The sequence below is a fragment of the Ornithorhynchus anatinus genome, chromosome 13 (genome assembly GCF_004115215.2).
Source record: "Ornithorhynchus anatinus isolate Pmale09 chromosome 13, mOrnAna1.pri.v4, whole genome shotgun sequence".
In the NCBI taxonomy this organism is placed as follows: Eukaryota; Metazoa; Chordata; class Mammalia; order Monotremata; family Ornithorhynchidae; genus Ornithorhynchus; species Ornithorhynchus anatinus.
The window spans coordinates 6,756,210-6,857,702 of NC_041740.1; the positions used below are offsets into that span (position 1 = coordinate 6,756,210).

The window sequence follows — 101,493 nt, forward strand, 5'->3', positions numbered from 1 at the left end:
CCAGGTTTTTTTATTTCTCTATGTGTTCCCAACTTCCTAAAATGGCTCTGCTTACAATAAATCCTCAGCAAATGCTATTAATGATGAGTCCTTAACTTTACTTATTATAATTATTATGCAGCTTAACTTTATTCTCTTCAGGATACAGTAGACCAGGAAATACTTCACTTGCTAGATGGCTTTTCAGAGCTGGATTAAGTTTCTCAGCTGCCCTTTATTATAAACTCATATATGTACCTGGGCTGCCTGAATTTCAACATTAACTCCCTTTTTCTTTTGGGAATTAGTAAAGTGTGAAATGCCAGAACACATGTTGAAAGATAGGGTTATCAACACCTACAGCGGGGAAAAAAAATGTCAATCTGCTGTTGCAGATGTGTCTTGCATATGACAGTGCCAAGCTTTCTTCATTTTTCTCAATGTAAGTCAAGGTATGGTGTTAGGATTTCTCTCAGTTACTATTAGGAGAGAGACCTTCCTATAATTGAAGTGATTGATATTGAAAATTTCAGGCTAAATGGTGTATATCCTGATTATTAAAACTGGTGGAGAGAAGAAGGAAATCCTCCTTTTAGACTATCTGGTATATTGTCTTGCATAGACACCAGGAGTATTATATTCTACCTATAATGGTAATTTAAGAAAAATGAAATAAACTGAAAGAATAACAAACCATCACTTAAAATTTTCAGGTGGGATCATGTACTAAGTCTACTTATAGGAAATGTTCAGGACTCCCAGAGAGATAATTAACAAGCTATTATAAATATGAAATGGTATTAGCAAAAGTGCCTTTCATTCCAGGATCCCAAGAGGTTAGATGAGAGGAAATTCAATAAATGATGAGTTAACTGACAAAGTGGCAGAAACACAACCTACTGAAGTTCAAATAAAGCATTTCTGAAGTATTTTATGATTGCGAAGTTAGTTCTTTCCCTTTTCACTCTTTCTTTTTTGTTCTTTTTCTCCCTTTCTTTTTCCTTTACAAGGTAATCAGGTTGTCCCATGTAGGGCTCACAGTCTCTATCCCCACTTTACAGATGCAGTAATTGAAGTACAGAGAAGTTAAGTGACTTGCCCAAGGTCACACAGCGGACAAGCAGCCGAGCCGGGATTAGAACCCATGACCTCTGACTCCCAAGCCCGGACTCCTTCCACTGAGCCATGCTGTTTACTTGTTCTGATATGTGTGTGTATATTATATATATATAATTCTATTTATATTGATGCTATTGATGTCTGTCTCCCCCTTTCTAGACTGTGAGCCCATTGTGGGCAGGGATTGTCTCTCTTTGTTGCTGAATTTTACTTTCCGAGAGCTTAATACAGTGCTTTGCACACAATAAGCGCTCAATAAATATGATTGAATGAATGAATCTTTATCTTCGTTTCCTGTCTAATTTACTTTAGATTTTATTCTTCTTCTTAATATTAATATCAATAATAATAATAATATCACACTTGTTAAGTGCCTACTATCTGCAAAACACGCTGGGGTAGATTCAAGTGAATCAGGTTGGATACAAATCCCGTCTCACATGAGGCTCACATTTTTCCAAATGAGGTAACTGAGGCCCAGACAGGTGAAGTGCCTGGCCCAAGATCACACATCAGACACGTGGAGGAGGCGGAATTTGAAGCGTGGCTCAGTGGAAAGAGCACGGGTTTAGGAGTCAGGGGTCAGGGGTTCTAATCCTGACTCTGCCACCTGTCGGCTGTGTGACTTTGGGCAAGTGACTTCACTTATCCGTGCCTCAGCTACCTCGCCTGTAAAATGGGAATTGAAACTGTGAGCCTCATATGGGACAACTTGATTTCCTTGTATCTACCTCAGTGCTTAGAACAGTGCTTGGCACATAGTAAGCGCTTAACAAATACCAATATTATTATTATCCAGGTCCTTCTGACTTCCAGGCCCCTGCTCTAGCTACAAAGTGGGCAGACCGTGAATTCTTTGACTTTCTTCTTCTTCCCTCCCAAATGTTCAGACCAGTGCTGTGCCCTGAGTGAGGCCTCGATAAAACCCTTGATGGCATTGACCACTGTGGGCAGAGGGGAAGAGGGTGGTCTTGAGCGGAGATGCCAGCGGGCCCAGCGCTGACCATTTCCTCAGGGCCCACTCCCTAATGGCCATTTCTGTCCTGACGGGGCACTGAGGAGAGAGGGACAAAAGGGACTTAGGGGGCTTTGGGCGGGAAGGCGGCTGGGGAGAGCATCAGGAATCCCATCCGCCAGGTTGTCCCCGCCATCCCCATGGGGAGAGACGGAGGGAGGGAAAGGGAGTGAGATGAAGCCCACCCTCCCTCTTCACATCCACCAAACTAACTCTCTTCAAAGCCCTACTGTGAGCTCACCTCCTCCAGGAGGCCTTCCCAGACTGAGCCCTCCCTTCCCCTCCCTGTACTCTTCCCCCTCCCCCTCCCCACAGGACTTGTGCATATTTATATATATTATTTATAACTCTATTTTGTTAATGATGTATATATATCTATGATTCTATTTATCTTGATGATATTGAAGTCAGACTACTTGTTTTATTTTGTTGTCTGTCTCCCCCGTTTAATAATAATAATAATAATAACGTTGGTATTTAAGTGCTTACTATGTGCAAAACACTGTTCAAGGTGCTGCGGTAGATACAGGGTAATCAGGTTGCCCCAAGTGAGGCTTACAGTCTTCATCCCCATTTTACAGATGAGGGAGCTGAGGCCCAGAGAAGTGAAGTGACTTGCCCCCAGTCACTCAACTGACAAGTGGCAGAGTCAGGATTCGAACCCATGCCCTCTGACTCCCAAGCCCGGGCTTTTTCCACTGAGTCACGTTTAGACTGCCAGCCCACTGTTGGGCAGGGATGGTCCCTATCTGTGGCCAAATTGCATATTCCAAGCGCTTAGTACAGTGCTCTGTGCATAGTAAGTGCTCAGTAAATACAATTGAGCCCGTTATTGGGCAGGGATGGTCTTTCTCTGTGGCCGAATTGTACATTCGAAGCGCTTAGTACAGTGGTAATTAATGTTGGTATTTGTTAAGCGCTTTCTATGTGCAGAGCACTGTTCTAAACAGTGGGGTAGATACAGGGTAATCAGTTTGTCCCATGTGAGGCTCACAGTTAATCCCCATTTTACAGATGAGGTAACAGGCACAGAGAAATTAAGTGATTTGCCCCCAGTCACACAGCTGACAAGTGGCAGAGCCGGGATTCGAACCCATGACCACTATGGTCTGCGCATAGTAAGCGCTCGATAAATACGATTGAGCCCGTAGGGTTGGTCTCTCTCTGTGGTTGAATTTTACATTCCAAGCGCTCAGTACAGTGCTCTGCACATAGTAAGCGCTCCATAAATATGATTGAGCCCATAGGGATGGTCTCTCTCTGTGGCCGAATTTTACATTCCAAGCACTCAGTACAGTGCTCTGCGCATAGTAAGCGCTCCATAAATACGATTGAGCCCGTAGGGATGGTCTCTCTCTGTGGCCGAATTTTACATCCAAGCGCTCAGTATAGTACTCTGTGCATTGCGAGCACTCAGTACAGTGCTCTGCGCATAGTAAGCGCTCAAATATGATTGAGCCCGAGGAATGGTCTCTAACTGTGGCCGAATTTTACATTCCAAGCGCTCAGTACAGTGCTCTGCGCATTGCGAGCGCTCCATAAATACATGGGCAGGGCCTGTATCTGTTGCCGATTCGTACATTCCAAGCGCTGAGTACAGTGCTGTGCGCATAGTAAGCGCTCCATAACCCCCCCTGAATGAATGAACTCTGACCTCCCGAGGCTTCGGAGGCCGTTGGCGCCTCAGCAGCCACAGCTTGCAACCCGCTCCCGCCCCCAGCAGGTGGCGCCGCGCTCGCGCGCGCGCGCTCCCGAAGGGCCGCGCCGCGGGCAGGCAGTGGCGCTTAACGGCCGCCAGGGGCGCCGCCGCGCGACCGGAAATCTGCGTCTGACGCACTTCCGGTTGGTGGCGAGAGGGAGAGAAAGAGAAGAAGCCCCCGGAGCCGTCGCCTCAGTCCCCGCCGGCAGGACCTGACGACGACGACGACGACGACGACGGACGTGTGACCTTTCGCCGCCGTCTCTTGGCTTCTTCTCCCCCCTCGTCAGTCGCCAGGCCTCCGCGGGTAAGGGCGGCGCGGGCGGGGGCGGCCCTGGGCCGGCTGCAGAAGCCTCTCTGACGGCCGCCTTAGCAACAGTGTTGTGGTGACCGGCCCGTCTCCTCAGCGCCGCGGGCCTCGGCGGGAGGAGGAGGAGGAGGCTTCGGTTTCCTTCTTCCCCCCTTCAGAGCCCTCACCGCCTCCGAGAGGCCTTCCCAGACTGAGCCTCCCTCTGCTCCTCCCCTTCCCCTCAGCTGAGCCCCCTTTTCCTCTGCTCATTCATTCAGCAGTATTTACTGAACGCTGACTAGGCGCAGGGCGCTGGGCTAAGCGCTTGGAATGGACAGAGCCCATCCCCGCCCGACGACGGGCTCACGGTCCACTCGGGGGAGACGGACGGACAAAAGCGAGACAACTTCAACGCGATAAACAGAATCGAGGTGATAAATACCTCAGGAACAAAACTCCCCTCAGCGCTTTTTGCTCATTTGCATATAGTATTTATGACCCTATTTATTTTCTTAATGCGGTGTCCAGCCCCTTGGTTCTATTTATCGTCATAATGTCTTGTTTTTGTTTCGTCGTCTTTTGGTCCGCCCTCTGTCTCCCCCGATTAGACCCAGAGCCCCTCATCGGGCAGGGATGGTCTCTCTCTGTGGCCCAATTGTCCGTGCCAAGCGCTTAGTTCAGTGCTCTGCACATAGTAAGCGTCCAGTAAATACTCTTGAATGCATTAATTTACGTCAGACTATTCTGTTTTGCTCTGTCTCCCTTACTTAGACCGTGAGCCCGTCGTTGGGCAGGAATGGCCTCTCTCTCTGTGGCCCAATTGTCCGTGCCAAGCGCTTAGTCCAGTGCTCTGCACACAGTAACCGTTCAGTAAATACTGTTGAATGAATGAATCGTTAATTTATCATTTACATCACACTACTTGTCTTGTTCTGTTTTGCTCTGTCTCCCCCACTTAGAGCCCCTCATTGGGCAGGCATGGTCTCTCTCTCTGTGGCCGAATTGTCCCTGCCAAGCGCTTAGTCCAGTGCTCTGCACATAGCAAGCGTTCAGTAAATACTCTTGAATGCATTAATTTACGTCAGACTATTCTGTTTTGCTTTGTCTCCCCTACTTACACCGTGAGCCCGTCGTTGGGCAGGGATGGCCTCTCTCTGTGGCCGAATTGTCCATGCCAAGCGCTTAGTCCAGTGCTCTGCACATAGTAAACGTTCAGTAAATACTATTGAATGCATTAATTTACGTCAGACTATTTGTTCTGTTTTGCTCTGTCTCCCCTGCTTATGCCGTGAGCCCGTCGTTGGGCAGGGATGGCCTCTATCTGCGGCAGAATTGTCCATGCCAAGCGCTTAGTCCAGTGCTCTGCACATAGTAAGCATTCAGTAAATATACCATTGAATGAATGAATCATTCATTTATAATTTACATCAGACTACTTGTTTTGCTCTGTCTCCCCCACTTAGAGCCCCTCATTGGGCAGGCATGGTCTCTCTCTGTGGCCGAATTGTCCATGCCAAGCGCTTAGTCCAGTGCTCTGCACATAGTAAGCGTTCAGTAAATACCATTGAATGATTGAATCATTAATTTATAATTTAGGTCAGACTACTGGTTCTGTTTTGCTGTCTGTCGCCCCCACTTAGACCGTGAGCCCGTCGTCGGGCAGGGATGGCCTCTATCTGTGGCCGAATCGTCCATGCCAAGCGCTTAGTCCAGTGCTCTGCACGGAGTAAGCGCTCAATAAATACGATTGAGTGAATGAATGAACGCCCCTCGTCGGCCCCCCGCTCCTCGCAGACACCCCTTTCCTCTTCGCCATCGGGGCGATCGATCGATCGATCAGCCGTATTTCTTCAGCGTCCTGAGGTCCCCGGGGGATGACAGACATTAAAGGGGAGACGGCCAAGTCCGTTGCGGGTAAGGGATCGCGTCGACAAGCTGTTGGGGTGTCGTCCCCCTTCCCCCCCTCCGAGCGTTTAGCGCAGTGCGCGCAGCATTGATGGGGTGACACCGCCCCTTCTGCCTCGGAAACGGTTAGAAGCTCTAAGAGCTGGGGAGGCGGGCCGAGGTGCCGCCGTTTGGAGGCCGGCGGGGAAGGAAGGAGCAGCGCGCCTCCGTGGGAAGAGCCCGGGCTGGGGAGTCAGAGGTCGTGGGTTCTAATCCCGCCCCCGCCGCTTGGCAGCCGGGTGACTTGGGGCAAGTCACTCCACTGGGCCTCAGGGACCTCATCCGCAAAATGGGGATTAAGGCCGTCCCACGTGGGACAATCATCACCTTGTGTGGTCCGTCCCTCCCCAGCGCTTAGAACGGTGCTTGGCGCATAGTAAGCGCTTAACAAATACCATCGGGGAAAAAGGGGACGGGCGGCGGCCGGCCCCGGTGGCCGAGGAGGGACAAAAGATTCATTGGGAAGTGCCACGGCGAGGGGGTGGTTTTGGGGTTTTTTTTGGGGGGGTGGTGGTGGTTTCTCCTTCCCGGGGAGGGCAGCGTTTGTTGTCGTTGGGGATCCGGTTGTCAGGAGCGAGGCGGCGCGAGCAGGAAACCCCGCGTTCTGCACAAAGTGCCGCAGCTGTGCTGGTGCCCGCCCGCGCCCGCCGACCGCGGAAGGAGCTTTCCAAACCGAGGAGGCCGCTTTGGGAAGGAAAAAGCGGGGCCGGGAGGGGGTCGTGAGGCGGCGGGGGCGGGGGCGGGGGAAGGACGGGAGGGGAGGGGAGGGGAGGGGAGGGCAGGAGGGGGCAGCCAACCGCCCGCCCTCCGCCCGCCCCCCCCGCACGGCCAGTTGAAAACTGTCAGATGGCAGATGGTTCGTGGCATCACCCAGGAGGGACTGGATGTCGGGCTTCAGGCCGCCGGTTGGGGAAAGCAGCGACCCGTTTCGGTCGGCTTAAAGGTTTTTAAAACCCCCCTTAATCCTCCCTTTTTTAAGTTCTTTGAACCGCCGGCTTAGGAGCGAGGCCGAAAAACTGGAATCCAAGTCAACTAACCGGGAGGAACCGAGACTCTCAGGGCTAATCAAGTTAAGACCAGCACACGGGTGCCCAGCTAGTTGGCTTTGGAGGTGAACTTGAGGGGGCCAATTGAGAAAAGTTCAAATAGCCGATCGTCTTTGGCCGCAGCCTCGGCCCTCCAACGGTCTGAATTGGTTTAATTCACTTTGTTGGCGTTCAGGTGTGTTTGCTAATGAGTGACTCACCTCTGTACTATACAAATCATGAATTATAGCAGACTCTACCAAACTAGGTGTGAATCAGCATAGTGTCACTGATCAGGAAGCCATAGGATCAGAGGTCCTGTGATGACGATATAGGTCTGTTAATATGGTGAACCAGAATACTGCCTGAGACATGGAAGACATTAGTTTTTCGCTTCCCGCCCTTCCCGAACCTGCTTTCACCTCTTTTCATCCCCTAGGCTAAATTCAGAGGTATGGGGATACTGTAAAGATATTCTATGTTATCTATTCACAAACGCATAATACTTAATGCTCTGCTGCCATGCGTTAGGAATTTATCCCTATACTAATCCTAAAGATTTCTTTGCTATTTGACAATTTCAGGTAACAGCATATAGAAGGTATTTTTTTTTCTTTTTGATGTGGTGTGAGAATAGTGGAAGACAAGTTAAATGCAAGCAAAGACCTTTTCAAATCTCTTCACCATCCCCAGTTTATAGCAGGGTATCCTGGCAGAGATATCATTCGTATTTATTGAGCGGTTACTGTGTGCAGAGTATTGCACTACGCACTTGAGGGTTTTTAGTATAACATAGTTGGTAGTCATGTTCCGCCTACATTGAACTTGCGGTTTAGAGGGGGATACACACTGTAATAATATCCTGCAGCTCTGTCTACCTCACTACGAAGAGAGATGATGATGGCCGGAAAGGTAGATCTCCACGCTGAGAAGCAATGTGGCTTTGTGGGTAGAGTGCTGGCCTAGGAGTCTGAAGGACCTGGGTTCTAATTCCGGCTCCGCCTGTCTGCTGTGTGACCTCGGACAAGTCACTTAACCTCTCTGGGCCTCAGTTACCTCATCTGTAAAATGGGGATTAAGAGTGTGAGCCCCATGTGGGACAGGGATCGTGTCCATCCAAATTAACATGTATCTTCCCCAGTGCTTAGAACTGTGCTTGGCACGTAAAAAGTCCAAGTACCATAGTCATTATTATTATTATTATTATTAGATATGGGCGGGACCTGTATGTAGCAAACACACACTTGGATACCAGCTATCCAAGTTTTCAAATATCAGAATTTTTTTCAGCTCTGCAAGAGTTTATTGCATATTATTCCTCCCCTGCAGCTCAAGATTCCCAAATGAAGTGGGCTAAAAATAACCTACTTCCCTCTGGAGTCCTTGCCTGCAGGGGAAAAAGGCTGAAGGGTAAAGCCTGTCTGACTACCACTTCAGACCCGAGGAGGAGGAGACTGTGATCTTCCTGGCCCTGCTGCAGCCCGGGTCTCTGAGTGTGGGTGATTTACTTTTTGCTCACTTCTGCCTGGAGTGCAGCTGAGTCCCAGCTTTGATCCTGGCGTCTCTCAATTGGGAATGAGAACCAAGCATCCCCTGAAACAATTAGTTTGCCAGAACAGGTTGGGTGATGATGGTTTCAGGTACTTGTGAGTCTACTTGCTATAGGGCAAGCAATCAAATATGAGGACGAAGGCTGGATGATGTGGAGCCGGCCCTAGCCATGAATCAACTCTGCAAAAGACCCTGAAGAACTAGTAGAAGAAGAGAAAAGTAGGAGATGCAGGAAAGGAGTGTCTGAAGCCCAGGTCAAAGAGGGTTTGGAAAAGGAGGTGGTGCTGATTTTTTTTTATTTTTTAATTTTTTTGGTCTGGGGTGGACAGGGATCAGGCACATTGAATGGAGAAAGCCCAAATGAACGTAGTTCAAAGGAAATGTTTTGGGTTCTTCAGCAAGGACTGAGTTATGAGGAGCAGAACAGATAGGGAAGATTGGGAATAAGGTGAATAAGTTGGGACACTGGGAACAATTCAGGTAGAGAAGCAGTGTGGCCTGAGGGTCTGAAGGTCTTGAGTTGTAATCCAGGCTCTGCCTTTTGTCCACTGTGTGACCTAAGGCAAGTCATTTAACTTCTCTGTGCCTCAGTTACTTCATCTGTAAAAGGGGGATTAGTACTGCAAGCCATATGTGGAACATGGACTGAGATCTGTTTCGCTTATAGCTATCCCAGTGCTTATCCCAGTGCGTGCCTGGCACATAATAAGTGCTTAACAAATGCCATTAAAAAAAAGTACAAGAAGAATTGAATAATAATAATAATGATGTTGGTATTTGTTAAGCACTTACTATGTGCCAAGCGCTTTGCTAAGTGCCGGGGTAGATCCAAGGTCATCAGGTTGTCCCACAGGGCTCACAGTCTTCATTTCCCTTTTACAGATGAGGGAACTGAGGCACAGGGGAGTTAAGTCACTTGCCCAAGGTCACACAGCTGACAAGTGGCGGAGCCGGGATTAGAACCCATGACCTTTGACTCCCATGCCCGGGCTCTTTCCACTGAGCCATGCTGAATATAAAGGGGATGAGCTAAGGAATGGTCAGACTTGAAAGAGATGTCAGGGACAAGTGAATTTTATTTTTCTGTGGAGTATGCTTGAGTGCAGAGGTGAAACATTATTCGAGGAAACTGCAGTTTGTAGTTTGAGCATTAAAAAAAATGCAGAAATTTCGTGAATTGTATTGTTGCTATTAGGTGAGGTAATTCATTTTTTTTCCCCTTACATGGTGCTTTCTTACAGAAAGTGAGAGTTTTTATTTAGAAAAATCATAAAAGCTGTTAGGCTATATCTACCATACTTTAGCAAGCATTAGAAAAAGTTATTTGGTAGGCATCTTTCCTGGGTGTTCTGCTTTTTAAGTAAATGGCCCATCCACTGAGCTTGTTAATTATTCCAGTGATCCAAATTTTCTTGATCACGAAGTGCAATTTTCTGCTGTACTTTTAAAATCCACATATGGCACTCAGCAGTAAAACTAAATAGCAGCATGAAACTTTAGCATGAACTGAATGTGAGGACTGTCCTAAGTTGCCTTTTAGATTTCCAGCAGGTCAAGCATTGACCAAGCAGGCCTCTGTTCTTGAATGAGTAATTGATGAGGCAGTCAGCTGACTTAATTTCTGTGCCTTTCAAGTTGGGCCAATTTCTGTGGGGAACCTAAAAAATGAACACACAATATAGGTATTGGTGTGCAGCTTCTCCTTAAAGATTGCAGGACTAGCAAGTGCTTTTAACTAAAAATGGAAGAAGTTGGCACTCGCATGCAGAAGTATTTTGAAGTTGCATGGCCTAATAATAATACTAATGTTGGTATTTAAGCACTTACTACGTGCAGAGCACTGTTCTAAGTGCTGGGGTAGATAGAGGGTAATCAGGTTGTCCCACGTGAGGCTCACAGTCTTAATACCCATTTTACAGATGAGGTCACTGAGGCACAGAGAAGTGAAGTGACTTGCCCACAGTCACACAGCTGACAAGTGGCAGAGCTGGGATTTGAACCCATGACCTCTGACTCCCAAGCCCGGGCTCTTTCCACTGAGCGATGCTGCTTCCCCGCAGGCCTAGTGGATAGACCTTGGGCTTTGGGAGTCAGAAGGTCATGGGTTCTAATCCTGGTGCTGCCACTTATCTGCTGGGTGACTTTGGGCAAGTCGCTTAACTTTGCTGTGCCTTAGTTACCTCATCTGTAAAATGGGGATTGAGACTGTGAGCCCCACATGGAACAATCTGATTACTTTGCATTTACCCCCCCCCCCCCAGTGCTTAGAACAGTGCTTGGCATGTAGTAAGTGCTTAAATACCGTAGTTATTATTATTTCTCTGATATTGACCAGTTATTAACCCAGTAAATTTAAAACTTCCAGACCCGAAGTCAGGCACTTAAATTCTGTGGTATCTGATTGGTCAGCACATTTCTCTGGTTGCCATCATTAACATTCATTGTTATATAAAAGATGTACATATGGAATTTGACAGAATTTGTACTACTCATAATTGTGAGAGTAGCTGAGCTTGATTCTCTCATTGTTTCAGAAGAGTCTGTAAAGTCTTGCTCTGTGTAGGGTTAAAAGGAACCTGTATCCAGTTCACAATTTTTTTGGCCCCAGAAAATCTCATATTCCCAAGTGTACATTCCATTCAAAAGACATTTGGAGAGATTAGGCAGCCTCTGAAGACTTATTAGTGTGAATTTGAAACACTGTAAGGTGGCTCACAGGTTCAGTTTCCAAAGAACTGAAGAGCGGTAGTAATACTAGTGTTTTATTTAAGCATTTACTGTGTGCAAGGCACTGTGTTATGTGTTATGCATTAGGAAGGAATATACAAATGGGAAGAGTGCTTATCCTCTGTGGGTCACTGGCTCTTCTGGGGTGCACACCCTCTCTTCACTTTCCATTTTAATTTTCTTTCCTTGCTGCCAGCTTCCTTTCTTTTCCCTTTAGACTCAAATCCACAGACCTGTTGATAAGGAGAAAACTGGATTGGTCAGCAATTATTTTTTTGATTGTTGGGGAAGGCCCAGGGCGTGTTAGGCTCTGTACACTACAGAATATCTTTTCTGATCTGAATGATCTCATTTTAATTTCTAGCAACTCTCTGGCTTCTGGGCTCAGCAATATTTCTGGGGTAACATTTTATGTCAAATAGCAAATAATTTTATGTGTTGCTTGTGTAATCCTTCTGTGGGGTGACAGAGTCTGAAAAATTGGGGCAAGTAAATTTCTATTCTTTGGCAAGTCGACTTGTAAGGGACACCGATCCCATTTGAATCTTTTTGAATTTATATTTTAATGTGCATAGTACATAATCTGTGTGTAAAGCATTAACTGGAAAACTTAGAGATGTGATTGTCATTTTCATATGGCTCAGTGCTATAAAATATGATTAAAATTAGTTTTATGCCAGATTATTTTTAAAAATATGGAATGTCAAAATACTTAACATTTGAATGGCTCACAACTAATAGTCTTCGTATAATTTTAGGAGTTATATTTCAGATTTTTTTTTTTTTTTTTTTTTACCATTCAGAGAGCTAAAGAAGCCTATTTGAGGCAATGGGTAGATGTTTTATGATTTCAGTTTACTTCAAATGAGTCCCTTGATATCAGTATTTAGCAGACTTTCTCAAATTCTTGAGGACATTGGTATATTTAATGCTTTTCCAGCAACAATGCCCTCTCCTCCTTAGAAAAATCAGAAGTTATAATATTGGAAATATTTCAGCTTTGCCTGGTTTAGTAGTTACACTCTATCTGAATTTGAAATAAACTGGAAAGCTGAAAGAATTTCATACCACCAGAGACCTAATGGCTAAACATGAAGAGTCATTGTTAAACTAATCACTGTCAATTGACTCAGGTGAACAATTTAGACTACATTTTGGTTGCTAATTTCCTGTGTATTCATTTTTCCAAGTTCCTATTAAAATGGAAAGTAACTCAATTTACTTAAGAGCAGCAGCACAGGTTACTATTTAATCTTTTACATAATTCTGTATTTGCTGCTTCCTACAAGCACACTGTAAATCTGAAATTGTTAAAACCTTATGCAATTACATGTAAAATAGTATCACTGCCTTTTAAAACAACGAATTCAGAAATTGTCAATGGAGGAAACGTTACTTTTTGAACTGAAGCAAGATTTGCCATAAAAGCTTAATAATTACTTGTTTTCTTCCAGTGGTTGCAGTCATTTAGTCCAGTTTCTCCTTTAATTTGAATGTTTAGGGATGTTTGTGTCTTGGTGCAATTTTGGGAAATCCCAGTTTACTTTGACTTGACGTTCTGAGGTGATTTTTGTTACTGCATTTTTGGATTGTTGGATAAAGGGTGAGACCTAACTTAAAATTTTGGAGGCATTTTTCTATGAATATTAATTGGGACTTTAAAAAAAAATCAAATAGCCATGGAAAATATAAATCATCTGGCAGTTGTTATATCTTTGTGCGGAGTTGAGTATCTGAAGCTCAAATTTGATAGCAATTTATTGCCACCCACTTAACAGGCCAAAACACTTTTAGAGTGTTTTCTTGAATTTAATTGGGATCAGAACTTAAAAGTTTAGGTAGCTTGTTCTTCAAATCTTACAGTGAAATTGAAATTTGCATTTATTTTTCAAGAAATTCCAGTGTTGCTCGTTAAATGTTTTGATTATTTAAACATTTCATAGTTAACGCTTTCAATTCCAAATTACCATAAGTACCATTACTACTTTTATTTTGGGGAATTCCTATGTCTCCTTGGATTGTGTGTCCCACGTGCTCGGAACAGTGCTCTGCACATAGGGCTATCTGGTGTAGGTCTCTGGAAAAATGGGCTTCAAGTCTGGAAGTGGTAGCATTGAACCCTGGCTTCCTTTAGGAGTCTGGCATACCTGCCAGTTACACATAACCTCCGTGGGATTGGCAGTTTGCCTTGCTAATGCCTTTTGGATCAAAACTTCAAAAGACAGTTGAAAATGGCACCACTGAGGAATATGGCAAAATTTGTGCCTGCTGATAAAATTTATTCTGTCTAGAGATTTAGGATTTCCTTGCATTTTTTTAGGGGTATTTAAGTACTTACTGTATGCCCAGCACAGTACTAAGTGCTGGGATAGATAAAGTACTCAGGTTGGTCACAGTCCGTGTCCCAACAGTTGTGAGGCACAGAGAAGTTAAGTCAGTTGCCCAAGATCACATAGCGGGCAAGTGGTGGAGCGGGGATTAGAACCCAGGTTCTTCTGACTTCCAGCCCCCTGGTCTATCCACTAGGCCACGCTTTTTCTCAAACTGTAGTCCAAAGATTTTGTAACCCAAGGGGTTGAAACAGTAAAAGCAAAAAAAAACCCCCAAAAACCAGTTGTGCGTTCATTTCTCATTCATGTTTGCCATCTGTTATTGTTAGATATTTCCCTTGATAACCCATGGGCATTTACTTGGATTAGAAAAAGTCCCTCCCCCCATTATGTATACACAAGCTAGAGATTATAACAGCGTCATCTCTGCGGGTTAAGTGTGGGGCCTGCTGAATCACTCAAGATGGTCTGTGAAGCCCCTCTTTTGTCCTTCGGTTAGTCCAGTCCCCTGTGTCTGAACACCTTGAAAAATGGACTGAGGAGCATGTGCCCACCCCTTTATTTTACCAAAGATGAAGCAAGTAAGGGGGTGTAAACATGCTCCTGCACAATTTTTTTTTAATGATGGGTGTGCTGGAGCTGGGGAATAGTAGGGCCCTGAATTGAGAATCAGCCAGTCTTGGGGGCTTGGCAGGGGAATCCCTGTCCACCTCTCTGCTACAAGTCAGGGAGCATTCCAACAATAGCAGCCTGGTCTGAAGTGCTTAAAAAGACTAAAAGAACATTAATGCACATAGCAAAATGCCTTCCTTGATTCCCCAAATTTTGAAAAGGTGTCTTAAATTAATTATAATTCCTATTTTTTAATTAATCACTTAGTATATGCAAAGCTTTCACTTCAACCGTATCTAGCGCTTATTGTGTGCAGAGCACTATACTGAGCACTGGGTAGAGAGAAGGTAAACGGGTAGGACACAGTTCTTGTCTCTTAGACCTCACAGTCTAGGAGAGACAACAGGTATTTTAGTCCCAATTTTATGGGTGAAGAAACTGACACCCAGAAAAATTGCGATTTGCTCAAGGGGACACTGCAGCCATGGGTGGAGCCCAGGATTAGAACCTGACTTCCAAAATTTTTTACTTAGAAAAAGCAAGCCCCATGAATGTGGGTTCAGCCCAGACCCTCTAACTCCCGGGCCCGAACTCTTTTCATTAGGCCAACTGCTTCTCAGATGGCAGCGAATTTTTTTTTTTCTATAGTCGAGACCCCTAGGACCAGCCCCTTGTTCTTTCTCTGACCTACCTAGATTGGCCACGGGGTTTTTCTGGTGATGGTAGCAGTGATTCTGGGGGCTTTGGTTACATCAAAGTTGTAATTCCGCTGTTTTACTATTTACCCAAGGTACTGTAGCCAACCTCCAGGAATGAAAATTTCTCAACGCAAGCACCTGGTGGCTTTATGCTTCTCACTGAAACTCATTCTGCAGATCATTCAAACCTTTGGGATTTTTATTTTGTTTTATTTTTTTTCACTTGTGTGACCAGATCGGCATTTGGTAAGTGCAGGGATGCAAGTAATTCTGTGGAGGAGAGTGAGCTAACGACACCATTGGCACTGCAAAATTTTTACTGGTTTGCAAATAGAGCCAGTAAAAAAGCTGAGTGAAATTCCTCATTCCAGGATTGAACTGCCAGAAAGGTTTGTAATGCCTGTAAGTTGTGAATGAGCATTTTCATAACGAACATGGCAGTGTTGAAGTGGGCTTGTTTATTGATTTAAAACCATTTTGGCAGTTGAAATACAAAGAAAAATGGAAAACAGAATTTACTTTTTGGGTATCTTCTGTTTCCCTGGAGTTTTGACTACTTCAGCTTCCATCTACCAGCTTCAACAACCATCTTTATGTGGATGATTCCCAAATCTACATCTCCAAGCCCTGATCTTTCTCATCTGCAGTCTTTATTTTCTCCTACCTTCAGGACACATCTACCTAGATGTTCCGCTGACACCTCAAACTTAACATACCTAAAACAATTCCCATCACTGTAGACAGCACCACCATCTCCTCCCTGTCTCATGAGGCCATAACTTTGGCATTATCCTTGGCTCCTCTCTCATTCAACCCACCTATTCAGTCCATCACCAACTCATCAGTTCATCCTTCACAGCATCGCTAAAATCAATCCTTTCCTCTCTGTCCAAACTGCCCCCTTAATCCCAGCACTTATTCCTCCTGACTGCTGCATCAGCCCCCCTGCCTCCTGTCTTTCCCCACTTCAGTCCACTCATGTCACTCTGCTGCCCATAACGTTTTTCTACAAAACTATTCAGTCCATGTTTCTCTACTCCTTCAAGGACCTCCAGGGTTGCCCATCCACCTCTTCATCAAACAAACTCCCTCCCATTGGCTTTAAAGCACTCAGTCACTTGGGCCTAATTACCTATCTTACCTCTCTGATTTCTTACTACAACCCAGCCTGCACAATCTGCTCCTCTAATGCCACCCTAGTCTCTGTACCTCAGTCTCGCCTATCTCACCGTCAGTCCCTCACCCAAATCCTGCCTCTGGCTTGGAACTTGTGCCCCCAACCTCCCTCCCAAGCATATCCAGCAAGCTTTCACTCTCGTACTTTCAAAGCCCTATTTAAAGAACCTCTCATCCAAGAGGCGTTTCCCGACTAAGCACTCATTTCTTCCTCTCCCACTTCCTTCTGTGTCGTCCTTGCACTTGGATTTGCACCGCTTATTCACACCTTCCCAGCCCCACAGCGCTTATGTACATATCCATAATTTGAATTCATGTCTTCTCCCTCTAGTCTGTAACCTCCTTGTGGGCAGGTAGCATGTTTTACCAACTCTGTTGTATTGTACTCTCCCAAGCACTCAGTACAGCACTGCACACAGTAAGTGCTCAATAAGTGCCACTGATTTAAAACAATAAATCAAAGAGTATAAATTGGGGTATGCCCCCAAACTTATCCCCTGTGGCCCCTCCACTGCTTGGAGTTTCTCTGCTGAGTCTTCCTCCGTACCCCCGTTTCCTCCGCCACAGCCAGTTGGAGCAGGCCCTGAAGGAGAGTAACCTGCCTTGCTCCTGCAACTCCCGCTCCAAGGAGGGAGGGAAGGGGAGCAGGGGGTGGGTCACAGCTTTTATCAATCAGTCAATCAGTTGTATTCATTCATTCAGTGGTATTTGTTGAGCGCTTACTGTGTGCAGAGCACTGAACTAAGCGCTTGGAAAATACATGTCAACAACAGAGAGAGACAATCCCTGTCCACAACGGGCTCACAGTCTAGAAGGGAGGAGACAGACATCAAAACAAGTGAACAGGCATCAATATAAATAAATAGAATTAGATATATATATATACAGGGAAGCAGCGTGGCTCAGTGGAAAGAGCCCGGGCTTGGGAGTCAGAGGTCATGGGTTCGAATCCTGGCTCTGCCACTTGTCAGCTGTGTGACTGTGGGCAAGTCACTTCACTTCTCTCTTCCTCAGTTCCCTCATCTGTAAAATGGGGATGAAGACTGTGAGCCTCACGTGGGCAACCTGATTACCCTGTATCTACCCCAGCACTTAGAACAGTGCTCTGCACATAGTAAGTGCTTAACAAATACCAACATTATTATTATTATTATTATATACATCAGAACAGGTAAAACAGACAGTAATATAAATACATAGAATTATAGATATGTATATATACACAAGTAATGTGCGGCCGGGAGGTGGGTAGAGCTAAGAGAGTGAGTCGGAGCGAGGTGAGGGGGAGGGGGAGCTTAGGAAAAGGGGAACTTAGTCTGGGAAGGCCTCCTGGAGGAGGTGAGCCTTCAGTAGGGCATTGAAAGGGGGAAATGTGATTTATTGAGTGCTTACTGTGTGCAGAGCACTGTAGTATGCACTTGGGAGAGACATTCCCTGCCCACAGGGAGCTTACCGCCTAGAGAGTGCTCTTAGTATGTTAGATTCCGGGTGCAGATTTCTTGTCATGCCCTCAGGCAATTGCTGCAATTGAATAGGCTGAACAAAAGTCACCCTGATAGACAATTTTCCTTACTCCATTGATAATGGGGAAAGGATCAGAGAAGGCCCTTTCAGTTTTGCAGTGGCTGGTGATATAATCATCAAGTAATCTTTGGAATTTGATAAATTTCTTAGGGCAGCCAAATTTAGGATTGTCAGAATTCAGGCTTGTTGATATCTCAGATGCTCTCTAAATGCATTGCAGAGATCTTGAAGTTGTTTCTTACACCTCTTCTATCTGAAATGCAGCAAAGATCAAATCTGCTGTGTCTCATTAAGGCACTGCAGATTTGCTGGGAGCCCATTGCTAATGATCTTCACTATGTTCTCCAGGGGGCCTTTTGTGGAGGGCCCTGGCTAGAATCCTGCTGGCAATGGAGAGCAATGAGATTCCCTGATTGCCTGCATAGTCAGCTTGCCCACCTTACCTCCTGAAGATGTTGAAAACTGAATTTTTGAAATCTGAGGTATTTGAGTAGTTCATCCCCCTCTCTGCCTGTTGATCTTAGCAGGAAAACCACAGATCCTGGAGCTGTACCAGTCATTCATTCAGGTTCTAACCGCAACGATGATGGCATCCCTGACCTGGATGTTATGACTTAGCAGGTTGGCAAATAAATTGTTCTTCTTAGGACCACATCCTCAAAGATGGTATTTTGATAAGGAAACACAGAGGCATTGTTTTCAGCTCTTTGAGACTTCCTCCTTCACTGTGTTGAGGGTGCCACTAAGGGCTGTGTGTAGATTCGGGAAGGTAAATAGAAGTCCTCAATTTAGTTTTGGTGTGGGGTGTCTTGGCACCCACCACTTTGCAGATGTGTCCCTTAGCTTGTTTTTGTGCCACAGCATGGACTTCGATAAGCAGCCCCTTTGTCAGGGTCATGAGACTCTGCAGTGTGTTAATGCATTCCTTGTTCTGCTGGTCAGCATTTCTTTCATTTCAATTAAAATAATTCCCAGGTAACCTTTACATTGTCATTTGAGTGTTAGCAAGGCATTAGCCACCCAAACCAAAATCCTCTTCTGAGCAGATTTACACCGGTTAGATTTGTCGGTATTTTCAGAGAGGATGATTGTCAGAAGTATATTGGAGTCAGAAGAAGGTATCCTTGGAGACCTGGCAGATGATTGAAAACTGGATGCTTCCTCTTCTGGGAGCCAGGTCTTTCCCTAGGCTGCCGTTTCTCCCCTTTTCTCCACTTCTAATCTAGCTGGGGATAGTCAGGTCATTTGAAGGGGGGCATTGGTGGCTGCTGCAGTGGGGTTGGGACCCAAACAGCAAAGAACTACACTAGGTTATCCTAGGGAGGGCTTTAGACACTTGTAGTCACTGCTTGACTTCGTCTTGGTATAGCTTGTTATGAGTCTCAATCAAGGTCTGGTTTCCAACGCTCCAGAGGAAGTGGATGGTCGTGCCATCCACGGTGATAGGGAAGTCTGGGAGAGGACCGGGCTCGGGAGGGAAGATGAGGAGCTCAGTCTTGCTCATGTTGAGTTTTAGGTGGCGGGCCGACATCCAGGTGGAGACATCCTGGAGGCCGGAGGAGATGCGAGCCTGAAGGGAGGGGGAGAGGACAGGGGCAGAGATGTAGATCTGCGTGTCATCTGCGTAGAGATGGTAGTCAAAGCTGAGAGCGAATGAGTTCACCGAGGGAGTGAGTGTAATGTTTCTTGAATGGAGGTTGGGGCTTCCAAGGGATTCTTTGAGATTAAAGTCACAGGGTTTCAAACAAACAGTGGGCTTAGTGATGGAGACATGTGAATGAGGTGAAATAACTGCTTCCACCTCTTGTGTCTTTCCCTTTAGGCCTGAATTGACCTCTTACCTGTTAGGAAAGTGCAAAGAAGAAGCCTCAACTGTGATGTAACTCAGGAAGCTGTCAGGACATTTGCCCCAGGACCCCATATATTGCCTGTGGAAATATGGGCCTTTTGGAGTCCCTTCAAGGCATGCCAAAGTGTTTGGCACATGTGCCATTGGGAATTTGTCCTTCTCTCATCTTCACAATCCAGTACCCCATTGTCCCAGGGCATTTCACCTCACATTTGTGATGTCATGATGTTGGGGAGGAAGAGATCCTAAGGGAAAATCTTGCCCTACGGCATAGCCAGGTGGTTCTGCCCTGAGAGGATCAGCCTAATACGAGAGTTTACACATAGTGCGAGGACTCCAGGAATGCAGCTGGTTTATGGAAAATAAAGTAAGATATAGGTTTTGGTTTCAAAATTATTTTTCTCCTGAACTTTATCCCGAAAAATGCCAACTGACTTTCGTTTTCCTTGGTGTCTTGATTTTGGTTTTGAATTGGTTTAGACTTCTGTATGTTCAGTAGTAGCAGTTATAGTATTCAGCACTCATTATGTACACATCACTGTACTAAGCATTAAGAAGTAAGCTAGACATAGTCTTTGATCTTAAACTGCACCAAATTGTTTGATTCTTGGTCTTAAAATTTGTACTAAATTCTGCCTGAATTGTTAGAAAATTTCTTAAAACTCTGCGAATTAAATTTTACTCTAACAAGGTGTTACCTAATGCTATTTGAAACATGGCTTATTGGTTACAGATATTTTCAGGTCATGACTGAAACAAGTGCTTATTTGTCTATGCTGAAGGTCTGGGACTACTCTGCAGGACATCATTTTAATTCTCATTAATCAATCATATTTATTGAGTGCTTTCTGTGTGCAGAACATTGTACTAAGCACTTTGGAGAGTACAATACAACAGAGTTGGTAAAACCTTCCTACCCACAAGAAACAGAACTTCAAAATCTCAAAGTAGTAAACCAGATCTCAACTCATGATCGAACTACTCTGTTGTAGAATAGGTAGTTTGTACCTCTCTCCACAGTTAGGGGAAAGACTAATGGGAGCCCTGAGCTAGAGTTATATTATCAGCTGTATTGTTGTTGTTGAGATAACCTGACAATCGGATATGACAACCCACAGTTCTTTATTGATTTATTTAGGAAATGGAGGGTAATGTGGCAGGTTTTTCTTTTCTTCAGATAACTCTGGAAGACCTTGGAATTGGGCCTCAACCCCGGTTAGATTTTTGCTCCCCCCCCAACCCCCCTCAAAAGTGAGATAGGGTCTGGTGGAAGCTGGAATTGAGACAGGGCTCCTGGCCATGACTATCTTATCTCCTTGGCCTCCAGCCAGAAAGAAATGAGTGCTCTGGGCCTCAGTCTTATAATACCTATCTATACATAGTCACTTACCTGATCCTAGCTGGGTATTTCTATTTGCTAATAAGCCTCCCTTTTTCTAATTCCTTTATCTCCCCCTTCTAGTTGCTGAATATTGATGACAAGTTGAGCCAAACTCTGTCGTCTCAAAGGACATGCTAGACTGTAAGCTTGTTATGGGCAGGGAATGTGGCTGCTAATTTTGTTATACTCTCCCAAGCACTTAATACAGTGTTCGGTGCACATAGTAAGCACTCAGTAAATATCACTGATACTAACCCTGATTTGGTTTTCTACCTCATTCCTCTCCATCCTTGTATCACTGGAAAGTATATCATCTTAGCTTTCAGAATTCAGTTTCAGTCTTCAGATCTGTATCACCATTGGAGACTCTTGGTTCCATACAGGGTTTGCTCATTATTTAACATTGGACTTCAGACTAATTGGCAAATCATGTTGCTCTAAACTCTAGTTTCATTATAGTGGAGGATTGTTGCTGTGTCTGTGACGGAGTAGGAAAATTAGAGGAACCTGAATGTTCTTTATACAGCCTTTGCATTGTCCGACAACTTCAGGAAATTAGCTCTCAGCTGCAAGGCTTGAAACTGGCCTAATAAGCAAGAGTGGTCGCAGGATTTAAATGAGGCTGTTCTAGGTGTCAGGTCATATCAACGGAAAATGGTGGAAAGGATCAATTTCCTGGAACGCAAGGATAAATTTCCTGGAACGCAATCTGCAGCCACATCTCTTGTACTCTACTCTTCAATAGTGGTCCAAGATGTGCAAAGCAGAGATGTTTATCTTATTTAGACATGGTGAAAAAATACCTGGTAAGTCACTCAACTTGACTGGTTACCCCTTTGCATTTCCATGCTGCCCATGGATAGTTCACAGGATATACAATTTATATTAAGCAACAGCTCAGTCAGGAAAGCACTCTGTGTGGTTTTGTTTTGATTGGTTTTTGAAGTAAGTGAGGATGTTTATTGTGCAAGTTGGCAATAGTGTTTGGGCATGTTTGTCTTAAGGGACTCTTTTTTTCCTTGGGAATTTGATATAAAATATGTATCACTCATATTCAGAGTGAGATGCTTTTTGCGAGGGTACTTAAACTTGTTTCTTCTGAAAAAGCAGGAGAAATTAAGTTTTCTTTATGCCTCCAAGAAGGCATTGATTGGTCTGGGTATTTTTGAAACACTGCAGTGCAAATGGTACATTTCTAAATAAACTATTTTGTTCATTTTAGTTTCACTCTCTTGGTTTGAGGATTTTGAAGTAGCGCTATAAAAAGTGTGTGTTTTGTGTGGTGTGAATGCACATTGGTAGCATGTTTAAACTGTTCTTGAGTTGAAGACATTTAATGATAATGATATTTAAGCACCTACTCTGTGCCAGGCACGGTACTAAGCGCTGGGGTGGATACAAGCAAATCGGATTGGACACAATCCCTGTCCCACGTAGGGGCTCACAGTCTCAATCCTCATTTTACAGATGAGGTAACTGAGGCACAGAGAAGTGAAGTGACTTGCCGAAGGTCTCACTGCAGACAAGTGGCGGGCCAGAATTAGAACCCAGGTCCTTCTGACTCTCAGGCCCAAGATCTGTCCACAAGGTTATGCTGCTTCTCTACGTTTGCCTCTCTGGATATCCTTGAGAGCTGGCATTGGCCATCCTAATTTCAAGTTCCCAAGTCATATTGTCATATCAACCCAAGTCATATTGTCCCTGTAAAAATATACATTTGTGGAATTAATGCATGCTTTCTTGATGCCTCAGTGCTGCTTTTGAGCTCCAGTATGCGTAAAATACAGTATCATAAACCAATAATAATCTTCAGGAAAATAATACGTACCAAGTAATTACCAGTGAGTTCACATTTCATTGATGGATATCAGAATGGCTTTTGTAGTAGTAATAAAAGTATTTATTGAGGCCCACTGGATACGGAGTGCTGTATCAAGAACTCTGGGAACTGTAAGAGAATGTGAGACACATTTTCTGCCCACAAAGATATTACATTCTAATATCTTCTAAAGATATTTTCAGATGGGGGCAATCAGAAGAAACTGTACATTTGATTATATAGGCTTACTTAAATGTTGGATGGTAAAAGCATATATGCTAGACCATGGTTGATGGGTTGATGTGACTTGGGATGTTGAGGTGGTACCAGGAATCACGTGGTATTTGTGTCCAGGTCAGCTGGAGCATGTAATATGCCCAGCCGTAGTACCGTAATCTGTTGAAAAAGTAACCCCCCCCTCCAAAACCCCCCATTTATTTTAGAAAAGCACCAAACCCGGCTTGATAATTTTTGATGTTATAAAGTAAATAGTTTAAAGGTGAGACTGATATTTGGATTAATAATGTAAGGACCTTATGAAGAGACTATTTTTGTTTAGTTTCATGTGCTGCAAAGGTGTAAGCAACTCACCAAAGCTGGGGAAGTGGAATCAGAAGATTAATTTTTTTATGACTTCGAATTTTCGTGTTTAAAAAGACGAGATGACTCACAATTTTGGCTTTGCACCACACACTCTCTTAACATTCTGGCTGAGGTTAGGACAACATGGTATTTATGCCTCAAGAATGGGCCATGACTTCATGTGTACTACTGAGAGTAGAACTATTCATTTGAAAATCTCCAAAATAGGGTAGATGGTTCAGATGCTTTATATTTAGGAAGGTTGATAAATGCCTAGCCACAATAGCTTTCCAAGGAGTTAAGTGGTGGATGGAGCATTTTGTTAGCAGCTGGCTTTGGAAAGTAAACTGGGAAAGTCAACAGACTGAATTTGGAGGAAATACAGAAATGAAATGCTCTTCCTGAATAGTAACTATCTCCTTACCAAAAACAAAACATTCTGAGTGTATAGAGCTGCTTTGATTTTTTTAAAATTCATATACCAAATTAAAATAAATAAGGGTGGTATTTGATAAATTGTAAGTTTTCCTTACAGCATAGTATAGAGATTCAGTCAAGTAGTACTGGTTCTCTGGAAGATAAGGAATGGCCTAGAAAAAATGTGATGCTGCATTGGCAAAAGTTTCAGTGATTATCAGTTATCAATTATGGTATTTGTTAAGGGCTTACTATGTGTCAAGCACTGCTCTAAGCTCTGGAGTAGATACAACTAATCAGGTCTGACACAGTCCCTGTCCCCCTCAGGGCTCACAGTGTAAGAAAGAGGGAAAACAGGATTGCTGTCTGATGAGATTTAGTTGTTCTTTTGCCACCTAGGCCAACTTCCAAGAAAGTAGGTGCAGTAGCACAGGCGTTTTCTTCTTTTCTTCAAACAGAAGAGGCAGTAAGCTATATGAGCCAGCTTATACTACTGTAGTTTTTTGAGTCTCGTGTGGAGCTGGGCTTGGTCTTTTTGTCTCAGCCCTCACTGGTGGATTTCCTCATGCCATCTGTGGTATTTGTGCATATGTGATGGTAACTGGAAGGATGCCTAGCAGTTCACCTAAAGAGCAAGTTACAATTCCCAGTAAAATGTGGGAATAGTAATAGTCACAGCATTTATTAATTGCCCATGGGATGCTAGACATTGTATTAAATAAGTGCTTGGGACCTACAAAGCAGAAACCACACATTCCAGTTAATATGTATTGAGCACCTGTTCTGGGTAAAACACTATACTAAACCTTTGAGAGTGTGCAATAGCATTAGCAGAGACATGATCCTTGCCCACAAGAAGCTTACACTGTAATGGGGGAAGCAGGTATAAAAATATTTAGAAATAAAATAATTGACATGTATACAAAAGTGCTGAAGATAGTTCCAAGTACAGAAAGTCCCAAAGGGCAGTTGTTTGTATGACATGAGGTGTGGGAAACTAATTGGGAAAGTCTTGTTGGAAGGAGATGGGATTTTAGGAGGGTTTTGAGTGTGGGGACAACTGTTGGGGAGACAGCACTGGCAAAGGGGATGGAGATGGGACAGGTGAGAGAGAAGTTCAGTTAGGTTAGCTTGAGAGGAAAAAAGAGAGCGAGGTGGGGATTGGGTCAGGCATTATGTCTACCAACTTTGTTGTATTCTCCCAAGTGCTTAGTACAGTGCTCTGCCCATAGCAGTGCTCAAATACTATTGATTGAGTTGGTGGAAAGCCTTGAGGTTGAGTATGAATGCTTCGTGTGGAGGGACAGGAAGACCGTGAAAGGTTGGGAGAAGTGGAGAATGTGTATTTGTTGTTATAAGAAGATCTTTATGTTAAAATGAGTATAAATTGGATGGGGTGGAAAAGGGAGAAGCTGATGGAGGTGACAGGGGGGAGAAAGACCAATGAGAAGTGTGTTGCAGTTTAGTCAAAATGTGTGTTTCTGTTAGACCTGTGCAAAGATGAATCCATCAGCCAGTATAAGGTGGACATGGGAGCTGTGTATTGAGAGCTCCATCCTGGTGAGAGTAAGGCTGGGTCCTGCAATATCAGCTACCAGACCTGACTTATATAACCCAGTCCTGCCTAGCCAAACTGGGGTTGACATCCGGGTGATCTGGGTAATGTAAAGCAGAGGTAGGCTGGTCCAAGACAGGAAAATGTTCTGAAGTAGATTTTTGGGCAGGAAAGAAATGCTGCCTGTTGAGGTTGGATGAAACTTTTGTCTTCTCCATCCATTTCGATGAAGGTGGGAAGAAGCAAGTCAGAAGTGGGGAAGTAGAAGGGAAGCGGGACAAAGCCTTTGGGAGGAGCCGGTAAAAGAAGTGAGGAACGTAAATGGCTTAAGATGGTGTGGACAACAGCAGGATATTTTGTAAGGTTTCAGTGATTCTCAAAAATTTTCTGTGTTTGCATCACTTTAAAAATTAGACTTATAATTAGACTAATTATTAGTTTTGAGTAATAAATTTTCCATGAGAACATTTATTTTCATTTTCATCAGGCCACCAAAAAAAATCAGAAGACTGTATTTGAGAAATGTTATCATAGGTGACCGAGACTACTGCTGGTTAAGGCCCTGAAAGGGGCAGCTGAGGCTTCATGGCCCAGTAGAAGTCTGTCCTTTGGTAACCTCACTGTGGGTCTGCCTTTCAGATTAAGTTGAATTCTCGATAAGCCATTATGGGAAGCAGCATGGCACGAGTCTGGGACTCAGAAGGGTGTGGGTTCTAGTCCTGCCTCTGCCACTATCTGCTGTGTGACCTTGGGCAAGTCACTAGCATTTCTCTGTGCCTCAGTTTGCTCATCTGTGAAATGGGGATTGAAAGTGTGAGTCCCTCGTGGGACAGGACGTGTCTAACCTTATTTGCTTATATCCACCCCAGCGCTTAGTACAGTACCTGGCACACAGTAAGCGCTTACATGCCAGAATTGTTATTCTCTTCCCCAAAATGTGCCTGGAATTGGCAATGTCAGGAGAGGTCAGAGGGTAGTCTGGTAGCTAGTAAGGAGGTACTTTTTTTTGCCACCGGAGTCTGATGGGATGGGAAGATTTAAAATGGTTGAAGTGTCAGTGGCCCAGCTTTGACTTACTAACCTATTTAAAAATCTTGACCAGTCAACTCCCACCAGTCTCCAGTATTAGCACAGGTTTGAAGCTGAGGGCTCTTGGAAATTGAGAAAGTTTGGGGGGAACTAAGTGTGGCAAAAGCCCACTCTTTCATGTGATACTTCTTCCCCATTTCTGTACATCAGACCACAATTCTCTGCCTTTAAAACCCAACTGAAATCCCACCTCCCACCACTCTTAGCGTTAGTTATTTTATACCCATTCTCGGCAGTCTTGTGTAATCAAGTGCATAGTCCATTAGTCATCTTGACTTATGCTATTACCTGTCATAACCTTGTTCTTCCTCCTGCAGTATAAAGGAAACTCCCCATCTCTCCCCCTAGATTGTAAACTCAAAGGTAGGGAATGCATTTTGCTCTGGTGTACTTTCCCAAGTGCATGGTAATCCACTAGGTGCTCAGTAAGTAACATTGATCGATCAGAACTAGCAAAAGGGATGAAAATGCTGCTTCTCCTATTGCGTTTTGGACCTCCCTTCTTCCCTCACAGCACAGATTCCTTGAGCAGTTTGCACCCAACTAATTGTCATTATGTAATGTAAGGAACAGGAGGATTTTTTTTATGTTGATCACTGAAATTATGAGCTTGTCATTAATAAATGGCTTTTAATTTCAGGACTTGCCATTGCCACAAACTATTAAAAAAATGGTGGATTACTATGAAGTACTAGGAGTGCAGAGACATGCCTCAGCTGAGGACATTAAAAAGGCGTAAGTATTCATTTTATTTTCTTCAGATAAGGATGTTATCGGAAGATGTCAGCATTATGGTGGCAAACACTAGGGTGGTTTCCATATATCATGACTGTTTTCTTTTGAAATAATTAAGCAGTTAAAAACAACTTCTGGTTATAAAGTTGACAATGGAACCAACAAGACAGATAGGCATGGCAGGTGTCTTGAAAAGAGGGTAAAGGGACAAAACTTAGTACAAAAGCCTGATCAGTGGGCTAATGGTTCCCAAAATCTGGTTTTGACTTATATCAAATATAGTAGATGCTCAGCTCAGTGGAGAGGGACAGTCTTAATATCTCTTGCCACCTTCAAGTGTTAGATGTCTAAAGCGGGGGAAAAGTAAGTTAAGATTTTTGTCAAGGGAACCCAAAGCATTGTGTTTCACAGTTTTGGTCAGTGTTTATTGGGTGGAAAAAGTGGGAGCATATTAGGTTGCCCAATCTCAATTGGAAATTCAGAGTACCAGTAAAGCAAATTGTATTTAAAGGAGTTATTGGATAGTTAGGTCATTTAACTACAAGAGAGCAGAGCGCCAATAAGTGTGACTTTTGAAAACAAGAAACTGGAATCCAGTTACTTTCTGTGGGGAGAAGAGAGGACATAGATTACTTTGTTTCAGAAGTATTCTACTCTTTTGACATTAGGTGTTTTACCTCAAGCCTGATTTGTGTTGCTACTGCACAGTTTACGGGTATTCATTCTACCTGCAGGACATCTTCAGACTGCAGACTAGAATTTGTGTTTTAAATTAAATGGACAGCTTTAATAAGAATCTATCTAATGCTCAGGAATAATAGTATTCACTTCAAAGTTCATGATGTTCTAAGTCAGTGAATACAGAATCAAGAGATTTTTCCTAATTCTGTATACTATGGCATTCAGACAGTAAGGAAAATAATTAACAATTATACAGACATCGACAAATGAATATGCTATTAAAAACTGAAACAATGGTATAGGAAAATCAAATTCATGTGTTTTGTAGCAAGTATTGTTCTCCATAGATGGAGTATCACTAATATGGTGTGTGTGTTCTGATCAGCCCTCTGCCAGATTAAATTCCTGAGCTGGTTCCTAGCTCATGGCATTATATCTAACTGAAACTCTTTAGCAAGTTTCCCAGCACAGCAAAATTAATAACCTGTTGCCTAATATTGGTCATCTAAGATTCTAAAAGTGCAGCTCTCCATTAGGTAGGTAACGGGCTGTTAAGCCTGGTCTCTGAACTCCGATTAGACTGTAAGCCCGTCAAACGGCAGGGACTGTCTCTATCTGTTGCCGACTTGTTCATTCCAAGCGCTTAGTACAGTGCTCTGCACATAGTAAGCGCTCAATAAATACTGTTGAATGAATGAATGAACTGCCCTCCAAGAACCACATGTTTATGTATGTAGTAGTAGTAGTAATAGAAATGCCTACTACAAACAGAGCACTGTCATAAACACTGGGAAAGAATACTGAGGTGGGAATTAGACAGGGTACCTATCGCTTAGGGGGCTCACACTGACTGACAGTCAATTGTATGGAGGACTTACTATGTGCAGAGCACTGTACTAAGTGCTTGGGAGGGCACAATATAACAGAGCTGGTTGACATGTTCCCTTCCCAAAACAAAGGTAAAGTTAAGAGGGGGAGGGGGCATTAAATTAGTTTACAAATAAATTAATATCCAGTACATAGGCAATGCAAAAGGGAGGGCAAATGGGGGAATGAGAGCTTAGAGATGGAGGGTTTCAGTTGTTTTCATCTCTACTCAAACAGTCCTCCCTTCTTCCTCTCCCATCTTACTCAAATTTATGGCCCATTTGTATGTTAATATTACAGTTGATTTTAGGTGTAGGAAAAAATGGTGGTTCTTCATATCCAATGGGGGTTTCTTCCAGATACCGTAAATTGGCTCTCAAGTGGCATCCTGACAAAAATCCTGATAATAAAGAAGAAGCAGAGAGGAGATTCAAACAAGTAGCAGAGGCATATGAGGTGTTATCAGATGGTAAGTAATACTAGTTTGTGCCAAGTACACTGTATACTATTTGTGATAGAAAAGGCAGGCAGTATTATCATTCCAAGTGCCAGAAACGTGTATGTTGGGTTTTTTCCTCCAGATGGAATTTTGGGGCCACAGTGAGAGAAAGTGCCTCTTTAGGTCTTTCAAATTTATACAGGCTGAGAGCTTGAACTTAGTGTGGCAGCAAGCCAGAAGGAATTTTATTATGTGGTATGGCTTCCACAGACTTGACAGTAGTAGCTGTGAGTGGCCTAGAACAGCTGGCCCTTCCACAGATTGCTTGTTGATAGCTGACAATTTAAAAACAATGCCTGCTATTCCTAGAATTTGAAGAACTAAAAATGGGAAATGGCATAGGCTATTTGGTTTTCAGGTCCTTTTTTTTAAAAAAAATTTCCACATGATACCTACGGGTTACTAAATTCAGTCACTCTAGAGAGTAAAGGTTAATGTCGGTGAGTGATTAATACCTCAGCAAATTATGTGTGGGGCTTACTTCTAAAGAAAAGGTAGTTTGACACCCTTCAATGAGTCAACGATAACTGTGTTAGGACCCACAGTCTAGTGTGAAACTGGACCCAACTAACTAATATTCGAAAGGATTAAAAGGTTTTGGGTACCCCTAAACCTTAACAGATAAGAAGGCCTCTTCCTATTTAACAGACACAGTAAAGCAGCTTTGAGAAGAAAATAACCCATTTGGTTTGAGAAATTTTCAATATTCTGTAATTTACCTTCAAATTCTAGTCAGGCTTTTAATTGCAGTCTGAAAGCCACAACTAGAAATAGATAAATCATATGACCACAAGTAGATTATAAACGCCTTGTGGCCTGGGATTGGGATTATATCTACCAACTCTGTTGTACTGTGCTTTACTACAGTGTTTTGCACACAGTAAGTGCTCAGTAAATACCACTGATTTAAGTTCCATCTGGTATTGTGCTTTACTACTGTTTTGCACACAGTTAAGTGCTCAGTAAATACCATTGATTTAAGTTCCGTCTCAGGTTTCTTTACCTCAAGCACAGACGTTTTGGTTTTTTTTCCCTCTCTCTCTACTTCCTGCCCCTTTCCAGCTTGTTTTACAGTGTTTGTTTTGTAGCTTTTTAACTGTTTGGTTACAAAAGTCCTTTTTGGAACAACTAGCCAGCTGAGTGAAGTTGTTGAGTTTTCCCTCAACATCAGAGTTTATGATGAAAGCTGCAAGCAAGTTCATTGGGTGCATTTTCAGGATTTACTTTAATTTTTTTTGAGGAAGTCATTCAGTGGCCAACTCTTGTAAGGGCTTTTTCTAAAGGCACTATCTTTGTCAGTAGAGCAAGTTGGACTGTCTTCTAGGTTGCAATGTGTGTAGCAAATGTTTGTAAAATGCTGTTTCTGGCAAAGCTATATTTGTCACGTTACCATCTTGGGGAAGGGGACAGCTTGGAAAAAAAAAAAAAGACCTTAATTTCCATGACTCATTCCTGTACAGATCAGAACTGAAAGAAATTTCCAAATTGTTTATGTGCCATCTCATCTGTGCTGCTAATAGGAAAATATGAACCAATCTAAATATCCTGAAATTCATGGAGTTGAAATTACATGCAAACAATGAATTTTAAATCTTTGAACTGTCAAAGCATAGAGGGGCCAGAATTTTAGTTTTAAAGTGTTAAAGTACTTTAATTTTGCATACAATTCCAGGTTGTTTACATTTCAGCTTTTGCTGTCTTCCATCGGGTTGGCCTATCAACCATATTCTCATAGAGATAGGATAAACCATTTTGAATTTATTTTCTGACTCTAGCAAAATTGACTTAGAGCGAAGCTTAGTTTCAGAATTTGAAAATTTTTTTTCCTAAATTCTACATTCTGTATATCCTGTGAGAATAGTTAATCTAAATTACCTAGAAAGTTAGGCTGTTAATTTTTATAGTGCTTTACCTATTAGGCTGAGGCTGTCCGTTTCCCTGTTGTTTCTGATGCTTGTGCCAGAGGAAACTTTGAGGGATCCTCTCAGCTATCTTTTTGGTAGTGGGTTAGGCTTTTAGGGTTATTTGTTTTCCTGCCACTGATGGATCAGAAATGCAGCGAAGAGGCAGCCAGGATGGCTGCCTCTGGGTTCCTAGGATCTGAGGGAGCCAGTTCTATGCAGTAACAGAGCCCATCTGCAGGATTATGAAGAGGTTGACCCCATTCCACAAAGTACTCTGTGCAGGCTCTCTGAAACTTCATGAACCAAAGATTTGGGGCATGGCATTAGAAAGCTGGCTACAGAGAGCTTAGGTAGCTTCCAGTGTCAGCATAGACTTAAAATCTCTGGGTCTTTAGAGTGCTCACCCCACACTTGTTTCTTCTTGTCTCTTCCTCTCATCATCCTCAAACACTTGCCATTCCCCCCCAACTCCCCACATCAACCCAATTCATAAACTGAGAAGGGGCTTCCACTTGCACATGCACCCCAGAGCAGAGTTCTGTAACATTTTGCACTATTGTAGTGCCACTTCTTGAAATACTCAAGCCCCCTTTTTTAAAACTGTGTCTCATGTCTATCTAAAAATCACCTTCTGAGTCAACTTTGTCATGGTTTATCCATGGAGTTGTACTAGGTTTATTAAGCGTTTAAGAATAATTTTCAGATGTCAAAATGTCTTCCTCAAGGACTGCTAGAACCCAAATGGTATGGAAGAGGTTTTTAAAACAAATTTAAACATAAATCACTGACTATCTTGCTGTGAGAAATTGACAGGTCATCATAAGAGCATTTTTCAGTCAAACTGCTTAGCTGAGCAAACAGTTATATAGTAACCATTCTCATTGTTGCATAGTTAAAATTAGGACATAAAAGGAAGCCCTTTCGATTAGGTCATGAAAGTTGACTCTGAATTTCCAAGAGGGTCAGGCAAATGCATTGTAGAACTACATTAAGGACCGTTAGTCAATAGAAAACTTCATTACATCTTTGTTTACAGGAAACCAGTGTAGAGATTTTGAATTATTAACAGTGATTGCCATTGTCAGAAGCCAAACTATTATTTAAGGACCTTGTACTTAACATTCAGAAGTATTTACTGAGCAGCTCAAATGCAGAGCACTGTACTAAGTATATGGCCATTACGATAGAATTGGTGGACACCAGTCCTGCCCTTAAGGATTTTACAGACTTGCAGTCAGAAAAGGAGATATGTACATGAGTTGGTGCTTAAGTAATGAGGAATGGAAGATATGCCCTTAAATGAAATGGAAGGTTGAAAGAGGCATGTGAATGATGCTGTGGTGGTTGGGCTATATACATGGGAGATCAGCCAAGTATTGTACTTACTGAATCAAGTCCCAGGACACTCAGTTCTGCCAAAGCATATGATTTCACTATGTTAGACCACTTTTAGGGAATTAAGGAATGCTGGTCCGACAGTGCAAGCCTGTTGGGAAGCATCATGATGTGATGTTGGAAGAAACCGTTTGTAAGGGCAGGGAACCTGCCTGCTAATTCTGTTATATGGTACTCTCCCAAGCACTTAGTACTCTGGACATAGTAAATGCTTCATAAATATGATTTTAAAAAAATTACAATGCCTCTTTGTATGTGCACGCGATACAAGATGAATTTTCCTTAAACATGAGGCTTTTCAGGAACTGGGTGTGAGAAGTTTACTTCAGCGAGAAATGAGCTGCTAGAAAGCAGGATAATCAAGGTGCCCCAAAGCAACTGTCTAAATAGTTCTTGAGAGGTAGTAGGTGAGCACAAATTCTTGCTTTTGAGCCCTTGAGATTTGGATTGGCTGTTCCACTTTCTAACTGTACTTCCTGTCTTCTGTCTGACAAGACAGTAGAATGTAATGCATTGAACAGTTGCTCATGTTTAAGTCTGCACTGGTTCTGGGTTAGTTCTAGGATGTCTTCCTACGTCCTTTGCCCCCTCAGGATTTAGTTGCTGTGATTTGGTACAGATTGGACTTGGACTTAAACCAGGGGAACAGCTGGGTAATTCTCTGAACTCCTCAGAATACTTCCACTCCTAGTCCTGTTCATCTCTCATAGTTGTGAACACAAGAATCTGCCAGCCACAAACACAAATATCCTGTGTCTTCAGTGCAAAAACATGGCTGGCTCACCATTCCAGACCATATTTAGTGGCTGGCACTCACTGATTCAACTATAAATTATAGTCTTGAGCATTTCACAATCCAAATAACTGAGATGCTGAGATCTAGTGTTATATGTCCCAAATAGTCCTAATCTGTGAAAAATAATAGCTCTGTGAAAAATAAGTACATTCTGGGTTTTTGTTTTGTTTGACCCTACCATGTGATTACTTTTGACTTAACGTAATTTCGATCCTGGTTTTTGACTCAAAATTTCTAATTACATGCTATTCATCTTTCCCCACTCTTGCCAATTTTTTTCCCTCCCTTTCTGAAATTCTCATTCTGTTGTTGTATTTCTCTGCCACTCTGTTCTCTTCATATAGCCCCTCTTGCTTCTGTTGGCTTAATTGAATGCTTGGGAAAGAACAGTATAACAGAGTTCATAGACATATTCCCTACCCACAGTGAATTTACAGTCTAGAGGCTTGTGTGTCTGTCTCTTCATCTGTAAAATTATTTTTTTACCCAGAGTTAGTTCTCCCTTTTCTCTCAGTCTCTTCCCAGCACCCCCCTCCCCCCCGCCCCCCCGCCCCCCCGCCCCCCGTTAACCGAGACATTTTAAAACTGCTTTGAGAGATCCTCCCTTGAAAGCTGTATTAACTTTGAGTTGGAAGGTCAAAACTACCCTCTGACTTGCCTAAATGCGGTGGAGGGGAAGGGGTTGAGGGGGGAGGTTGGGGAATAAGAAGGATCATCAAGATACTTTGATGCACAATTTTCTCAGACTGACTAGAGTTCTATCTCCTGAGAGTCTTGTAAGAGGGACTGAGGTCAAGTGAGTTATTCAATCCATATAGTGTAGAGTATTTTAGGATTATAAATTATTCTCTTCAGTTGACTGATAATTTGGGTGTCCTTATTTTACAGAACGGTATCCACAAAGATGCTTTAAAAGTCAGTTTTCTACAACCGTTCCCTTTATTTGTAAATTTAAAAAAAAATTTGATTCTGAAAAGCTCTTCAGGAAAGGGGTGTGCATTCTCTCCTTGTGACAAAATATTTTGAAATCAGTTATTGGAGAGTGAGTCTTGTAGTTCCTAAGAGTGAGTCAGTGTTGTTTCTAAAGAGAAGGTACTTGCTTGAAAAGAGGTAGCATTTCTATCCAATTCGATTCAATTCAATTCAAAATTCAATCCAATTTTTTTTCTTTCTTTTTAGCTAAGAAGCGTGATATCTATGACAGATATGGAAAAGAAGGATTAAATGGAGGAGGTGGAGGTATGTAAATATTTCACAAAACATTTCAAGGATAATGCTGAGAAACATTGGGTGTGTCTGAGTAAAATTTTAAAATAATTATTTAATTACTCAAAAATGTGTAGGTACTAGACATTTATAGTATATCTACCTACATGCAGCTCTTTAGAATTTATTTTAAGGAAGAAAATCATGCCACTATATTTGTGCTACTTTTGTGGAGGAAAGAGTAACATTTTAGAAATCTTTGGTTATCCTGGAATTAAATATGTGAATCAAATTCCTTCTAAAAGTTCAGATATTTTTCATAAATTAAGATGTACCAATGTCCACTGTGTAGGTTTTCCTGAGCTCAAGCAAATGTTTTTTATGCGGTGTATAGAAGGAGAAAGAGGGAATTCCCAAAATTAGATGTTTGTGTTCTAATAATTTCACTTTAATATGTAATTTGATTATTGTTAAATAGCTCATTCAAATAATTTCATCTACAGATATGAAATACCAATCATTTTGAATTATTTCTTTAGGTGGAAACCTTTTTAACAACCAGTTTGAATGTGGATTCACATTCCGTAACCCAAATGATGTCTTCAGGGAGTTTTTTGGTGGAAGGGACCCATTTTCATTTGACTTCTTTGGTAAGATATCATCCATGTTGTTATGACCTTGTATGATGCATATTAGTACATGTTTATATGGCTGCACCGGGCTTGTATCTAATTGGGTTGTTTAAATTTACAGAATTCCAGTACTAGTGAAGAATTTTATCATCCCTATTTTAACCTGCTTTGTATTACCTCTAATCCTAAATTGCCTTGTTTTCAAATTTGAGCTACCCTTAGATTTTACAGTTTTAATAATTCACAACTTTGTCATCTTATATCTGGTCCTATTTCTCCCCCCTGCCCAGTTTCATAAGGGGATACTTTAAGAATTCACATGCTGGGTGCTACTTATGTTGAATCTTATTTGGAAAACATCTTCTTGAATATGCTTGCATATTTGCTTATATAATAGGTTAGATATCCCTGTTAAAGCCTACTCTTTGTTCAGAGGAAATATTTGTGTGGCTTATGGACATGTTCTTCATCTTTCAAATGCGCTACCAAAAGTGCTTTGAGTTCTATAATGTACAAAAGGAGGATGGGGAGATTGAAATTGAAGTAGTTCATTGTAAGTTTTTTTTCAAATCTATCCCAGGCACCTCAGGCCCATCCCTTCACACCATATTAAATCACTTGCCCCCTACCTTCTTCCTTCCCTGACCATTATCTTCCACTGCTCATTCTCCAGTGGCTCCTTCCACACTGTTTCCAAACTGTCTTCCTTATTGTAAAAATACACAAACTCCTTAACATTGGCTTTAAGGCATTCTCAGCTCTCATCCTCCTCACCTTGCTCATCTCTTACTACAACCCATCCCTCATACTTTGCTCATCTGACGCCAACAACTGTACCTTGTTTTCATCCCTCTTGCCACCAACCTCTTGCCCACATCTTCCCTCCCCATTCATAACTAACAGACCACCACTTTGTCCATCCTCAGTGCACTACTAAAATCATATCTCCTGCAAGAGACCTTCCCCTTTTCATCTTCCCTTCTGCATTTTCTATGCCCTTGAGTCTTAGCCCGTAAATATTTCAATTTTCACCTCACTTCTTGGCCCCCAACAGTCATGTACTTATCCATCTGTAATTTATAGTGTCTCTCTTCCTCTCTAGTGTATAAGCTCCTTGAGGGCAGGGATTGTGTCTATGTACTGAATTGTATTATACTCTTATATTCTCCCCAAATGCATAGTACAGTGCTCTGCAGACAGTAAGTGCTCAATAAATACCATTGATGGATTGAACTGTGACAGTGTTAAAGGTAGGAAAACATATTGTAACATTTGTTCCTCCTTTTACCCTGAAAGAGAAAGTGGAAAAAAAATAGGTTTTCTTCCCAACAGCTGAGATAATAGTATTTGCCTACAAGAAGTTAGCAGGGTCTTTATCACCCGTACTTTTAGACATACCTGATACTGGTCAAGATGGTGCTATTAGAGTTTCACTTGGCTCATGGAACTGTCAGCCATCAGAATGCACTGAGGAAATATATTGTGCAGTCAGACTGGAAATTTTTTCTTTGTGGCTCACTGAATCAATCAGTGGTATTTATTGAGCACTACTAAGCACTTGGGAGAGTACAATACAACAAAGTTGGCAGACACATTCCCTGCCTACAGGGAAGCACATTTGGTGTTTCCCTCCTCCATTCTTGGAGACTGGGTACAATGAGCAACATATGGAACATATCAGAATGGGGGGAATGAAGAACAGTCTGCCTTTAGATGAAAAGAATACAGGGCAGACTAACAGAGCCCCTGCCGTACCTTAGGGATGAAGAGGAATTAGAGCATTAAAGCAACATTGCCATATCGGGTAGGTAGTAGGGTGGGGGGATTTGGGGCATTTTTTTTTTAATGCAACTCTTCTACTTAGCCCACTTGGCAGCTGGTGAGCAGTTTGATCTTTTACTCTTCTGAAAGCACACTTTGAATCCCTAGCAGAAGGAAGTAGAACAGCAAACTGGAATGTATTTGGTCTTTTCCCACAGCTGTGCAGACTGTTGCTTCATTCTGAATACAAAAAAAGTAGAGAGGAAATTCCTTCAGGGTTGTGAATAACTTGGTGACAATGGGAGAAAGACCCAACATGCTCTTGTAAATATTCCAATCTCATCTGATTGGGAAGGATATAGTCATGGTCCTGTATAGTGACAGATGTTTTCTATCCCTTCCTGCCCAATTATTTTTTAACTATATGTTTGATTTTTTTGGGGGGTGGCTGGTGTGGAGGGGAAGAGTAGGAAGGGAGAGGCAGGTGGAGAAAGTGGCTAAAATTTTGTTATTCTACCTTCTGAATGCTTTCTAGAAAGAAAATTTCTAAGCTTCCATTGAATGTTTTCTTTTCTGGAGTTTAAAAATAAACCTTTGGACATGAACAATAGTGAACAAGGGAATGAAAAAAAAATAACATTTGATTTTATTTCATCTCTATGGTTATTGCATAGAATGTTGAAAACAGAATTATTTAATGAAAACCTTTAAGTAATTAACACATTTAAAATGAGAAGTGTGGTATCTGGGTTGTTTTTTTTTAAATGACTAGTTTTAGGTATAAAACACAAGTTAAAATTTTGTGCATGAAGGGTCCAATGTAACAGAGTAAGTGAATTTTATAGTGAACTAAGAACATACTTGCATCTGCCTCAGTAAGGTAATTATCATCAATATCCTTCCTCTTTTTAAAAATCTTTTTTCTTAATTGAAGAATGGTCCTTCATTTTTAGTGACACTTTCAGTGTGTTCTTGTAGGTGTTCTAGATGACTTTCATTTTCAGGGACTAAGGATTTTCACAATGGGAAAGAGTGTGATTGGTGACTTCTACACATATGATGTATTTGCTCATCCTTCTGGTGTTATGTGTAGTTTAGACGTTGTTGAACTTTTTCAGCTTTATATAGAAGTGTTTATACTTTAATCTGAGTAGTTTTTAATGTCTTCAATATGACAAATATTAGATCTGTGGATTGTAATTCACCTCTCAAACAGTGGACTTCCATTTCACAGTAACTCTTAAGTCTTGATTTGCCGTGAGTTTAAAAGTAAAACACTCTTTTTGATATTCTCTGTAATGCTAAGGAAACTTTAAAAATCTCCCTTTTACAGTCCATTTTGTTCCCAAAGTTAGAAAAGTAAGTTTACATTAGTTGGCTTGCAACAGTATCTCATGTAGTTTAACTCCTCAGTTTAAATGATTTGTGGAGAAGTCAGGGTTCTGAGAAGATAGCCAAATTAATGGTAAGAAATAGACTTTCTGCGGGAAGACTGAAGGAATTTGGAGGGGGGTATTTAGTTCAGAGAAAAGAAAGGTGAGGGGAAACTATGTGGATGAGGGAATATTGATGGGGTTGTGGTGAATAGTTATTTCCGTTTCTCTTTGTGATAGGAAACATATAGGTGAGGTGTGAGGAAGAACTTGAACCTAAACATGTTCCCAATTGTGAAACCTCCTTTGGGGTCTGATCCAGCATTCGTACATAGATGAACTCAAACCATGTGGTCAGATTGGGAGAACCTGAGGCTAGGAATCGGAGAGTCTGTATTCTAGTCCCTGCTCTTTCATTGGCTTTCTGAGTGACCTCATCTGTCTTTTCCCTCATCTGTAAATTGGGCGTGATGCCTGCACCTCTTAACTTTCAGTGATACTGAATAATGTGAGAATTGATGTGCTAGGGCTTTGGGGGGAAGCAGTGTAATTCAAGGTATTTGGGTCCCTTTCAGGGTGTAATTATATGACTTGTGGGCATGGAATCCAGGCAGGTTAGACATGATATGGTCAAAATACTTTTGCCAGTTTTAAAAAAAAAAGTGGTTAGAGTCTGAATCACTTGGGATGGGATGGCAATAAGTCTTACTGCTTACGCAGCATCATGTAAAATTTTAAAAATAATTTGTGGGTGGAAATATTTTGTACCATAATTATATTTGCAATAAACTTGTGTAACTATTCGGTGTAAAATTTGACCAACTCAGTAACGAAGGTTTTAGAGTGGCTTTTCATCCAAGCTATCCCAAGGGCAGAGGTAGTTCCCCAAGCTACGGTGCTAAACAAAAGGGAAAACTCTAGAAGCTCTGAGGGTGCATTGTGAAGAAAGGCAGGGGGGTGAAAAATAGGGCCATTTGAAGGAGTGACACACAGGCTTGCTGTCCGTCTTAAGGGAGTTGCTCGTTAAGTGACATGAGCCTCTATTTAATCATGAGTCATTTTTATCCAACCAGGATTCAAGGAACTGCCCAGCGAGGAGTTGGAACCTAGTGAGGCGTTAGAGCAGCCCAGTTTTGAGGCGATCTATAGAGGGTTAGAAGAAATTCCCAGTGAAGAGACCAGTGAGGATTTGGATAGTGTGTCCACTGAGGAAGACCTCAGTGGTCCGAGTCAACATCCAGGGTGTGAAGAATTGCTCAGTGAGGAATTGGATGTTATCTCTAGTGAAGAAGAGTCAAGTGAGATGCACAGCCGAGGATTGGAGGAAGTGCTGAGTGAACTTGAGGTTGTGTCCAGTGAAGAAGATCTCATTGAGGAAGTTCAGAGTGAAGGGATCCCAGAAGAGCTCAGTGAAGATACTGAAGATATATTGAGTGAGGAAGAATATGGAACAGGACAGCTTTTACAATAAACATGAATAAACATGGGTGCCGTATGCCTCTTTTGTTGTTGGGTGATAAATGCAGTCTAAAGAATTGTGGGTAGGAGTGCTTGTTTTTAGGAATTTCTGGGATTTTTTCCCTCATTTTATGAAAGGGATGAATCTTAGAATCTGGAAGCAAGGAGCAATATTTGTGTATGACTTCATCTCATTTTTCCATCAGTTCAGTGAGATAGCTTGGTAGACACATTAGTTTCTAAAAACAAGGCTAGCCTTCCTGAGCCTTTAAAGCACCATTTCATTCATAATGGGAAAATCAGTGTTAACAAAAGAATATTGTACGTGCCATGCCTTCATTTTCTAATGTGGGACTGTATAATTACACCAAATGCCTGAAGTCTTTATTGCCTGAAAAGTTATTTATCATTGCAATTGTTGAAAAATCAATGCTTTGAGAGAATGGGGAGTTTTGTGCTTTAAAAAAATCTGTTTAATTGTGAATGAAATGTAATATATTCTTAAAGAAAAATCTGCCCTAAAATTCAAACAACCAGTGGGGAGAGTCAAAGAGTATTAGAGTATTCATGAAATATTTTAAGTAGCAGTCGCATAATACTTGCCTGGATGTTGTTTAATTCATCTCTCATGTGGCGGTACCTACATAAAGGGAAGTGCAGAGAGACAGTTAATGGTAAATTTAATAAAACATATTTCAAACCTTTTCCTTTTCCACTAGGGTGCTGGTCTTTTTGTCTGAATTCTTTGTCAGTGTATGCAGTTTTCTCTATGTTCATTTTTAGAACAGAAATATTCTTCACACTTGTCCTATAAATCCAGGTCATTTGTCTCCCCCTCTAGATTGTGAACTCGTTTTGGGCAGGGAATGGGTCTATTGCTGTACTCTCACAAGGGCTTAGTGCAATGCTATGCACACAGAGAGCACTCAAATACAGTTGAATGAATGAATTTAGCGAGGGTTCCAAAGGCACCATCTGGACGGCTTGTTAATCCTTCTGAATCTGAAGTCCACCGTACTTGCATTTGTATTTTGGAGGAAGCATTTTAGCCTTTAATGAACAGGTTTGCATTTCAGAAGTGATCAAGAACAGGCTGCAAGGGAAGACTGTGGCCACAAGGCTACTATATTGTCTAGATATTATTTGTGGGTATCACGAATAGCAGACTTCTGAACTTCCAAAGGAATACTATTGTTAGAGTCTAGCATTTTAATTCAATAGTATTTATTGAGCGCTTACTATGTGCAGAGCACTGTACTAAGCGCTTGGAATGAACAAGTCGGCAACGTAGACAGTCCCTGCCGTTTGACGGACTTACAGTCTAATCGGGGGAGACGGACAGACAAGAACAATGGCAATAAATAGAGTCAAGGGTTAATATCATTTTAGGGATGACCAATCAAATTTTGTTTAATTAGTCATTTATGGGGCACTGAACTAAGCTCATGGGGAAAGAATAAGAATAGAAAGCACAGTGTAGTCTTTCTATCTCTGTAGGGTGTGTACCATTCCTTTTCCTTTAGTCATCTCCATGTTATTAGCCTTTTTCTTGCCACTGTGTTCTTTCTTTTTCACTATCCATAACTACAACTTTCACCATCTTTCCTTCCTATAATCTCAAGTGATTTGTGACAGGTTTGAGGACTTTCAGACCTTTAACTCTCCCCCTGAAGCTTTTAGAGCCCCTTTCACCTCGTTTCCCTCCAAAGATCTTGCCAACTTCTTTATTTAAAATTCAAAACCAACAAGGAATGAACACCCCAAATGTTTCCCCTCAACCCCTTAATTCCTTCCCTTAGGCACAATCCCCCCTCATCCTGTCCAGCCATCTGTCAAGAAAAGTGTGGATTTTGTCTTAGTTGATTGATTAGTTTATATCATCCTATTCAAATCCCAGTGGGAGCTTGTATACTAACTGAACTGATTTTAGTTGTCTTTTGGAGCATAGGTTCTCCAGAGGGACCACATCAAATCATCAGGAATGTGTGCCTGAAAATACTAATGGATTAGTCCAAGGGAATTCCTCCTTAGTCCAGTCTAATGCTACTATAATACAATTTGTCATAGCAAGGGTCCTCTTCTATATCCTTTTACTAGCTGCCCATGATTTTATAAATTTAATCTATGATTCCATACTTGTTGTTCAGTTGTACTTATTGAGAGCTTATTGTGTGCAGAGTGCACACAAAGTAATAAAATTTTATTACTGCGTAATAAAATTGCAACCTTATTGAGGTACTGCAAATGAAGTCTTTTTTTTTTTTACCGTAGAAGTGTTGTAAAATTGTATGCATAAAGTATGCAAAGAAAAGTTTCGATTTTAAAATTAATGAAAAAGTTTTTGTATGGTTTTAAAGCTGAACCCCTGGTAGCAAAATTAAGTTGAGAGACAGTCATCCTCCTTTTTTTTTTTTTAATAATCTGTGCCAGCCAGCCTTTAAACCTCAGGATTACTCATGGCCACACCCTTAGGTTTTGCTGCATGTTTGGGTTCTCAGTTTCACCTAAATTCCCTCCTGAGCCCCCAAACTCCCACTCCAGGGGTATCCTCTTTTAAGAACAAAAAGTTCTAGAAGGCAGTATAAAATCACCTGGATGGGTTTCTAGGTTTGTTTTTTTTTTTTGTTGTTGTTGTTGTCACAGAATTTAATGGCAGTGTCTAGTCATAAGGTGTTGGTATTCTTTCTCAAATATAGGTAGGAGATATTGTATAGAACTCGATCAACCCACTCCATTTGGGCATATTTTTACTTTTAGGGATTGCTGTTTGGCTTCCCAAAGCAGACAAAACGCCATACTGTATTCTGCGTAGTATTAACATGTTATTGTGTAGAATAACATAAAAATTTCAACAAATGTATCATCAAAGATCACTTTTTTAAGGATTATTTTTGCCAAGTTATAGGATATGCTGAAATTTCAAGTATAGTGTGGGGTGTTTTGCATTCTACAATCCTTTTGAAGTTATTGATAGATATGCTTGCATACCTTTGAGCTGTCACATTTTGGTAACTGTAAAACACTTAAAATTAGAGCAAGTAAGTAGAAATATAAGCATTTTGATATTTTGTTTCATAATATGAATCTAATCATGTTTAAACCTTTTACCTTCAAAGGTGACCAATACTTCAGCATTAGAAAACAGGTCACTTGTTTGGATCAGTAGCATATCCAAAAAGAGTTATTCATAAACCTCCTGAAGAGTGGGATTTTTCTCAAATGTCAAAGTGAATTATTCTTTAAGTATGAAACTTCTCCATAACACTTGGATTTTTGGAGAAACTTTAAAAGGTTTCCAAACTCCATGGACTTATTTATTCTAGGCCTTGTCTCAGTCTAGACACTAACAGAACTTTTTTTTTATAAGTAGCTAACACAGATTCTTCGTTTATACAAATTACCCTCATATTTTCAATTTGAAAAATATATTTAAAAAACTGAATTATTGGACTTTCAGTGAATCTCAAGCAGGGAAGCAGGTTCATTATTCAGCAATGTAAGGAAATGTTTCACATCACATGTCTGAGTATTATAGTTAAGCGAACTATATATTTAAATGAAATGCATATAAATTTGTAAACATTTTTGAAAAGGTAGGCTATAAATAGGAAACATAATAGTGAGCAGTAATATAATATAGACTGTTTGTACACATGAGTGGATGACCTTCATAGCTCTGATGTGAGTCATTTGTGGCCAGACAGAATTGCACTGTACCACTGTTTAAATGTTATGTATCTTACCTGATGATTAATGTACTACCCCAAAGAGTAGATTTATATATTGGAGTAGACATTACAATTTACTCTTTAATTGGCATCTTTTCCTGAAAGATGAATTGTAATAGGGAAATGTTAGAATATTAAGGGTAAAGGGCAATTTGAATGGTAATTCGGAGAAGTTGTTTTGGTTAATGTCCTTATAAAACTAAATCTTTTTGGCTGAGGAGTGGAAAACAGTTTAATTCCAAAAGTGAATGCTATTGCCTAGGAAAAACAAAACCTTTCATTTTTTTAAAATGGTATTTATTAAGGGCTTACCATGTGTCAGGCAGTATGCTAAGAGCTGGCGTAGAGACATAATAATCAGGTTGGACGCAGTCCCTGTTCCACATGGAGCTCACAGTCACAATTCCCATTTTACAGATGAGGTAACTGAGGCACAAAGTAGTTAAGCGACTTGCCCAAGGTCACACAGCAGACAGGTGGTGGAGCTGGGATTAGAACCCAGGTCTTTCTGCCTCCCAAGCCTGTGATCTATTCACTAGGCAATGCTGCTTCTCATTTAGTTTTCAGCTGTAGACAGGACCAGTAGACCTGCTCTGTTGTTTCTAGGAGATTAGTGAAGGTTACAAGCTTGAGAGCTACTTTATCCAAAAACTATTCCTCTAATGTAGTTGGGAGTTGAAAGAAGTTGCTGTAAAGTTTAAACAGCTGATAATGTGCATTGAAACTTCCTGCATTCATGAAGTTTACTACCGGTCCATGACAATCTTAACTCTCCCCTTCTTTGATACTCGGCTTTAGTATTCTTACATGGCATAATACACTGGAGTATGTGAGCTGTATATTAACAGAACTCCTTATTCTTTCCACCGAAACTTTGTCCTTCCCCTTACTTTCCAACCAATTTAAACATCACCACCATCCTTCCTGTCTCACAGGCCTGTAACTTTGGCATTATCCTTGACTCCTCTCTCTTTCAACCCACATATTCAATCCATCACGGCATCCTGTCAGTTCAGTCTTCACAACATTGCTAAACTTTGCCTTTTCCTCTTCATCCAAACTGCTACCATGTTAATCCAAGCACTTATCCGGTCCCACTCTGATTACTGTATCAGCCTCCTTGCTAACCTCCCTGCCTTTTAATAATACTTAAAAGGAGTTTGCTATTCAGTGTCTATGCTGTAGTCTGTTGTTCTGGATTTCACATCACTATTTTGCATTATCCCTGTAAGGCTGATGATTTTGTTAATTCAAAATGACTTTGACCATCCAGTTTGACCTTCAGAATAGTAGGACTTGTTTTGGGAGAGTGGCAGTTCAGTAATATTTTAGTGAAGGAGGATCGTCAGTTGCAAGTGGAATGAAACATCAAATTGATTTTCCTTTTCCTATAGTACTTATCATTTAACAGATAAGAGACTAGTAAATGTGTTCAGCAGTAGAAAAGGAGCCCAGATTTTGGTTTGTGTCAAAATCTTAGCATTGTTTGTAAATGGTAAAATAGTGTTCACGATTTTATGGAATAATTTTGTTTATTTCTAAATTGTCATGGATTCTTCCTCTGAAAAATCAAGGTTTCCTCAGCTGAATGGTAATGTTTTTAAAAATGTGTTTATTCCTAGAAGATCCATTTGAGAGCTTTTTTGGCAGTGCAAGAGGTCCACGTGGAAGCAGAAGCAGAGGTGCAGGACCATTTTTCTCTGCCTTTAGTGGATTTCCAGCTTTTGGGAGTGGATTTTCTTCATTTGATACAGGTACTTGAAAATATAAAAACAGTTCTAATCACCAGTGCACCAGATTTTTGTGTTTAGGAAGAGAAATAAATTGCCTGTGTTTCACTCTTGCTCTCCAGAGGTTCCCAATAGTATTAGTAATAGTGGTACTCATTACTAATGGTATTCATTGCTATGTGCTAAACACTGGGGTTAGATTACAGAATAATCAAGTTGTAGCCAGGCCCTGTGGGCTCACAGTCTAATGTATAAACACTCTGGAATCATGCTGATGCTCCTTTGTAAAAACCCTATTTCTCCCTTTCCACCTCTTTTAGAAAACCTTCAAAATTGTATAAATAACCCAACCCACCTTTATGGGCAGTACACTGTCTTCTCCTCCAGAAAATAGGCAAAAGAAGCCAATACATGAGACAGCTGTCTCCCTGACTTAATAGCAAGAACTGTGTCTCTTTCTCTTGCTGTATTCTTCAGAGTACCCAATTCTGTGCCTTGCCCACAATAGGCGCTTAGTAAATAGTTCTGAATGAATGAAAAGCTTAATTATTCATCTTTCTCTTTCCATTCATAAAACAGCCTAGCATTTGTCTGAACTCTTGTACATGTGTATTTGGTTATGAAGAAAGACAGAATACCTACATTGATTAAGTTAAGAATGTTGTTAAGTCATGAGTTGTTGCTTAATTTGCATACTCTTTCCACCATCCATAGTTTTGAATAACTCCTCAGGTTTTCACCTCATTATCTTGAAATGTTAGGTAATGTCACAAGCAGTTACTCAACCCTTCTCTGAAGTTTACAAACAGTAGCGTTTAACTTTTAAGATACAGCAAATTAGCTTTGGATGCATTTGTACAAAGTTAAAGTAACTTATCTTCATTTTCTTTTTCCTTTTTTTTCCCTTCCCGCCCACTCCCTTTGTAGGTTTTACTTCATTTGGTTCACTGGGTCATGGAGGTCTGTCTTCATTTTCCTCCACATCATTCGGTGGTAGTGGAATGGGTAACTTCAAGTCCATATCAACCTCTACCAAAATAGTTAATGGCAGAAAAATCACTACAAAGAGGTACCGTGGTATTTTTGAAATGTTTAGGAATTCAAAGGTGTGAAAACAGTATGCAGTGTGGTAGCAGTCTTAAGGCAGCTTTCATTTTTAGTTGCTGGCTTTGGAATGGAAATGTCTGAAATCTTAGAGTAGATGCATTAAGATCTTTGGGGTTTTTTATATAGACTTTTGGTAAAGAATACTACTTTGTCCTCATCATGGCTTTATTATGACCATGTCTTTTGTCTCTGCCTGAAACTATGTAATGACAAAATATCTGAAGTTAGTTATTGATGGGCTGCATTTCCAAAACTCATTAGAGAGAAATATAGTCTGTTCCCAAAGGTTTATTTTAGTATGAGATGAGGTTTACTGCTTTTCTGGAATTGTTGGGGAATTATTATGATTATTATTTTTTCAAATATTTTCCTCTCAAATTGAATTTTTAAGGGCAGGAAACTCCTGCATGTGATTTAGAATTGACATAAGTAATGGGGCCTGAATCCCTGTTGAGTGGACAGAATTGGGCTTAGAAAATAACTTCAATAGATAGAAACCAGATTCCGGTTTGGAGGTTTACTTGCCACGGTTGCTATAGCACTCTGTTGGATGTAGTCACATTTTTCATCTGGCTGGGGGGAGGAGATGTGGGAGGGATGGGGGTGACAGGTGTGTGTGTGTGTGTGTGTGTTTCGTAAAGTCTTTTTTTAAAAAAAAAACAAACTGTACTCCAAAAAGGTTTTTAAATGGATTTTGTCCTGCAGAATTTTGGAGAATGGTCAAGAAACAGTAGAAATTGAAGAAGATGGCCAGTTAAAGTCCTTAACAATAAATGGTAAGGAGCAGCAACTACGCTTGGATAACAAGTAATTCAACGCACGCATATAACAGAAATGTTAAGCTATAACAAGCACCATTTGAGGATTAACAGAAACATTTTTTTGAAGATTTCGAACGAACTCTACTTTCAGTATAATTGTACTTAATCTAAAGTATTTATAAGCAGCTCATCAGAGCGCCTTTTTGTCATAGACTTTTGAGTTTGTTGTTGGGACCACATTAATAGGATCAATTTTTTTTTTTGTCTTTAAAACTGTTGTAAATTTCTGTATGCACTTTGCTTTTTATTAAACTTAAATCCAAGGTGAACAGTGATCCTTAAGTAGTGCTAGGGCAAAATGTACACTAACACCAGCATGAACTTTGCTTTTCTATTTTGTTTGAAATGTGAGCCAAGTGGTAGTTTGTCTGCTGTGAACTATAATGTTGCCAGGTTGAACTTTTATTTGAATTTCAGGTTTTTTTTCAGTATTTAGTAGTGAAAGATATTAATACATTAATGGTAATACATTTCTGGTTTAAAATAAATTAAGGATGTTTTCTAGTTGTGCATGAACTCTGGCAATTTAGTAAGTTTTGACAACTGTTTAAATATGTAATGTTAAGCCTAGGCAAAAAAAAAAGTAAAGCTGGTAAACTGGGTCTTCTGTCATTTGCTAAAAAACAAAAACAAAAACAAAAAATCCCTCAAAATGAATAAATGCTAATGTTTGTGGTGCATTCTTTCATGAATGAGATGTGTAGCCTTCTTGTGTCTTTGTGTTTCCCGTAACTGGGGGGGACAGTTTTGCTCTTCAGCATTTCACATCCTTCAGGCTAGTGGATGTGGTGGGGCTTTCTGTCCTATGCAGATGTTTTCCTTCTTTGTGATTGAAAACGATGTATTATTTCCTTTTCTAAGTCTATGTAGTGTAATTTCATAAGGATCAGCACTTGAATAAACTTTTCAGTAATTGCCAGAACATCTTCTTTTCAAAAATCCAGCATTACAATATTAGAAATATGACTTCATTCTGAAATAACGGAAAAAAGTTCATAGCATGCATTTAAGGGCATTATGCATAGTTAAATCACTTTGGGACAATTTGTATGTTGGCCAAATATTCTCTTTTAGCTGATAAAAGTAAAAAATATATCTACCACCAGGATTCTTGTGGTATGGAACTGTCACATATAAAAGACAATGGATTGATTCATGGAAAAAAGAATTCCATTCACTCCCCCTTCATTGGAAAGGAAGTGTCCCTATGAACCAAAAATGTGTTGGCATGTTGCCTTCAAAGATGTATTGGCGTATATTTGTAAGATGTTAAAAATGCTGAATCCGAATAAGTTTGATGAAAAAATATGAATGTTTTGAAAGGTATAGTTTAGTTCAATAATGAGAAATAAAGCCTGGGTAGAACGTGAAATGAAAAATTAAGAACTTGCATAGAATGCCATTGTAGTGTCTTCTTTTGCTTTCTAATTCTTAAATACTTTGTGAGAACAAATGTGATGAATTGTTTTACTGTCTGTATGTTTATTTAGCTGGTTGAAAGTGAGTTCTTTGTCAAGTGTATGGTAAGTACAAGAGAATACTGAATCTATTGAATTTTCTGGAACACAATCACCCAGACAGTCAGTGATCTACGGACCAATGTCTTTGGGCAGCTGTTAATGTTAGAACAAGAAGTCTGGCTTCCCAGACTCTGAACTCTTGGGGAGGTGTTGTGGGTGGCGGTGAGGAAGGAGGAAAGCGATACCCATAAGAGAAGTTCGTCGCCTTGCTTCCTCACTTGATCAAACTCAGATCAGGGCCTCCCCAAATTCCTGCTGGCTAGGTACGGTGTTCTGTAGATTGCTGATCCATGGGGTACTGGTGAAATCTTCTGAGAGTTTCAGTTTACTTGGGAGAGTATCCTTTATATTAGACAAAATGGAGAGAATTAAGCAAAATTGAATATGTGCTTGGTAGAGAAAGAAAGCCATTTGTTTTTTCCTTGCCACAGCAGGGAAAATGTGGATTCCTTGGTTGTCAAGAGGCTGAGGGCAGCCAGGGGTGTTGCTTTCTGGACAGCTGGAGCTGCCCCAATCACTTCTTCTCGGGACTGTCAATATCTGAGGTGGAAAGGGGGCTGGAGAGGGGTGGGGAAGGTGAAAGGCAAATTCCTCCTCCAGCTTGAGTGAGTGGTTGAGGAAATGCCCATTCTTCTGGGTGGACAGACATGTACTCATGATTTACAAGGTTAAGTCAACAGAGATCATCTAATTTGGCTGGTTTACTGACATTGTACCATATTCTAAGATCTTTAGGGCAGTGACTGAGATTCTTATTTTTATCATGCTTTCCAAGTTACTTGGTATCATGGTGATGAAAATGATGGTCAAGTCTTGGTGCGGAAACTTGGAGTATTAAATCCTGTGTTAAAGGAATTGATGATTGTGCTAATGTTTTTTTCAGTGTCATTTGTGGTTTATTGCCCTTGCCAATTGAGTTCCTACTGGGGCATGTAATGTAACAGACCATCAGGAGGGCAGGGGTGCTGCACATTGCCAGGTGTATGCACAGGGTTTTTATGTACAAGGCCCATTTACAGCCAAAGTAATGGCAGCATAGTACCATAACCCAGCAGGTGAATGACTTGGAAGCTGATGCACTCTTCATCATCCATGTCAGTATGCTATTTTTCAGGATTCATACTGCACCGGTCCACCTTGCAGAACACCCTGCGTGGTTCTTCGGTCAGAGACCTTCACTACTGATGGCAGAGGCCCAGCAGGTATTCCCCTGCTTATATAACCAGGGCTAGAACCCAGGTCTCCTGATTCCCAGAGATCTACTTCCATTATATCAACAGTGCATGGTAATCCAGTGCTCTGCACAAATTAGGCTTTGTTTAAATGCTTTTGTTTGAAACTTAGCTGGGGAAGGAAGAATTCCTGAGCCTGATATTATTCAGTGAGTGCCTCAGAACAATAATATTCAAGATCTTCTGTTTGCATCACAACATCAGATTGCCTTTCCTTCTAGTTATGAATTGACTTAAGGAATCTTTCTGTAATGTAAAAGTTATGGTGAATCATTGTAGGGGAAATGGGCTCATTGCTGTAGGGAGCCTCCAAATGTTATTCTGTAGAAAATAATTTATTTTCTATTCTTGGAAGAATGCCTTCAGTCTCGAAGTTTAAGTATCATAACTTTGATAGAATTACCAAAACTTCCTTTTGCTGCATGATTAGCAACACAATACCATATCAATTGTAAAAGCAGCTAGTTCTAGTTATGTAGACGTGTGTATGGACTAGTTTTCATGTATCTGAGTTTGGAATGTTCTGGAGCAAATGTTTCATGGTGTTAAGTATTAGTACAGTGCTCTGCACATAGTAAGCGCTCAATAAATACTATTGAATTTAATGAATGAAAGTCACAGAAAATAGGATTTTTTTTCCCCGTTCACTGTAGGAATAAAACAGTTCTTGAGAGAGTTGAATAATTTATGTCTTTAATAATATTGGTATTTGTTAAATGCTTACTGTGTGTCAGGTACTGTACTAAGCACTGGGGTGGAAACAAGCAAATTAGATATGAGAAAATAGATGGAAAAACCAGCATGCTACTAAGTTATTTTTTTATATTACTGATCCTAAAGCATAATTATTATAACCAGTGAAATTGACTACAGCTCGTTGCAACTCTTCTGTACCATGATTTAATTGGAGCAATTTAATTCTTCTGTTTTTGGAGAAGCAGCTTGTTTGTGCTCTCCTTAAACTGCCCATTTAAAATAGGGTCAGATGAAAATAATATTTCCATTGTGTAAAATTGAGGGTTTTCATTTTAATTTGAGAATGAAGTGGGATTAGATTAACAAGCAAATTTAAGCAAGGCAAATATTCTCATTGTTCTTTGTGTGGTTGAAACTTCAAAACATCCAATTCTTGAATTTGAAGTCTTCAGTTTTACTGTTCATTTTGCTGTGATTTGGAAACAACATTGCACATAAACTCATTTATATCATGTATATATTAGTTGGCATTTATCATAGTACCATGGAATCTATTATGCTTACTACTTGGCTCGCCTAGTAATACACTTAACAAATACCATAAAAAAGTACTAATGAGCAAGGCCAAGTAAAAGGAGTAGAGGATAGCTTAACCAGGCCCATCATAAATTTGTACCAGCTTACAAGTTACACAGAATGCTTATATTAGCAGCGAATAGTGGTTTTTTTTGGTCTGTATACAGCTTTGTGTCTGTATACAGCTTCCTACATCTAATTCAAATAATCTGTGATTGTTTTTTTATCCTTCTGGAGTGGCATAAAGGTTTTTGTCTCTCGGTTATTTTAAAGTGTTGTTTTTCAAAGATGGATCTTACTTGCACTACTCATTGATTTAGTTGAACTATTAGTTTTTTCTGGACAACTTTGAGCTCATTATTTGCTGTGAATTAATGGTTAAATACTGAAAACTTCTGGATTGGACCGGATTATTTGATACAAAAAATACTTTAGGGAATAGTTTGGAGCTTCATTAGGTAGACACTTTTATTACTAGACAACTGTGGATTTAGGGCAATGCAGTAAGGCATTTTAACGTTAAAGATACAAATTTCCACGTAAGTTCATGTAAGTGAAATCAGCATTTCATAGTGTGAGGTGGGGGAAACGGACCCACAAATAGGCACACCTTCCATAACTCAGCTGGGCAACAGCACTGCCCACCGGCTGTGAGTGTTGGGAGAGCTGTAGACTGGGTGTTGGGAGGAAAGGAGTTCCAACCTGGGGAAACAGCCTGAACAAGGGGACTCAGGCAGGAGGCGAGAGTGAGGTGCAGTTAAGAGGACCAAAGGACACTAAATGCCCCTCATAACATTCCAGCCTCTGGGGATGGATCTATAAGGCCCCTGAGGCTGGTGTATATGGTAACAATCAATCATATTTACTGAGCGTTCACTGTGTACAGAGCATTGGACTGCACGCTTGGGAAAGTGAAATATGGCAGAGTTGGTAGACATGATCCCTACCCATGACAGGTTTACAATCTAGAGGGGCTTCCAACAAGAGAATTTCGGGTTTATATTTTAATATTTACTGGTGAAAATTCCATAACAACTTCTGAAATATAAGAAGTAAAAGCATGTTTGCAACCTAAAGCAAAAGGGGTGATATTTTAAGAATTCTTTCTTTGCAGCCCAACTTTGAAAAGAATCAAATTATCCTTTTTTATTCAGTAAAGAACGTGGATAGTCAGGAACCAAAGCTAAAATCAGATGCTGTTTTCTAAGTGGATCAAATTGCAGTTATTGGCTAATGGCTTTTAACTAAAGTTCGCAGAAGAGAGATGGTTTTGTTCAATGATGGTTGGCTTAAAACATGACCCTGGTGACCAGTTAGGTGTTAGCGGAGAGGGAGCACGAGGCTACCAGGTTGGGATTGGCAAGGAAACCTGGAAAAGTAGAGGAAACCAGAGGCAAGGAAAAAATGGGAAAGGGAGACAATGGGAGAGTGGGTTTAAATCATTTGAAGAATGTAAAATGTACTTGTACTTCCATGTTTGGTTTTGTGGGACCACATTTTATGTGAAACTAATCACTGAGAAAATGCCCTAATAAGCAGAGCTAAGCCCAAGAAATTTTACAGTTCTGCTTCTGCAAATGACTTCATTTTTGTGTTTGCTTTTTGTTGTTGTTTTTAAAGAAAGAGAAAGGGAACTGGGAGAGTGAGGAGAGAATTTGAAGAAGAGAAAGGACTGCATATGTCATATAACTTCATATGTGAGTTAAAATTTTGCTTAATTCAGATGCCAATTCTTTGCCAATATGTGGTCAGTTCATTGCTGGTTTTTCTGGGTGTGGTAGGAAAAATTCCAAATCATTTGGAAAAACATTGCTGCATTGCAGATAGCAAGTGTGGACTTGTTACCCAAATGCACACAGCAGGGTGTTGAAATTCATGTACAGTAGACAACTAACACTCAGAGATTCTCTAAGTCATAGTTTTTGTTTGGTTTTAAGATTCAGCTGTCTCTATTCTAAGGGAGTTTGAATTTGTTTCAATTGAATTTCAATTTTAGTTTAGTGTTGTGCCTTCCAAATGTGGCATGATTCTATATGAGAGCCTCAGTATGTATGTTATGTGTGCAGGTGGCTCCCAAATTTTCAGCACCCTCTATATTGGATTTCACATTCCCCCCCCCCCCCCCCACTAAAGTCTCCCATGATTCCATGTTTTACAATAGTGCACTGCCTTTTGAGAGACAGGCAAATGTGACCAAGCTTCAGCTCTGTGAGTGTGATGACACGGTGTAAACCCCCCCTTGAATTTTAGTCTGTTTGCCTTTGGCAGAGGAGTGACAGTGGCAAACTGCAGTCTCCAGTCCACTGTATTGGCAGGGTCAACTCCACAGCTGAGGCGATGTATTTTTCCTTTATATCCCACTCAGGTTCTTCTAGTTCTCTTTCTTCTACTCTCTCCATTGCAGATTACTTCCAGGCAAGCTTTTAATCTCTATTCAGTTTCCTCTAGTAAATCTTCTCTGAAATCCTTTCTTACCATCATCCCACTAGCAGCCCTCCATAAAATGGCACTTCTGTGGGGAATAAAATTTCCTTGTGCTTGACATACTCCCTTGGTAGAGAATCTAAACTTCTCATGTCCCCTCTTCCTCTAAAAAATTACCTAAATCTGTGTTAATAGTAGGTAATGTCTGAGGTTGATTAAAGTAAGGAAGTGGAATTCCTCATAGTAGATGTTCCCAAAAGAGGGAATTTTCTGCAAGTGAGTGTCCCAGAATATGTCTGGGATTGGAATCGGCTAGCCAAAAAGCTGGTTGAGGTATCCATGATTAAGCATAGTGGGGGAGGGAGAAAGGGACTTGTCTTCCAGAAAGGCTGTTTCTCACAAGGAAATAAGGCATCAAGGGAGGGAGCAAAACTGTTGGGGTAAGAATTGTAGATTGTATGTCTGCACTGCTAGATTGAGAAAAACCACTGGGCTGAAATGTCTGGGTCTTTTTTCCTGTGCATATCACTTAGGCTGAAAACTGGAGACAGAGAGAGAGAACCCATGTGTGTTCCTGCACACATGCAGAGAGACATTGTCATTTATTGAGCGCTTACTGTGCAGAGCAATGTATGAAGCACTTGGAAGAGTACAATTTAACAAGAATTGGTAGATATTTAGTTTGGTAGATTCTTTTTAGTGTGAAATTTTAAATTCAAACTAGCCCAAAAAAGGCATTTCAGATGAAGGAAACAAGCATTCTAGAATATTAATACCCCATAAGTAACCATTCTTGAACAGCAGCCACTAATAATTTCTATGCATGTTCATATTTTAGAATAACACTCCAAAATCTACCATGAGACAAAACATGCTTTCCCACCACAAAAGCTGTCAACATTGCAAAGAACAAAACAAGCTGTGCCTGAATGGGAATCTTATTGGAGCCCAAATACAAAAAAATCCAAACAGCTGTTGAATTCATTTTAATAATAAGGGTTCAAAGCTCAGGCTTATTTATCTCTTGGAGTTTTCAACAGAAGAAAAACTGTGGCTTCACATCACTACCTTCTTTTAAAATAATATTAGGTGACCACCCTTTAGCTAATCACAATAACTAATGTTGCTTAGTATCTGGAAGATTTATTTCAATTCATTTTTGAACACCTACTATGTAAAACTTATAGTGTGGTCTTTTTCCTGTTTTTGTAAAATTGATGTGCATTCAGTTTTGACATAATGTGGGTTTTCTCTACACATTTTGGCTAGAACAATAGGGAGGAAAGAGCATTCATCCAACAGCATAAGGCTGTTTGGATGCAGTGCAGTGTACTGCTTGAAGAAATGGTTCATGCTCGTAGATGCACAGCATTGGACACAGCGAGTACAACCACGTGAGTTTTCTTTAACATGGGGGTGTTTATCAAGCCTGTACTCCCCACCTTATAGGAGAAGTGGGGGATTTAATTTTCAAGTCTTATAAATCTCTTATTGCCTTTGGTATATTTAAACATTGCCTGAAAGTGTTTTTTTTAAAGTTCTGTGGTGCTTAAAATATTCTTAGATATTGATAGCAATTTGTTGAACCTCTTTCCTGCTTATTTTATTAGTTAATGGTATTTCCAAAGTAAAGATGAGTCGCTGGGTACAGTTGGTGTGCAGGGATTTTTGGCTCACAAACTTCACATTATGATCCCAGTACTATGTTGTAGTAGTCATGTGGTATGTAGTTGTGTATTTCATTGGTAAATGTGTCACCATTTGTAAGAAACTGGGCAAAAATTTTCAACACCTAGCCTTTTTCCTACTCCCCAATCCACCCAAAGCATCCTGAAGAGGGCTTCGTTCTCAACAAGGTCAACTCACGTTTCAGGGACAATGCAAAGCAGCGACTTCCAAGGAATGCTAGTTTGAGAGTTGTTGGGAGTTCTGAATGCAGTCAGGAAAAAGAAATTCTGGCAGGAAGTGTATATGGAGGATGGTGATTTATGTCTCTTTTTTCCTTCTGAAGTTTCAGTAGAAAGAAAGTAATCTGAAGGTTAAAAATCTAGAGCTCAAGAATGCTGAGAATCCACTAAATAATACTGATTTGTTTGAGTAAATAGATTCCTAGGATGTACACTAAATTGCATTAAATTAGGTATATTAAGTTACATAGGCATAGTTAAAAAGCAAAATCCACTTGAAGAAATTTTGCAGGATGTTCTAATTATGGTAAATTAGAATGATTTTTATTCAACCCTCATGACACTATTAAATTGCTCATATTGTTAATCAGTCCTAAAGCTGTCCTTGGCCAACCCTGCTTTCTTGTGGAAGTTGTAACTTTAAAAGTGGTTAATACCTTTAGTCTGCTAGTCAGGAATGCCAGAGTGGCCATTTTTTCCCCCTATATTGGTCTGCTCGAAATGAAACATTTCGCTTTTCATTTTGAGTTGCAGGAGTGAAAAGGGAGCAGGGATTTTAGAGGGGGTGAGCATTGAGAGGAAATAGGCTTCCAAGAGCCAGCAGACTATAAAGCCACCTTTTGGGATATTTTCAGCTTTGACTGTAAACTTTCAGGGATTGTCAGAGACTTGGAATCAGTTTGGCCAGTATCCAGGTCAGACGATTAGACTGTAAGCCCGTCAGAGGGCAGGGGCTGTCTCTATCTGTTACCGATTTGTACATTCCAAGCGCTTAGTACAGTGCTCTGCATATAGTAAGCGCTCAATAAATACTATTGAATGAATGAACAACTGTGAGGACAGTCACCCCCTTCATTCCCTATGGGGGAGGCCCCAATGCTATGATTCAAATAGGAAGTGTAGAGGAGCTATATAACATCAGTCAGGGGCAGGCCAGAGAAGCAATAACATGCGGAAATTGCAAAATGAATAGAGGGTTCTTGTTTTCCTTGGCTTTCAACCTTTATATGGAGTGAAAGGCTATCATAATGTCAGACTGTGGGAGTGTTCATGCTGAAACACTTAAAACAGGCCTACACTTGACCAAGCCTAGTGGACCTGTAGGTTTTCAAATGGGTGTCATGGTGAGCAGGGACAGCATCTTTTGTTTTGTACAGGGTATGCAGTGCAAACTTAAATATTAAGAATAGCTTGCTTCCTTTGCCTTCACCTTCTTAGTGCTTCCCATGGGAACCTGGGACAGAGGAGACCATTCACCCCCCCCACCCCCACCCCCCACCCCTTGGGAGAAAACAAATTGGTGACTTGTCAGGTTTTGAAGACAATTAACTTTTTCAGGGAGTAAGAAGCCTGAAGTCTTAGCATTTGTATTTGACTCCTATGCTGTCATTGGTTCTTGGAATAATTCTTGGAATAATTTTTTGATGATAGTCATAAAGTTGATATTTAAGAGTTAGATGTAAAAAGATGTGTTTAAAAATGTAACATCCTCAGTGATGATACCCTCCCAAATTAATTGGGAGTTGCTGTTGAATGAAAAAAATGGAGTCTCCTTAGTGAATTCCTGAAGGGAAAAAGTGGACCACTAAACACTTTGAGATCTGGCACGCTGAAGTATAGTATGTTGGTTGTGATACTGCTATTGATAAGTGCTTCAGTTGAAAAATTGTTGCTTCTCCTGTGAATCAGTATGCGAGTGAAGTTGCTGTTCCTCTCAAGCCAGGGTGTTTAAAGTGGGTTTGAATGAAAAAAAATCAATTAGCTACACAAGACCAACACAATTTTCAAATGTTTTATAACCAAAGAGCTTAGTAGTGTCCAGATTGCTAGTCAGTAAGAACTGGAGCAATTACCCAACCCTCTCCTTTCCTGTTATAAATAAGTAGTCAAGATTCTTCCTCAAGGGGTCAGATTCTGTACTTTAAAATTTCTGAAAAACTGGTACTAAGGCTTTGAATTGCAAACACACAAAACATCATTTTGTCACCTGAAGAATCCCTAGTAGTTTAATTTGGTCTGTACTTTGAATGATCAAAATAACTAACAAGGCATTCGATTGTAAATCCTAAAGCGTCTGCTCTCCCCCACCAAATAAATAAAATTAGTTTCATTTTCTTAGCCTTCTTAATTTTTATTGAAAATGGTTACTTGTTGAACAGTTTTTAACTTCTATAATATACTAAGACCCATATTAGATGCTTTCCATGATGCAGAGTATTCCCTTTTTCATTTTATTATATTCAGGAGCTAACAAAGTAAGCTTATTTATAGGAATATCAAGTGAAGCTCTGTAGAGTTCCCCACAATATAAAAGTTGATTTTTTTTTCCTGCAAACCATAGCAAATAAAACACATTTATCAAGAAATGATTTTCATTCAAGTGAATTTTTAGCAATTTAGTAATACCGTAAGTAATAGACTTTTATAGCCTTGTTTTTCAACACTTCTGCAGAAAATTGGCAGCGGTTTTGTTTTATATCAAAACAAAATTGCTGACCAGTGGAGAAATAAGATGAAATTCTCAGTTGTTTATCAACGGCGTGTTTTGAAGTCTTCTAAAATGATTTTAAAAAGATTTTTCTCAGTTATTTCATTTTTAAGGCATTTCTTTTTTCCATTTCCTAAAATTTTAAAAGCAATATCAGACATAGCTGAAATTTAAGCCTATCATAGTCAAATTATTATATTACTGATCAAGTGTTCAGCTTAATAAAGATATTAGAAGGCCATTGATTTGGGATGGATAGGTTTCATATCTTTTTATAGCTTTTGGTTTTCGGGGTGTTTTTTTTAAGCTTTAGAAAGCTAAATTTTTATTCCCCTTTGACCACGCCTTTCAACCACACCCTTCTACTTTTGAGTTGATCTAAAACCCTTCTCTGAAGGGGAAGGGATTAGTGTTGCTTTAACATTGCTTCTCCTGCCGTAGTCCTATTTTTCACTTCCAAGAGCTCAAGTAGGAAAGGGAAGCCACTTAGTCACCAGACAAAATTAACCTGTAAGAAGGGGAAGAACAGATTGAACTGGCATGGATGTTAAATTTGGTTGTGGAGTTATGAAATGTAGGGGAATGAATCAAATGAGAATTTGTTTTAAGAAGGCAGCTCCCTTGTTCTCTGTTAAAAAACCCTTAGATGAGCCAATCCCTAGCTTTTCTCTTTCTCTTTGTGCCTCCTTCCCTCTTTCTCCCTCCTTGCCTCCTCCCCTTATCCCCCAGTTTTCCTGTTCCTTACCTCACCACTTTTATGCTCTCTGGAAGTATGCTTGTCCCCGAGACAGAATGCTGCAGGAACTGCCTAAGGCTTATGGATCAAAGTATTGAGCGGAAGCAAGGCATAAGGAATCCTGTGACATGGATGGAAGTAGGAACTACTAGAAGAGTGGTAAAGGTAGTGACCTGCTTCACTGATTATGGAGCTCCCATAAGAGAGTAATGGAGTTCTTTAAAATAGGGTTTAAGTAATGAAACTATCAATGTCTTAACGCTGTAGTGACTCCGGAAATCTCTGGCTAGGTAGGTCCTTTCCTTTGAACTCCAAGCAGAGGCAACTGTGCCAGTTATGAACCCCTCCATCTTAAATGATAAGTCTCAGGAGGAAGCCACTAATTGACATTAATATTTGCTCTCACTGACCTCTGAGAGTTGATTGTGTATGCTCTACTATCATAAGATGTTTCCAGCAGAGCACTGTGTGTAACCTGAAAATTGCTCCTGAGTATTGTTTTGAGGGACACTTGTTTTGGATAGAACAGTCTAGGTCTAGAATGAATGCTTTAAGGTGGATTTCATGACCGAAAGGGAAGAATGATGCTTTTAGGATCAGTGCATATTTGGTCAAAGTGGCTAACTTCATATTTAAGGAGGGGCTTTGCCTTGACAGAAGTCCAAATTTTCATTCTCATTTGGTCAACAAAACGCCTACATTGCACTAAGATGCCTTTTCCAGTTTGGGCAAAGAACCAGAGTATGAAAAAGGATGGTGCAAGAGCAGCTGCTGTTACATTCCAGGGATGGTTTCTAAATGATTTCAGGCTTTTTGGGCGAAGAGACCATGAAAGCTCCCCCCCCTCCCCCCCCCCCCCGGTTATGTATTGGGCCAGTTTTTCAGTAACCTACCCAAAATCAGAATCATTTTAACAATTTTACAGGTGACCCCAGCTTTTGGAGTTGTGACTCCAAACGTACAATAGTGATTTGGTGAAAGTTTAGATTCTGCTCATTGTAGCAAAATTGGGGTAATATTGATTTGGAAGCAGTTAATGGTATTCTCTCAATTTGCTTTTAATGTTTAGAAACTACCAAATGAGTTGAGCCATTCAGGTCTCTTAGAGTAACACTCAGTGTGAAATCGGCAGGTATGGGTGTTTTTATTTTCTGTATCAAATGCTTGTTTCTTGATGTGCTCAGTTTTCTGTGTACTTGAAATGGAAGTGTTTCTCAATTGGCTTCTAGTTAAGTAGTTTAAGGGCATTTGACCTTAAGGGTTTAAGTAGTTTAAGGGTTATGACCTCAGTGTAATGTACTGCAGTGCACTCTAATCATGAGCTGATTATTCCTGAAGCCCCACAGTAATCATATTTGAAAGAAGGGGTGATCTGCTCCAAAGTTGATAATGTAATAAAAACTATCAAACTGTTTTAAAATTATTCCAAGATATAATTTACTTGCACAGATTTAGTATAGAGGATTTGTGCTAAGCGAATATAAAAATAGATAAGGTTGGTGTCTAGTTACTGCTGGATAATGTACCCTACTGCTTTTTTAGAAAAGTTTTACCAGTGTGCGCCAGGAAGACTACTGGACAGGTCAACTATCTTGGAATGGTTAAAGTAATGCTCTTTGATTTTTTTTTTCTTTATGGTACTTAAGTGCTAACTTTGTGTCAAGTAGTGTACTAAGTACTGGGGTAGGTACAAAGTAATCAGGTCGATTACAGTCCCTGACCCAGTCTAAGGGAGTTGGATTGATAGATGAATAAAAGTGTTTTGATACACATTTAAGACAGTGTTTGTAGGGTCCCGAAAGTTAGTCATTGAGATGCTACTTTATTCTTAAACAATTCTTGTTGGAGGATATTCCGATGCTTAAACACTTAATAAAGATGTAAATTCTCAAATTAACCTGTATTCTCCATGATGTAAAGGTTATCCACTGTTTACTTTCTCATGATTTTTTTTTTTAATCTAATTTCAGTATAGCTGACATCTACTTGTTTTTGAACTGGAAATTTCTTTTGCCAGCATCCTGAAAACAATTAGCAACCATTAATTTATACCCACATAATTATTTGTAATTTCCTCCTAAGTGTCTGAAGAGTCTTGGGACAAACACAAAATTTTGGAAGTAGTCTTCCAACCATAACCACTGGGTAGTATACCAACTAAACTGTGGGGAGAGCTGTGAATTTTTATATACCAAGTGCTGAAGTTGGCATTAAATTTTCAAGGAAACCAAATCCTAGTTACAAATAACAGTGTGGATTTGCAAGTTAAAAAAAAAATCTTTAAACACAGATGGGACAAATTCATTTTGGAGTGACCACCATCCTTTGCCTTATATAAAGTTATTTCTCAACTATTTTTTGCAATAATTGGTAATTGGATTAGGAATTATCTTTTCTGTGCCTCAGTTCTAGAGGTAAGATATCCATTCCCCTATCTTCTGTCATCCCCAGTGTTTAACACAGTGCCTGACCCCTTGTAAACGTTTAATAAATACCATCATTATTGTTTATTTTCAAACTCTGAATGCAGTGTTTGAGAATGCCCATTATATTGTAGAGAATTCTATCCATTGCGTTGGATCACTTTGCCTCCATTAATTAGATTGTAAGGTTCTTGAGGGCAGGGAAATACACATCTTGCTTCTGTTGTACTCTCCCAAGCATTTTAGGACAGTATGTGGTGCTCAGAAAATAGCATTACTATTTAAAAGGATTGAAGTTCAGCGTGGGACTTCAGAACAGCAGAATTGTCCTGATGTCTTATCTATGTTTGAAGTAGAAGCAAGTAGTAGTATTTGAGCAATCACTGAATGCAGTGTACTAGACTGAGTACTTGGAAAAGTACTTCAGAAGCAAGAGGTGTATTTGCTGCCCACAAGAAAGTTACACTTCACATTCCTCCAAGGAAATATTACCTCAGTTGTTTCAGCTGCTTCTTCTAAGCCCTTTTAATTTCTAACTTCTCCAGAGGATAAATGTATGTGTAAATGGCTACTGAACTCATTCCTATTTCAATTTTCCTCTTTTGTAGCACATTACTAGATTTGGGGTGTGTTATTTGCATTCTGGGCATTTCAAGTTCAGTCACGCATGTTCCAAACACTCCCCTCTCCAGTTGTGCCAACCATGCCTGTTTGGAATTGGTTGGAACACAGGAGGATGAAAAATGCAATGGCTCTAAAATGGTGTAAACTTCCTGTGCACTTGAGTTCAGAAGAAAGTAAATAGTCTGGTCTTACTTGGCAGTCAGACAAGGTTTTATTGCTAGGGACCAGATACTATCTTCCTTTATTTAGAGGCCATTTCTCCCTCAGTAACGGGTTTGCCAAGCAGCCTGCTTAGGAGGATTATTCAGTTTAATTGAAGCGGTGGCTAGTCCACAGAATTATGGAGGTGCGTAGGTATGAATGAAATCAGTGCTCCGTCCATAAACCTTCCCTAATGAGGAATGAGGTTGAAGCTCCAGTGTTCAGTGGAGGAGTGCTGCAGGCAATTGTCAGCAGTTCTGGAGCTTTCTTTGTGTGGGCAGTGAAGGCTTTTTACGTGTTGACAGCATTTTAAAAGATTCAGTCTGAAGGAAGAGTTGCCAACTCATCGTTCCTGAAACAGCTGTTATGAAGTGCGTGGTGCAGACCCCAATACGGAATTGCCTGTTTTATTCAGATGTTCATCAAAACGAGCTTGTTCCCCATTGTCAAGTCTCAATGTATTAGACACCTTTCTGAAGACTGGGAGCTTGGGGTTGGATGACAGCCTCGTTATTGTCCCACGGGGCCAGTAAACAGATTTATCCTCTAGGTTAGCAAAACTAATTCTCCAATTTGTGGAAGCCAGCTCCCAATAACAAAAAAAGCTGCTTTAGACAGATTTTGGGAAACTTGTAGATTCTGCATTTTCTCTATGTGCAATATTGCCCTCTGCTGGCAAATGCCACTTTGAAGGATCAGTGGAGCTTTTCTCTTCTCCAAGGTCAATCGAGAATTTGGCCCACTTCTTGGTATCCGTGAAAGAGGGATGCATCGAGCCACATTCCCTGTCCCTCATACCTCCTTTACTCCTCAGACCTGGAGAAACTGTGGAATCTACCATGGTTGGGCACATTAATGTCATTGCAACTAGGGAGCATGTTGTGGCTTTGTGGCATAAAAGAAAAAGGAACTAACCAATGATTTTTTTCTGTTCCCTTCCAAATTCAGCTCCAAGCCAGAGGTGAGGGGAAGTGTTTCCACTGCCTGGCTCCCCTCTACTTCATCTTTACCCTAGCCCATTGCTCTCTCTCTCTCTCTCTTTCTCTACATTTTGGCCAGAGCATTACTTTCAGGACCCAGAATCAGAGTGGTATGTTATGGGCTCTGCCCTATAATTAGCTCACAAGAAAGGAAGTGTGTGTTTGGGTTTTCATGACAAATGCTTCTTTTTCCTGTATATTCTGTGGTTCTTAAGCCTGCGCCATTACCAAATACAGGCAGGCTGTGAAAGTTGATAGCCATGGTAAAGGCATTAAAAGCCCTTGGGTGAGTGTTGGCTGGCAAGTCTAACCAGTGGGTAACCCACCATCAATCGATAGTATTTATTGGGTACTTACTGTGTGCAGAGCATGATGCTGAGTACTTGGGAGAGGACAATAGAATTAGAAGGCACAGCCCCCTGCTCTCATGGAGCTTACAGCCTACAGTTACTCCACTGGAGAGTTGTGGGCCAGGGTGGTATGTCATCCCCCAGGGCAAGCAGTGACCTTCTTGGTGCCCTAAATTTGCAGGACACGAACAGGAGTACTACAAAGGTTGGGGCCTCTCGGTGAAGTCACATTCAGTCAGTGGTATTTTTTTTAATGGTATTTGCTAAGCACTAACTATATGCCAGGTACTCTACTAAGTGCAGGGGTAGATATAACAATCAGGTTGGACATAGTCCTTCTCCCATGTAGGGCTCATATCTTAATCCACATTTTACCGAGGAGATAACTGAGGCACAGAGAGGTTAAGTGACTTGCCCAAAGTCACCCAGGAGAAAAGTGGCCAAGCCGGAATTAGAGCCCAGGTCCTTCTGACTCCTGTGTCCATGCTCTATTCACTAGGCCATGCTGCTTCTTAACAATACTAAGCTGCCTGTCATTCGGCAGTGCCAAATCCTGATGTTTACAAATGGCCTAGTGGAAGGAGCGAGGGCTTGGGAGTCAGAGGAACTGGGTTCAAATCCTGACTCTCCACTTGTCTGCTGTGTGACCTAGGACAAGTCACTTCATTTCTCTGTGCCTCAGTTTCCTCACATTTTTTTAAAAAAAGGTTTACAGTTGTATTGGGCAAGTCTATTGGCCAGTTAAAATATTTCTGCCACCAAGATAATCACCACCCCATGCTGTGTTACAGTAGTATGTTCATGCTAAGGCTGATGGGATTGTTCATAAGTAATATGAGAAAAGACATCAGTCCTGTGTTTTGTGTGTGCCCAGTTTCTTTTAAAGGCAAGTCATATTTAGCCTCTTTTCTCATATCAGGTGGGCTTCGGCTGATCTGCAGAGTATTGCATAGATCCATGTACCCGAAAGTGATAAAATAATCTAAAGTTTAGGGTAAGAAGTTGATCTTTAAGGCTTCTTGTGTCTTGAGACCTTCATTTCATTTGCCAAGACTTACGCTAGCCTTGGTGGTCTAATTTCAGGGAACTGGAGCAGGTTTAGTTGACAAGGAAGTGGTTTGACTATTCGGCTGTTGTATGTAATGTACTTACCACTGGAAGTGGTATAAGGGATTCCTAATCATTGTTTCAGGTTGGAAAAAAGGGTTCCTTGGATAAAAGGTTATAGGAAATGCAGAAAAGTAATTTTGAGAAGTGTAAGGGCAGTGATGGTGGTGAAATACAGAGTTTTAAATATCAGTGGAAAGTCCCAGAACTCTTTGTCAGTTTTCTGCCAAAACACTTAAAACAGGCCCACACTTGACCAAGTGTGTTAATTACCTTTATGTAATGCAAGCCAAATGGAGATGTCACTCAGCAAGTATCAGTTGAGCACCCACAAGGTGCAGAGAGTTTGGTAAATTGTAAAGAAAAGACTTGGCTCCTAGCCTCAAGGTGCTTATGATCTATGCTGGGAATTGACGAATGCGTGGGTTTACTCTTGAGAAACTGTTTGCAGGATGTAGGCTTTTAATTGTGATTTAAAGGTGGCAAGTCATTATGAAGGATAGATAGGGGATATGTAGGAAATCTACTTCTAGTTTTAGAAAACATTTATTTAAAGCAAATGTAAAGCTATGTAATAATTGTGGTATTAAGTGCTTGCTAAGTGCCAAACACTGTGCTGAACACTGGGGTAGATGCAAACCATTAGGTTGGATGCAGTCCCTGCCACAAATGGGGTTCACAGCATAAGAGGAAGGGAGAACGGGTATTGTCCCCATTTTATAGATGAGATAATTGAGGCACAAAGAAGTGAAGTGACTCCTCCAGGCTCACACAGCTGGTAAATGGCAGAACTGGGATTAGATTAAGTAAATTAATTAGATTACAATTAACTAGGATTAAGCATTTGATAATCCCCCATCCCTCAGCCCCACAGCATTTGTGTACCTATCCTTCTAGTCTTCCATTTTCCCCATCTGTAATGTCTGTCTCCCCTTCTAGACAGTAAACTCCTTGTTGTCAGGGATCATGTCTACTAACTCTATTTTATTATACTTCCTCTAGTGCTTAATGCGGTGCTCCGCAGACACTAAGCTCTCAATAGGTGCCGTCGATTGATTGAACGTATTGGTCCTTTGACTCCCAGGCCTGTGCTTTTTACACTAGGCCACACTGCTTCAGATTAAAAGATGTGAGTTTGGGAAATAAATAACAAATATGGTTCACAGTACTTACATCAAAACAATTAAAAAAAAACAGTCATCATCGATTTGATAGCATTATATCCATATATGCAAAACTGAATGAAAAATATTTCCCTACTTCTTAGCTCTAGAAGATGAAGCTTTATTCAAATCTTAACCATTCCAATATTAATCAGTCATGAAAGTTTTACACTGTGCAGGGAATTGAAAATCCAAAAGTTCAGCCCTCACCATTTTAAAACTCATAAATTGATCTCAAAACCATGAACTAGATGAGCTGTGTTCATCTGAGCACCTGCAAAAAGCCACTTGGACATCTCTAAGAATTCTAGAAATTCCGGGTAAATTCTTAGAATAGAACTGCTTTATTCTCTGTGAGAATGTGTATATAAATCTTTCTTTCCCCACCCCGTCTCTTTCTCTCTCTCTGTCCCTCTCATGCACTCTCACTTTCTCTCTCTTTCCTCCCCTCAGGGACTCACTTGATTCTATCTGATGTAAGATCCAATTTTTCTACTCCTTTCCAGGTGAAAACCTACAGCATTCAACCTTAGCCCAACTGATAAAGACAAAAGGTTACTCCTCAGTTCTTTGGGTGATATGATTGACACGCTCTGGTGTGACATAATTGTACAGCAGTGACTCAGTTCAGGGAAAAATATACAAATCAAAGGAAGCTACCAGGTGAGCATTCCCAGGCTGAAGCTTCCTTATGGAATATACGCTGCATTTACAAACCCAACCCTGAATTTCCCAAGCTGGCATTGCAAAATAAACAAAGACCTCTATTTCTTAATCTGTGCAGTATTCAGCATGGTCATTTGCTTAGGACATTACCACTCACTGTACATTTCCGTCCTTGGAGAGAGAGTTTGAGCTAGTTTGCAGGCACCTCCTCTTGCATTTGCTGACATAGTTTTTGCCTTGCTGGCTGAGCAGTTCTGAGTTTCAGGTCCAGCTGTGTCATCCTGCAGAAACTCCAAGCAGGGTGAAACCTGTTTACAGTTGCTGCTTCAGCCTTGGCAGGCATCTGGCCCTTCCACAGGTAGCTCTTTGTGTAGCTCACACAACTGGGAAGCAGTAGGCCTCGTCTTTTGAGCTGTTTTTCCATTACTACTCCCAGGTTCCGCCTACAAGGTAGGCACATGCAAGGTTTAGTTTGAATGACGTTTGGTTGAAATGCTGTAAAACAGCTGCAAAATTGTGCATAACTCAAACAATTACTATGTGGAATCTGGTGGGAAACCAATGATGAACCAGACTTTTCTAGTATTTATGGTTTTAAGTGCTTTCTATATATCCATTTGATGTGGCGGGCATGTTAATTAGATCAGACAAGGTTCTTACCATCTAAGAGGAAGAGTGGTATCTTATCCCTATTTTCAGATGCACTCATAGAGACTCAGAGAGGTTAGGTGACTTGCCTGAGGTCACACAGCAGGCCACTGGCAGAGTTGGTCAGAATTCAAGTCTCCTGACTCCAATTCCATGCTCTTCTCACAAAGCTTTATTGCCTCCCATGCTACCTAGGCTGTTTCTTTGGGACAAGTCTGCACCTTTAGGATTCTTTCAAGCCCTAAACTGCTTCTTGAGTTTGGTAAATTAGTGTGTCACCCCACTGGTCTGGAAGACGCAGTGCAGCTTCCAAAACTGCCTAACTCAAAATTAGAGGGGAATTGTTGTGCTTCAGTTTGTGATCTACCTTCCACCTGGGGCTTGCTGAGAGAAAGTCTCCAGGGGAAATATTCCCCCATGCTTGTCTTCATTGTCACATTCTTCACAGCCAAGTGAATTCTCCAATAGTGTATTTAGACCACACTGATGTCTTTGGAATATCTGTCAGGTGATCTCAGCTCACTGTTTGCTAAAGTTGGCTTCTTAAAAGATCTTCGTTTTAGGCTTCAAACTTGGAGGAGAATGAGGAAGGGGCCCTTTTTGATTATTTGCAAGTGTCCTGAGTAATTGGACAGCGTTATAAAAGCACCCAAGCTTAATGTATTTATTACATAGCTGTCAGTGTATGTTAGTTTGACAAAAGGCAAAATGGGGTGGCTTTGTTCACTAGAGAATCTAAGCCTTTAGGGTATCGATTTATGCTTAGAAATACCGCCACTTTTTCTTGTGGTTGGATTCATTAGTTGGACAGTTAAAAATAATTGCAGCGTTAGCTGAATTCCTCAAATTGCTTCAAGTTCTACTCATTTATTCACATGGTACCTGTTTACTCAATCAAACATTAAATCCAAGTAGCTCCAGATCTCAGCACCCAATTTGAAATCATTCAGTGGGTATTGTCAACTATCCCCAGGTTTTTAGTCCTCCAGTTTACAGAGCTGCTGATAGATTCCTGCCCCCCACCGCCCCATTTGGAAGAAGCAAGTTTTATAAGACAACTTGCAAGATAAAAAGTAGAAATTCCTGTTCCTGTAGTAAACCGTCATCTCTGCATTAGGAATAAGCCTTGGAGGGCTTGAGTGTTCAGAAATGATTGGGAAACTAATGTCAGTGGCTGAGCAAGTCTCGCCAATTTGGCTTGCTAGAGTATAAGCTCTTTATGGGGTGGGGAATGTATGGGTTGTGCTGCTGCTAAATTTCCCAAGAGCTTAACATAGTGCTCTGCATTCCATAAATGCCATTATTATTAAAGATAGTAGGGAATGAAGGCCACATAGCTGGATAACTCGATCGGTGCACTTGCCTTTTCCAATCATTTTGCATATCCATTCTGTTAGAGAAATCCTTTTTAATGGTATGATAGTGAGGAATGAGAGGAGACTAGAGAACAGGTACTGTGGAACCGCCTAGGACAGATCACTAATAAGGGCCCTAGCCAGGCTTCCAGGATGCTATGTTCGGATTGATTTGGCATTGAGTTTGTAGAGAGGAACCATCCCGCCGACAACATTCCCAGCAGCCAACATGAGTGCTGTAGCAAATGATTTGCCAGTCACTGCCTCAGGAACCATTAACCCACCATGGAGCAAGTCATAGCCCAACCATCACCAACTTTTCTTCCTTCATTTCCCCTTCCATGTTAGAAGAATTTATTTCCCAAAATGTAATTTTTAAGCCCTCAATCCTGACCCATAAGCTTACTAAAGCCCACAAATCAAATTTTACTTTTTTAAGAGAAAAAGCGGCAATATATTTGCCTACCAGGCCTAATGTCTTTCATTCCAGGCTGCTAAAGCGAGACCTGACTGCGACACAGTGAAATGCATGTGTACTGGGTGACTTCTCCTGTCCTTCCTCTGGAAGGACAGTGGGCCCTGCCACACAAGTCTTACCAAGCTCAGGTGTTAAACTCTCCAACAAACATCGATTCAGAGGGTTGCCTCCTAGGTAATCATGCGCCGAGGCCGGGGTGAAGTGGAGGAAGACATGCTTCCAACGCCTTCAAGTTGAATGGCCTCCGTTTCCCTTACGCCTGGCTCACCTCTCTCTCACCTTGTGTGCTCTTGCAGGTGTGGCAGATGAAGAAGCCTTTGCTGAGGAGTGCAGCCGGAGAGGACAAAATGCCCTGCCCTTCCAGCCCTCCAATGTTCGCTCTCTGAAGTCTCACAGACCTGCCACTCTCCCTAAGCATGCCTATCACTATAATTGTGAGGAGGAGGAGGAGGAGGAGGAGGAGGAGGAGCAGGATAGACCACGGGTGACAAGCAGCTGGGATCCCCCCATTTTCTCAGCAGGTGTGCACAAAGAAATTAAGGTGGAACATCCCAAAGGTGACATGTCCCCTCAACCAAAGAGAAAAAGAGAAACGAAAGCTGCCCACTGTTGTTGTGTTCTGACTTGAGCTTGTGGGGTGGCCAGAGCAGGCAGGTGCAAGGTTGGAGATCCTGCGTTTCATTCTGGGCTCTGTCAACAAGTTATTTAACCTCCCTGTGCCTTAGTTTTTTTGATTTTTATTTTATCTCCCCGCTTCTACAAAGGGTGGGGTGGGGAACAATATAATTTTTTTGTGAAGCCTATCATCTAGGATAAGAAGACTACATAATTGCAAAGTGCTGCTTAGGGTTATGTTTTGAAAAAACAAACCCTCAACTAATGACTTTTTAGCTGTTAGAACTCTTTTCATATAGTTTGGTCAGTGAACAAAATGGATCGTTTAGGACACATCTGACAAAGGGTGTCAACAAAGACTACAGCTTGTAAATATCAGGAGGGAATGGTGTTGGCTTGTTACTTTCAGATGCATTTTGGCTTACAGTCCTAGCCCACGAGAGATAGCAAAGCCTTTTAGTGAAGGATAGTGTTTTTATTTCCTTTTTATCAAATGAGCCATATGAAAATGTAGTGTCCCAGCCAAGTCTGGAGGTGAGAGGGAATTCCCTCAAGTACTAACCTGCTTGGTTCAAGTGTTTCCCCATGAGTGGCAGCATAAGGATGTCTGCGACTAAGCATGGGCATTGGTTTTGATTAAAAAAAAATCACCTGCAGATTGAAAAGGCCTCTCAATGCAAAAAGCTACTTTCAATACAGGTTAAATCGTACACCTGTTCAGATGGCATCCGTTTCTTGCAAACCTTGCCTGTTACCAAGGTACTGTTTTCAGAGCCTAAGATGGTTTGTTTTTTAAATTTTCATCCAAGAAAATCTTCCCTGGCCAACTTATTTAAGGACGCCAATGAAGCTGTCCAGTGTCAGTTTAAGGAAGCAGGCGGTGCTTGGCAAAAATACTCCAGACATACTATAAATCTTCCGTCAGGGTTCCTTGGTCCTGGGCACTTAAGAGGAATGCTTTTACTTTTCCTAAGCAGAAACATGGGCCAGGGGACAACTAACCGAGCAGGGAATCACAAGATGGGACCTATTTCCTGCAGGGCCAGGATTCGCTTTGTCAACTCGGATGGATCACTTCATGTTCTTTGACCTAGCAGTAAATGAGACGTACTGGTGCTTGGCCTCCATACGTCTCTGAGAAAGGTCGATTTAATGCTTAGAGCAGTTTGAGATCCACTGGGGCAAGCTGGGGTTGGTTCTGCCCATGGGTATTTGTGGCAACAGGGACCCACTCTAAGGTGGCCCAGCTCCCTTCCGGGGTGGCATGACGACGGGCACAGCCATGACTATGAGGGCGAGACTGGAGCTGGGTCTGGGGACGGAGAGTTGCCAGCAAAAGCAGATGGATGATATAGAAGCAGCGAAACTTTCCTGTATGATTGAATAAAAAATAGAGGGAATTGGATGACGTGGGTGGACGCACAATGAGTTCCAAATTGAATGGGCTTAGAAAAGTTTTCAATGAAGCAGTGAAGCTGAGTAATTTGGGGAAGAGTGAAGTGGGAGGATAGTGCCTGTGGGAGGGAAAGGCAAACCCACTTAACAAATGCCGGTCGTCAATCCTATTTCGGTCCACTGGCAGGTCATATTCTCATCTAAGAAGCTATGCCTGGGAGCCTAGGCACTTTCAATGCAAACAGTCAATCTGAAAGCTCCTAAGAATGCATCAGTTTTTTCCCCGAGATGTTTGCCTTATGTAAGCTCCTCGTGGGTAGGGTTCATACGTACTGACTCTATTGACTTGTACTTTCCCAAGCGCTTAGTATAGTGTTCTGCACACAGTTAGTGTTCAGTAAATGCCCTCGATTGATTCGATGCACAAGTTGAAGCCAAATCAGCCCCTGGGTCTGCCTACTTGAAGCATTGATTTTTAAGGCACCTTATGGGTTACAACCTGTCTTTAGTGCTTAGAACAGTGCTTGGCACATAGTAAGCGCTTAACAAATATCATTATTATTATTAAAAGGTCAGATTTTCCCTGAAGCTGGTTATTCAGGGGTGGTAAAAGACATATGTTGAGGAGGTGTCTTCCTACATATGTCCTTAAAATAGCCCCCCATTTGAAGACTGTCAGCTGCAAAAAAAACTTTTGTCAGTCCCCACAGTTTGTGTTTGCACAGAGAAAGGCCAATTTCAGTCGGATACTTGTTTCTTTCATTTTAGGCCTCCATGTCCACTCTTCTGATATAATCCCCTGCCTGTTTCCATTTGGTCACAGACTGGTGTGAAAATGTGTCTTGTTGACTTCCTGTGGGAGGTCTGCCCTAGCACATGAGTCTTGTGGGGCAAGATAACTCTAGCAGTGGAGACTTCAATGTGCTAAATTGAAGCCAAGATCAAATTTTGTCACTTTATTATAAATCCCTGGAAAAGGAGGCATATAATATAAAGTTGACCAAATATTTGCCTTAGAGAGTAGCATCACATGTGGCAAGGCTACAACAATTCAGTGACTAATCACTAAACTATAACAGCTTGGCTTTCCTATGGTGTATATTTGTACAGACTGTACTTTATCTGGTACACTATGCTGAACAAGATTGATTCAGAAGCAGTTTAACTCTTCAGGTAGCATTGAGATGCCATTGGATGTAGGATACACCCTTACTTTTCTGAAAAATAATTTGATGTTAGAAATTGGGTCATTATCCCCCATGTGATTAAACCTCAGAAGATTAGCCGTTGCTTTACCTTATATGAGAATATCCAGGATGCACAATTGTAACTAAGTAGTGATTTGAAGGATAAAATTAAATCCTTGATAAGAATGTAATTTTGTTCCTGGATCAAAGTTTGAGCCCTAGCTTTGTTTCCAATTAGTGGAACACATCTATAATGTGATGTAAAGGCGGTAGGATAAAAATGTGATGCAAACTTGACTTACTGGTTTGTTTGAATATACAGTAACATGAAATCTCCTTTATTAATGTTTAAAAATGGACCTGTTTTGTTCCAAGGCTGGCACAAGCAGTCTTATTACTCCTCTGCAGTCTTATAACTTTGACACTCAGGTCGGGGGCCTTTTGAATCTGCTTTAGTTTCTGAAACAGACAGCAACATTAATAATGCTATCATTTGGTATTTATGAATTCTAGAACTACCGTGGGTTTTTCAAGACACCTGCCCTTTCAAAAGCTTATTTCCGTAAGCAATGGGGATAGAGAACGTGGCTGAAATGTTTTCATGTTTAAAAGAATAACTCTGCTTGTATGTGCGTGTGCGTATTTGTGTATTCACCTCTTTAGACCAGTGGACTCACCAGAATGTTTTTCTGCACAGTAATGGCACCCACTGCATTCAGCATGGAGCTTGTCATACTAACCATTTCTTCATATTTAACTTCATGTTTAGCATATGACACTTTTTTGAGAATAATTTTTCCAGTGGAGCTAATGTGTGGTTTCTGTTTGGTAAATTTCTCAGCTGTGTAGTTCATATGCGTGTGCCGGGGGGAAACATACCCACAAGAAAGTAGTTCCTTGCAAACAAAATACAGAAAGGCCAAGTTGCAAAGCTAATATCAGACCAATAGTTAGCAAATGACCTATGTGCACCCAGTTCTCCCCCATGCAGCAGAAGTGATGGGGCATTTCTGACACCGATGGGGCTGGGGACTGATGGGGCTAGGGATGGGTAGGGAAGGGGGAATCTGAATCCAACAGGTTCACGGTATTGGACAAGTGCCCCTTAATTCCCCAATGAAGATCTAGCCAAACCACGTGGTAGAAACACAAGATATAGAACAATGATTTTTTTTTCTTCATTACATAATGGAAGGGAGGATGTGTGCTCAGTCTTTCACACAAGAATAGTAAGATGATTCTATATAAGGAGCAAAGTTATCTTGAGTGGACAGTGGAATGATTAAATGATGTCTTCGAAAACAGGAAGGGGTTACTCTATGGAAAGTGGTGAACAACTTCCTTCCCCATCTCCATTAAAGTCCAAACAATGGGCAGATAGATTGACACTGTAATGGGAGGGATTTTGGTTAGACACTGGGTTCTCTTTCTGCTGGGTTGCACCAGAACAATCACCTGGCCCCTTTTTACCTCAACTCAGTTACTTGAAAAGAAAATCTGGATTTATATACCCCATGCAGGCATGCTATCCCAATTATGGCTTATATCTTGTTGATGCAGTCCTTTTGAAGGTACTATTTCCTGAACCCCTGAATTTCATACCTACCATCTTGTCCTCCTCCCCTCCTGGTTCTCACTCAAGGGTGTGAGAGGGAGAAGAAACCTCCAGAGGCATTTCAGAAGGTAGGATCCTCCTCCCTACCCCCCCATGTTCTGCAAAAAATAAGTTCTGGTTAGACAGAAGGAAGACTTTCCTTATAGCACTGTTAAAACTAGAATAAACTTCTGAGAGAAGCTGTATTTCACCATCTCAATATTTACCTGACTAGAATTGTTTTGGAGTGGCACTGCTCAGTGGCAGGGGGATGGCGTGGATGACCTTTCATGGTCCTGTCTACCCCTGGAGTACTCTGACCAGAAAAAGAAGGCTTGGAAATACATCATTGAAAGACCTGTTTGTTCTCCCTCTCCACTTTCTTCCGCACCAAAACCTTGCAGCAAAAAGTGTTTGCTTTGAATAACTTCAGGTGTTGGGGCCAAAACTGACTAGCTCAGGCAGGAGACATTGAAACTTCAAGGGCCCTTCCATTTCTACAGTGTATCTTGCATGTTAGCAGGAATGAGGCAGAATCTTGGAGAAGGAGAACAGAGACCCTAAAAGGTTAAATGGTTCCAAGTTTACAAGGCTGCATCTCATCCCTAGTACAAAAGCAGCTGTTTGCTGGGTGAGGCTGTCAAAACACCATTTCCCAGATTTTCCTCACAGTCCTCCCTCTCTCCTCTGCACCTCAACTGGTCACCCCCTTTGGACCCGGCCTGAAATTCTCGGCAGCCATGATAGCAGGCCACCTGTTTCTTCAATGTCTGCTCTTTAGTGCTATATATTTGGGCTAAAGGAAAAGAGTGGCATGGCTCAGTGGAAAGAGTGTGGGCTTGGGAGTCGGAGGTTGTGGGTTCTAATCCCGGCTCTACCACTGATCAGCTGTGTGACTTGGGGCAAGTCATTTCACTTCTCTGGGCCTCAGTGACCTCATCTGTAAAATGGGGGGGGGGTAAGATTGTGAGCCCCATGTGGGACAACCTGATTACCTTGTAATATAATAATAATGTTGGTATTTGTTAAGCGCTTACTATGTGCAGAGCACTGTTCTAAGCGCTGGGGTAGATACAGGGTAATCAGGTTGTCCCATGTGAGGCTCACAGTCTTCATCCCCATTTTACAGATGAGGTAACTGAGGCACAGAGAAGCTAAGTGACTTGCCCACAGCCACACAGCTGCCAAGTGGCAGAGAAGGATTCGAAACCATGACCTCTGACTCCCAAGCCCGGGCTCTTTCCACTGAGTCACGCTGCTTCTTGTACCTTCTCCAGCGCTTAGAACAGTGCTTGGCACATAGTAAGTGCTTAATAAATACCATCATTATTATTATTATTATTATGCTGTATTTGCAGAGCCATTGGGTTCCTTCCAATCTGCTGACAGTAATGGGAAATCATTCCAAACAGTGACAAATCACTGTTTCTTAGTTAACTAATTAGGAGTGGGAGGCAGTATCTTGGGACTGGGAGTCAGGAGACCTGGATTCTAGTCCCAGCTCTGCCACTTGTGTGCTGGATGACCTTGGGCAAGTCACCTAACTTCTCTGTCGCTCAGTTTTCTCATCTGTAAAATCAATCAGTGGTACTTATTGAGTGCTTACTCTGTGCAGAGCATTGTAGTAAACACTTAAAATGGTGATAAAAATACCTGCTTCTCTTCGATTTAGACCTTGGCCCCCATGTAGGCAGGGGCTGTGTCTGACCTGATTATCTTGTACTTGCTCTATGTTTTAACATAGTGCTTGGTACATAATCAGCGCTTAATAAATACCATTATTATAATAATTATAGTTTTATCAACTTTTAAAATCAGTTTTGAGCATTCCTCAGTGGCATATGTTGTTTCCAACCAGTTAATACTTCTCCAACTATGTTTTGTCTAAAACATGCAGTAAAAACCCATGTTGGGGAAGTGTATGTTCTGATCATTATTGTGGCAGGGTGCAAATTCACTCTGTCGTGGCAGCTGTTTTGGTTGCTGCACCAGGCTGATGGCAGGTTGCTGGGAGCTTGACCCCACAATGGAATGTATAGTGTTTTGTATTCTTCCTTGGTGTGGCCTATATCAGCTCTTCCACTTGTCTGCTGTGTGACCTTAAGGAAGTCACTTAACTTCTCTGTGCCTGTTACCTCATCTGTAAAAAGGGATTAAGATTGTGAGCCCTATGTAGGACAGTGACTGTGTCCAAACCAATTGGCTTGTTTCCACCCTAGTACCTAGTACAGTACTTGGCACATAGTGAGTGTTTAACAAATGCTATTATTATTGTTACTGCAGAGGTGAGGACAGGTGGCGGAGAGGGAAGGGACAACAACAGGAGGAGTGGTAGGAACTGTGAATTGGCACAGGGGTGGTGGGAGCCAGAGGTGGCGGAGGCTGATGAAGCCAGGATAGGCTGGCCTACCTTTCACTGGGTGGTGATTGTGCTATGAGGACTAGCTCTTTCTTGGAGATTGCAGATAATGAACTCGCTGGAAAACCTAGTCACTTTTAACCCCAAGTGATCAAAAAGTTATTCTCCCTCTAGAAGGTTAGCTCCTTCTGGGCAGGGAACGTGTCTACCAACTCTGTTGTGTTGTGTTCTCTCCCAAGTGTGCTCTGCACAAAGTAAGTGCTCAATAAATATCGTTGATTGGTTTCCCATGTAATCTGCCTTGGGTGAGGAGCAAGGCTCTGAAAAGAGAAATTCCCAGAATATTCAAGAAAAGACCATAGCCTGATCTCGGCGGTGTTACTTTGGTTTGTCTGTTATCCACCACCTTCCCTTCCCCAATCTTCCTGCGACAGACTAAAGGTTCTGGTGGGCCCTCCAAACCAGAATTCACTCACTTCCTCCCTCTTCTCTTCGTCCTGCCTTCCCCTCCAGAGTGTCCAAGGAAAGTGGCTTCCCAATTGACATTCCCCTTCCCAAAACTGCAGTTGCTACTTTTAGCCCAGTAACTGCTCCGGCAGAGACTGGAGTTGGGTGATGCTGTGTGGATGGGGTAGGGGCTGCCTTTAACAAGCACAATTCCTGTGCATCTCCCTCCCCGCACCCATTGTATGGCCTCCCCTTCCACCTAGTGTGGCTATAGTGCCCTGCTCCTTCTTTAGAAAATGATGGGCAAGGGATGCTGAAAATGTTGAGTTGCAGTGGGATCTTGTTTTCTCACCACTTGGAGCAACTGGTGAGTTGGTGCTCTCCCATGGAAAAAACTTGGCCAGAGGCCACTGCTGCTGCAGCTGCTCTTTTAAAGTCATTGGCCTGCTCCCTCTTTCTCAGCCATGACCAACATCTCCAGAGAATTTACCACCGGCTGAGATATATTTGATTCAGTGAATTCAATTCCCCAAGTCTTCAGAGAGGCTCTTCACTCTCCCCAGTAAACTCGTTCCACGTGAGGAGATGACTGCTGCTTCAGGAAAACCTGGGAAGGGTATAGTAGTGTGACTTGCTGTAAGGGTTGCAAAATCAGAAGACTGAAGAGAGGAAAGGTGCAAGGTGATCTTTAGAAAACTTATGTTCATTATTTCCATTCTAAATATGTTCATGTCAATTGAGGGAGATGGTTGAGATTAGAGATAAGTTTATATTTTGCAAGTTGCCTCACTTCTGTGGGAAGGTAAAAAAAAAATATCAAATTTTAATTTCTTTTTGTGACTTGCCAAAGACACTTGCTCATAAAACTGTGTCTTTAGCAAAATCTTGTCCCAAGGAATTTTTGGAAAATTTCAGCAGGAAAACCAGCCAAATCTGGATCAGGATTTATTTCACCAAGGAAATTGCAGGTTATCCCAGGTTTTCTCCACTCTTGTGCTTGGATTCCTTTTGACTTAACTGGGATTTCAGTAAGTGCAGGGCCAGGGACAGATGGGGGCCCTAAACTTCACTTTTGTTCTTAGCTGTGGTTATTCTAGTTTGAAGGGCCTAAGAGTGGGTGTGAAGTTCCTCTTGTCCAGGATTACCTCATGTCTGCCTTCCATCTACATCTGCCCTCTCTGCACCTCTCCCAGGTTCATCCCAGCTGGGCAGCAGTGCAGAGAGTCTACTCAAGTGACTGTCCCAAACCCCACACTCTGCTGGGGACATAGGACTACTTACTGCATTGGTTGGTCACTATTATTGCTCTGGAGTTATTTGGGAGGATGCTGTCCCTTTTTCTTTTATTTTCTAAGTAGCTTTCCCCTGCTATTTCAAATCCCACTCACACTTAGTGTAAATAGTCCATTCAGACACCTTTCCCCGACATTTTCTCTGAAGGTTAATTCACTCACCGCTGCTTTGCTCCCAATCCCAGCTGAGCTTTTATAGCCATTTGGTTGTCATGATTTCATTTTTAAATTGCAGCTAAGAAAAATGGCTAGGACACATCACGTCCTGTCACTGGGGCTGTGCAGGGTGAGGATCCAAAGGAGGAGTTCTAATTTTCTGACTTTATTTAGTGCCCCTGCCTTAGAAAAAAATGCCACGTGAGGATTAGAGGTAGATTAAGCAAACAATTTTCGTAGTGTATAAAAATTTAATTGAATCTGGCTGAAAAACATGGGCAAAATCTTTTTTTTTTTAATGTGACAAAAATGAGTCAGCCTGGAAAAGATGTGCCATTTACAATTTCAATTTACCATCTCATTGTTTTGAGACATCCACTACCATAACCTATTGGGCTTCCAGAGACATACATAAAGGGCCATTCAAATTGCTCGGAGCCTTGATGGAATCATCAGTGTCTATAACTTGCTGTTATTTATAAATTTCGTCCCTGCTCTTAAACAGAATTGGATGATTAATCATGTTCTAGACATGTTCTCCATTTAACTCTAATGTGTGTCAGGGAACATTATTACTCAGAGTAATACTTTTGGGGCATTTTTGCTCATTTTGCTTTATTACTGGAATTTAGTAGAAACTGTGTGGATTCGTTCACCTCACAATTTTGCTTAGCTTCAAACTTATTAAATGAATCATTACTGTTCTCCACAGGGATGCTCCCAAGGACCCCAACCAAGGGTGTGAAAGGAGAAAGGCCCAGTTGTGGTGTTATGGAATAAACTGGCAGAAACTGTGTTTTCTCAGGAAAGTTTTTAGGCTTTATTTGGGGTGGGTATAGGGGAAAAGGGCATAGTAAACTCCATTTTTGTTACATTTCTTTTCCAAAATGTTTTTATCTTATTTTTCTCCCCATCATCCCTCTTATGTCCATTTTTATTGAGACAGAAATGGGTCCAGGAAGACTGTGACTTGCTTAAGGTCACTTGCAGAACTAGGACTAGAATCCCAATCAATCAATAGTATTCACTGAGCACTTAGTCTGGGGAGAGTACAATAAAGTAGATACAATCCCTGCTGAATCCTGATTTCAAACAAACTATTTTTTCCTGTAAAAATGTTGTTTTGAAAAACCACTCTGAATTGGAATGGTGGGGGTGGGGAGAAGAGACTTTCTTTTTGCTTTGTACCCTTCCAATGACATGAAAAAAATCCACTTTGTATTTGTCAAATTCCAAACATGGTCTTGCTAGCTATGGAGAGCCATACCAGAATGACTTATTTTGATATGGCATTTTAAAAAAAACCCACCAAAACATTTAAATTGTCCATCAAACCACATTTCTGGATACCCTAATTTCTAGCCAGATTTTACTAAAAGAACATGACTGGCTAAGGGGCCACTTCTTTGCCAACTAAAAACAAGTTGTCCAACTTCGTTCTTGCCAGAATACCACACATGGAGTGAAATCAATTTAGATTTGCACTATGCTCTGCTTTGTTCCCTCAGCTGTTTCAGTGTTAAAACCCAGGGGCCTGTCAGCTGTATCAACCTCAGCTGATGTTTTCCCCCCTTCCTTTCCTCCCCTCCCCTCTCCCGACCCTCAGAAACTTGATGGGATTTTGTTGCAATGGCCTCATTATAGCTCTTCAACTTGCTTTTTTCATTTTTCTTTTTCCAAAAGTATCTAGGCATATTACCATTTTGTGAATGGAATGGTTAAAGCCCTATCAAAAGCTCAGTATTTTCATTATGTTGTTGAAAGGGTAATACTGGGGATGTCCTTGAATTGACTGAAAACTCTGATATCAGGGCAAAAGAATTTGTCAAAGAAATTAAGAAATTGAAATGCAGGGTGAGAATTTTGAGAAGTTGGGCTGCATAACATTGGATGATACTGTTTCTCCAGATTGGTCTGTGTGTCTGTGTTTCCAGGTGAACTATGGGACCTAGCCTCCTGGGAGCAGCCCCTGCCACCACCTTCTGCCCTTTCTTCCCTAAGGTGACCAGGTACCCAGGTTTAGGAGGGACCTCAAATTTTACTGCTGCCTTGTATTACTGCCGTTACCAGCACCCAGTCCCAGCACATCCCTCTCCGCTTGCCTTTCTTCTTTCTCCCAGGAGAAGAGGGGTAGGACACAGAAGGATCTGAGGTTTAAAAGAGGCAAACCTGGCTATGGGCAGTGGCTTGCCTTCTGGGTGACCTTGGGAAAGTCACTTTACTTCTCTGTGCCTCAATTTCCTCATCTGTTAAATGGGAATTCAACACCTGTTCTCCCTCCTATTCACATTTAGAGTGTGAGCCCCATGTGGAATTGGGACTATGTCTAGACTGATTATCTTGTATCTATCCCAACTCAGTACAATGCAACTATTAATATTACTGGTTCATGACCCTGTGGGATCTTCACACTCCTACAGCAAAAAGGAAAGAAATCCCATAGTTTAGGTTCCTAGGCAAGCTGGGTTTTCCAAGAATGGAGACATGCCTTGTTTAGGACACAGTTCTAGAGTTGGCTTTAGAATGAACGTTGTGCCATTTCTTTTAATTCAGCCAACTATTCGTATTTAAAATAATTTACTGGGTTTTTTTAGGATTAGCAGGAAGCAGGTGGAAGGGGGAGCACATAATCTCATGACTAATTAGCTTTTTTATTTTGTAGCTTTAGTATATTCTGTGCTTTTGAGGCGTTTTATCCCATCCTGGGGAGCCTTGTTTGGTGACCATCAAGAAATTCAAATTTAGATCCATTTCTCCTGATGCCTAAATTAAGGCTCCGGCCCATCTGTTGTGCTTGATTGTCCTGTCGTTCCCCACTGATTCAGCATGGCAGAATGGCTGCCGGATTGGAGCCAGGGTTATTTCAAGCCCTTCTGAACAAGCCTTCAGAGGTTGCACTCGGCCTTCTGTGTGTATCTGTGCATCTGCCATAAAATGAGGGAATCCGTCCAGTCACTCTCGAGACTGTTAGAGTCTGTCTTGTTTCAGTCATACAAAAAGGGAAGAACAGTTCCACCAGACAGATGACTTGAGGGGCTGCCCCTTGGTGGAGGATACCCCTGGAGCCACGAGGATGGGCTCAGCAGGTGATGATAACTGTGGTATTAGTTATTTGTGCCTGGTTCCCCTGCAGAGGGGATCTTGTCCCATGGTCAAGCACAACTTGGACTCAGAGTTGACCATGTGTGACCGGTGAACCTCAAATCCTATCACAAACTGGGGACACTGATGAACTTAGGTTGCTAGGCAGGTTGTTGAGAATACCTTGATGTGTGAGAGAGTGGGAACAGCAAAGGATACAGGGAAAAGGATCTTGCTAAAGGGAAAGCTCTGGGCTACATTTTAGCTCACCTGCAGGACATGGAATGAATGCAAAGATGACCACCAGCCTAGCTGAGAACTGCCCTCATTGAGCAGTGAAGGTGTATGTCTGTCAATCAGTAATGGCTTCTGTTGATTTGTTGTTCTTCAACCTCATTCACTGGGTGGGGCAGGTGCACCTATACTCCACAAGGGTCTCGCGTACATGGGGCAAGTGGGAGAAACGTCAGGAGTGACTTCGGATGTGGTCCATCTTCCCAGAAATCTAAGGATTGCATCATGCTATTTGTATATCTATTTGTGTATTTTTTGCCTAATAGGTACACACATGAAAACTGAAGTCAGAATTTAAGGCTTCATCAGGGTTGAGGGGAAACGTTCAAAACCAAATAATATGTGTCTTCTAAAGAGAAATGCAGTTATTCTCTACAGTGTTTTACAAGCCTTGTTTCTTTAGGACACAAAGAAGGTGGCAAGAGGAAGAAGCAGAAGCAGAGGGAGGAGCAGAAGAAGAAGAAGTCAACCAAGGGGAATCACTAAAATGGACTTAGATTCACTAAAACCTCTGAAAAGTTGCACCATTCATTCATATGATAATTGAGCACAATTGCGGGGGTGTGCGTGTTGTGTGTCTGTGTGTATTGTTTTGATTGTACACATTACTAGACAGGTAAATGGTACTTCATCTTTAATACTTTACTAAAATTGCACTATTCCCCATTTTTAGCAGTGCTGGAGGGAAATTTGGACAATGGATGGTCAGGGTGGTTATGTCAGAATCAGCTGAATTGATGAGACCGTGGTTAGGAATGTACTTTGTGTTGAGGATCGCCCCCAGTAGTCAAGCTTTCCTTTAGAACATAATTAAGGAATCTGTCTTTTAAGAGGATGCATTCAACTATCCTGCAATCAGCTGAAGATATTTATAGCATTGCAAGTTCAAACCATAATGCAACAAGTGAGTAACAAGTACAGACTGTTCACTTGCCTAGTAGCTCACTGTTTTTCTTATTTAAGGCAGTACAACTAAGCCTATTGATAATTTAAAGAAGTTCATCAGAAAGGTACGGTCTCTGGCGTTTTAAGGTAACCAGCTCTGATTCAAGGCTCCTCTCTTGGCTTGTGATACATGGGAATCTCCCAAGGAGTCACTCTTAAGCAAAATCATTCCTGATGTTCTGTAGAATTTTTTCAGAAACTCCATTACCAAAAGATGAAAATTCCCTTTAAAATTCTGTTTTTAATTGAGTCTCCCCCTCTGCTCCCGCCCCCCCCCCCTTTTTTTTGGAATGTCAAGTTTCTTTTAAGCCAAGCATATGATTCCACAGGCGAAATTATTTTGGGCAGAACAGCAGTCCTGGCTGTTTAGCAGCTACTATTTGTGATTAGCCAGTTAGGAAAAAGACGGTTGTGTGCCTGACTCATCACATACACCAAAGAAAATTTGTTTGCACACTTTCTGCATTAATAATTTCCCTTGAATGTGGCAAAATGACCTTGTAGCTTCCTGTAATTATTTCATTTGCATGAGATACCGCTTCTTAACCTTTCATTTCTGTTGAGCTTTTAGCTGAATCCCCAATTTGCCTTGTTTACTGCATGTTTCCTTGTTGGTGAATTACTCTTTCCTAATATAATAGGACTTTGTTGTCTTATAGTTTTCGTTCTTTTGTCCTTTAGAAATATGGTTAAAGCGGTTTGATATGAAAGAAATGCCAATACCTTAAATCTAGTACTGCTTTGAGTCCAAACTACTTAGCAAAATACTGTTCTTCAGCAACAGTAATGTAGCAATGCCCAGATTTGGAAAAAAGAAAATTAATGTAAACTCTGCTCTTCTCAAATGACTGCTACAATGAGCACGTAGGTAATATTGAGTGTTTTGGGTACCTAGACTGCGGATTAGTATTGAATGCTTTATTGTGGAAAACTGTCATCTTCTTTGAGTGTTGGCCATGTCCTGCAGAACTGGATTGTAAAATTCAGTAGTTTCTTGTTGGGTGTTTTTTTTTTTTGGTTTGTCACATGATCGCCACTGAATTGTGCAGTGTTATTAATATTAAAAAATAAATAGTTTTCCTTCTCCCTTGTTCATTTTTAGGCCTTAGGCAGCTTTGGCATGACTTAGAGGTGTCAGAGGTAAAACCAAAGCAATTTTGCTGGGACCAAAAAACTGTGTGCAATTCTCATAAGACAGATGGGCTCCCAGGATTGGAGATCCAAGGTTTTTCCAGGTTGAGATAGAGGACCAGAGCAGCATTGAGATGGAGGCGATGTACTCTGGGATCCTTGCAGTGGCAGGAATCCCTAACACTGTTCTCTTCCTGCATTCCCTGCACTGGGGAAGGAAGGGCTGGGCTTTCCTGGAGGAGCTTAGAGCACTGCGAGCTGATTAGAGCCCCTTGCAGCCCTCACTCAGGGTCTGCGGGCAACGGAGCAGTGGAAGAACTGGGAATTTTGTTCTAGCTTGCCTTGCCCCCCACTAGTGTCTGGGATTCACAGACATCATGCTTGAACTCCCATACCCATTATAGCAAGCCCAGTCCCACAAGCAGTGAGCAGCTCAGAGGAGAAGCCATTATATCATCCACTCTCACATGCTGGGTGGTAGGAGGGGGCAGTGTGAGGCATGAGGTGGTTGTGGGAGCAGAAGGGACATGTTCAATCAGCAAGATTCCCACTCCCTTGTAGTGAAGTACCTCACCTGACTCTTGGTTTCCTCTCCACAGAAACACCACCTTCTAATTGGGTGGTTCATTTCAGTGTCACCAGCAGTACTCACCTCAAACATCCCATCATTTAGACTGGGTTTCTGTTTGAATGGTTAAAATGTCATTTTATCTGAATAGCCCAGTTCCTCCTCATATCCCATTTTCTTCAGTCCCAGGTGGGCATTAAACTGCATTGCTGACCTGAGCGATGATAATGTGCTGCCTCATCAAATCAGATTCCAGATCCCTGTTGATACAGCTTTAATGGAGGTTTCTGGTTGCTTCAGCTTATCTTTCTTAGGATGGCAAAGTGTGTGACCTTCATGCAGCAAGGTGAAGATGTGACCACTCCAGGGAAGAGCTGACATTTGCTTTCTCCGTTGTTTTCACAAGATCACCGTTAGGCCCCGGCCCAACAGTGCTTATAGTGGAGGAAGGCCCATCCTCTGGGTCATGAACTCTTCTGGTAGGCAAAAGGCTGTACCCTCTAAGCCCAGCCATGGCCTCAGAGGTGCCTGGTGGCCTGGTGTAGGTGAGCAGTCTTCTTGTAGAGAGAAGGAGGCTGGTGGATTAACTCATCCCTCCAGCCCCAAATGCTGCTGCAGTCCTGAGAGCAGGTCGAAGTTGGGATGAGCCCAGGGCCTTTCCTCCAGGTCAGAGCAGACTTTAGGACTCATGGTCAGTTTATATACAGGACCTCCAGGAGGCTGGGTTGACTGGACCTAGTTCACAAACTTCTTACCATTTCTTAGGATTCCAGCCCTTCCCTCAAAGTAAGGTGAGAGAGCAAATTCCCAGGGGCTTTTGTTCCAGATTTGGTGGTTGCATGCTCACTGAATCATTCTTCCTTTCCCCAGTATGAACCGTTATCTTTCCATTCTAATCATCTGCTTAGGTGCATAAGTAATCACCCTCAATGGTGGAGAACTCAGCTGTTCTCCTTTTATACCAAGTGCCTTTTCATCCTCCCATCTCCTGTTGTTACTTCGAGGGCCCTTTTCCTAGTTCATCTCCTCATCTCACCCACTTTTTCCACCAGATAAGCCTCTCTCTTTGAGATCTAATCTCGGCTCTCTTATGGGTCCTCATTTCTCCTCATTTACCAACTGATCTGTAATCTACTTTCTCTCCATTGCCTTCCCCAGTCCCCTGCCCCCAGTACAACTGACTTGACCTTGTTTTATTTTTAATGAATTAGCAACCATACACAAGGTACCTGAGAACACCTCAGGTGCAGGTGTTCTCTTTCATGACAGAAATTTTAAACTGGTTCCCTAGATCAGTTGTCCCAGTGTGTGAACTGGAGCTTGCAAGTTTCTTTCTAATTCAGGGAAAGGTCTTCATCAGTGACTGCTGGTGGAGAGGGCTGAAGAACTCCAGGATGGATATTGAGGGGCTGGAAATACTCCAAGAATAAAAATCCCCTAACTATAGGATGAAAACTGAAATGGAAGACAGGCTGGTAGGGGGTCAGGGGTGGATTTATTCATCTGTCAAACATTAACTGCAGATAGGAAACTTTGGAGCTGACTGCTTTGAATGATGGTCCAAGCCCTTGCTTGTCTAACATATTCACTCTGATCCTGGGGTTTCTTCCCTCGTTCTGGTAAAGCCCTCTCTGCTGCCCAGAAGTGTCCACTCTGCACTCCTGAGAGCTGGGAAGCTCAGCTTCTATTGCCTTCTTCCAATACTGTATGTCTAGAGTTCACCAGTAACCTAAGACCCAAGAATCCTCCTACGCATGGCTGATGCTGCACCTCTAAAGCAACAAGCTCTCAGGTATGTGAAATGCTCAGGGCCAAACCTACCTCACAACCCAGATGACAGCTGGGGATGTTGAGCTTCCATTTCCAGACCAGTGTGGGATCTGGTGGGGAAGGGAGAGGAGAAGGAGCAACTGAGCCTCATTCAAGATCAATCGATTGTATTTACTGAGCACTTACTTTGTGCAGAGCATTGTTCAAAGTCTTTTTGGACAGTACATTATAACAGCATAACAGAGTGGGTAGACACATTCCCAGTGATCTGAGCATGCCCTCTTCCCCTGTAGCCTTGGACTGTGGTAAGTCCTGGGTTATTTTTAGCCTTCATCCCGTATTCTGGGTCCAGGGTGAATAGGAAGTCTCTAGGCTACCTGATATTTACTCTCTAAGGAGTCCTACTATTTTTGTCCTCCTGCCCCTACTGAAGCCAGCTTTTGAGGTTCTTAAAATACTCTTTGATAACCCACTCCCCCTCATCACCTTCCATAACAGCCCTTGCCGTCAAGATTACTTTGTGTGATTTTGAGTCAATGTGGTAAGAGTGTTTACTTGGATGAGGTAAGAGCCTTGAAAGAGTATTCACAACCTGGGTAGGGGTGTTTGGGGGGAGGCGGTGGAGTGGAGAAGGGAGGGAGCAGCTTGTGTAAATGGCATATTCACAGGCCAGTCAACATGCTCCATAAATTGATCAATAGCTTGAGAGTTGGCTTCCAAGTCCAAGTCCTGCTGGGTTCCTATCAGAGGGGTGAAGTGGGATGTGGAGGAAGAACACCTCAAACATCCTGGGGGGATCACCTCTGCAAGTAACACATCATTTCCCCGATACATGCAAGTAGTTACTAACTTGCTCATCCAAGCCGAGAAAACTTAATCACCCATTTTTTCCAGGACTGATCTCTCCTCCAGTCCATGGCATGTCTCCTGGTATTTTTCTCTGCTGTAGAATAATTACATGGCCCTTAGTACATATTGCAATAACCGGGCAAATATTTTTTTTTCCTCTTGGGGAAAAAGGCGGAAGAGTTGATATTCAGTGGAATGGGACTGGAGTGAGACCATCTGAACTGCAGATTCTCACTCAAGTGGAGCAATAAATCAATGATACTTTTTTTTTAATGGTATTTGTTAAGTGCTTACTATGTGCCAGGCACTGTACTAAGGACTGGAATAGATAAAAGCTAATCAAGTTGACATAGTCCATGTCCCACATGGGTCTCACAGACTTAATCTCCATTTTAATAATAATTACGGTATTTATAAGTGCTTACTATGTGCGAGGCACTATACTAAGCGCTGAGGTGGATACAAGCAAGTTGGGTTGGACACAGTCCCTGCCCCTTGCGGAGCTCACAGTCTGAATCCCCATTTTACAGATGATGTAATTGAGGCACAGGGAAGTTAGGTGACTTGCCCATAGTCACCCAGCAGTCAAGTGGTGGAGACAGGTCTTGACTCCCAGGCCCGCGCTCTATCCACTACACCATGCTGCTTTGCTTTGAGTGCTTACTGTGTGCAGAACACTGAACTAAGCTCTTGGGAGAGTACAATACAACAGAATGGAAATATTCCCTGCCCACAAGGAGCTTAGAGTCTAGAGTTAACTTATTAACTAGTATCTACCCCAATGACTAGAACAATGCATAACAAATACCATAATAGTACTTGTTATTTTTATTGGAATTCCAAGGGGCTTGAGCCACCCAGCACTAATTAGTGATCTAAGGTGATCTAAGTGGATAAGAAGCTGAGACTCCTCCACTGATAGCCCTTGGGAAGAAATCTATGCAATAGCTGCACCCTGCCTGGAGCACTGCTTTTATTTATGGGGTCTGATGAGAGCAACATGACTGAACAAAGAAACCAGTAGGGAGAGATCTTCTCAATCTGCCACCTCAGCCAGGAACAGCATATCCAGCAGAGGTAGGGAAGGGCGCTCTCCTGAGGCCTGGCTGATAAAAAGCCTAACAGAAACAAGGTCAACTTCCAAGGCCTTTGGCCCAATTTAATGTTAAAATGTCTTCCACTTAGCTCGCTGGGGACAGGGAATGCGTCTACCAACTCTGTTATATTGTACTATCCCAAACGCTTAGTACAGTCCTCTGCACACAGTAAGTGCTCAAGAAACATGATTGATGGATTCTTTTATTTGACTTATCCCCCTAATTAAGTATGGCAGTGCTGGGTGGTTCCAAAAATTGTATCCTCCCTGAGAGAACTTCACAGTTAAAGTTTCCGTTCCAACCACGTTTCTACATGGGGCGCTTCCTCTGTGCAGAGCACTCTACTGAGAACTTGGGGGGAGAATAACAAGATACAGTAGCTTATGAGATAAAATGTTTTAAATTTGAGTTAAATTAAAATATTGGCTTTCCCAGAGCACATTTTCTTTGGGAGTGCTTTCTGTGAGGCAGTTTGGAGTCTTTGATCCCTCTGAGTTTCCTATTCTCCCCTAGCCTGGCCTCAGTGTACCCATAGGCCTATGGGTCTAGAGAGCTTTGCACTGCTTGACTCTTTCCCCACTCCCAGCCCTGCAGAGGTGCTTTCATTCCTGCAGAGCCCGTCTTGTTACTGTCTTCTGTCACTCTAGACTGCATCAACCTAAATTAGAAGCTTCTCTTGCCTGACTTTGGCATATATTAAGCTTCTGTAGGAGTTGTATGGAGGCATTTTCTCATGGATATGGAAAAAATGAGTAGTTTAAATGAATTATTTTTGACATGACTGTGATCTATTAATGGTACCATAAAACAGATTTGGGGTTGTCAATTAAACCAGAACTGATCACAGGCTTCAGGGTGCTACATTTGCACTTTCCAATTTAACTCTTGTCACTCTGCACTCCAGCTCACACTCTTCATTCCTCCCAAGCTAAACTCACTGTGCTTCATTTATGGCTTTCTCCAACCTCCTAACCCTTCCTCCCACCTGGAATGTTCCCTCATTTCAAATCTACCAAACCACAGCTCTCCCCATTTTCAAAGCCCCCCTAAATTTCCACCTTCTCAATTAGGGGACTCTCAGGTACCCTATTCTCTTCTTCAGAGCACCCATTAAGCACCTGATTTATCTACCCCATCCTCAAAGGGGTCCCTCAATTCAGCTCGCTCTTTGCTGTTGGCCTGTCTTGTCCTATCCCCACAAGACAATCTCATGCCTCTTCTTCCATTACTTGTGACTGCCAAGCTACATAGGGGCCCCAACTTGTACTTACTGAAATCCAGAGACTAAAGGAAGAGTGTATAATGCAGGGGATTCCCAGCTTTGTGCTTTAGTGACTCATGGAAACACCCTGGGAATTTTGCATGCCCAACTAAGAGATAGAGGGTGTGTGGGTTTTGTTGTGTTTTTTTTTAAAAAAAACCACCTAAATTTCCTTCCATTCCTCTTGGAGGTGCCTTAAAAGTTCAGAACCAGGAATCCCAATAGTTCTCTTGACTCGTTCTGAAACTGCATCCAGCCTTTCTTATACCAACCCCAGTGCTTAGCATGAAGTAAATGCTGAACAAATTCCACAATTTATCCTTTGCAGAATCCCGGGTGACTTGCTATTGTTGTTCAGTAATTACTGAGCCTCTTTTAAGGGTTGACCCCAAATTAACTCCCTCAAGGTGTATCACAACACCCCCAACACACCCCAAAGTTGCCTACCCTTATTTGTGATAATTTTAGGGTCAATTGGGGATTCTATTTTTTGTTCTCAGAGTTTTGTTTTTTTTTTTTTTTTCTATTTTTCAATCAGGAACTCTCTCTAGGACTGAAGCTACACTCCTTCCATAAAGGTGACGGGGGAAATGTAACGAAAAGCAGGGGGACTTACACGGGATGCATTTCCTCAGTCCTCATTGTCTGTCCTCAGTCCTCAGTCACACAGCTGGCCCAGGGGCAGACCCTCGGAAGGGAGGGCTCACACACCGCACACACTGTAAATCCTGTAAAACAAGGGCTGGAGAGGGCGCTGAATAATGGAAGGGAACAATGAAAGGTCTGACAACAGTCAATCTATCATAGCTTAATCCCATAGCTGGTGTCTCTGGTTTTTATAGGTTTTCGCTTGATCAACAGCATCCATTTTACTCAGTGAACAAACGGAATTCAGTTTTTATGGCATAAAAATTATTGTTTCTCTGACTGGCTGCCATTACCGGTTGACACCGGCTGGCAGAAAACTATGAATCTTCCTGTTATTAAGAAAGTAAATTTGATTTATGAAAAGAGCAAGCAATAGCCTCCTGAGTCTTCAAATTATAGAGCCAGACGTGCCAAAATAAGGGCCGTTCCTTAAGGAGCAATGTGTGCTACCCTGAAGAATGGCGATTCTTCTTGGCCTGGCTGTGTTCACACCCAGAAAGTAAGGTGGAGGTAGAGAAGGGTGGGGAGGGAAGGGAAAATACTAATGAAAACCATGTTCTTTTGACCTGCCCATAAAACCCTGGAATTTCCCTGGGCCTGAGGCTGACTGGGCGTGGTTCCCACTCCACTCCTACTCCAGCATCTCAGCTTTGCCCTGAGGGACTGTGGCTTCACCACCTCTGCCTGCCCACTCTGTGTTCTCTGACCCTTCACTTAACTCTATGTGTGCCCGCATGGCAAGCCTGCAGCAGGGGAGCAATAAGCAGAGAAGGCAAAAGCTCGTGAAAGCCTGGTTGAGACAGGAAACAAAGTCAGAGGTGAGTTATGAAAGAGGAGCTAGGAGCAGCATGAGGGAAGACCACACCTGATCATTTCTGCCTTTTCTGGACCAAGCCTTTCTGAAAGAACTTCCCTAATAGGTGGGGTGGAGAGTCATGGATGGTTATGGGATCTTCTCCCCCAAGAGGCCAGTGCAAGGATTGATCCTCAACTGCTGGGGTAGTTTAGGTGTGGTTCAGCCTAAAGGCAGGGGACTGGACCAGATGACCTCAATTGTTTGTATATATGTTTCTCCTCTCCATTTCCAAGCACCATCCACAACTCATTTTCATTACTACAGATTAGAGCTTGGCTTTCATTAAATAAACAATTCTGCCCTCGGTTACCTAAAACAAAGCAGGATGGAGAAAATCATAATAGTAATAACTAAAAAAAAAAACACTGCATTCTCACTCACCAAAAACATGTAAGCACATTGTCCTTTCTCTTTTTTCTGGCTGTGCCTGCTCTCCTGGCTGCCTGCTGATCTTCAGCTGAGGTGTCCGCACGGCGACTGAGCAGGGGACCCTGCAACCAACAAGGCGGAACAAGAGGCTCAAAAAAAAAGCCACCCCTCCCGCCTTAGCTGGCAACTGCCCATCTGCGCCGTCAGCACTGGGCATGTGTGAAGCAAGTCCGTGCAGAGGACTTGGTTCCTTGGAAAGCAGACTATTCTGTCTGCCCCACTTCCCAGCATGCCCTTCTGACTTCCCGATGAGCTGTAACTCCCTGATGGGGAAGCCAAGCTGGTGCCTTGAACTCACCAATTTCCATTGATAAGTATCTCTATTGCTGCTGCTTCCAGTTGGCAAGAACCTCTCACCTCCGCTGCCCTCAGGGATCAGTGCTCTGAATTCTCTTGGCTGTCAACCCCATCTCTCCTCCCTTCGGTTACCCAAGGGCCAGGTCTGGGAGTTTCTCTGTCAAACTGGAGTGAAAACTGTCTCCAGAAGAAGCCAGGTCACCCCCCGGTACCCTATGCCATTAGAGCACAAAGGGAAGTGGAGACCCTGGCATTAATCCACATAATTTGCTCTGTGGATACAGGTAATTGGATCATTCTGGTCCCCAAGTGATGTTTTGGTTTATCAAGTGAATTGGATAGGTGCCAAATCTCTGCTTTTCCCTTTCTGCAGAAGGATTTTCCCCCACTCTCAACCTCTCCTCTCTCTCCACTTCTCCTCTTGTTTTAATCAGGGAGGGTATGTCAGGACTCACAATAAAGAACATATACCAATATTCATGAAATGACCGTGGGCGGTAGGATGGTGAGCATGTTGAGTGTGAGGGGGAGTGTGGTACCTTTCTTCCAGGTGAGTTTTAGAAATAGCATAGACTAAGTATAATAATAACTAACCAATGGTAGTTGAGGGCCTGAATGCAGAGTTTCTGCATCTTAGAGCTTGAGAGAGCACCACAGAGAAAAGACACAATCCCTGCCCTCAAAAAACTGGCCAATTGTCCTCTCATATTGAATGAGGGAGAGTGAAGAGGCAGAAGAGGGAAACGATCTTATCATTTATTACTGGTGGATAGAAAAGAACAATGGTCCCATTTATTTCTCCACCTGACTTCCACCTCAAGGAAAGAAAAGCTGGAAGAAATAAGCCAACAGAGTCCTATAGAACTTTATCTAACTTGGACAGAGATATAATTGTTCAGAACGATTTAAGTTCCAGCTGCTGGAGACAGGAGGATGGGTTAGGTGACCTCTGAAGACCCCTCTGGCTCCTTTAAACTAGGAATCTAAATCACAGGCCCAGAAAAGATTGACAAGAAAGTTTTTATTAGGTGACTCCAGTGCAATCTCACTCAGAAAAATTCCCTTACCATAAAATTAAAGAAACGTGAATTCAAATCTGTTGGAAGCAGTTCTATTCTTACTGAGATGGGGCTTTGCCTGGTTGATTAACTCATGAGCTTCGTGCGTCTCACAGTTTCTAAGAAGTTCCTGTTACCCCATGATAAGTTAAACAAGGCTGCTCCAGCTCAACCCAATTCCCTCCCATTGTGGAACTCACTGCTCTGATTAGTAACTTAAACAGTCATGAATATATCAGAATTCTGTTCCTGTTTATGATCCTGGAGGGGTTGGCTTGCTCTCCCAAGCTTAGGCTGGGACTTTTGAGCAATGTAAGGCAATCTTCCATTTCACCTGCAGTAATGTGAGTTTGATTCTCTTACTTTGGCTTGGAGGAGAAGGAGGATATGGGAGAAATCTCCACTTCACGCATGGCTTCTGCTACTTTGCCTGTGGGAAGAGCAGGGATTGTATGAAGTGCTTTTTTTCAGCCAATACTCAGTGATCTGTGGTAATTGGGCTGGGGCAGTAATTGAAATCCACAAACATACCAATCTTCCCTCCAATCACATTAGGAGAGAGCTTAAGGAAAGGATTAAAAGGATCTCCCTCAATTTGAGTTTCACCTCTAATTTCTGCCTCCAGAACTTCAGGGGGCAGCAACAGTGCTACTGTTGGATTTTATCCTAGTGTGCGGCCAAAAAGACAGGTGTAAAACAGATTCTCTCTTCCATTTCTGTCCTATGCTGTGTCATTGCAGTTACTTCCTGTAATCCCTGGTGTTTAGGAAGGCGCTTAACAAATACTTAACAAATATCATCCTCATCATTAATTACTGCTCGTTAGGCTGGGCTGTCTGCTTCAACTGTAATGATGAGAATGCCGCTAATGAAACAGGGAAGAGAATGGTCCGTGTTCATGTGAGCTAGCCAGAAAGCTGACATCACATACTGAAGAAAGCAAGATTTCCTGATTGGCAACTCCCGGAAAGAGATGTCAGGCTCGGAGACTCCTCCATCCTTGCCAAGGACAGCCCTGTGGTAATAATAATACAAATAATAAAGGTATTTGTAACCACTTAGTATGTGGCAAGCACTGTTCTAAGCACTGGGGTAGATACATGCTAATCGGGTTGGACACAGTCCCTAACCCATATGGGGGCTCTTAGTCTTAATCCCCAATTTACAGATGAGGTAAATTAAGTGATTTGCCCAAGGTCACACAGCAGAGAAGTGACAAAGCAGGGATTAGAACCCGCATCCTAACTCCCAGGCCTGTGCTCTATCAACTAGGCCATGCTGCTTCCCATTATTATTATTAATAGTAATAATAATACCATATTCTGGCGAGGTCTTTTCTCCCGAGTTAAGGCTTAGAGGGTAAGCTTTGCTATCAGACAGATACAAAGTGGTTTGGAGGCTCTAGCGATCACCTGATGACTTTGAGGTTGTCTCTCAAGCCCAGCGCCCTGCTCTGGAAGAATGTCTGCAGTCCCCCAGTCCTGCTAACAGGGAGAGAGGAAGATTCTGAAAGAATCTAGACAGATTCATCACAACAGTGCCAGGATCTGACAGTCCGATCACTGTGGGAGATTTCAATGTCCATGTTGGCAGCAGTGTTGAAGCTGGTGGGATGGGGAGGATAGCACAGGGGACCACATGGAATTGGAAAGCTAAACAACAAAGTGAGGCTCCAGAAGAAAGGATCTCTCCCCTTATAATGGGACCTCTATATGGGACAGGCAGTGTGTTTGACCTGATTATCTTGGATCTATTCTAAAGCTCCCTTCTAGGGATCGCACCTGGAGAGTTTCCAGTACTCTACCAGTCTTGGCTATGAGAGGGAGAGTCAAGCAGAGGCCTATCCATTCCATTCCTAGCTTGGGCAGTGGCTAGTGAGTGGAAGACAATCTGCTACAAGTTAAAACTCACCTCATCTGAGCAGCAGCAACATGGGAGAGGGTCGAAGGCGGAGACTCAAGTTTATTGCGTGGAAGAAGGCAATCATAAACCACTTAAGCCACTTCCGTATTTTTACTAAGGAAACTATATGTAATAATGTTGGTATTTGTAAAGTGCTTACGATGTGCCGAGCACTGTTCTAAGTGCTGGGGTAGATACAGGGTAATCAGGTTGTCCCACATGAGGCTCACAGTCTTAATCCCCATTTTACAGATGAGGTAACTGAGGCACCGAGAAGTCAAGTGACTTGCCCAAAGTCACACAGCTGACAGGTGGCGGAGCTGGGATTAGAACCCATGACCTCTCACTCCTAAGCCCGGGATCTTTCCACTGAGCCACGCTGCTTCTCAAAAAGCACAGGAAGGAACGTCAGAAGACCGGGATTCTAATTCCAGCTCTGCCACTTGAAACAATCAGGGGTATTGATTGACAAGCTTGTCAGCTTGTCTTAGCTGTATATACACTAACAGAACGACTGCAGATGGAGGTGGGGCATTCTGGGAGAGATGTGTCTATGGAGTTGCTATGGGTCAGAGATAACTCGACAACATAAGAGCCTAGAGCTTAATACAATGCTTGGCACAGAGTAAGCAACAAGTTACCACAATTACTGTTTCTGAATAGGTTAGAGTAGGTTACTGTAGAGGCTTTCAAGGGACAAGTTGACAGACAGGGTCAATTATTTTTAAAAGCCGCAGAATTTTAAATTCCTTGGGAGGAGGATTTGAGTGTAAACTGTAATTTCCCTCAGGAATCTGGTGGCATGGTCTATATCCAGAAGATTCCATGTATCTCATTTGGTGTGGGAGTTGAATCACAGCGTGGTTCTCCTTGGGGTTGCTGATGACGGTATTAAGCGTTACTATGTGCCAAATATTGTGGTAGATACAAGATAATCAGGTTGGACACAGTCCCTGCTTCATGTAGGGGTCACAGTCGAAGCAGGAGGGAAAGTAGGTATTGAATCTCCATTTTACAGATGAGGAAACTGAGCCAAAGAGAAGGTAAGTGAATTACTCAAGGTCCCCTAGCAGGTAAGTGGTGGAGCTGCGACTAGAACCTGGTCTCCTGACTCCCAGTTCCATGCTCTTTCTACTAGACCACTCTGCCTCTTGCAAAATCTGCAGATGATGCTGAAGCTACTTCATTCCCCCACCCTCATGCTCGCTGAGTGTGTGGCTGCCCATTTCTGTGTCTTCGGCCAAAGGACATAGCCTACGCGTTTACCACCATATCGAAGCCTTTGCAATCCCTGCTCCCACCCCAAGCACTCCAATCTTCAACCCCTCCTAGAGGACTGTGGAAATGAGCAGCCACTGTGACTAGAGGTGGGAGCCAGTGAAAGTGATGAGGGAACCATTCCCCTTTCTCCACGCTGTGGTGGGTGACTGCACCCATCTCATAGCTCTGCATCTTCAGAACCCTGCTGGTGCTGAGAGAGAGCCTAGAATACAAATGACACTTTCTGGCCTGGAATTCAGCCTCTTCTGCTGTAATCCTAAAGCTCTAAGGATGTAAGCTTTGAGCCCAATACAGATCTGGCTAGTGGGGATTGCTAGATCAGAAGAGAGATCCCAAAGGGCTTGCTGAGGATTTCGCTTAAGGAGACCAAGGAGAGGTTAACTGTTCCATTGTATTGCAGCTGCAATCTGTAATTGGAGGAGCTGAAAGTTTTATGCATATAATTGTGATGAGGGAAAGAATGATAATGGTAATTTCACAAAATGTTTCAAGCTCTTGTAATACCGAGCTGTGCTGTAATCACCATTAAGATACCAACTGGTGCAAATGTTTATCGCTTTCTCCTTGGAGGAAAGATTAGCTGCCATTTGGTATATTGAACCGGAAGGTTGTTTACCGCTGGACTAGTGCACAAGAAGAGATTCCAAAATTACCCTTGAAAAGAAGAGATGCCGACAGCTCTAGAATTTGCAAAATTAAGAGCTATCTTTCTGGCATTGTTCTCTCTAATAAAACCATCCTCTCAGTTCCCAGCCACTTGGATTTCTACCCGAGGAGTTTTCAGCAGATCAAAAGGAGGAAAATGCAAAATCATTCGGACTCTTTGCAGGGCCTTGTGGGTGTCAGAAGGGAGAGGAGATGTGGGTCTTGGACAGAAGAGCCAATTGGAGAGCCAACTGGACTTAACTGGGAGGTCCAGTTAGCAGATACCCTGGGTGAGTCTGGCCAACTCTTAGTCACAGTGACCCCAGTTCCAGGACCCCACCCCTCCCCAGTCTCCAGCAGAACCAGGTTGGTTTAGTGGATCCTAGGCCAGTTGTAGGGTAACTGGGATCCCTGACTACACCCTCATTTCCCCTACTCCCTCTCCATTTGTCATCCTCACACTTGGATCTGTACCCTTTATTTACCCCACCTTCAGCCCCACAGCACTTATTTATGCATCCATAATTTACTTTTTATGTCTGCCGCACCCCGAATGTGATTCCCTGTGGGTAGGGACTGTCTACTAACTCTGTTATATTGTACTCTCCCAAACGCTTAGTATAATGCTTTGCAACCACTAAGTGTTTAATAAATATGACTGATTGGTTGATCTTCTAGGAGGGAACACGAACATTTTAGAACAGAAATTCTGTTGCAGTGTGTTGTGATTGTTCCTTTAATCATCCTATGATGTTTATTGGAGAAAACATCATAAAGATATCTCTGTTGTGTTCTCATGAGTACTTAGTACAGTACTCTGCACACAGTTGTGGGCAGGGTAGATTTTTTTTTCTTTATTTGGTTCTTCCCAAATGTCCAGTACAAGGCACTGCACCAAATGAGTGCTTGGGAAATGCTGCTACTGTTATCGATCAACAAATGCTATTTTGTTGAGGTTCAGTTTGGCATTTTAAGTCTTTTGGCACTCAGAAATGGCACTGGGCAGTAGCTTTGTTTGCTTCCATACTACTGGGTTTTTGTACCCCAGTGGTGACAACAACTGCTGTTAGCATCTCTGCCACTGTGGAGGCCACAGATGGGCTTTCCACTAAGTTCCTATTTTCCATGCCCAGGTGTAGCTGCCCTGATATTTTCAGCTTGTCATTTATGTTCTCTGCATTCCTTTTCATTTCCTATTTACTCACAACCACCCATTCCACTTAAGTACATATCTTTTATATGCTATTACTTAAGCAGCGTGGCGCAGTGGAAAGAGCACGGGCTTTGGAGTCAGGGCTCATGAGTTTGAATCCCAGCTCTGCCACTTGTCAGCTGTGTGACTGTGGGCAAGTCACTTCACTTCTCTGGGCCTCAGTTCCCTCATCTGTAAAATGGGGATTAAGACTGTGAGCCCCACGTGGGACAACCTGATTCCCCTGTGTTTACCCCAGCGCTTAGAACAGTGCTCGGCACATAGTAAGCGCTTAACAAATACCAACATTATTATTATTATTATCACTAACTCATTTGCTGATCTTTTCCTTCCTTCTCCTATCTGTAAATGATTTGAGGGTCCCAAATTCGTTTGTAAATTCTTGGAGGGCACTGATCCTGCCTACTCTTTTGCAGTAATAATTATGGTATTTATTAAGAGCCTACAATGTGCCACGAGCTGTATTAAACAACCAGATCAGACACAGTCCCTGTCCCATATGGGGCTCACAGTGGTAGGGGAAGGGAGAACAGGTGTTTAATCTGGATTTTACAAATGAGGAAACTCTGGCACAGACTTAGACTCGTCTAAGGTCACACAACGTGGTTCAGTGGAAAGAGCCCGGGCTTGGACGTCAGAGGTAATGGGTTCGAATCCCGGCTCTGCCACTTGTCAGCTGTGTGACTGTGGGCAAGTCACTTCCTTCTCTGTGCCTCAGTTTAGTTATCTGTAAAATGGGGATTAACTGTGAGCCTCACATGGGGCAACCGGATTACCCTTTATCTACCCCAGTACTTAGAACAGTGGTCTGCACATAGTAAGTGCTTAACAAATACCAACATTATTATTATTATTATTATTATTATATGGCTCTAGACTGTAAGCTCCTGTAGATTTCAAGTTCCTTGTGCACAGGGATCATGTCTACCAACTCTGTTGTATTATACTTTCCCAAGTACTGACTACAGTGCTCAGCACCCAGTAAGCGTTCAATCAATACCCCTGATTGTTTCAAGTGGCAGAGCCGGAATTAGAATCCCGGTCTTCTGACGTTCCTTCCTGTGCTTTTTCCCTTAGTCCACTTCTTGCAGCGCCTCTACACTTAGTAGCCGCTCCACCACACACTATTCATTGGTTAATTATTTGTTTTTGGGTCTCACCTTTTGTACCAGTGATAGGAGAGCAGATGATGGGGTGGCTAATTGCCCTAGAAATTACAATAGTCAGCAGTCGCCTCGGTAGCCACTAGAAGGCTGATGGCCAGTGTAGGTGGGACTGGATAACTGGGCATCCCTGATGTGTCGAAATGTGGAAAACATGTTACAGCTGCGAACCACTAGGGGTCGCACCTACCTAAAAGACACTCACCTCCCGTTTCCTAGACGGACTTAAGGACAAAATCCAAATTGGAAAAAAAACAAACCAAAAAAAACTTGACTCCCCGGAGACCAGGTGCCTCTCCCGCTCCACCTGTGCCTTCTCTACTCTTTGATATTACAATGTTTCAAAATTCCAACAACACCGCCAGGATTATAATAATGGTGCTATTAAGCGCTTACTATGTGCAAAGCGCTGTTCTAAGCGCTGGGGGATACAAGGGGATCAGGTTGGCCCACGTGGGGCTCACAGTTTTCATCCCCATTTTACAAATGAGGTAACTGAGGCCCAGAGAAGTTAAGTGACTTGCCCAAAGTCACACAGCTGGCAAGCGGCAGAGCCGGGATTAGATTATAGTCTGCGCTCCCGGCCTGAAATGTTTAGGAAATACAGAACTGGGTGAACTCCTTCTCCCTTTTATCATTAAGTGAAGAACGGTGCCTCAGAAACCTAACTCAGACCTTGGTTCAACCTTCAGTTGGTTCAGTTACTAACAGCAGTAGATTTAAGAAGGTTTTAGTGAATGCGTAGATGGATCAGAGACTCTAAGCTCATTGGGGGCAGGAAATGTGTCTGTTACATTGTGTTGTCGTCTCCCAAGTGCTTAGCACAGTGCCCTGCATACAATAAGTGCTCAGTAAATATGATTGACTGATTGATCAGCTGTCCATGATGGGTTATTAGAGGGAGATGCTAAGGATGTTGAAGGGTTCAAAAGGGTTTAGATAGGTTTTTGGAGGATGGGTCCATAATTAAGACCTTTCTCCTTAGAGTTTTTGAAGAGGCGTTCCTAACCATGAGAATGGATGAATGGAGGGAGTACAACCATCATCACAAACTGTAAGCTCCTTGGGAGCAGCAATCGGGTGTAGCAACAACTCTATTGTATGGTACTCTCTCAAGTGCTTTAGTATAGTGCTCTGCATTCATTTATTCATTCGTAAGAACTCAGTAAATACCACTGCTTGATTATTTCTCCTGTTGTGTTTTGTTGACCCAGTCAGAGACAAGAGAGTGGACTAGGTGAACCATTAGTTTCACTCAGTTTGGTACATGCAACATGTAGCAGAAGCTGCTTCATCCAGGTCTCTGGATCTCAAATGATGCAGCAAGGGGAGGGTGTATACTTCAGTACCTCTCAGATCTGGCTCAAATTTAAGCAGTTTTTTCTTCCTACTGTGCCTGTAGCCGACCTCTTGCTCAATGGGGTGCAAGAGGCCCTCCCTTGTACCAGGAACTCCCTCCCCTTTCACATCCATCAGATAACTGGTTTTCCCAACTTCAAAGCCTTACTGACATCACATCTCCTCCCGGAGGCCTTCTCTGATTAGTCTCTCATCCTATATCCACTGCCAACTCCCATGTCATCTAAGCATTTGGGGACTCCCCTCCCTTTGCCTGCAACATCACACTTAAGTACAGATCTTTATATTTTAGTACCCGTCTTTCTTGCTAGGTTGTAAGCTCCTTGAGGGCAGGGGATCTTTGCCTGCTAAGGGTAGTGTACTCTGCTGAGGGCTTAGGGTAGTGCTCTGCACATAACTGGCACTCAATAAATATTACCCGATTTACTTGTATCCACCTCAGTGCTTAGTATAGCACCTGACACATAGTGATTATGCAACCCAATCAATCAGTGGTATTTATTGAGCACTTTCTGTGTGCACAACACTATACTAAGAGCTTGGAAGAGTACAATATAAGAGAGTTGGTAAACACGGTTCCTGTCCACAATGAGCATACAGTTGAGATTACCTTTCCCATGATGCCTTTCTTTAGCTTGATCAGGCTGGGCTGCTGCTCCCAGATTCCAAGGTGGGCTATTGAATTGAGGATGCTAGAGGTGAAATATCTCATCATGTGGTCTGGCCCATAAGCAGGAGAGCAATGGGAGGTATGTCCTACTTTGACCTCAATCCAGGTCAAACCCTGTGCCTTTCATAAGCGGGTCATGAAGAGCTTGGAAAGAAGAAACTCTCCCAGTATTAAAAGTTTTTCAATCTTAGCGCAGCTAAGGAAAGGCCCAAGGAATTGAAGATATTATTTCTTTATGGGCAATAAAGTGCCAAACCCAGGATTTATTTCCCATCCTCGTGCTAACAGTCTCTGCAGAGGCCCGAGAACAGAGAGAACATTTCTGAAGATAATTACCCCCATTTGTCTAAAATCGGTTCATTTGGGGACACTGCCCGTTGGTGGGATGGAGAAAATGCTGAGATGCATAATATCAGCTCTCTGAGCCCCACTGATGCCAGGAATGGATGGCGAGTGTCAGCTACAGCATCACTTACCTATTATGTAACCTCGCGATCTCTCTTGGCACAAGGAAGCGGGATCCTAAATTGTATTCAAGTTAGCGCTGTGTTACCAACTTAATTAAGCCTCGTGCAGTTGCCAGCTCACCAGGTTGTTCATATACTATGATAATGAATTGGACAAGGGCAAGGCTAGAGCGACTCAATTAAAAGCGGCAGCTATTAGGCCTACAAAATGAATGCCCCCTTGCCTGCTGCGAGTGGTGCACATTAGAGCTCTGGAAGTTCTGAGGCCGGGTGGGCCAGGAAGGCCATGGATGGGAAAGATGCCGGGAGTCAACTGCAGTGACAGGCAGCAGTAAATACAGCCACTCTCCTCACTGGCGGCTGATTCCTGGGCAGGCGTTGGCACAGGATGAAAGGCCCCTGGGACCTGCCTTTGGGTGGAGAAAGGGGATACATTTATCTTCTCTGGTGGGCAAGGACTTGCTACACATCATGGAATCAGGAAAACGTATAACTTTCCCTCTCTTCTAATATTCTCTTTGGGAGTGATAGAGCATCATTTTATCACTGGATGACAGACTAAAATACCAAACTTTGCCCCCAAACCAATCAATGGTATTTTTACTAGCACTGTACTAAGTGCTTGGGAAAGTGTAATTCAACAGAATTAGCAGACACATTCCCTGCCCAAAATGAGTTTACAGCCTAGAGGGGGAGACAGACATTTAAATAAATAAATAAATAAATGAAAAAAACCAACAACCAATTTTCCATGAACAACCCAAACTATTAAGTTTAGCAGTTAAAATAACACCGTAAAGGTGGGGATGGAGGAGAC

The 101,493-nt window shown here is 42.1% G+C and overlaps 1 protein-coding gene and 1 non-coding gene across 5 annotated transcripts; both read left to right on the forward strand.

The window, feature by feature from the left end:
- The first annotated feature begins 3,949 nt into the window (after positions 1-3,949).
- DNAJB6 (DnaJ heat shock protein family (Hsp40) member B6) lies at positions 3,950-83,089 on the forward strand. 4 transcript variants are annotated; one of them, XM_039913911.1, is made up of 11 exons: positions 3,950-4,119; positions 27,021-27,115; positions 29,023-29,132; positions 34,437-34,496; positions 35,003-35,113; positions 45,038-45,169; positions 46,073-46,214; positions 46,958-47,028; positions 68,944-69,168; positions 72,358-72,406; positions 81,471-83,089. In XM_039913911.1, exons 2-11 carry the CDS (start codon positions 27,051-27,053, stop codon positions 81,562-81,564), a joined length of 1,059 nt encoding a protein of 352 aa, XP_039769845.1. In that variant the 5' UTR covers positions 3,950-4,119; positions 27,021-27,050; the 3' UTR covers positions 81,565-83,089. The 4 variants fall into 4 exon arrangements, with proteins under 4 accessions (XP_039769845.1, XP_028933973.1, XP_016082951.2 ...); XM_016227465.3 differs by lacking the exon at positions 3,950-4,119 and having other exon boundaries at positions 45,041-45,169; XM_029078141.2 differs by lacking the exons at positions 3,950-4,119; positions 72,358-72,406.
- A 10,650-nt stretch (positions 83,090-93,739) lies between these two features.
- Positions 93,740-93,877, forward strand: LOC114816299. The gene has a single exon (XR_003764063.1). It is a non-coding gene; the product is annotated as a small nucleolar RNA SNORA7 (small nucleolar RNA).
- The last annotated feature ends 7,616 nt before the right edge of the window (positions 93,878-101,493 follow it).

What these genes read in the sequence shown, in the direction of transcription:
- DNAJB6 (XM_039913911.1), top strand. Translation starts at nt 27,051, where the DNA reads ATGGTGGATTACTATGAAGTACTAGGAGTGCAGAGACATGCCTCAGCT. An exon ending in ATATGAGGTGTTATCAGATG is followed by an intron (nt 29,133 to 34,436) that starts GTAAGTAATACT and finishes CTTTCTTTTTAG; the next exon opens with CTAAGAAGCGTGATATCTAT. An exon ending in ATTTTCATTTGACTTCTTTG is followed by an intron (nt 35,114 to 45,037) that starts GTAAGATATCAT and finishes GTTTATTCCTAG; the next exon opens with AAGATCCATTTGAGAGCTTT.